Raw genomic sequence first — 144,179 nt, 5'->3', positions numbered from 1 at the left:
ACTGACGATTTCCTATTCTATTTTTGCCTATTTCCCTAGACAACTAAAATTCCCTAAACTATTTTATTCAGTTCTTTACTGGGCTGTGTTTGCTGCTCCATTTTATTTTTAAAGAAGGCCAACCTGGGGGCTGGAGCTATAGCACAGCAGGTAAGGCGTTTGCCTTGCACGCCGCTGACCTGGGTTCTATTCCTGGCATCTCATATGGTCCCCTGAGCACTGCCAGGAGTAATTCCTGAGTGCAGAGCCAGGAATAACCCCTGTGCATCACCAGGTGTGAACCAAAAAGAAAAAAAAAGTGAACTGTTATACCAAATGGACTGTCCGGATCTTGGGGTTTTGTTAGAGGAGCAATTTCCCACCATTGTCTTTTTTTTTTAAATTTTTATTAGTGAAACACCATGAGGTACAGTTGTAGACTTACAAATTTTTGTGCTTGGGTTTCAGTTACACAATGATCGACTACCCATCCCTCCACCAGTGCCCATTCTCCACCACCACTAATCCCAGTATCCCTCCCACCCCCCATCCCCCCAACTCACCCTGCCTCTTCGGCAGGGCACTCCCTTTTGTTCTCTCTCTCCTTTTGGGTGCTGTGGTTTGCAAGGGAGCACCGAATAAAGGGTGTTGGGAAGATCCGCCCAGGCTGGGAGATGCATGCTGAAAGTAAACTATAGACGGAACTTGATTGCCACTCAATGCCTCTTTTGCAAAGCACCATTGTCTTTTGATTTGAATCTCTCTGCTAATCCGTGATGGTGAGATTCTTTCAAATACCTGTTCAACTTTTGTTGTACTTTTTGTGAGTTTCATGATGTATTAGCCCTTTGTCGGATGTGTGATAAGTGGAATATTTACTCCCAAATAATATGCTATACTTTTGTTTGAATGAGTGATACTTTCTTTTGCAGTACAGAGGTTTTGCTTCTTTATGTAATTCCGTTGCTTGCCATTTCCTTACCAATGAAGTCAAATTACAAAAGACATGTCACTGCAATCAATGTCAGGTAGTGTTTTGCTGATGTTTCTCAATGGATTTATGGATTTGGGTCTGGCACTTAAGTTTTTAATCTCTGTGGAGCTCCAACGGATGCATGATATGAGACAGTGGTCCAATATCATTCTCTTCTGTGTCTAATCCTCACACCATTTGTTGATGGTTCTTTTATCATAAATTAACTGTCAATTCATCTGAAGGTTTATTTTGATCTCTTCATTCTATTCCGTTGATCTAATACATAATTTTTTGTTAAAATATTTCTTATGAATTTATAATCTTTTATGATATTCTGAATGGAATCTGTTTATGCTTATATGTACAAAGACCAACTCCTGCTGTACAGATCTTACTCATTTTCTATCTGTGTACATGTAGAACTTACTACTTACTCATGCTAATCAGATTGTAGGGAATTTTCTCAATTTCCCTAGTACAGCCTAAGTCTTGTATCTGCCTGAAACTGGGTGCTTGTCAGACTGTTTCTCTCAGTGATGTGTTCCTCATGTAGCTACAGAAAACCTCTAATAATCTAAGCTGCGATGATTTTCTTCTCCCTCCCTAGGGATAGAGAATATTTTCCACCCCTTATGCCATTTGGGTATATTAAGTACCCTGGGTAAAACAAAATTTGATGCCTTTCTCTGAGAAGCTTGTGAAATTTGCTACATAATGCAAAAAATAGATGCATATCTTCATGACTTACAGCTGTGGCAGCTCACTGCCTCCACCATCACTCAAACTTTTCTCTTGCCTTTCATGGAGATTACCTCGAAAGAGCTCATGAGTTCCAGTAATCTTGATCCACTTGTTTGCTATTATTTAAAATATTCATTAATGGTAGGGCGAATGCCTCATTTATGTGAGGCCTTGGTTTCATAACCTCACACCACACCAAAAACTGACTCTACAATTTTGTTGAATTGTTATCATCCTTTTGACAACAATGCACTTGAAATTCTCTTTTAAATGAATGTATTTTATTATTTTTAAAATTTTAATTATTTTTCTTAAAGGATCGTGATTTAGAAAAATATTTGTAGTTGAATTTTAGGTATACAGCACTCTGCTACTGATTCCATTACCGGTGTCAACTTCCTTCCACCAATATTCCCACGTTCCCTCCCTTAAACCCCTCTCCGCATCCTGCCCCCTTGACAGGTGCCTTCCTAAATTTGAGTGTTAAAGTTTAGGTCTCTTGATTTCAGTGTTGTGACACAGGTTTGGACATTTAGCTCTATCATTCCTTAACACCACCTTTATACCTTAATTCACTGACCCCCTTGCTTCTTATCTGTGTCTTCTTCCCTTCCCCTCCACTCTTTCTTTGCTTCTCCATATACTCTGGGACCAAGCTTGATCTGAGCACCCTCCCTTTAAAATATTGCTTTCCCTGATCCAGTTACTCTAAGTATCAAATATGATTGATATCATCCTATGCGTCACTGTATCACTGTATCACTGTCCTCCCATTGTTCATCGATTTGCTCCAGCGGGCCCAGTAATGTCTCCACTGGAGACTTTGTTGTTACTGTGTTTGGCATATCGAATACATCACGGGAAGCTTGCCAGGCTCTGCCGTGCGGGCGAGATACTCTTGGTAGCTTGCCGGGCTCTCCAAGAGGAGCGGAGGAATCGAACTCGGGTCGGCCATGTTGGCTGCATGCAAGGCAAACACACTACCGCTGTGCTATCGCTCCAGCCCATCCTATGCTTATCTTTCTTATTCTAACTTCATTTAACATTATGCCTTCCAGTTCCATGTTGCTGCAGATTGCGTGTGATTTTATCTTTCCTTACAGTTGTGTTGTATTCAATTGTGTATATATACCACAACTTCATGACCCACTTACCTGTCATTGAACATCTAGGTTGATTTCAAATCGTAGCTATTGCACTGAGGGCTGCAATGAGTAATAGTGTGCATACATTCTTTTGAACAAATGTTTTTCTTTCCTGGGAATAGCTACCCAGAAGTGGAATCGCTAGATCATATGGCATCTCAATTATGAGTTTACTGAGTACCCTCCAAACTGTTTTCCATAGGGGTTGAATCTGACAACATACCCACCAGCAGTGAATGAGGGTTCATTTTCAACTAAAACCTCAACAACAGAGGTTGTTCCTGATATTTTTTGATATGCTCCATTCTCAATGGTGCAAGATGATATTTCACTGTTGTCTTGATTTGGACATTTCTAAGAAAGAATAAGTGATGCTGAGCACTTTTCATGTGCCTGTTGGCCAACCATTAGTCTTCTTCAGAGAAGGATCTGTTCATTTCCTCTCCCCATTTTTTGGAGGGTACTCAGTAAACTCATCAATGAACAACAGGATGACGGTGATACAGTGATACTTTATATATCTTGAATATCAACCCTTTATCTGATGTGTCCAATATGAATATTTTCTCCCACTCGGCTGTCATTTAGGTTTAGCCATGTTTCTTTTGCCATACAGAAACGTTCAAGTTTGACATAATTCTAGTTGGTCAGTTTTAATTCTGTAGCCTTTGTCAATGGCATCATGTCATTGAAGACTCCTTCGTGGTCTAGGTTTCGGAGCATTCTGCTCATATTTTCCTCAATGTTCTTTATGGATTCAGGTCTGATCTCAAGGTCTCTGATGCACTTCCACTTTGAGCTGACTTTGGTGTAATGTGTGATATATAGGTCCAGCTTTAATCTCTTGCATGTGGCTAACCAGTCTTCCCAACACCATCTGTTAAAAAGCTGTCTTTATTCAATTTTATGTTCTCAGCTTCTTTGTCAAAAATTTACTGTCCATATATATGGGGTCTGTCCTTGGATATTCTATTCTAATCCATTGGTTAAAGAGCCTTTTTTAAATTCCAGTAGAACTGGAAATACTGACAAAAAATCCCATGAAAACATCTTAAAATGATTTATTCATTTTAACTTAAAGACCTGGGATAAGCAAAGTTATTGGTAGATCAGTCTCAGACATACAATATTTCAACACCAGTCCCACCACACAAATGTCAAATTTCCTTGACCAATGTTCTCATGCTCCCTTCCACCCTTCCCTCTGGCTCCTGCATGCCACTTTGAAAGGCACTTTTCAAAGTTCAGTGACTGTAGTTTAGGTCTCCTGATTTCAGTGTTGTTTAGTTTGAAAAACAAGCAATTCTATACATATTTGACAGTAAGAAATGTAACTGTCTTCTCTGAAAACATGGTTTTCTATGTAGAACACACAAAGAATATAAACAACTAACAATTAATGAGAAAATTTAATTAGGTTTCAGGACACAAGATCAATATTAAAAGTCAATTGTGTTCTAATTTATTGCAATGAACATGTAGAAATCAACATCTGAAGCAGAGTAATCACCCAATGTGAAATCCTTAAGTATAAATCTAACAAGCCCAGTACAGGGAATTTATGGTGAAAGCTATAAAATTCTAATGAATGTGTTAAAGTTATAAATAAATGAAATTAAATATTATACCATGAACTAGAAATCACTGTGGAAAAGATACTAGTTCTCCCCAGTGTTTTCACAGGTACAGACAAAATTAATCTGTATACAAAACCAACAGAAACTAGACCCCCAGTTCAAACCTCAAAACCTTCAAGTGTAACATATTTGAAGATGAAGTAATTAAATTCAAATGAAGTTTCTACAAATCATTTTCTAATCTAATCTGACTAATAAGAGAAGATGTTTACAAAGATTTATCAGGCACAGAAGGAAGACCATATGCAGAGAATAAGATGACGATCATTTACAAGCCAAGGGGAGGAGACTCAGGGGAAACTGACTTTACTCGCACCTTGATCTTAGACTTCTATTACGCCTCCAAAACTGAGAAAACCAAAATTTTCCCATTTTTCAGTTCAACTAAAGAGAACAAAATATCTGAAGGCTTAAATACATGTAGGAAAAGAAATAAGAAACAGCCTGCACAAATTCAAAATATATCACATTGACATACTTAAAATAATGAAGTATTGAAGGAAAGTAGACAATGATTAGCAAAATATAATAGAGAACCCGTAAGAGTACACAAATAAGTAGACTAATTAGGGATTTTTGTCAGAGTTTAAAAAGCAATTCAGGAACTAAAGAGATAGTATAACATCAAGGCACTTGTGTTGCATGCAACTGATCAATTCCCTTAATATATAGCCCCCTAATAACTACCTGATGTAATCCCTGAGCAAAGAGTAAAGAGGAAGTCCTTAGCACAGCTGGATGTGGTGCCCAAAAATGCAATGGAATGTAATAGAAATTGCCTAAGCCTGTGAATTACTAAAGACATTACACCTACTTCTTGTAGCAAAGCATGGCTTCGTGTAGGATAACATTGGTTTATCCTTTCTCCCTTGCCACACTGAGCTTAGGTTTATCGGTTTACACCTATACAGTGCTCCCAAGTCACTCCCATTCCTCTGTATTTATCTGCAAACTCTTCTCTGTGCTCTCTTCCCCAACAGGTCTATCACCTTTTTCCACTAATCAGACTCTGTTAATTTGTAATGTCAGATCTTTCTAAGGACTCTTGACTTGTATTCATGAGTGAAATATTGCCTTTCCTTATGTATTTTGCATAGTTCACTTTAAAGAAATGTCCTTTTTGTGTAGACACAGGAAGACAGTTAATATTACGCTTTTGAAACTTGTGAGTTAATTGAATAGTATTCACTCCTGGGTATCTGATTTCTCAACACAAGCCTCAATTGTGCTTACTTCCTAGCACCCCAAAAGCAGGGTCCTGGAAAGGGGCTGGATGGACTCAGGGCAAACTGTGAGGTACCCTAGCATTGAAGTGGGCCGGGCCAAAATGCCACAATACTCAACTATAAGTTAGGAGCATGATCATGGACAAATTCTGTCACGACCCAAAAAGTAATGACTAAACTAGGACTAAGCTAGGGTTAAGAAAGACTAATCTGTTTATAATCTACTTTCAGCATGCATCTCCCATCCTGGGAGGATCCTCCCAACACCCTTTACTTGGTGCTCCATTATCTATCTGAGCTGCCTTTCCCCCCAGTATTGCGGCTGACCTCCAAGCCATGAAGTGAACCTCCTTGTAAACTCATGGAGTGAACCTCCTGGTACTTATCTCGGCTATTCTTGGGTGTTAGTCTCCTATTTTGTTACTTGATGTTGCCCAGATGAATGCAATATTGCCTTTCCTTATGTATTTTGCTGTCCCTCTCTTTCTGATTCATTTCACTTAGCATGATACTTTCCATGTAGTACAACTTGTATGTAAATTTCCTGACTTCATCTTTTCTAACAGCTGCATAGTACTCCATTGTGTGGATGTACCAAAGTTTCTTTAACCAGTCATCTGTTTTCGGGCACTCAGATTTTTTCCAGAATTTGGCATGATTGCCACTCAATGCCTCTTTTGCAAACCATAGCACCCCAAAGGAGAGAGAAAACAAAAGGGAATTCCCTGCCACAGGGGTGGGGTGAGATGGAGAGGATGGGGGGGATACTGGGAGCATTGGAGGTGGAGAATGGACACTGGTGGAGGGATGGGTACTCAATCATTATATAACTGAAACCCGAGCACAAAAATTTGTACATCTACAACTGTACCTCATGATGCTCCACTAATAAAAATTTAAATAAAAAACAAAAAGAAAAAGAAAGACTAATTTGGCCTGAGCACTGTAGTCTAAGATCTATAGCAAGATGCCCCCAGGAGAGCCATCGTATAAGCTTAGTATACCTCTTACTGTGTCCATATAAAATAACTAATATTATGAATATTTATATGATTGTTGGACTAAGGGAAGGAGAAACACAACCATAGATTTAATTTTCCTCTTGGACGGGCATTTTACTAAATGAGAATTTGTCCAAGAAGAATCCTCCCCAGAGGGAAGGACTTTACCTCTGTCAAGTGTATGCCCACACCAATGTGTAATTATTACCCCAAACCCTCATGCTTTGGGCTGGGGAGGCAGAAGCCGAAGGAGAATCAGAGGAGAATGGAGATGAAATTGGAATGAACTGCAGGTGACACCAACCAGCCTGGCCCTTGTTCCCTCCTTCTACTGCCCACTGCCATTGGCTGCCCCAAGGTGGGGGAAGTGGTGTGAGACCACCGAACACAGGTGGTGAGAGCAGCACCGTGGCCTTTTGTATTTTATTTTTTGAATGTACATATGTGACATCCCTTCCCATTTCTTGTGGCAAAGCATAGCGTAGTTTGAAAAATGTAAGTATAAAAGATATAAAAATTACCATAAATCGTAGTTAAATGCTTTGTAGAATTTATTTATACCAAAATAATAGTAATCGTTTACTTATATTTTGAAAATATAACTCTAGAAACATTATTTTTGTAAAATGTGGGAACCCTACAACTGATTAATAGAAATTGAAATATATATATATACATTTAATAATTTACTTTAGCAGCTCTACAAATTATTACTAGAAATCTGATAATATCAAATTTCCCTTTCAGTTAGGTGGGAAAAACTGTTTCCCATTTGCTCATTTTTGCTGAGACTATATCAGATAACATTCAGAAGTATTGACTACCAGGTACTATGAACAGACAAAATAGATATATCATCAGTATTTAATCAACTTAGTTGAAGACAGAAGAGTGCCGATTTAGGAATACAGTAAGAAGCAGATAAACTTTAATTCCTCAAGATGTAATACCTCAAAATTAGCAAAATCTTTTAGGGACTACCTAGAGAAAAAAAGAATAGACCATAGCTAGTATGAACCCAAATCATTTTTCACAGAGATTTATGTGCAAAAAATCAATTTAGTTGGGGGAGTTAGAGAATAAATAGGCAATCAATATTTTCCCCTTGTGTCTTTCTCAGAGATAAGAGGCTTAAAAATGTGTTTTCATCATTTAAAGACTTGAAATGAAATACCTTAATAGAGGATGTCTAGCGTTCACATGTTAGTTTATATTTATCTTCCTTCTCCTCTTGGAATACTTGGAGAATAAGGCAACAGAAGTACACATCTTCTGTATGAAGTAAGGAACAGCTCAAGCCTCAAATAATAAAATTGTGTGAGGATGACAAATGCAGTGTAGACCTAGAGTAAGTAGAGAGGATTTGAGGATATGCTACAAGTGCAAATTCCCAGTATGCACAGTTCTTAAATTGAAACAGGAGCCTGAGTTGAAATGAGGAAATGAGTGTAGACTTTTGTTATTAGAAATACATACTAAGCATATAGATAAGTATTAGCTGAAAGAAATATTTTCAATTCAGCAAGGAGAAATAAGAAAGTACTATAAAGATTGATGTGCAGCGATATGGACAGTAGAGGACTCAAACACTTATAGAAATAAAAATGCGGACTTCTCAGAAGTATGTAAAATTGAAGTAGATAAATGTCTCAGACTTAATTAAACAAGAGTAAAAGACTAGAAGTGACACAGAGCATACTGAAAATGGAGAAAAATGTTTCTGTATAGCAAAAAATAAAAACACAGTCTAAAATTAAAAGAGAGCTGAGCTGGAGAAAATATTTGCACTTAGCACCAGATAAAGGGTTGATATCTAGGATATAGAAAGTACTAATAAAAATCAACCACCACCACCACCAACAACAGCAACAAAAATCTAAAAACCCCATCAAAATTGGAGAGAGAAAATGAACAGACACTTCTCTGAGGGAGACTAACAGATGGCCAATAGGCACCTGAAAAAAATGGTTGTTATCACTTATTATTAGAAAAATCCAAATCAAGAAGATGACATACTATCTTACACCATGAGAATGGCACATATTAATAACGAGAACAACCTGTGATGGCGGCCCTGTGGTGAAAAGGAATTCTCATCCACTGCTAGTCAGAAGGTTGTCTGATTCAACCCTCTGGGAGACATTTTGGAGCATTCCCAATAAATTTATAACTGAGCTACCATATGATCCAGCAATTCCACTTTTTGGCATTTACCCCCAGGACAGTGCTACAGTGCTACCCCCAGGGCAGATAAAATTCATTCTAAAGGATGGATGCACACCATTATCTGCTGCCTACATTAGAGACTGAGGAAGATTGAGTATATAAAGTCACTAACTTGTGCTCCAAGGTATGCCAGCACATAAAAGCCCACACTCCCAAAATGCTCTTTGTGTATGTTAAACAGCCTTTCAAACCTCAGTCCAGACTACAATGCCTCTAGCTTTATATTTGTGTATATTTCGCCTCATATTAAGATTTGGGAAGTTTTTCACTAATGTTACCCTATGGGGTACCCATATATTAGAATAGTGTCTAATATCCCATTCCTCATTGGTCGGAGAGTCTTTCTTTGTTCCAGTATCAGGCTATTATGATTACTATGACTTTGTAATATAACTGCAAGTTAGTTAATGAGAGGCTTCTCAGTTTCTTATCCTATATCATGGTGTTGGTTATCCTGGGTCTTTTATGATTCCACACAAGCTTTATAACTGACTGGTCTAAGTCTTTGAATAATGTTGTTTGAATTTGGGCTGGGATAACAATGAATCTATATAGTAGTTTATGTAGGATGGTCATTTGATATCATTGATTCTTCCATTCCATGAGAATGGAATGTTTCTCGACTTCCTAAGTTCTCCTTCAATTTCTTTCTTATGAAAGAAATAGCAAACTGAATCCAACCACGCATTAAAATAAATCATTCACTATGATAAAGTGTGATTCATTCCAGGGATTCAAGGGTGGTTTGATATATGCAAATCAATTAGTACAATGAACCACATCAGTAAAAGGAAAGATAAAAATAATGTAATCATATCAATTTATACAGAGAAAAATTTTGACAAGATTCAACACCCATTTATGATAAAATTCCTCAGTAAAATAGGGGCAAAAGGAAACTTCCTCAAGATAATAACAGCTACCTATAATAATCCCACAGCCAATATTATTCCTTTATTGTTTTTTATCTCTTTTCTTTCTTTTTTGTTTATTATTTTTTACTTTTTTGTTTTTTTAAATTTTTCTTGTTTCTTTTCTTTTTCTCCTTTCTTCCTTTTAAAAATATATTTCTTAATAATGAAATCTTAAAGCATCCCTCTGAGATCATGCACAAGGCAAGGATGTCCACTGCCTCTACTCTTATTCATTAGACATTATTGCATTAGACATCCTAACAATAGCAATCAGGCAAGAAAAGGAAATTGAAGGGATACAAATGGGAAAAGATGATTTAAAATTATCTCTATCTAGGGATGACATGATGAAGACCCTAATGACATTGAAGATGACATTGAATACCGTAAAAAGTCCACAAAATAGCTCCTAGAAGAATAAACCGGTACAGTAAAGTGGCTGGCTACAAAGTCAATATACAAAAAAGTAGTTGCATTTAAATGCTCAAATAATGAATCAGAACAGAAAGAGATTGAATAATCTATACCATTTAAAATACTGTCACAAAATATCAACTACGTAGGAATCAACTTAATTAAGATAACTTTTTAAAATCAGGTAGATAGAAACAAAATATAATAGGTATCAATAATGCTGGAGCGATAGCACAGCGGGTAGGGCGTTCGCCTTAAAAGCGGCCAACATGGCCGACCCGAGTTCGATTCCTCCGCCCCTCTCGGAGAGCCCGGCAAGCTACCGAGAGTATTGGATATGCCAGACACAGTAACAACAAAGTCTCCAATGGAGACGTTACTGGGCCCGCTCGAGCAAATCGACGATCAACGGGAGGGCCTTTACCTTTACCTTACCCAATAATATGAGGCAGTAAAATCCAATTATGTATTTGTAAAGTCTACTACATATACATAAAATGTATAGAAATAGGGGCTGAAGAGATAGCACAGTGAGTAGGGTGTTTGCCTTGCACGTGGCCGACCCAGGTTCAATTCCCAGCATTCCATATGGTCCCCTGAGCACCACCAGGAGTAACTCCTGACTGCAGAGCCAGGAGTAACCCCTGTGCATCGCTGGGTGTGCCCCAAAAACTAAAAAAAAGTATAGAAATAAAATTATACATAAAAGGAAAATGATGAACTGTCTCTGAGAAGCCACAGACATTTACTAAGTCTTCCCAAAGACTGAAATGAACAGCTGTAGTCTCATATTACTGAAAGGAAACTTTGGTATTTGTAATGAGATTTTTTCCTAAATTATTGTACATTTCTTGTATATCGTCTACTTAACAATTGCACTAAGATATCTCACAGTTCTATTAATGTCCACTGACAATTGGGATTAAACTCATCCAGAAGTATGTAAGTGTATATAAGCATTACTATAAGACCTTAAATGGTGAAACTATTTAAAGATTTACCCTGCAAAGCAGTCTTTGGCATTTGAAAGCTAGAGAAAGGCCCAGTGCGGCTCAGGCCCATACAACTACAGTCAGGTCACTAGAACCTCGTCAATGAAATGAATTGGGGAAAGATTGTGGCACCATGATATAATGCCTAAAGAATCACTGACATGACCTTCAACCAAAGGCTTAAATGTTTTATTTTCAAAACAGTCAGACCATTAGAACTCTTATTAAAGGTGAGGAAGGAAATGAAAAATGAGACAAAATATTAGAGAAGGTGATCAATAAAACAGTTCACCTTCAAATTAAACTCAGAGGATCTAAAGTTTTTCTTTATTCTACTCTGAATTTTTTTTTTTTTGCATAGAAGATGCCTCAAATTTTTGGGCTGTTATCAGTTTGACCAGAAAAGCCGAACTATAGATTGAAGGGGGGAAAAAAAGAGAGAATAAGGTCACTTTAAACAACCAACTGTTAGAAGATTTCTTTGACATTCCTAGACGTCAAGAAATGTCAAGAAATGGAGGATTGGGCGAGAAAATTAAGGAAAACTATTATCTATGAAAAACATGTGCAGAAACTAGAAAGATCAAAAGAAACATGGTGGCTGAGATAAGGAAAGTTAAATGACAGAAGTTTTAAATAAAGAGCAAGGAAAACTATTTTTTTTTTTAATTTTCATTAGTGAAACACCATGAGATACAGTTGTAGACTTACAAATTTTTGTGCTTGGGTTTCGATTATACAATGATCAAATACCCATCCCTCCATCAGTGCCTATTTTTCATCACCATGGATCCCAGTATCCCTCCCACCCCCATCCCCCACATCCCACCCTGCCTCTGTGGCAGGGCATTCCCTTTTGTTCTCTCTCTCCTTTTGGGTGTTTGGTCTGCAAAAGAGACATTGAGTGGCAATCATGTTCGGTCTACAGTCTACTGTCAACATGCATCTCCCATCCTGGGAGGATCCTCCCAACACCCTTTATTTGGTGCTCCCTTCGCTATCTGAGCTGCCTTTCCCCCTAGCATGCCCGGCTGCCCTCTAAGCCATAGAGTAATCCTCCTGGTACTGATCTCGGCTATTCTTGGGTATTTTAATCTCCTATTTGCTACTTTACGTCCCCCGGATGAATGCAATCTTTTTATGTCTGTCCCTCTCTTTCTGACTCATTTCACTTAGCATGATACTTTTTTCCCCTTTATTTTATTTTATTGTTTTTTACAGTTGTAGATTTACAATTTTTTGTGCTTTGGTTTCAATTATACAATGATCAGATACCCATCCCTCCACCAGTGCCCATTTTCCACCACCATGGATAATATCCCTCCCACCCCCATCCCCCCATCCCCCCTGTCTCTGTGGCAGGGCAATCCCCTGTGTTCTCTCTCTCCTTTTGGGTGTTGTGGTCTGCAAAAGAGGCATTGAGTGGCAAACATGTTCAGTACATAGTCTACTTTCGACATGAATCTCCCCTCCTGGGAGGATCCTCCAAACATCCTTTATTTTGTGCTCCCTTCTCTATCTGAACTGCCCTTTCCTCTAGGATACCCGCTGGCCTCTAAGTTATGGAGTAATCGTCCTGGTGCTGATCTCAGCTATTCTTGGGTATTAATCTCATACTTTGTTAGCATGATACTTTTCATGTAGTACCACTTGTATGTAAATTTCATGACTTTGTCTTTTCTAACCGCTACATAGAACTCTATTGTGTAAATGTACCAGAGGGAAAACTATTTTTCTTTTTTTTTTATTAGTGAAACACCATGAGGTACAGTTGTAGATTTACAATTTTTTGTGCTTGGGTTTCGATTATACAATGATCAAATACCCATCCCTCCACCAGTGCCCATTTTTCAACCACCATGGATAATATCCCTCCCACCCCCATCCCCCCCATCCCTCCCTGCCTCTGTGGCAGGGCATTCCCTTTTGTTCTCTCTCTCCTTTTGGGTGTTTGGTCTGCAAAAGAGGCATTGAGTGGCAATCATGTTCGGTCTATAGTCTACTTTCAACATGCATCTCCCATCCTGGGAGGATCCTCCAAACACCTTTTATTTGGTGCTCCCTTCTCTATCTGAGCTGCCTTTCCCCCTAGTAGGTCCGGCTAGCCTCTAAGCCATGGAGTAATCCTCCTGGTACTTATCTCAGCTATTCTTAGGTATTAATCTCACATTTTGTTACTTTATGTCCCCTGGATGAATGCAATCTTTTTATGTCAGTCCCTATCTTTCTTACTCATTTCACTTAGCATGATACTTTTCATGTAGTTCCACTTGTATGTAAATTTCATGACTTCATCTTTTTTTTTTTCCCCTTTATTTTATTTTATTTTTTTTAAAGTTGTAGATTTACAATTTTTTGTGCTTTGGTTTCAATTATACAATGATCAGATACCCATCCCTCCACCAGTGCCCATTTTCCACCACCATGGATAATATCCCTCCCACCCCCATCCCCCCATCCCCCCGTCTCTGTGGCAGGGCAATCCCCTGTGTCCTCTCTCTCCTTTTGGGTGTTGTGGTCTGCAAAAGAGGCATTGAGATGACTTCATCTTTTCTAACTGCTACATAGTGCTCCATTGTGTAAATGTACCAGAGGGAAAACTAATTTTTAAGAGACAGAATGGAGCAGAAGGAACTTAGTAAGTCAAGAAGGTATGTGTACATGAAAAGTGATTGTAAAGACAAATGTAAAGAACCTTTGCATGATCAAGGTAAATCAGATCTAATGTATTTTTAAGAATTTTGTTGTATCTATAAACTGGAATGACTTTAAAATTTCTCAGTGCACCTATGAATTTCCTAATTAATGTTTATAATTTTTTTCTTAGTAGATGGAGACTGACTGAGAATTTGGGTCAAGAGAGACGGAATAAGAGGGAAAGTAGTTGTCTTGAATTTAGCTGTGCCAGCTGTGACCTTGGTTTGAATCCCTAGCACCACAAATGGTCACCTGAATATTGCCATTTCACAGGGGATGACTTCTGAGAACAAAGCTAGGAATACTCCTTAATTGGTGAAGGGTATGACCATGACCTCTCTGCCCCCCAATCCAAGAAATGCCCAGAACTAAAGACAGTCCTTTACTAAAGAGAATGAAAATTGGAAATGTTAAATTTGATATAGCACTGTAGCACTATCCTCCCGTTGTTCATGGATTTGCTCAAGTGGGCCCAGTAACGTCTCCATCATGAGACTTATTGTTACTGTGTTTGGCATACTGAAGACATCACGGGTAGCTTGCCAGGCTTTGCTGTGCGGGCGAGATACTCTCAGTAGCTTGCCGGGCTCTCGGAGAGGGGTGGAAGAATCGAACCTGGCTCGGCCAGGCCAGCTGCACACAAGGCAAATGCCCTACCACTGTCTTATCACTCCAGCCAAATTTGATATAAACTAAAATATATAAATAGTCATGATTATCTCACGGAGACAAATTCTTGCTTCTTCTCTCAATATTAGATGAGATTATGGCTCAAGTGCACCCCACCTGTCTAAAACAAAACCTGTGTTTTCTGAGTCCCCACAAGTGATGCCACCAGAGAAATTCTCCTTTACTCCTGTTAGCCAGTGGGCAATTTCAAACTTCCCTTCAAAAGCTTCAGGTAAGTAACTTTTTGTGGTTTATCCAAAGTATATGGCAGGCTAATTTGCCTGTTCTAATTTGTGTTTGTATTATCTATTTTGAGCTGGAGCGATAGTACAGTGGGTAGGGTATTTGCCTTGCACGTGGATGACCAGGCCGACCCAAGTTCAATCCCTCTACCCCTCTCAGAGAGCCCGGCAAGCTACGAGAGTATCTCGCCTGCAGGGCAAAGCCTGTCAAGCTCCTCGTGACATATTTGATATGCCAAACACAGTAACAACAAAGTCTCCAATGGAGATGTTACTGGGCCCGCTCAAGTAAATCGATGAACAACGGGAGGACAGTGCAGTGCTACACTTGGGTACGTGGACACAAGTACCACAAGTCAAGAAAGCCTGAGAATTAGTTGTTCCCCTCTTTTTTTTCTGTTTTCCATTTTTTCCTTCTTTTTACTATTTTTTTAATTTGAAGCATTGTGATTAACAGTAATGTTAATGATAGGGTTTCATGCCTCCAGTATCCTAATACCACACCTTCCTCCAGAGTGCTTGCTTTTCTTTAACATTGTCTCAGGTTCCCATGATGACTCCCATCCTCCTTTTTGTCTTCTGGTAAGTCAAGTTTTATAAAGCTGTTTTCAGGATCTATTGTCTTTAACTATGTATTATTTTATTACTAAGTTTTATTTAATATCTCACATAGGAGACTGGTAATTCTGTACTAGTCTCTTTCTGGCTGACTTCACTCAGAATAAAACCCTCTAGTTCCATCCACAGAGTGGCAAATTGCAGGATTTTCTTTCCTTATAGCTGAGTAGTATTTCATTGTGTATATGTACCATAGTTTCTTTGTCCAGTCATCTGTTCTTGGGCACCAAATCTCTTATTCTTGTACTACTCTCAGAAACAGGCAATCTTACAAAAGCAGAGGGAATCCTACTACAGACTAAGGTGGGGGGAGGGTTCTGTGCACTCCTTATAGAGCCTGTTTTTTATGTAAGTACCTTATGCAAATAGAACATTCTGTGCTATCATAAAAGGCAACTGTACCTCATGGTGTCTCACTAATAAAAATGTTTTAAAAAGACACTGCAATAGAAGGGAATTTTTTTATAAAGAAATTAAGGGATAGAGACTTCTGGAAGGAAAATTTCTGATAAACTGTCACAGGGTTCTAAAACATACACAGACAGACCAGATGAAAGGGAACCTCACAGTCCTCAAGAGAGGAAGATGTTCCAAGCTCAGTTTAGGTTAAAAGGCCAGGATGTTAGGAAAGTAACTCTGGAAAGTAACTCTTTTTAGCTTCTCCTTGTTTCAATTGAAAAGTTGGAATATACTATAATCACCATCAATAGTATTTTGTTTTTATGTCATACTCGGGGGCGGGGGGAGCTTACTCCTGACTCTGCACTCCAGGATGCTCCTAGCAGATCTCAGAGGCTCATTTGAGGAGCCAAGGATTAAACCAGTGTTGGATGCATGCAAAGCAAGTGCCCTACCTGCTGTACTATCTCTCTGGCCCTGAATATAAATTCTTTTTAAAAAAGATTTATTCTGGGGTCTGGAGCAATAGTACAGTGGGAAAGGCATTTGCCTTGCACTCGGCAGACCAGGTTTGATTTCCAGCATCCCATATGGTTCCTTGAGCACCAACAGGACTAATTCCTGAGTGCAAAGCAAGGAATAACCCTTGAGCATCGCCAGGTGTGACCCTAGAAGCAAAAAAATGAATAAAAAATAAAAAATAATAAAAATATTTACTTTAATTTTGTATTGTTTTTTAAATAATATGGTGCTTAAGTTTATAGTATTGACGTGCAAAGTTACTGTGCCCAATTGTGACCAAAATTCCCATGATTGTCCAACACTGTCCTTATGCCACCTCTGATCCTTCCCCCCACCTCTATGTCTCCCCTATTCTTTGTTAACAAGTTTTGTACTCAAAGACTAAGTGTTTGACAGTGCTCTCTACTGTCTATTGCCTTGTTTTTGTCTCTTTCTCTATTCCATAGATAAGTGATATCATCCGGTATTGTTTTTTTATCCCTCTGATTTACTTTGCCAATGAGATATCCTCCAGAGTACCAGATCCTTTTATGCCTCTCCTTGTTTTTTCTCCTCCAGATGGACAACCAGATCTCTGTTCTTCCCTCCAACATCCCACTTCATTGCATCCTTAAGAACTTGGCTGCTTATGATTCTTCTGCTCTAGAAAATGTGACTCATCCTTTGCTGTAATACAGCTTGGCCCCAATATATTCTAGGAAACGAACCAAATGAATGATTTTTTAATGCTATCATCCATGTTTTGACAAATGAGAAATTGAACTTAAGTTCTCAGGAACTCCTCCCTGGGATGGATCCAGAAGCACTGGGAAACATTGATGCCCAATTCCATAAAAAGAAACATTGCATCTTTGTCTCCACAGTTAGTTGCTTGACCAAAGTACAAAATATGGTAATGGTTGAAGACTAAGATCTCATTTATTCCTTTTGTAATTATTGGAGCAATTTGACTGTCTTTCAGGACTCTTGAACCCAATTAGCTTAACGTTTTTGTTAAATTTGTCTCCTCTAGAATACAATATTTCCATGCAAAAATTGTCCCCAAAAGAGTTTAACCTCTTCCTAACATTAGTGTTCAAACTGCTCTGCCTCTGTGTTTCCTAGATCAAAGATCCAGAGAATTTCACTTTCATGTTAGGTGGGAACAATGAACCAAATTCAGCTTGAAGCACCTGTGTATTACAACTTTCTTCTTTCAACATCCCTAATTAACTTGGGGAGTGGGGATTCTCTGAGGGAGGGAATTTTAAAGGCGAGGCTGTGTGGGTAAAGAACTATAGAAACTAAAAGGACTATGTAGCATGTCTAAGGAAATTTAAAGGGGCATTGAGCTCTGCCACAGAGGCGGGGTGGGAGGAGGGATGGGGGTGTGTGAGGGATAATGGGATCATTGGTGGTGGAGAATGGGCACTGGTGGAGGGATGGGTACTCGATCATTGTATAACTGAAACCGAAGCACAAAAATTTATAAGTCTACAACTGTACCTCATGGTATTTCACTACTAATTTTTTTTAATTAAATAAAGGGGCATTAAAACTCCACCAAAGCGTTCTTGTGGCTACCAGATTTGTGGCAGAAGACCGAGCTACCAGAGCATGCTCAATAGATCTTACTTCATTTTTTCTGATAACTAACCTCCATATATATGTTAATCTACACACTCCTTGGATGAATATATGGGCTAGTGGTATAGGCAATGTAAGAGAAAGCATGCATTCTTTTGTTAGTGTTGTTGTTGTTTTTTTGCCTTATTGGGTCACCTGTGGAGTTGCTCAGGGGTTATTCTTGGCTCTTCACTCAAGAATTACTTCCGGCAGTCCTCCGGGTGCTGGGGAATCAAACCTAGGTCATCTGCATGCAAGGCAAATGTCCTTATTGTTCAGGCCCACAAAGCATGCATTCTTCTATCCATGTGCAACTTTAGTTACTGTCCCAGTTATGCTACTGATTCCCAACTCTTTCTTTGATGTATATTGTTCCCCCCAATAAGCTCACTCTTTAAAAAATTTCTTACCCCTAAACTCAAGATAACACTACCTTGAAAGCACCTGCAACAGTACATTGTGTGTGTGCGTGTATGTGTACTATCTCTTTAATAAATCTCTCTATTATTATCAGGGTGCTCTACACGATCAGAGAAACTTCTGTAGTAACATACTATAGATATGATCCCTGAAAGTATGGAGTGATATCACAGTAGTAGGGTGTTTGCCTTGCATGTAGCCAGCTCGGCTGAGCCGGGTTTGATTCCTTCTCCCCTCTCGGAGAGCCAAGCAAGCTACCAAGAGTATCTCACCTGCACGGCAAATCCTGGCAAGCTACCCGTGACGTATTCAATATGCCAAACACAGTAACAACAAGTCTCAAAATGGAGACGTTGCTTGGCCTGCTCGAGCAAATCGATGAATAAAGGGAGGACAGTGTTTTATCTGGGAGAGCAAGAAATGAATATGGCAGGGCTTCACCAGTGTCTCCATTTTCCCTGGTATCATTTTGATCATGATTCATAGAAAGTGGGTCAAGGTTTGGAAATTATTGCTTGTAAGTTCAGATTGCAAGTTTCAAGAGTGTTTTATGCTAGAGCTGCAACAACCCCTGCTGAATTGTAGATGTGTGGACAGTAATCTGTGTTTCCAGGAAGATGTCTCAGTATTAGGTGATCTATTAAACTTGGATTTCCTGACTCAGTCCTCAAGGAGGTGCCCTCCTTTGAAATAATTGCAATGATTACGTCTAGTTCAGTGAATTACAGCAAGAATCAAATGAGGAAATTGGAAGTCAGCTCAGAGTTAAGAATGGTTACTGCTTTAATGCCCATCTCATAAGACACATTCATGGTGTAGTTAGACTTCTGTTTTGGATACTCCAGAGCTATGGAGATGAGGACAATGACGAAACATGACAGAGATCAAAAATTTACCATGGCGGGACAGAAAATTTCCTGGTTAAAAGAGGGACTAGTCTTCTAGGATCAGATAGACCCTAACCTCATCTGTCTACGACAGAAATGCCAATCCACGGAACTGCTAGCCAAAGGGTTCCAATCTCTCCATGAAGCTGAGAACCTTAATTACCTTATCAACAATAAAGCTGATCAAGGTCAATAAAGCTGATAGCTCTAGAACTCCTCATCGTCATGCCATGGATTCTCCTCTAAACTATACCACTCTAAAAATCACCACGACAGCACAGAGTTGGGTATAAAGTTATAAAATTGTAAAAAAAAAAAGTGGAGTTGAAGACCAATCCCTAGAAAGGTGGTTTGAAAAGTGAGGCATCCAGAGAAAGACTATCTACAACCAGCCTATTGAACAAAGTAGTCTGCCCTTTCATTGCAGAAAGAAGTAAACAGAAGGTCCGGTATCTACTCAGGGGATTCTGCTCAAAGAATTCTACTCAGGGAAGTAAGTAAACTGTTCTTTTACCTTAAAAAAAATTAACAAGGTCTTCAGAGTCATCTGAAGTGCTTATAAATTCCTTTGCAATTCACGCCAGGAGGCTGTCCCTACTCCAGCAAACCTGTTACCTATCTAAATTTAACCCTGTGCTTCCATTGCCAAGCAGTATTCCGAGATGTTTCTGGGAGTGTGACTTCCTCTGAGCTGCCAGAGCAAACATAGGCCAGTTGGCAAAAATGTCTTATCTACCTATTTACCTAGACTTGGGAAGAGTAAGCAGGGCCAAAAGAGCCCCAAATGGAAGATTTCAAGTGCTCCTTCAGGAAAAATACTGCACAAAACCTCAACTAATGGGCTGGAGTTATAGTACAGAGGTTATAGGGCAGAGTATTTGCCTTGTATGTGGCTATATTTGACCCCCTGAGAATCCCAAATGATCCCTTAAAACCCCTCCAGGAGTGATCCTTGAGCACAGAGGCAAGAATTAGCCCTGAGAATGAATTGTGGGGCTCTCTCACGTGTGCGTTCGATGGTCGAGGGCATCTTCCCTCACTGTGGATGGCCTATGGCAATGGGTGGATTTAGATGGAAACAAGGATCAGGCTAGGTGGTGATCAGTTTCAGTTTATTTCAATTTAGTCTCCCTCTGCCTCCTTCCAGTCTCACCCATTTTCATGTTCCTACTCCTCGTGCCCAAACTTACAGCTTAGTTTTAGAGCAAATTAGGAAGAGTTGGGGGTAGTAATTATACATAGTTGTAGTTGTGGGATCAACAGATGTAAAGTCCTTCCCTCTGGGGAAACCTCTTGTAGAACAAATTCCCATCCAGCAAGGTGACCCACCTCAGGGCGAAATACCATCTGGGGGTACATTTCTCCTTTCCTTAGTCCAGTATCCATTTAAACATTATCTTAATTATACTTCTTAATAATGTTAGTCATTTTGTATAGACACAGTAAGAGATATGTTAAGCTAATAGGGTGGCTCCCCTGGGGACATCTTGCTACAGATCCCAGACTATAGTCCTCAGGCTAGATTAGTCTTTCCTAACCCTAGAAAGGATCTTATCCAGTTGTTTCTTTTTGAATCATGACAGAATTTGTCCATGACCATGCTCTTAACTTATAGTTAAGTTTTTTGGCTCTTGGGCAGTCCCATTTCAATGCCAGGGTAGCTTACAGTTTGCCCTCAGTCCATCCAGTCCCTTTATCAGGACCCTGATTTTCGGGTGCTAGGAACTAAGGGAAACTGAGGCTTAATTAGAGTAAATATGACAGATGCAACAAGCACGGCAACAAGCATGGTCCTCCCGTTGTTCATCAGTTTGCTCGAGCGGGCCCAGTAATGTCACCATCATGAGACTTGTTGTTACTGTGTTTGGCATATCAAATACGTCGCGGGTAGCTTGCCAGGCTCTGCCCTGAAGGCGAGATACTCTCGGTAGCTTGTCAGGCTCTCTGAGAGGGGTGAAGGGATCAAACACGGGTCAGTCATGTTGGCCGCTTGTAAGGCAAACGCCCTACCACTGTGCTATCGCTCCCGCCCATGACAGATGCTCAGGAGTAAATAGAATTTGAAGTCAATTAACTCCCAATTTAGAAAAGCATAGCGTTAGCTGCCTTCCTGTGTCTGTACAAAAAGGACATCTTTCTAAAGTAAACTATGCAAAGGACATAAGGGAAAGAGAAAAGCAGTATTTCACTTACAAATGCAATATGCAGAGTTCATAGAAGGATCTGACCTTACAGTTACAGTGTCTGATTTGGGGATATAAGTGATTAACAAATAGGGAAAGTGAGTACAAAAGAGATATTATAGATAAACACAGAGGAATAGGAGAGCCTCAGGAGCACTATGATGGGTGTAACTCAATAAACCTAAACTCTTTGTGGCTGGGATGGAGGAGAAAGAATGAACCAATGCTAACCTAAAATGTTTAGAACTATAATACAACAGAAAAATGCCAGATGCAGCCCCCAAACAAAGAAAACTGAACTGAGTTAAATACAGCATTCTATGAGTTGTATCCCTGAGAAAATTCACTGGAGAACACAGCAATTATGTGTTGGAGATTCAGTGCTGCTTCAGGATGTGGAAATGTGGAGAAGTTCAATGCTAAGGACCTCTTCCCCAGGGTAGGGGGAGAGGCATAGTAAAGACTTAAAAGTTATAACCAATTGGCTCTAGACTTACAAAGTCAAGCAAAACTGTGTAGTTGCAAAGACAAAGGAGTTTGACAGTGATAGAACTTTCTGTCTGTACCCATGAAGTCAAAAGGAGGCTGGATACTGGCCATATCTAGCAGTGACCAGGGCCATAGTTGGGGGATAGCTGTGCAAAGAGGTAACCTTTACACAATAGATTAGTAACCTAGATTTCACCCAAGAGGTGTCCAGGTGTTGTGCTGCTAAATAGATTTGGAAAAACATGCAACTTATACTGAAGGAAATTATCTCTATTTGACCCTAATATTGGTATAATGAGCTCAAAGTTTTTACAAAAGTTCAGCTTTGGACTTGCACCTGCTGAGGTGGAAATAGGATGGACGCACAAAGAAAGGGGCACTTAGACTATGCTGTTGCCTCAGATCGCAACTGTGAGAAGCAATTTGGAGGGTGGTACTAGAAGCATCACGATCACGATCACGATCACGACCACCCTGTTGTTCGTCGATTGCCTCGAGCAGGTGCCAGTAACGTCTTCTTCGTCCTAGCCCTGAGATTTTTTTTTTAAAGTGCCATATTCAAGGCTTTTTCAGGGTTAGGAGAATGAGACCCATCATTGTTACTGGTATTTGGCATATTGGGTATACCACGGGGAGTTTGCCAGACTCTGCCGTGTGGGCATGTTACATTTGGTAGCCTGCCAGTTTGACCAAATTAGGAATGAGATGATAAGATGTCGCGCGGCCGCAAATGCGGCCGCGCGCTTCCGGGAGCTGAGTGTGATGATCTCTGGATCCTGGCCGTTGTTGGAGTTACACGTGTAACTGTAATGATGATCCAGAGATCATCACACTCAGCTCCTGGGAGAGAACAAGACAGAGTCTCCTACCCTATGCCTGACTGTCTCCACCAGGGCCCAACAGCTGAAGACCATCGAGGCCCAGCCAAGGCCATGCTGGGAGCACTCTCCACACACTTGGATGAGCCTCACGCATAAAAGAACTGACAGAGGAACCCAGGTGTGTGGGACCCGGGGCTGAGATCTCCAAGCCTGCACAGTTTGGGACTGGACCTGCCAGAGTTACTGGCAGTTACACCCACCAACTGCCGTGTAACTAGAAGCATATATGCCATAAATGCAAAAATTATCTTGGTATCTTTTTAAAAATCTGCTTTTGAACAGTTTTTTTATGGTGAATACATGACTGTAATCTCAAGGCACTGATCTAGTGGGCAAAATTTTGAGCCCATAAAACTAGCATACCAAGAACTCTGGGCACTTGCTCAGAAACCAGGTCAGCTAGACCTTGATGCTAGAGCAGTCACAGACCACTGGTTATCATAATTTCCCAACTGTCATCACGCATATACAACTCAGAGCCACAGACCCCAGTTTGATCCTGAAAATATAAGATACCAATTACTCCTAGGGTCAGCTCATACTTAGATCTCTACTAGACTACATGTAACACAAGTTGCAATGAAAGCACAGAGGAGTTATGGTGCCTCAATGTATGCGGTAAAAATCACATAAAAGTCTTCAAACACACCAGAACTTTCTAAAGTGCCCAAGGAAGACTTCAAAGCAATAAATCTATTGATGTTCAATGAACTGAGAGAAATCAGTGGAAGATAGCATCAATAATATTGAAGGACAAGTTATAGAAAAATTAGAAACTCATTCAAACAGGAATGAAGGCACTAAAGAGTTTAGTAAGTGAACTAATATGTATAGAATAGCAGAATATGACAGCAGATTGGACAAAACCAAAAGTTGAATCAGTGACTTCAAAGTCAAGGTGTATGGCATCCTCAATACATAAAAAGGGAAAGAAATAAAAATGTAAAGAAACAAAGAGTACTTGAGATTTATGGGAAAACAGTCAGAGGAATGACCTCCATATAACCTCCATTTAAAAGGTATACCAAAAGCATCGAAGAGGATAGAGAAAGACAAAGATTTTCTGGTGGGAGAAATAATTTTCAAGAACATCTCCCAATTTGAGAAGGGAGATATATGTGCTGATCCAGGAGTTCAAAGAGTTACAAACAAAATAAACACAAATAGAACACCAGTAACATTGGTAATCAGAATTGCAAGACCTACACAGAGAGACATATATTGCAAAATCCACAGCAGAGAAACTAAGATTAATGTTTAAGGAAACCCCCATATGAGTTCAATTAGGTTTATCAAATGAAACTCTACAAACTATCAAATGATGCATTCAAAGTTGTGAATGTAAAGAAACTCCAAACAAGATTTCTCCACCCTGTCATATTGTCAGTCATATTTGAGAGAGTGATAGAAATATGAGTAGGCAAATAAGAGCTGAGGGTATGTTTCCTTTAAAAGAGCTGTACAAAAATCACAAAATGATTACCCATGAAAAGCGAGGTGATTCTATTTGGAAGCAGCAAGATATAGAAATGTCAAATATTGGGGGAACAATGGAATATATAAGAGAACTCAAACACTGAGTTTTAACTCGGGGACTTTAAAATTCAAAGGATAGGTAAGTTTAGGACTGCAGATATATATGGCATAATAACCTCAGCAAAAACTTTGGAAGAATTAGCAAGAAAAGATTTATGAAGCTTATAACTATGCAGATGGCCAGTATGTAATAGTTACAAAGCAATCACAAATCCCAAAAACAGAAGAACCATGATCCCATACAAATTGGGAAGAGAAGATGAATGAACAGTTTTCTGAAGAAGACATATGGATGGCCAGTTGGCATATAAAAAAAGTGTTCACGTGGGGGCCTGAAAGATAGTAGTGTGGTTAAGGTTCTTTCCTTGTTGAGCCTACCAGGAGTGATCCCTGGGTACTGAGCACAGTTGTGCCCCCCGCAAACAAAATAATACAAAAATATCATTGCTAAGCGTTTTAGGAAATGCAATTCAAAATGACAATAAGATACTGTCTTTTTAAATCACTGAGTATGATCTACGTAGAAAATACTAGAAAAGACAACGTCAACTGAGTTGTGAGTTGTGGTGACAAAAGAACTCTCATCACTGTTGGTGGGAATATCAACTGGTTCTAACTCTATGGAACTATCCCAAGAATACAATATCACTAAGGACGTTTGCCTTGTGCACAGCTGGCCTGGCCGAGCTGAGTTCAATTCCTCCGCCCCTCTCAGAGAGCCCTGCAAGCTACCAAGGGTATCTCACCCATGCGGCAAAGCCCGGCAAGCTACCCGTGAAGTATTCAATATGCCAAAACACAGTAACAACAAGTCTCATGATGGAGATGTTACTGGGCCCGCTCGAGCAAATCGATGAATAAGTGAGGACCATGATTTGACCGTGACCATGAAAATGCTGGAATATATATACCACCTAAGTTCATCACAGATATAGGCATAATGGCCATAATACGTAAACTACCAAATTTCCAACAATAGAATAATAAGTGCATGATAGAATATTGCACAGCTATATTGAGGCAAAATTTTGCCTTCTGATTAAAAGTGAATGGAGGTAGAGGGTATCATGTCAAGTAAAATTAGAGGCAGAAAGACAACTATTGGGCGATCTCACATGTGGCATGTGCATAAACAAATCAAGGGAAAAACAATAACAAATAAGGACAAACTGGGGAGATTACTATAGAACAGACTGTGAACTGGGGGGTAAAGAAAGGGTGGAAGGATGAAAATTTGTAGTAGAAGTGTCATAGGTTTTGTGGTTGGGGGGATCTTTGGCACTTCCTGGCTGGTGGAGGTGCAGTAACTTTGTGCAACAAAGGCATAAACATTAACATTGCTGTTGTCATGTTGCTTTAACTATAATTATATATATAAAAAAAGCTATTCATCTGAACATCTAGGTGCCAGAGCAAAGCTCAATAATCCTCATCCTTTTCCTTGGGGAAAAGGTTTAACAAGGAGAGACTAGGGTGCATGGTGCTGCCCGGCAGGTCAATCTGTTCTTATAGGGTGAGTGCATCAGCAGCTTGATGGTACCTTCAGACTTCCTGATACTCCAAAATTGCCACTGTGCCTCTGGCCAGACACCAACAACTTGGGATGTTTCCCGAGAAATTAAACAGCCAACAGTTAGGTATATGGGAGTCATGCCCACAAACCACCTCTGGCTCAAGCTTTGCAAGCTCATTTATGGGCCTTGCTTTAGAGACCCATAAATAAATCTTGAAAGAGGTCAAAATCAAGCCATTCAGGCGCTTTAAAGACCATGATTCAGAGACTCACAAATGAATCTCAGAATAGAACTGCATGCCACATAGATGCCTCCCCACCCCGCACCAGGCTGACTTCACTGGTCTACCTCGGATGGGGACAGGTGTGTCCCTATACCTACCCCAAATGAACCCCGGCAGCTGCAAACCTCTAGAACTCAATCAGTGCCAGACTCATAACCGACCTTCACAGGCTTATCCCGAGACCAACATGCATGAAAAAGAATCTGTTGAAAAGCACAGTTATGTGGGACTAGTAACTGAAAACTCCAGGCTTCAAGGAGTCAGAAATGGGAGACCTTCCCCCATCTCTCCATTCTTCCTTTTTACTGGCAGTCATTCTCATGAACTGTCTCTGGCAGATATTTAAGTCCATTAAGGCCATGATTCGGAGACTCGCAAATGAATCTCTGAAGAGAGCAGCATGCTGCAGAGATGTCTCTGGACCCCAAATATTTGAAAATTTTACAATTCCAGAAGTTCAAGGTCACTTTTGTGGCTGCACAACATCTCATACTATTTATAACTAGCAATACAAAATAAATTATTTAGCAATTGCCTATGGAGCAGCCTTGGGTGGTGGTGGGAAAATTCAAAATGGTGGTGGGAAGGTTTAATGGTGGTGGAATTGGTGTTAAAATATTGGATGTAAGCAGTTATTGTGAACAACTTTATGAAAATAAAATTAAAAAATAAGGAGAGACTATTTTTCTCTCTGATAATTGTCAACACTAATACATTATGAGATGCTTTTAATGTTGTAGTACATCAAAATACACATGACATTATCTTTTTGAGTGCTTTTTAAAATTTGAAAAAGCATGTAACATGTCTGTCACAGAATAAATGTCATAAGGTTATTTATAAAAAGCAATATAAAAGCTATAGAGAAAATCGTTAGTATATATCTAGACTAGCACAAACCCTTCTAGAAAACAGAATGGGATGGGAAAAAGGCAGATATTTGTGGCAATGACACAATGCCTAGAATAAAATCTACAACATTTGTTCAGAAATGATACACAAATGAAACTGCAACTTACTGGAGAATATGAAAATTTATATGTTTCTATGACTTGATTAAACATATCTTTATTTTGGGATTTTTCTGTAAAAAGAACACAAACCGAAAACAAAAGTTGATTTATCTTACATTAATTAAAAAGGTAAAGGCCCTCCCGTTGATCGTCGATTTGCTCGAGTGGGCCCAGTAACGTCTCCATTGGAGACTTTGTTGTTACTGTGTCTGGCATATCGAATAAGGAAATGTGTTCCCAGAACATAAAAAGACCCTTTCTGGGGAATTGGACAAGTACATGGTAAATCCACTTGACAAGTAGCCGGGTGGGGAGTGATGTGAATAAAAAAGTGTTGACAGATATGGGAAAATATTCCCTACTCTTGTAGATTCTTTTCAGGCTGTTTTTTTTCAAATAGCACCAAAAATAAATAGGGATACAATTAACTAATTCTGTATGAAGAACGTACATAGAAAATGTTGATTCTGATTCCACAGAGGAAAAAGTTGTATTTATTGCAAGTTAAGAAATTCTAAAGAATATAGGGGACTCATTGATAAAATAGAGGAATTTATATGACAAGAAGAGAGTGTCTCAAAATACAAAGATTAGGTATTCTTCAATTATTTATTTCTATGGGGTTTAACTGACCTATCTTCAAAATAATTGACATGTCAAAGTGACATGTCTTGGGAAGGTCAGTTTTGGACATTCTGGGGACATCTGAACTAGGCATCATCAAAAGGAACATCCTTTAAATTTTCCAAATGGAATTATATTCAATAAATAAATAATAACTCATGTGGTGTTAACCTACAATTTAATAATGAAGCAAGTGTAGTTAAGGGAAAAAATTTGGATTGTTGGGGAAAGAAAATATTAAGGACTTCCTTCAAATAGGTATTCAAAACAAAATGCATTCAAAATTAAGTACGGAATTTCATAATAAGATATGTAACCAGATTCATCTATTGCCCCACAAACACTTTTTATGACCTATTATCAAATTGCACCAATCATAAGCAACATAATTGGCTCTTACACCATGGACTAACAGAAGTGAGAATCTGAGTTGAATTTTTCCTGATTGCAATACATGCACCGTTGACATTCAGCGCTTTGTCCTAATTGTTAATTCCTTTGTTCTTTCCCTGTCCTTTCACCAATAGACTGCCATGGTAACCGAACTGAATTATCTTTCCTTCCGTAGGCCGCAAGTCCCCTGGTATCTCTGCAATATCTGACATTCTTTCATTCACAAGAGCTTTCCTTAGATACCATAGCAGAACATTTTCTAAGACCCAATCATTTCTTCTGAAAATGTAATATCTCAAGAGCTGTGTCCTCATCTCTTCCCATCTCAGCTCATCAGTTCAGTCTTATGCCCACTGTACTCATTTTACACTGTTCTACACTGCACTCTCACAGGCTTGGCTGAGTCCAAATTTTAGTGTTATGTGTGAACTATTTCAAAATATAGCCAATATTAAAAGCATCAGATTTTATTCTAAAACTGCCTATATCTGGTATTCCCAATAACATGGGATGGCATGACGACTTTCTCTTAATTACCCCAGCTCAACATTCATTGTGGTTACCTCCTCATGAATTCTATCATCACAAATATACCTACATAATAACTCTTTTGGAAGTCTACCCTATTGAAATAATTTCCTAACTGTCCTTCCGGCTTTCAATATATCCTTTAGTCACACTAATGTAAGTCCAGTCTTCCTAAATCGCAGTAATGCATCTCTGTGTTCACTTTATGAATCAATATTTGAATTTCTTCTGTGTCCTTCATTGCTCTATTTCGACATGAATGAATATGGTGATGACAAAAGTAATCTTTGTTTCCATAGAGCTTGCAGAATGCAGCTGGGAAACAGAAAATAACGGCAGCCGGCATTGACCTTCTTAGCAAAACGGCTGTTTCTAATTGCCTGATGTTATTTGTTAAGAAGTAGCAATCAAAATGGTGTGTGACTGGTGTGTGCTGGAAGAGAGGAATTTGCAGTTCCATCGTGACATATCTGAGCAATTTATGTTTTATAATTTCCTGATAATTCAGTAGAAGTTAATGATGCTATTTAACAAGCTGTCAAAGCTCAAGAAAATACATTTTAACCAAGTTAAATAACTTGATGTGACAACAAAGAATGCCAATATTATTTTTAAACCCACATCATTTCTTTGACTGTGTTTTAAAAAGTAAAGGCTGTTGTTATTCCCAGGTACTCCTTTGTCTCAAAATGTTGAGGAGCATAACCCATTTCAGTCGACTGGTTTGCAAATTCATTGGCCAAACTATATTAAACTGCGTAAATTAATCCCATATATTTAAAAATGGGTTGTCTTTCAGTCTCTAGCCTCATTTATCCATTATAGGAAACTATATGTATATATATGTATATTATATGAACATCTATCTGGTAAAGCTATGAGAAAATAGAACTTAAAAAACTCAACACTAGACAAGAAAACTTTTCAGACAGACCATAGATCAAAGATAGGATGTAACACTCCAGTTTTCTAGACTCCCAGGTGGGTCTTAAGAGACCTTTTTTATTTAAATCACAGTATGCTACACGCTACACACACACACACACACACACACATATATATACATATATGTTGTTTGACATTCACATGTATTTTAAAATTTTTATTTTGACACTATGTTTTTTTTTGAAAGAGGTGACACTGATACCAAACTTGCAGTGTCGACCCATGTAAATTACTTACTTTGGTGCTTGGCCATTAGTCATAGCTCAGATAGTAAAAGTAAAAGCATCAGATACTCTATTTTTGTTATATAGGAGCTTATTAAAGCGTATGAATGAACAACACCATTCGACTTGCAGAGAAGTTTCAAGAAAAGCTACTCAACAATTTTATGATGTCTGAGAACCAAGTATGGCCTATTGCCTGCTTTTGTAACTGCCAGAGAACTAAGCCTGTGTTTTGTTTAGGGAATGATATGCTCAGAAATTAAAATTGGCTTTGCCAATAGTTTAATTTTCGCAGGTCAATAATTTATAATATTTCACAAACCAGTAACATAAAGGGTATTGTCTCTTAACAGGCCAGTACAAAAACAGCAGTTTCCGAATCAATGATTTGTTACATTGCTGTTCTAAGGAAAAGGCAGAGGCAAAAGAAATGAAGTACAAGTTTAGTTGAGGTGCACCTTTACATAAGTGGGTTCTTTAGAGTCAATCCTTCCAAGAAAAATCTGTATATGAGCTGCCTATTGAACTGCATAGACAGCAAGCAATGACAAGGATGTTGGTAGGCCAAGTGAACTGCTTTTAAGTTTATTACTCCAAAGTCTGGGAAAGAGTACAGGAGTTAGGACACGTGCCTTGCATCACATGCCCTCATGTCGTCCTAAGGTATGGCCCTGGAGGACTCCTGGACAATCAGGGTGGTTCTTGTGGTTCCTAGCAATGCAGGGCCAGAGAGGAACTGCATCCTTGGACTCAAGTACTGTAGCAAGTGGCCGCTAGGCCTCCTGAGACCTGCTTAGGAATATCCCTTTTAAAAAAAAAAGATCATTAGCCCAGAGATTGCTGCATAGTTCACACCTCTGCCTAGGAGGGCTATCCTTGCTGAGAAAGGAAACCGATGCTCTTAATTTACCTGGAACTGCTACACTCTTGGGAAGGGCTCAAATTGCCACAGCAAAAGCAAATAACTCAAGGCCATAAAAGAATAGTTTCCTCCAGCCTGAATGCTCACAGTAGTCATAAACTTTTAGTATTTAAAGTTTAAAATGTCCCTTTTGAACATTGAAACATGATGTATACACTATCTTTACTATGATGATGTCATAGTGTTCATAGTGCATGAGGTAGGACAACAATACTGATGATATTGCCTTGCATATAATCAGAATAGTTTAGTCAAAACTAATTATTCATAACAAAGACTTATGTACACAATGGAATACGACTAAGCTATAAAAATATGAAATTCTGTTCCTTTTTTATATAAAGATGGAATCTTACCATTTGAACAGCATAAATGGTACTAGAGGACATCAAGTTAAGTGACACAAGTGATGTGGAGAAACATAAAGCATCATATGGTTTCAGTCATATTTCAAAGACAAATTAACAAAACTAATGAGCAACCATAATAAAACAAGAAATTTTATACACTATAAGAACAAAATTTTGTTTAATAGGAGGGAAGGGTAAAATGGGATAGAAAATCAAATAAAAGAGATTAATTGCATGACAATAGATACAATTCAGACATTTGGTGTCTAACACAATATAGTATATACAAATATTTGTTCATAAAGCTGTACATCTGAGACCCATACAAAATAATGAAACATGATTATTTTAATAAAATGTTTAATTTTGAAAAATTGTATTAAGGCTCGGTGATTTACAAAGTAATTCATTGTTCACTTTTAGAGAATGGTGCAGCATAAAGCCTATCATCAGAACCAGCTATCAGCTTCCATTCACCAGTGTTGCCTCCCACCCATCCCCCACCAGACTGTCATCTTGACATCCACAATTTTGTTTGGTTGTAAGTTGGATCTCAGGATTTAAATATTGCTGAATCTGTGGAATGGGTATATAGCTATATCAAGCCTCTATACCACCAATGTTCTATACCAACTTTGCCCCTGTCCCCTTGCTAATTTCTGGCTGCATCTTCTTCCTTTCTCCCTCAATTTCTTTCCTTCTCTGTCCTCTCCTCCCTGTGATCTAAGCCTAAGGGTGATCTAGGCATCCTCCTTTAACGTACTGCATTTGCTTAAGTTATTCTTCACTTGTACCATTTGTATCACTTGTCATGCTGTTGCTCATCGATTTGCTTGAGTGGGCACCAGTAATGTCTCCATTCGTCTCTGCCACATGCTAGTGTACTCTAATGGCATCTGCTCACTCCAGGAACATGAAGAGTATCAAACCATTCATTCAGGGTCTTGACAAAGTCTGACCATCTCGTAGGTGGGCGGCCAGATGTTCTTTTGATGTCCCGTGGAATCCAGTCAGTAATGGCTCTAGTCCAGCGGTCATCTCCAAATCCCATTATGTGTCCAGCCCATCTGATTTTTGATGCCTTGGCAAACGAGAAAGTGTCCCTGATTCTCAATCGTCAACAGAGGTCGGAACTCCGGATTCCTTCTCTGACTTGAGTGAAGCGTGATACTCCAAGCATAGCTCTTTTGATTCCTCTTTGGGAGACCCGAATAACATTCTCATCCTGTTTTTGTAGGGCCCAGGTCTCTGAGGTGTATATTAGTGCAGGAAGAACTGTGGAGTTGAAAAGATGTGCCCAGAGCTTCATCCTCTTAACAAATTCTCTGATGCTCTTGAAGGTATTCCATGCTGCTCTCTTCCTCCTGCGCAGTTCTTGTGCCAAGCCATTCGTCATGTTGAGTTCTCGACCCAGGTACACATAAATGTTGCATTCGAAGATGTTCATTCTGTTGAGAGCAAATGGAACATCAGGAACTAATTCGTTTCTCATGAACATTGTCTTCCTGAGATTCAGCTGCAGTCAGACCTTTCCACACTCACGGTCAAAGTTAGCTAGCATTCGTGCCACTTGGCTAATGTTTGGTGTTATTAGAACGATGTCATCAGCGAAGTGACAGTGGTGTACTTGCCGACCATCGATCTTCACTCCCATTCCTTCCTATTCCAGTTGTCTCATGACGTTCTAGAGGATGGCACTGAAGAGTTTCGGTGAAATAGTATTACCCTGCAGAATCCCTTTCTTTATGTTGATAATCACTTCATTGTAGAATGGTGAGATCCTGGTGGTGAATCCATAATACAGCTCGTGGAGGATCCTGATGTACTTGTTCACTCAAGTCATCCTGAATAAGATTGGCAGAACACTAGCAGGACAATCATGCAAGCAAGCTGGGTTCCAAAAAGGATTCAGCACAACTGACCATATCCACAGGGTGACCAAGCTCATTGAGGTTTTGCAAAAAGTTCAAGATGCTGCTCTGTCTAATATTCATTGATTTAAAAGAGGCCTTTGATTCTGTTGAGACTGAAGCGGTCATTGAAGCCCTAGCCAAACAGGGTGTTCTAACATAGTATATCAGGAAGTTATTCTATATAACATAAATAAAATCATAGTCCTTTCTTGTATTTTTTCAGACTTACTTAATTTAACGTGGTATCTTTAGTTTTATCCATGTTTCAGTGAATTGCATGGTGTTATTATTCTTTGCAGCTGCATAGTATCCCATTGTTTATGTATACTTATCTATCAATCATTAGACACTTAGGGTGATTCCATATCTTAGCTACTATACTAAGTATTGCCAAGGCTAATAGTGTATATATGTCTTTTGAATGAATACTTTTGCTTCCTGAAGATAAATATACAGAAGTGCAATTGTTGGGTCATATTGCAGCTCAATTCTTACTTCCCCTGAGAAATATCCATGCTGTTCTTCATGAGGATAGAGCCAGACCACATTCCCTTCCCACAAATATTGGGTGTTTCTTTTTCACTGCATCTCTGCCAACGGAGATTATTCCTAGTATATTTGATATGTGCCATTCTCACTGGTAAAGATGATATCTTGTTATCTTAATTTGTATTTCCCAATTTAAGTTATGATGAGCATTTTTTCATGAGTCTATTGGTCATCTGCTTATCTTCTCCAAGGAATGAGAACTGCAGCAACTTCTTCTGAGCACTCCAACTGGAATGAGCATAAATATCACTTAAAGGAGTGAAAGACCAGGTGAACATGCGCACATTATTAAAACCAAGTTTCTGTGCACTCTTCATTCATTACAACAGCAACATCAATCAAGGGAAGAAAAAAGGAAGAGAGATTTAAAAAGATTCCATTTTGATTAATTGGGCTATATTACAAAAAGTGTAATACTCTATCATCATTATTATTATAGTTTTTTAAATGTTGTATGTTCATAAAATAAATAAATAAAAGACATATAGAGACAGTTCACCAAAAATGTATACAGATAGAAAATAGGCAATATTAGACATCAGGCAAATGCACCTTTGTTTGGAGACCAAAGTAAAGATAAAATGTCATATCTGACACATGCAAACATCATGAGTAGAGAGCTACAATAATGTAGCCATATTGGTAAATACGAAAGCCAAAGCAACTGAAGTGATTATTTACAATGTCTTATTCTCACACCCAATTTTAAATATTCTAAGTATAAAAGTTCCTGCTCATTAAAAATAATTGTATGAGTTGCCTGAGGCTGGTTATGGTAGAGGAACTGCTTCTGGATACTTGAATTCTTAGTCTATGTGCAAGGAAAATCTTGCATGAATTTCATCTTTCTAATGAACTCCATGGGGAGCCTAAGAAAATTTTGGGAATGCAACTCAGGTTAAGTTCCAGTGTATCCATGGTAGCTTTGTCACGTTGATGAAGTTAATTTTTCTAAGTGGCAGTTCCCTAAGGTATAACATTCAATTACTAGTACTCTTTCACATGTACTTTCGTAAAGGTTATATGGTTGTCTGGGATTAGCACTATATATGGATAATAGATAAAAACTAAATGCCAATTGTTAATAGCATTGGATCACCAACCAAGCAAAAGTTTCACATTATTTTTGAATAATAAAGGTGTTACTTTAAGTGATCAAATGTTCATCAGGAAAAGTTTCCTTTAAAATTAGTTCTAAAATCGAGGTGATTTTTAAAATTATTAATTCTTTAAGTTTTGAATCTATTAAATAAATATTTATTGAATATCTGTATTTGGTGTCATACTAATTACCAGTGATTTTAATATTAATTAAAGAAACATAATTATTTTCTGTCATAGATTCTATATTCCAGTGAAATAATGTAGATAATGAAACAATTTGTGTGCACGGAAAAAGGAGAAGTCAAAAGGAGGGAAAGAGAAATATGATTGCAAAAGTCCTAAATTTATCAAGAAGTCTTCGTTAACTGAAGTAGAATGAGAACAGTGGAAAAATGGAGGGTGATGAATCATACAAGTGGCACAGAGCCAAGTAAGTGTAGGGCATTTTGGAGAAAGTAAAGACTTTGGCTTTGAGTCAAATGAGGGAACTTTTTAGGGTTTCCAACAAAGAAGTTACATAATTTTACTTAAGTGGTAAAAGTACTCCATCTAGGAAATGTTATACAATTGAGTTCATAAAAGCTATCATTTATATTAACTACAGAGAAGGTTGATGAATCTAGTGGCCAGTATTGTGGAATTGGGAATGAAATGTGAGAGCTCCCATTTCCAATCAAAAGAGGGGAAAGAAAAAAATTATTGGACACTGAAGCTTGTGTGGGACCCCACTGAAGGGAAACAGAAGAGACCAGAGACCAGTCATTAAAAGTTCATTAAGGGCTACTAACCTTACAACTAATATCTGCATTGCCAGGGAAGGATAGGAGACATGCAGAGATTGAAGTTTGCCTGGGATAAAGCATCAATCAAATCATCAGGTGCTACAACCTGGATGTGTACAGGTCGGTGTGTGTGCGTGTGTGTTTGTGTGTGTGTGTGTGTGTGCGTGCGCATCTGTGTTTATTATCAGCTGCCCATCCCTAGATGGCAGGTATACTGTCCTACAAAAACTTATGGTGGAAAAGAGTCAGACACATCAGGCAGCTCAGCAATGTTCAATTTAGTGGAACGTCTCATAAACTAAGAGAAAGAAGCTAAAGAATGAATCAGTGTACTGGAAGATAAGGTACATGAGCTCATCAATAACAGAAGGAAAAAAGAGTAAAAGTAAAGATTACATTAAATTATACTATATTATCTAGAGGAATAAGATCATTTGAATCAGAGACACCCAATGGAAAGGAAAGAGAATAGAGAAAAACTATTGGATGAGGAAGTTCTAGATGAGAACTTTTGTTGCCTGAGGATGAAGTTGATTATGGACCAGTCTACCATTTCATCAAACGTGCAGAGGAGTAGAGGATGAGATTAAAGAAATGTAACATCCCAACAAAGGGCAGGGAAGCCTTCTGGTTCATCTCCCATAATTTTTCATATGCATCTATCTTATTTGGTTATTCCTGGATTATATAACTAAAAAAGTGTCTAATGCAAGAACATAGTCTTTGTCAAACAGACATTCAAAATCTGTAACAGGTAATATTAATACATTTCCATTGAAAATTGATGGACTTTTAACCTCCAATTAAGTGTAGAATTTAAAAGCACAATTGCAGTAAGAAGAGAAAAATTTATTTTGGACAAATTGTTTAATATTTTTGCCTGAGCAATTTCTTTTGTAAATAGATGTTATGGTATACCACAGGATTTTTGTGAGGAATGAATAAGTTATCATATTCAATGTAATTAGATAACATCAGATACAGATTATTGCTTTTACTAAGTCTATGTGTAAATTTATATTCAACAGAGAATATATCATTTATATTTTAAGACAAAAATAACACATAAAACTGTTAGATTTAGGCATGCAATGACGGATATTATTTTTTACGCAACTGGAATATTCACAAAAATTGTTTTGTTCTTTTTTAAATGTTTTTATTTTACAAGGTAGTTCACAGTATTTTATTACATTTAATATTAAAACACCAATCCCACCACCATTACACCTTCCCACCACCATATTTGTGACGTTTCCATCCCAAATCCCAATCCCAAAGCAGAACTGAAATAATATATTTTATATTGTTTGTTATGAAAAATACTGAAAATGCTACAAAAAAGTATTCATAGAGGAAAGAATGTTAAGATTGTTCTATTTTGACAGGGGCCATTAAGACCTTGTATAAGATATCACTAACATGTTAAAGGTTGAACCTTGTGAACTTTCATATATATGCACATATATACCTGTAAATATATATGTATATATGTATATATTTCCCTCTATGATTGGTTGCCTGTGATTTGAACCCCATCAAATGTGGTGGGTGCGGTACTCTTGGAGAATGGGTAGGGTGTGTCTTATGATGTGTAGTGTGGTCCAGGAATAGGTTCACTCCTGTTTGAGGCTCTGCCTGAGCGAGTGGAGAGCAGCCTTGATCATGGCAGTGGTTGGGGTCTGGAGGTTTTTGGGTGCCAGAATGGTCCCCTTAGGGTGGGAAGGGCTCTCACCCGACCCCCTCTGGGGCACCCCTTCACAAAAATTGTTTATAACAAAAACTAATCTAACAAAATTCTAAACAATCACATCAGGATATATCATTGTCCGTAATGAAATAAAATCATACACCAATCAAAATACAGGAGTAAAATGATCTCATTGGGGGAAAATATAACAATAAAGACTTATTGAATTTAAAATTACCAATGAGGGGCAAGAGAGATAGTACAACAGGTAGAATAGAACGTTTGCCTTGCACATATCCAATGTGGGTTCAATTCCAGGCATCCCATATGCTCCTCCAAGACGCACCAGCGGTGATCTGTGAGTGCAAACAATGAGTAAGCCTAATCACTGCTTAGTGTGGCCCAAAACAACAATAAAAAGTACAAACAAGAGAAATCATGGCATGGACTACTTAAATGGGAATGACAAAATTTGCAGAAAAACTGCTAAATCAGGACTTAGAAGGGATATAACTATATGAATTCTATATACAATATGGATACACATAATTATATATACATAATATGCATAATATGCACATAATCTATACACACGCATAATTACTTCAGCATATATGGTTAAGAATACTATGTATTTTATATTGTACGTCAAGTTAACTTTATGTATCAAGAATTAGAATTTTACTTAAAAAATTGGGTTTATTGTTACTACACTGCATTACTGAGCAACAGAGCTTGAATTCCCATCGCGTGATTCCCACATCTGCTATCATAGACACAAGATGTATACTTTATCTGTGTGGCATGTTCTAATTCTGTACATGGAGGACTGCTGCCAGCAATCAAAGCTCAAATTGGCAATGTGGGACTTTGTTTATGTGGCATCTGTATCTTTTGTTACAAGGTTAAGGGATAATATAAATTTAAATCCTCTATTAAAAGTTGAACTTTACTGATGCTGTTGTCATACTCATACTAGATGCCATCTGTTACACAGTATTCAAACAAGGGCCCCTGTTTCTCTATTCTGTTGGTGGATGCAACTTTAGTTTGCGTGTACTCTGTGTCAAAGCAGCTGAGAGAAAATAAAGGAATGACCGTGTGTCAGCCAGTATGGCTTTTAGTGGAAATATATTATGAACTAGTGTCAAAGATAAAACAAAGCTGGACACGGTTGAAGTGGGAAGGGCAGATTTTAATCAGTAATATGCTTTGGCAGTAGGGATGAGCACCCAATACAAACAGAACTCCAATTCAATTTGTATGGAAATGACTGAGTGTGTTAAAGAGAGGAATGCATAGAGTGTGGGCAACAGGGGGCTTGAGCAGTTAGGAAAGAGATATACTGAATGGTTGAAAGCAGGAGTTGGGTCATAGGAGACTCTGGTGTTCATCAAAGTTAATCTCCCTCCCTTGGTCACGATCACGATCTTCCTGTTGTACATCGATTTGCTCGAGTGGGCCCAGTAATGTCTCCATCATGAGACTTGTTGTTACTGTGTTTGGCATACCGAGTATGTCACGGGTAGCTTGCCAGGCTCTGCCGTGCGGGTGAAATACTCTCAGTAGCTTGCCGGGCTCTCCGAGAGGGGCGGAGGAATCGAACTCGAGTCAGCCATGTTGGCTGCGTGCAAGGCAAACGCCCTACCGCTGTGCTATTGCTCCAGCCCAATCTTCCTCCCTCAACCACAGAAAATGAAAGAGAGGGAATCTTTCTTCTGCTGATGGTTGGGAAAAGTAATGTGTTTTCTTTAGGATACATTGACTTCTTTGAGCAAATACTTTTAGAAAGGTTAGCATTATCCTGGGGGTGTGGCCTTAGGGTGAACCATTTTGTGTTGAGAGAGAGGCAGACAGACAGAGAAACAGAGACAGAGACATAGAGAGAGCTGATGTATGTTTGTGAGAGAGAATACTTTGTGCTAAAAATCTGTAGATTGTTATCAAAATTATCATAGTTAAAATAGTTCAGTAATTATTCTAGGGGAAAATCTGTCACTGTCACTGTCCTCCCATTGTTCATTGATTTGCTCGAGAGGGCCCAGTAACGTCTCCGTTGTGAGACTTGTTGTTACTGTGTTTGGCATATCAAATATGTCATGGGTTGCTTGCCAGGCTTTGCCGTGGGGGTGAGAAACTCTCAGTAGCTTGCTGGGCTCTCCGAGAGGGGCGGAGGAATCAAGCGCGGATCGACCCTGTTCACTGCATGCAAGGTTAACTCCCTACCTACTGTGCTATTGCTCCAGGGGACTATATAGACATCGTTTCTCCAAGATTTTCTCCTCAAATTCCTCTTTAATATTAGTAAAAACATTAGTATTCATAAGGTGAACTTCTAGAAGACACAGGACTACTGAGGTGGCCCCAGTACTGCTCAAGACAATAGGACCTGATAACACAAAATCCTTAGCGCCTTGCATTGTACCATGTGGACAGTTGGGCAAGAACTTCAGATAGAGCCAATGGGGCATTAGAGCACTGCGTGTAAACTCCCCCGAAATAAAGAATCAGCATTCAAAACTAATTACACTGGGTAAACATAAGAGGGCTGAAGCGATAGCACAGCGGGTAGGGCGTTTGCCTTGCACGCAGCCAACATGGCCGACTCGAGTTCGATTCCTCCGCCCCTCTCGGAGAGCCCGGCAAGCTGCCGAGAGTATTCGATATGCCAGACACAGTAACAACAAAGTCTCCAATGGAGACGTTACTGGGCCCGCTCGAGCAAATCGATGATCAACGGGAGGGCCTTTACCTTTTTAAACATAAGAGGGAATGCAAGGGATCATAGTGATTACATTTGAAGGGGAACAGAACTTTAAACCTTTAAAATACCCATCATTGGCATAAGGATTATTTTGGTAATAAAAATGTGGTAGATATACACTATGGAATGTTACACTGCTGCAATGAAAGATGAAATCATGCAAATTATGGTAACATGGATGGAACTCGAGGATATCATGTTAAAAGGCAATTATATCAAGTCAGAACACAAGAGATAAATACCAGATAATCTCACTTACCTGCATTACATAGTCTAACAGAACAAGAGAATCCAAGGTGTAAAACTGGAAATAGTAAGGTTAGTTTGGTGCTGATTACTCTTTGCTCTGTTTAATTTGGTTGCTTATTTTGTTTTTAGGCACCAACCTGCAGTGCTCAGGGCATACTACTGGCTTTGTACCCAGAGATCACTCCTGGCATGCTCAAAGGGAAGCATGGGGTGCCGAGGATAGAACCCAAGTCAGCTGCTCCACCACTTGGCAAATTACTTTTACAAAATAGCAAATTAAAAGGCCTGGGAATGTGGCTCATTGTTAGAGCACTTTCTTAGATTCCTGGTGGGAAAGAAAGAAAGGAAAGAGAAAGAAAGAAAGAAAGAAAGAAAGAAAGAAAGAAAGAAAGAAAGAAAGAAAGAAAGGAGAGAGAGAGGAAGGGAGGGAGGGATGAAGGGAGGGAGGAAAGAAGAGAAAGAATAAAAGGAAGGAAAGAAGGAACAAAAGGGAATGAAGGAGGTGGGAGAGTGCGAAGGAGTGAACGATAAAAGGTGGGAGCAAGAAAGAAAGGAGGAAAGAAGGAATGGAAGGGAAAGAGGTGGGGGAAGGAGAAAGAAAGGGAGGGAGAAGAGTGAAGTAGAGAAGAAAGCAAGAGGGGTGGTAAGGGAGGGACTGAGTGAGGAAGAAGGAAGGGAGAATGAAGGAAGGAAGGAAGGAAGGAAGGAAGGAAGGAAGGAAGGAAGGAAGGAAGAAAGGAAGGAAAGACAGAAAGGGAGGGAGAAAGGGGACGGAGGGAGAATGAAAAAATAGCAGAGACACAGAAGTTCTGAAAATTAAGTGTTACCCTTCTTAAGGATATTTACATTATTTTAGGTCAATTTCTTTTTATGAATGAGCCTCTCTTTCCGTAACAGGAAAGGGGGACACCAAATCCTAGACATTCCAATCAAGGGGGAAGGCAGGGACAGAGATGCATAACAGGCTGATCATCCTTTGGTGTGTTTTGCCTCAAATTATCCCCTAAATGTATCACTATCCCATAATATCTTTTCTGTCTTCAGCTGAAGATAGTATCCAGTGTGGTAGCTTGAAAGATTTCAGATTTTACTCAGTCTCTCCCATATGCACATGAGATATACTGGTTGTTAAACTTCTGCTTGTTTTTGTCCTGTCATTCAGTTCTATTCAGAAAGGATCTAAAAATTATTAAAAAATTATTCTCTCTCCCCTGTAGCACTGTCCACCCGTTGTTCATCGATTTGCTCGAGTGGGCCCAGTAACGTCTCCATTTTGAGACTTGTTATTACTGTGGTTGGCATATAAAATACGTCACGGGTAGCTTGCCAGGCTTTGCCGTGCAGGCGAGAGACTCTCGGTAGCTTGCCGGGCTTTCCTAGAGGCGTGGTGGAATCGAACTCGGGTCGGCTCGGTCGGCCGCATGCAAGGCAAACGCCCTACACTCTGTGCTATTGCTCTCATCCCTACTCATTTATTTTAGGGTGTAAAAAGTAATACCAGAAATTCTATTGTGACAAGGTCAGGATGAGGTAGAAAAAGCCCTTTGGAAAAATCACTGAGGTTGGAAGCACCCAGATTTGACATTCTGCGTTTTTTTTTTTTTTTTGCAGTTCCCATCTTCTGAAGATAAAAGAAACCAGAGACAGTATTTCCATGTGGCTACTGCTATATGAGAAAAGAAGAGGGCTCTGACTCTAATTTCACCCTCTTCCTTCATCAAGGCTATATATATATATATATATATATATATATATATATATATATATATATAATGCCCTTAACTCTGTAATGAGATGTTAATGATACATGTGACTTATGAGCAGCACTGTAAACTCATAGAAATTTCAGTGGCAGTGGTATGCAATAACTTTGTGCATTAATAATACCACACTTCAACACTGCTGAGATTACATTATCTAAACTGTAATAAAATTTTTAAAGAGTAAAATCATAAAACCCATGTCTAGGAATTGGCCACAGGTACAAAATAATCACCAATTCAAAAAGACAAGCACAGCTATTTTTTAGAGCCCCAAATCTGGCAACCACTCAAGTAAACAACAACAGATGAGTGAAGAAATCGGGCTGCAAACACACAGTAAAATACCAGTCATCTAGGAGAAATGCTGAAATCTCACATTTCACTTCAATTTCTTTTTCTGGTTTTGGGGCTACACTCTGCATTACTCAGGGCTTACTCCTGGTTCTGTGCTCAGAAATCACTCCTGGTAGATCCAGGTGAAATGATGGGATATAGGGACCCGTGTGGGCCACATGCAAGGCAAGAACTTTACCCATTAAACTATCATGCCAGCCTCCAATTTCTATACAACTGAAAGGTGTTATGCTAAATGGTGTGAAAATGCTAAAGGCAGATGATATTCCTCACTTTCATAACAAGGCAAACAATAAAGGGACTAGACAATGGCTAATTGCTTTTGGAAACTGTCTCTGAGATAACTCTAAGAGAACCGCTGACTTAAACAGCCATGGGAAGGGGATCTTGGAGACAACAGCAGTGAAAGCCTAAAGCAGTGGTATCAATCTTATTATAAGCCATTTTTGCTCAATTAAATAAATCCTGTGGCTTCCAAGAGACTGGATATTCCATCCTGAGGAGAAAGATGATGTATGAATAATCAGAAAAATACATGCTCCAGTCTGCGTTACCTGCAATGGAAACTGATATGGTTGCCCTGCCCCATGGAAATATTTTCTCTCACTCAGTAGTAGCTCCAAGAACCAGTGAAGGATTCTGGCTTCTGTTCTTCAAAAGTTCTCACAATTAAACTGCCCTTCCCAATGCTCCATTTGGTAGTTGCTTTCAAATAATCCCATCTTCTTGGTGAAATAGCATTGCTTTTTGCTTCTAAGGTGACCGCGGGGGAGGGGGTCCCTGTCTCAAAAGTATTTCCTTATAAATATCCTTGCATAATTTTGCTTCTCATTCCTTAAATCTAATTTTTGAAAGATTTATTGGATTTGATTTTAGGTATCTTTTGGATGTCCTTCACTGTATTTCCAGAAAATGCACAATAGACATCAGGGAACAATAATGATGGTTGACAGATTGGATATGTTTTATGAAAAATAAATAAATAAAACAGTCTTGAGCTGTATTATGTCATTTATCCTCAAACCAGCCTGAAAAGAGGCACTATGGGTCTTCATGTAACAAACAAGAAAAATAAAACTCAGGTGCAAATTAATATGCCCACCATCACAGAATAAATTTGGGATTTGAACTTTAGGTGAGTTCTGATTCCAAGTACAGTTTTAAGATAGAATGAGGACTAGACTTGGCTCTTCACCCTATCAAGTGGTCCAACCTTTAAGTTCATTGGAAAACTTGCCATCTGGTGAAGAATTTCAGGGCATGGTAATCAGGCCATTGGCTACAAACCTCCTCCCAAGTAGAGCATCAGAGAATGTCTAGCACTGCCTCTTGTACCATAAGATACCGTAAGAAATGACCCGGCAGGAATCTATAAAAATTTCCTGGAGTGACAGCAATGTGCATGTCCCCCATCTTGTGCCCTACTGGCCACGAGCAACTCCACCATTGTGTCATTTAAGAATGAACAACTTCAGCACATTTAACTCTGGTAATGGGATAGTGTCATCCTAGATCATGGGATTTCCATCTCCACTAGGTGTGTGCCTTCTCTAATGCCTTGTGCTGCCAGCCACAGTTAAGCATGCAAATACCAGTGCACAATTCCTAGATCCCAGACCAGAAGCTCCCAGCAAATAACAGAATTTCTGGATTTCACAGGCAGTTGCATATGAACGCTTCAAATCTGCTGTTCTCCCTTCTGTGGCCAGCCCTGGCACGTTAACCTTTGTTTCTTCCCTGGTATCAGGCATAAGCCTGTTCCCAAAATTCCATAAGGAAGAACTCAATAAAATTTTGAGATTAAGAGTCATAGCTTCTCTTAAATTTCTCTAAGTTGAGAGTCAGAGAAACGTGTCAGTAACAGTTCTACCCAGTCAACTAAAAAGCATGACACAAGAAAAGGAGTTTATGGTTTAGGGTGGATGCCTTGCATGCATGTGACCACAGTTCAAATTTCTGCAACATTAGGCTCCCCAAGCACAGCTGGTGTAGCTCTGGAGGCTCCCAAGAACCTCTTAGGTGGCTTTGGTGGTCCCTGACACTGCAGGCCCCCAGCACCTTTGTAACCTCAAGTGCAGGAATCTACCTAGTCCAGTTGGCCCAGAAGTGCCTGGAATAACCCCTGGGCAACTGAGCACCTCTTGGGTAACCCACTTCCCACCACAATAAACGGGGCAAAAACTACTGATGAAACCAGGAGGTAGTGCGAACATGCAAACTCTGCATGATGCTTTTCATATCACCAAATTTCTGTGTATTTTTTTTTTTTTTTGCTTTTTGGGTCACAACTGGTGATGCACAGGGATTATTCCTAGCTCATGCACTCAGGAATTATTCCTGGCGGTAATCGGGGGACCATATGGGATGCTGGGAATTGAACCAGGGTTGGCTGTGTGCAAGGCAAACGCCCTACCCGCTGTGCTATCACTCCAGCCCAATTTCTGTGTTTTTTTAACTGTTATCTTTGTATCCAAAATCTAGACCCAGTTCCAGTATCTGCAGTTATGTCTTATGAGATTCTCTCTTTATTTCCACCTTTTTTGGCTTTTAGTCATACCCTGCTTACTGGCTCTGTGCTCAGGGATCTCTCCTGGTCGTACTCAGGAGATGGAATGGCAGGGATTGATCCAGGGTCACCTGCATTCAAGGCAAATAAATGTTCAACTAGCTGTACTATTACTCTGACCCCACACAATTCTCTTTTTAAGTTTAGTTTCACTTGAAATTGCCTGTTACATAATCCTAGCAGTCAATATACGTTATTTTCTTAGCTGATGATCAGCAGTTAGTCTTTGCCTCTGCCTCCATTGTACTCCTTCCTTGTTCTCTATCTGTTGCTAATGCCCGAGGTAATTTAAAGTTACTAAAGGAAAACAATATTCTAATAATTAAATTTACTGCATTTTAACAATCTTTTTTTTATTTTAATGAATCACCATGAGATACAGTTACAGATTTACAAATTTGCATGATTATGTTTCGGTCATACAATGTTCGAGTACCCATCCATCCATCCATCCGTGCATGCAACACTATTTATAATAGCCAGAATCTGGAAAAATACTTGAATACCCAAGAACAGATGACAGGTTAAAGAAACTTCAGTATATCTACACAATGGAATATTATGCAGCTGTTAGAAAAGATGATATCATGCAATTTGCATACAAGTGCATTTCAATGATCTTGTACTCTCTTCTGTTTAGAATTTGTTTACAACAAGTGACTCAAAATAAACAGATAAAAGGTTAGTAGATGAGAAGTGGGTGAGTAGGTGGATTTGAAGATGGATAAAGAATACACAGAGAACTGGGGCAATAGTATTGCTGCTAGAGTCCTTGCTTAGCTTGCAAGGCGCCAAACCAAGTTCAATCCTCAGCAACCCCTGTGGTCCCTAGAGGCTCACCAAGAGTGATCCCTGAGTTCATAGTCACGAGTAAGCAATGAACACTGCTGGGTGTTGCCTAAAATATCGCAGAAAAATGAATACATAGATCTTAGAAAAATAGACACGTGTGTACACTGTCCTGAAATTTTTTTGCTATGAGTATATCTAAAGAGCAGCCCAACCATAAATTACAGTTTTATGAATCGCTGAATTATTTTTGGGATAGGATGAAATTCTTTATCTAATTGGATTTTTTCCAGATTTTATTTACATTTGTTTCTAGCACAATGTACAAACTGCAAAGGTACTACTACTCAGTATCAAATAAAACCAGTTAACTTCAAGCTACAAACATCATTCAAGAGAAGCAAATAATCACAGGCCCCGATGAATATCCATGGTGACTGCCTTCCTAGCTTCTTTAAAAGGGAGTTATGAAAAAACCACAGACAAATACAGAACAGAGCAGTGTTTTCCTTACACACAACAGATGCATTATTCTGACCTTCAGTGCTTGATGAAGACTCATGCTCTTCATGTGTTTTGGTGTTTAAAAATATTGAAGAAAAGAATATTTATTCTATCTGCTATTCTCTTCATTTTCTTCATAGCTTACAGGCAGACGGCCATGTGGAGGAGGCATATTTTAAAAAGCAGCATGTCTTGGTCTAAGGGTTTCTTAAAAATAGTAACAAATCTTGGAAAGGTAAGAAATACTGGCATTGGGCATATGTCTTGTGCTAACATCCAAGTTGCTAAGAAAATATCAGCTTCAATCTGGCAAGGTAAGGTACTGACAGCATATTTCTAGAGACTCAATAACTTGGCTAACTCCATAAAAAATTAAAGAGTGGGGAAATTACATTTCTTCAGTGTCTTATTACCTAACTTACCAGGAAATAACTTCTAAAAATAAGAGCTTTCCTTTGCAAACAGTTTCTCAGAAGCACAATAACTGCTATCATAAGTAGTTAAAACACATGAACTCTAGGAAACCAGTAGTAACAACTATTTGTCTCTGGTAGTTTAACTTCACGCCAGTTAAAAAGTTACAGAGCTGTAGTGTGTCATAGTCACATTGCCAACATTATGGAGACTCAACCACGGGAAGGACCTTTGCAAGATGTTTTATAGGTCCTTATGGTGGGTGTTCAGTAAATAGTTTGGGGATTATACAAGTAAGATATGTAAGCATTTTCACAGTATGAAGGGATGCAATTTTGATCTTTGTGATAGCATGTTAATAAAAGTACTATTTTCATTTTTATTAATAGCAGCCCACTGGCATTTAGAGCAATGAAGGCACTTACCTCAGGTCAAATAGCTAACTATCAGCTTTAAACTTTACAACTCCTTCAAGTTGGGATTTCTATCTTTGCTTGATATATGAGAGAACTCAGATACAGAGAGATGAAACTTGATCAGTGACCCAGATGATGAATAGGAGAGCATAAACACAAAACAGATGTGAATAAAGCTAAAGATCATGCTGTTAATATCTAGACAGCAGAAAAATTCAGTAAACTAAGTTATTGTCTACATGTCCACAATTTGTCCCTAAATTCACTTTCAGTAGTCAAAAAATGCCCGAGTGTTCGGAGAGGTGATATCTTGTAAGCCAGTTGAATGGGCTAAAAGTTGTACACATATAGCTGATGCAACATAATTTCTGTGAGTTTTGGTGAAATGTTCCTAGAGGAGATTAACATTTGATTTAGGAGACTAAGGAGATTGTTTTCCCAATGTTGCTGGGCACCTTTCAATTCATTCGAGGGCCAGAATAGTACCAAAAGATAGAGGAAAGGTAGTTTGTTGTCTCTGCTTTATCTGGGAAATTCATATTCTTCCTTCCATCAGACATTGAAGTTCTTGGTTCTCGGGCTTTTTCATTTGCAGATTTATACCAACTCTTCAGCTTTTCAGGTTCTTGACCTCTGGTCCTACTCTAGGAGTTCCATCATTGCCTAATCTGATAATAAGGCCTTTGGACCCAGACTGAATGTCACTTGTTTCCTGGTTCTCCAACTAGCCGGTGATGATTTTTTTATTGCTCATCACAATAACTGTGTAACGGGTTTATATAATAAACCCTCTAATGAAATTTATAGTAAATCATCATTCTATAATGAGTTCATGTATATTTAATGTACTTTTACATAAAGGTGTATACACACACATATATGTATATATAAATATATATAGTTATTTTTATAGTTCCATGACTGGTGTTACCAGAGAAAACACCTCAGCCAAGCACTATGAGAAGATTGGACATTTTTCCTATTGACCTAAAGTCATGACACATACAATAGGTAAATTTAGGAGTGCAATATTGATCAAAGATAATATTTAGAAGACAATTTAAAAGAGAACTATAAAAATAACTAAAGAGTATCTTAATGGGTGCTGTTTGAAGCAAAAGTATTCACAAGCCAAACATGATGAAAAGGATGTGAACATCATAATTTATAATACAGGCATTTTTAATTCTGAGTTATCAGACTTCCTGACATGCTAAATTGAGGTATGCATAATGACTTCAAAATCAAGGGTTTTGCCTTAAAAAGTAATTTACACGTGTTATCTTTGATGCTATATAAATAAAATCAGGTATGACCTTATTATAAAGTTATTTACACCATTCATGTTAAAGATTGTCTCCACTGGGAGAAAAAATGATTGAATCCATAATATTTTAATCTATTGCTATTGGTGTGTATAAATCACACATTTCCATATTGAGTGTTTGCATATTGATTGTAGCTTGACCTTAATAATTTATCATTTAGTCTCGTGCCATCACCTCCTGTGATAAATGTTGCAGCTAAGGGTCTAGCAGCAATTTCATTATAGACCCTAGGTTTCAGGGTTTCATAAATAAGCAGTCAAAATCTACTGCAGGCTATGAGATTTTATAGTTTTCATATCCATATTATCATTTTATTTCTATAATGTGACTTCCATCAATCACCTATAAAATCATTTTTTATTTTTGTAGGTAGTCCCCATGGGAAGCCATTTTAATGACCACTGGGTGAGGAGAAATCTTGAAAAAAGAAGGGAAAGATGTGAAATATCATTTCTTCTCACCAAGGAAGATGAAAAAATATAAATTCATAGTCTATGACATATAGATAAAATTTGCAAATTTTCATATGTTAATCAAAGTGCATATAAACTATTAGTGGTCAAATTGTTAATGATATGCTTAATGAGTAAATGACAGGTATATTAAATTTGTGGAAAACATATACTTTAAGATTAGTCCATGGACTCTACGAGGTCAAAATCTAAGGGTGAAAATAAGTAAATAATATTAGGGGGAAATTCCAGAGTGGGATTTAATATCAGACCCTTTTATTTATTTGCTGTCTACAAAATTTGAGGACAAAGGAAATGCATTTGTCACTGTTCTTTTATCATCTATCACAGGAGGTGATGGAAAAAAATATCTTGAGATATCTAACTTATTGGATCTTGTTGAACTCTCTTGGGGACCAGGCCTGTACTTGACTTCAAATGCATAGACTAAACAGTATCTCCAGTCATCTCCAGTCTTCCCCCTTAGTAGAGTAGGTGCTGAAATATATTTACTTAGCACATAGTGATCGTTAAGTCCTCAATGTCATCAATAGATTCTGATAAACTGCAACTTTAAGCAAAACGATGTGTATATAACAAGACCAATTTTGTCATAAGCTAGAAACTGAATTGATATAAATATGAGTTAAGGTCCTCTGGTATATGTGTGGTTATAAAACAGCACCAAGTCTATAAAGACCCCATACTTTGCTAATAAACAAAACGATATGTTTTCCTCATGAATTAATGCATTCATTTTCCAACCCTCTTATTCTAGTTCACTCATGAGTGGACAGAACCTCTCCTGTATTTCTGAGCTGGAATCAACCCTGGATAGGATTACTTCCGCTAGATAGGATTACTTCCGCTGCAGAGCACATCATAGACATGTGAGTGCACTCATAATTGGAGGAGTGAGACATGGTCATGAACCTCACTTGCACATTTGGATATGTAGGAAGAGATCAGAGTATCCAGAGAGAAAATGCAAACAGTCATGAGAGGTGCAAACTCTGCATAGTAAGGGATTCAGGCTCATTAGTTTTATGAGGAAATGTGATCAAACAGAAGGATCTTACCCAAAGACCGGATTTTGAGTATGTTTGTTCAGGTCTAGTGTTCAGCCTAACGGAGAGTGGCCATACGGTCAAGGATGTGTGTTCAGAGGCAGAAACATTGAGAACATGCCACCTCTGAAGTGTGTCACTGACTTAAATTTAACCTGGTTTTCATCATATGTCCAACAAGGATAATTTAGAAAACATATGAAATTCCAAAGCACACTATCTGAACTTGCGCACAAATCTTACAAATCTTCAGTCCTTGTCCTGTGAGTTTCCCTAGAGCACTTCACAGTAGGACACTCCCAAATAAGCCACTTAAGTTATATTGATTATTGTGAGCAAAAATTACTTGAGAAACAGCTGGTACAAGAGGGACCTTCTGCTTCTCTTTGTATCACCCTCAAGGAAGCTCAGTAAATCACCCATGTAAAATGTACAGTCCCTCTGTTATTACAAATATTGTATTATTATTACCAGCAATAGGAACTTTAGAACCCCAAAGGCTGTATAAAAAAACTTTTTACATATTAACTAATTTACAACTAAAATCCTAAACCCCTTTGTTTTGTCACTGTTACTGTCTGTTACTGTCTTCCTGTTGTTCATCAATTTGCTCCAGCGGGCCCAGTAACGTCTCCATTTTAAGACTTGTTGTTACTGTGTTTGGCATATCGAATACATCATGGGGAGCTTGTTTTGTCAATTCTTCACAAATCTGCAGTTTCTTTATTTTAAATTGTATTAATTATTCCCATGTCTTTGAGTCTCTTCTTATTATGGGGTTTCTGAATGAAGTCAGCTTTACTTTTCTCCTACAAATCTGTCATGTCAATTTAGTTGTTAGTCAAACTAAAGAATCTAGAAAAGAAAACAAAAATTTGTCCTACCCTTCTCACCCATTTCGCTTCTCATTTCCTTCCTCTCATGCCCCTAGTTTTTCACAATGGGAATCACTGCCACTGTCCTCCTGTTGTTCATCGATTTGCTTGAGAGGGCCCAGTAACGTCTCCATTTTTAGACTTGTTGTTACTGTGCTTGGTATGTTGAATACATCACGGGTAACTTGCCAGGCTTTGCTGTGTGGGAGAGATACTCTCGGTAGCTTGCTGGGCTCTCTCGAGAGGGGCAGAGGAATCAAACCTGGCTTGGCCGGACTGGCTGTGCACAAGGCAAACGCCCTACCACTGTGCTATCGCTCCAGCCCAACAATGGGAATACCTAAAACATATTTTAAAAGATGAAATATTAATGGACCCAGTGAAAGTTATAGAAAACTTTTTTCCAAATAGCAAAAAAGTAATATTCAAAAAAAAGCAATGTTGGAAAGGCCATCATTTGTAAGCTCTCATTTTCAATTTCAAATATATTCCACTGGGAAATAAATCACAACTGCTCCCAACCCCAAACCACCATATTTCAGGAAATATTACCTCAGAATGTTGCTAACAATATTAATTTGGAGTACCTGACATGTTTACTAGGTATCTGAAAAGTACTATGCATGGCTTGAGGCAAAAACGAATTACTCAGAGACTGAGAAAATGAGCTGTGACTGTCTACTGACTAGATAACAAAAAGTAATTAAGTACATTATAAGACAATATAAATACTTTGCACTGGTAAAAATCCTATGATTAAAATCTGTAGAAAGGACTCAGTTGGACTATTTGGTTAACATTTTATTGTAGAGGGATAAAACTTTTATTGACCTTACATTATTCTCTATCACAAACCCAAATTAATATGCATGAAAGATAGATCATTCATATAGAGGACTCTATAGAAAGTCCCAAGAAAACTAAAAATAAAGCAGAGATACTCTGCTTTCTTTGTTTCTATATCCACCTCTGTATGTAATATTCAATTTTTGGAAACTGAAGACATCCCCTAGTTTCATTTTCTAAAAATTTTATAGCAATGATAATATACCCTCCATCATTTTTTTGGTGAAAAGGGACCCAAGGACAAAAAGCAGAGCCTATTTTAATTTTTCTGTTTGTTTTCCCTCATGTACAGCCAAATTTATCATCTATCATCATTGAGGGTTAACTTTGAAGAAGCCTTATCAGTTTCTTTAAAGATATGCATTAGGGAAAGTGATAACCCATCTGCTGAATAACACAGAGAAGCAGAGAAAACAGCTTTTTTAAAGGAAAATGTAAGGGGTATCCCCAGAGGCTAGAGGCAAAGAGATACTAGATATTCGTAACCAAGAAGTTCGGGTCTTAATGAATGGTCTGTGAGCTGAAATTTCAGCCTCTGGTAAAGTAGAGCAATAGCAAAATCCCAGAGACAAAAGCACAGGGAGATAAAGAAATTTATCTATCTCTGCTGAGCTTCATTGGAAGAGGGTACTTCCTTGAATGTGTATAACCAGAGCCTTAACTGGCTTGTACAATGAAATTCGTACTATCAAAAAATCTGTAAAGGATAGAAACTCAGAATAAGAGGTAAAACTAAACATCTGTTCTAGTGAGGATGAGCAGAAGCAAATGCATAAACATATTTTCAACTGACATATCACAAGATTACCAAGCACAGAGGTGAGGATGAGTTGGTAATCCAAAATTTTAAAACCCTGAAAGAACAATCCAATATGAATCAACTGACATAATATACAGCATAGCTCCAAGAACATCAGGCAATAAGATATTAACGTAAGGGGGAAGGCAGGGTGGGACAGGGGGGATGGGGGGTGGAGGGGATTCTGGGACCCGTGGTAGTGGAGGATGGGCACTGGTGGAGGGATGGGTACTTGATCATTGTATAACTGAAACCCAAGCACAAAAATTTATAAGTCTATAACTGTACCTCATGGTGTTTCACTAATAAAAAAAACAAACAAAAAAACTGAAGTGAGAGTCTGTATCATAAGAAGATTGCAGGATAACACTTTCCTGAACATAGATATAAATCCATGGGTTTTAAAATGATAGGTTCACCATGGGAAACTAGGAATGGTTTTATACTTGAAAATTTATTCGCTGACCATATCTACTGGTAAAGAGGAAAATAATTTGATCATTTCCATCACTGTAGAATTGATCAAATTCAGCATCTATCATTTATTTAAAGAGAAAAAGTGTCTGTGAAACAGGAATAAAAGGACTTTTGAAGCCTAAAGTAGTTGATAGAATATAAACCATATGAAAGGTACTTGTAAAAATTTTAAAGAAGCATCATTCTTAGTGGTGAAGTCTGGAAATCTTATAATTAACACTATGCTTAATATATCTAAATTAAATGGCAAGAGGGAAAAATGAAAGGATTAGAAGTATGTTGCCTATCATTTGCATATGATAATCACTCTCATATAGAATCGAAAATTCAGACAAGATGAATTATTAGAATTAATAAGATTATTTGACAAAGTGTTGGGATGCATGATCCATTTAGAGAAAATTTATTTTTCCACTTATGTGTTGAAGAACTGTTATCCTGCAAATGCCCAAACACGTTGTACACTGGTCCAGCAAGAACCTGTTCATGGGTCGTAGAGAAACACCTCCAGGAGCTGATTCAATGATCACAGCTCAACTTTATTACCAACTACACACATTCTTATAGAGAGTCTTGGCTTACGTGAGGTCAAATCACATTGGAGCTTAACACAATTGGCCTATCATCTTTTCTCTCTGCTTTGTCCCAGGTCCAATCCCCTTCAAGGCTATATGTTGTGTTTAAGATGACTTACTTAAGACATACTTGACGGTTTCTGCATTTTTGGTTTTACCTGACTAGGGGGTTGAGTCAGACACAAGACCAGACACAAGATGCAAGCACCCTGTTATACTATCTCTGCTCTATTACTCTCCCTTGTGAGGTTTCACTCCAGGGCCTATTTTCAAGGTCGGTTTTTCATGCTCCAGTGCTCATCACCCTGCTCCACAGGTGTGCATAGGAAGAAAATATAATAACGGTACCAGATATAAAAGCATCAACAATTGCAAATTACCCAGGAATACATAGCACCTAAAATACATAATATCTTTGAGAATAAAGTTGTATTATCTCATCACAAGTCATTAAAGAAATTTAAATGAATAGAGAAGCACATCCTGGATTAAAGAAGACTGTCTTATGTACAGTTGGATCTTGTCTCATTTCCCCCTGCATTTTACTTTATTATAAAAATACTTTTTCCACATTTCACTTTCTTGTGCTTAAATTCTTAATTTCTTGAACTTAAAAAATAATTATTGAGATTTTACAAGTAGAAAGTTTGTGAAAATCCTGAGGCAAACAATTCCACTGGCAAGAGTTTTTTTCTAACTGCTTATTTTCATTTTATGGCTCTTTGTCATGTTGAAAGTATGGCCTCGGTTTTGAAATTTTCAAACATAATAAAGGTAAAAAGGTAAAGGCCCTCCCATTGATCGTCGATTTGCTCGAGCGGGCCCAGTAACGTCTCCATTGGAGACTTTGTTGTTACTGTGTCTGGCATATCGAATACTCTCGGTAGCATGCTGGGCTCTCCGAGAGGGGCGAAAGAATCGAACTCGGGTCGGCCATGTTGGCCACTTGTAAGGCAAACGCCCTACCCGCTGTGCTATCGCTCCAGCCCTTTCTAGCTCAGTCGGTAGAGCATGAGACTCTTAATCTCAGGGTCGTGGGTTCAAACATAATATCAGAGAAAATTCATAGACTAAAGCAGAGTGTAAGCATAACTTATATGCTTTGCAAAATCAAGGAAAACCAGGTAAGTAGGATTATTGTGACATCAGCTCTTTTGTACTGGTCTGGAAGTGAACCTTCATTATCTTCAAGGAGAGTCTTCATAAGTCACTCCCAAATTGATTTATGGAGACAAAGAAATTTCTGTCCAAACCCATACTCTTGTGGAACTTGGGAGGAGAATTTTAAGTGTTTATTTAGATAACCAAAGCCCTTAAATAGATAACAAGGTCTGGGTATGTATTCCTTTACCGGGTTCTAGAATTTTGAAACACTTGGGATATTGGCACAGGAAGAGACCAACAGATGGTCAACACACAAAAGAAAGAATAGAGATAGACTCACAGATTTGGAAAGTTGAGTTATTACAAGTATGGTATGCAAATCACCTAGAAAAGCAGAACTCTTCAGTATATGATAATGGGGCATATGCTTTTAAATTTATATGGATTTATATAAAAAATAAGTTGCAGTCTAACTCAAATCAGAGACAGAAAAATCAATTCCGGGTAAATTAAAGGTCTAAATGTGAATGGGAGAATTTATAGGCTTTACAAGTTAATAACACTAGGTCTTTGAAGTAACAGACTGTCTCTTAGATATAGAACTTAAAAAACAGAAAAAAAGAAATGTATTAAATTCAGCCATATTAAAATTTAAAACACTGATATTAAAAATAACAATAAATAAAGCTAAAAGACAAGACATAAACTTTGAGAGAATAGTTGTGACATGTTCACAAATAGGAATATCTCATTGAAACTTTTATGTGACTAGTAATAATTATACATGTAATGATAAAGGTGTGAAAGAATCCTATGGAATTCCATAAGATAAACCAATTATGAGTTACTTAAAAATTAAGAAAAATATCACAGATAATCTAATCAAATATGATGACTATAACTCAAAGGTATTTCACAGAAGCACAATGACAAATATCTGAGATAATGTACAACCTCACTAAAAATCAGAAAATGATACTGCAATCATTGATTAATTATCACTATTCTATGTTCATAATCTAAACTTTTCAGTGTTTGAAAAATAATTTAAAGATCTGAGTGGCAGTACAGGGTTAAGGGACTTTATTTTCCAGCCACCCAACCTCAGTCTAATACCCAGTACCACATCTAGTCCCCTGAGCACTGTGAAGAGTGATTCTTCGCACAGAATCATGAGTAACCCGAGCACTAATAGGTGTGGCCCCCAAAATTGAGCATAAATTCTTATATTTAAGTTTACTAATAGTATAAAAATCTAGCAATAACAAATGTTAGGATGTGGCATAAACCACGTTTGTTATAGCTATACTCACCTGGAACAAAAACTTTGGAAAGCAACTTACCATTCACTCAGAAAAATGTACACTGTTGTAAACATGTAACCTAAACTATAATAATGAAAGAGAACTACAAATTAAAGATTTTCACCACTTTGACGGATCCTGCACTCGTATAAAGCACCCCAACACTGTTCTTCTGGAGACCGAGGAGAGAGAGGTATAATCTGATTTTCAGAATTACATTATTTCAATTTCCATAATTTTAATGTTTTTAACAGTCCATGTATTTTTTTAGAGCAAACTGAATGAATGTATTCCAATATAGACATAAACAAATGAGGAAATATAATGAGAAATGAATAACTTGCAATTATAAGCCACAGAGTTGAATTTCAAGAAGAAAACTGAGTCCGTGAAAGAGGAGAAAGGAACATGTTCAGTTCTTTGTTCATTTATAAAACAGTTGAAAACAGTAACAGGCAAAGACAAAAATATAAAGTTTAGAGATACGGATACATCTGATGAAACTAGTCAAAGGAAATTAAGGGGCTGCTAAGTGCAAAATGTCTATGTTCACCTGACTGGAGAGATGGAAAGACAAGGAGCTTGGGCAACTTAGATGAAGAGCATACGTTGATTATTATTGGATTGCTATTTCTCGGAGTGTGCACTTCTGATAAATATCCACTTGCAAGGAACTACTTTGCTAAGACGAATAACCAAAGCAAGAGAAAACTCAACCGAAATCAGAGTTCTCACAGGTGTACATCGGTAGCACCATTGTGGGAAAGAACCAAGTGAGATCCCTTCACTGTCGGACTCCTCTAAAAGAGAAATCAAGGGCCTGGAGCGATAGCACAGTTGGGTAGGGTGTTTGCCTTACACGTGGCCAACCCGGGTTCTATTCCCAGTATCCCATATGGTCCCCTGAGCACCCACCAGGAGTAATTCCTGAGTGCAGAGCCAGGAGTAACATCTGTGCATTGCCAGGTGTGACCCAAATAGCAATAAATAAATAAATAAATAAATAAATAAATAAATGAGAAATCGGTAGCCTGCATATATGAGAAAATTTTGCATTGGACGTACAGACAAGTGAGTGGCAGGGAGGAGGAGATATTGCGGGAGATCAACTCTGTAAGCTAGTACTAAGAATGCCCTAAGACCCAAGAAAATAATATTTTAGTTATAAATTCATCCTTTGGCAACCAGTCTCTCCCTTAAATTAAAGCTAATGAACTGCATTAACATGTGAACAAAGGGGATGTTCGGGTGGAACTGGGGGAAGTGACCATAAAAGTGAGGGTGGAATATTAAATGACTGTTTCAGTGTTTTACCTCAAAGTGCTTTATAATTGAAAAAGCCCTGTAAATCGCATTATGTGTCTATGACCCGCTTTCTCAGCACATTTTTATTTTTAGCTGAGCAAAAGAACTTTGAGTAAATGGATTGTTCATGACTGCTTGACTCTATGCTAATCTCTCTGCCCCAAATCCAATAAGAACAAACTGGGTAATAGTCTGTGCGCCATTTTATTGCTGGACTTAGTGAAATCTTGATCTAGAATATTCCTAAATTCCTTTATCATTGCGACCCTCAAGAGTGTTTGCAAGTGGGCATTTTTCTTCTCATCCTGGTTTAGGAGGATGCTGCTTCGAAGATCAGTTGTGGAAGAAGCACAGTTGCTTTCTGTCGGCCACCAGGATGACTTGGGCTTTGATATGAGCAAAAGACATGATGTCAAAGTTGGAATATTTTCTTCCAGCATCCTGGACCTCCCCGGATACTCCGCTAATGCGGCAACCATCCGTGTGAGCTCCTAGGACCGGCGAGGGAACTCTTAGAATTGTTCCTCCTTCTAGGTGACTTTTTGCACCTTCTCTAATTGCCCACACACTAGCCTCAGATATTAACATACCATGTGCCTCTGGCCATGTCATTTTCAGGACCTCAGTATGAAATATTTGGTATGAAATATTTGGACCAGGCGATCCCTAATGCCCACTCAGGGGCCAGGCACGCTAAGGTTCTGTGATTTTAGTTGCCTTTAATAATACACTCATACCTTCTAATACGTGTTGATGAGGAACTCAACCTCAAGACTAGTAAGTGACTTGGTAAATGAAAACAATGTCAAAAATCATCAGGAAAACATGGGGAATACCAACGTTGCAATGCTCAAAAATCCAACGGTGAAAAATAAAAGCCATAATATACATATCTGATCCTACTTCTTTACTGTGTGATTTATTGCTTGCATTTGAGGTGGGGAAGGGGGCCATGTTGATGGATTTCAAAGATTGGCTCAAAGACCCCTGACCATATCGGGTGATATACAGCCAATCAGGAAGCTAGTTCAGCACAAGGACTTAAGCCATGAGGTGTTTGGGGCCATCAGGACCACCCTAACTCGGTGTTGCAATGCTCAGGAATTTCAGAAGGCCCCTGGCGATGTTTGGGGGCACCTTGTAGTGCAAGGTACGGACCTGGGTAGGGTACATGTACTCCCTAACCCTTATTCTATCGCCGAGTTTTTAGTTTTTTCTTTTCACCAGTAAGTATGAATGAACATCCTAAAATAAAAATTGAAAGAGGAGCTGGAGCGCTATTACAGAAAGTCGGGTACTTCCTTTACACGTTTCAGAGCCCGATCTGGTCCCCAGCAGCCCTTGGGGTCCCCCACAAACACCATCAGGAGTAATGCCTGAACGCAGATTCAAGAACAAGCCCTAGGCACCGAAGGGAGTGGTCCCAAGCTCCCCTTTCCCTACACAAAAATTAATAAATAAACCTGAACTTCTTGGAAGGACACATTGCGGGGTTAATGTAACAGTGTAGGTTGAAATAGTTAATATTTAATTCTGCTACTGGTCATAGTAGAACAAGAGTTCAGCAATAGGAATTATAAAATATTGTATTCTTCTGCCCTCTTGTGGCCTATATAGTGTACTACAGCAATCTTATAGTGTACTAAGCATCCCTTACAGAACAGCCTGAGGGAACTTAAAGTTCGCTTCGTACTCTTGCAGGCTACTTTAAATGTTACTTCTCCATTTAGAGAAACATATTTTTCTGTACACATTCATTTGTGAGTGCCTGAGCAATGAAATATCAAGTAGGAAATACTGACTACTATAAAATTTAAAGTGATTGTGCTACTCAAACCAGTCAAGGTTGATGGAGTGTAATTTTAAAGTAGTTGCAAAATAGTCACTAAATTATTTCAGGAAATAAAATGACTTTTTTAAAAAGTTTATGTTTATTAGAGGAAAATATTTATGTTAAAGGAAAGTATTAAAGAAGAAGCACTATAAGCATCCACTACTGTTCCTTTCTATTATTTCATTCCAGATTATTCTCTAGGATTTTTTATTTTGTTTTGCTTTTTGTGTCACACCCAGCGATACTCAGAGGTTATTCCTGGCTATGCACTCAGTAATTACTCCTGGTGATGCCTGGGGGACTATACGGGATGCTGGGGATTGAACCCAGGTCAGCCTCGTGCAAGGCAAATGCCCTACCGGCTGTCCTATCCTTCCAGCCCTCCAGATTTTTTCTAAATATGTTTACCAGAGTAGTAAATTACTAAATAATCTCTTACTATATAGAGGAAATATCTGTAACTTCCTTTTAAAAATTCCATTTATAAGCATAATTTTTACTTAAAATTTTCAATTTAACGTGTAGTTAATTGTATTTCTTTATGCTTTCATGATACACAATATTCATAAGATCTTGTCAAAATTTTGGTAGCATGTGTAGTAACTATATCTGTATTAGTAGGGTACAAATTTATTTCATTAAACTCTTGCCAAATTAAATTTATTTTCAATATTCTTACTAAATTTAAGAATGAAACATATCTCACTGGAATTTACATCCTTTTATATTTATCTATAAATGCGGTTGTACATATGGTTGTAGACATGGCCTGTATATATGCATACATTCATTAAATTTTATGTTTGTGCAAAGAAAGAGAAAGGCAATGTGGTCTACAATTTAGTTTTGCTTTTATTCCGCTCAGAGTTTATTAATTTTTTGAACATGCCCAGCAGTACTCAGGGCTTACTCCTGGTTCTATGATCAGGGTTCACTCCTAGTGGACTCAGGATGCCATAAGTGAGTCTTACCCACTGTACTATCTTTTCAAGCCCTCAAGGTTTATTTCTTATATAAACAAGATCTATGCTCTTTTAATGTATTTATTGGTTGGAGCCACACAAGCAATGCTCAGTGTTTGCTCTATTTGGGGGTGGGGGTCAGGGCCATACCATGGATGCTTAGGGGTGACTCCTAGCTCTGCACTCAGTAATTACTCCTGGAGGTACTAAGGGGGCCATATGGGATGTTGGCCATTTGCAAGGCAAATGCCCTAACACGCTGTACAAGCCTCTGGCCGCTCAGAGTTTCCTCTGAGCTGGACATTGAGAGGTGACTCCTAGGAGTACTTGTTGGAGATAGGAGGGAATATGTAGTGCTTGGGACTTGATAGACCTAGGAGAGATTATGTAGTACTCGGTGTTGAACCCTGGTGAGCCACATGCAAAGCAAATGCCTTATCTGCTATGCTATATTCTAGCCTCATAAATATCTCTATTTTCACTTATAATTGTGAGAGAACAGGATAGTCCCCAGGGCAAAAACCTTGGATCTCAAAATATATAGAACAATTGCAGATGTCTGGTTAAAGAAACTTTGGTACATCTATACAATGGAGTACTATGTAGCTGTTAGAAAAGATGAAGTCATGAAGTTTACATACAAGTGGTACTACATGGAAAGTATCATGTTAAGCGAAATGAGTCAGAAAGAGCGGGATAGACACAGAAAGATTGCATTCATCTGGGGAACATAAAGCAACAAAATGGGAGACTAACACCCAGGAGTGGCTGAGATTAGTACCAGGAATTTTGCTCCATGACCTGGAGGCCAGCCACACGTGCTAGGGGAAAAGGAAGCTCAGATAGAGAAGAGAGCACCAAATAAAGGGTGGTGTGAAGATCTTCCCAGGGTGAGAGAAGCATGCTGAAAGTAGACTATAGACCAAACACGACTTCCACTCAATGCCTCTCTTGCAAAACACATGACCCAAAAGAAGAGAGAGAGAGAGAGCAAGGTGGAATGCCCTGCCATAGAGGCAGGGTGGGATGGGGGGATGGGGGATGGGGGGTGGGAGAGATGCTGGGACCCGTGGTGGTGGAGGATGGGTGCTGGTGGAGGGATGGGTACTTGATAATTGTATAACTGAAACCCAAGCACAAAAATTTGTAAGTCTATAACTGTACCTCATGGTGTTTCACTAATAAAAAAAAGAAAAAATATATAGAACATAAAGGATAGCAAAGGCTACGTTCAGGAAAGAAAAGAATAAACCAGTTTGAGATCTTTAACCTGTGGAGGGCAACGTAGGTAGAAGTAGAATAGGAAATTATCACAGCTTTATACTTTCAGCATCCAGGAATGATGATGGTACTGAATAAATGGCCAAGTTGTGTACTCACTTGGGGCTGCCCAGGTGACCCTAAAGCTTGGGCAGTACTTCCTTGTGTACTTGTTTTTCTCCTTATGTGTTGGTTTGTCTGTCTCATTCTCTGAGATTGACCCTAGCTGGATAGAGGTCAAAAGTGCCAGTCCAAAATGTCTCTGTCTCAGTCTCTGTCTCTCTCTCCTGTATATTGGGGAATTATAATACTACTTACAATATTTTCTCATGGATATTACTCCAACACCACACCATGCATCACCAGTGTACCTAAGGATATTCTCTTCTCTCTCTCTCTCTCTCTCTCGCTCTCTCTCTCTCTCTCCTGCTAAGTCAATCACATGAGTCAGTTCCACTGTTATGTTGCCTTTAGATCTTTGGTGATACCTCACTGTGTATCTTAAAGTCCCACATATGACAGAGATCATTCTGTATCAATCCCTTTCATTTTGATTTCACTCAGAGTGATCTCCTCTAGTTCCACCCATGTTGCTGCATATGGCATGGTTTTCTTCTTTCTTAGAGTCCTGTAAAACATTGGGAAATAGCTGGTGTTGACGAATTGTGGTGAGAAAGGAACCCTTATCCACTGTTGGTGGGAATGTCGTCTGATTCAGCCTCTATAAAAACTGCACATTTCTCTGAAAATAAGAGAACAACCCCCATGTCACTCAGAAACATAACTTATTTCCATCTATTACCAAAACCCCAAGACATTAAAAAATTTGAAAGGTTATATGAGCACCTATGTCATTACTGCAAGATATATAAACAACCCAAATGGCCAAATTCAACAGATGAATGGATCAAGAAGGTGTAGACTATATCCACATTTTTTTCTTGCTTTCCTACTTTGAAAGTATCACCATCAGCAATTTAATAATACTTTCTATTTGGAAGACTTGCTTTTATAAAATTTTTATTTATTTATTTTGCTTTTTTAGTCACACCCGGCGATAATCAGGGGTTACTCCTGGCTTTGCACTCAGGAATCACCCCTGGTGGTGCTCGGGGGACCATATGGGATGCTGGGAATCTAACTTGGGTTGGCTGCGTGCAAGGCAAACGCCCGACCCTCTGTGCTATTGCTCCAGCCCCCTTGGTTTTTTTTTTTAAAAAGAAAATCATTCATACTAGATGAAATACAAAAAGTTTCAGAATAAACGTTACTTAACTATTTAGCAAATTCTTATTTAAATGAATGAGTTGGAAGGAAAAACTAATGTCTTGATGGGATTGTTTGCACAGCATATTTTAATATTAAGTTTCTTTATATATTTTCTTGGACATCAAGGTGATGAAGCTAATTATTCAGAAGTTATAAAGCTTAAATTGGTATTTCTTAAATATATCTTGTGTTATTTGCACTCTTCATAAAACCTGCAAGAGATAAAGCACACACACACACAAAATAAGTTGAAACTGGCATCTGTTCCATTACATTCATCTCTTCAACCAGTTTTGAGTTGAGGTTTTGAGTCTTGAAAAATATTTAAGACTGTCTTCAATTCCTTTAGTGTTTCTGAACAAGTGAAAAATTGAACGCGAATAAAGTATTTCACCTAAAGTACATCATTTAATACATTTCAAAACAGCTAGCTAACTTGACTATTCAATAAAACACAAGGAAACTTATTTTTTCTTGCGTTCCCATGAAACTCAAGGTTTTGAACATGAGATGGGACATCCAGTATCTGGAAACAACCCCAGTGCCCGAGAACAGACAGCTGTATAAAAAAAAATTATGGTGCATCTACATAATGGAATACTGTGCAGTCACCAGGAAAAATGAAGTCATGAAATTAATTTATAAATGGGTGGAGAGTATCATGCTGAGTGAAATGTGTCAGAGGGAGGGACAGACATAGAATGATTGCACTTATTTGTCAAGTATGAAAAGCACACTATGAGACTAATACCCAATAGAACCAGGGGGACTGGTCCATGGATGGAAGTTTGTCACAAATGTTGGGGATAGAGGGCAGTTAGGATAGAGAAGGGAGCACCACTACAACAAGGATAGTTGGAAATGATCACTCTGGAAAAGAACTGAGTGCTGAAAGTAGGTAAGGGGATGAATATGAAAATCTTTCAGTGCACGTAGTATAAACCATGATTCCAAAAGGAGAGAGAGAGAGAGAGAGAGAGAGAGAGAGAGAGAGAAGGAAAGCTGGGGCTGGAGTGGGGTGGAAGGGAAACTGGAAACTGGGGACATTGGGACATTGGTGGTGGGAAAAGTACCAGTAAAAGTATGGCTGTTGGAACGTTGTATGACTGCAACCCAATCACAAACAACTTTGTGAAGTCTATCTCATGATGATTCAACAACAACAAAAAGAGAGATGTGAAAGCCAATATTCCATTGATTTATTCACATTTAGTCCTGATTTCATTAAAGAAAAAGTAACATTTTAAGAACATGGGGGATAAAAGAGTAGAAAATTTTCTCAATAAGAATACAATAATATTGAGTGCTTAGAGTACACCAAGTTCTATGGAAAATGTATGTGCCAGTTTTTTTTTTATTAGTAAAACACCATGAGGTACAGTTTTAATTTACATTTTTGACAATTAGCTCGTTTTAATAGCTCGAATACAAAAATATAGAGGTAATAAGGTTAGGAATCACAAAGACAATATTTAGAACAAAAATTACACCTTGTTGCTTTTGAGCTAACATGTAAAACCCATCTTGACATAAATCTTGGGTCTTAATTATAGTAATGTGGAGAATCACATAATTCATCACTGATAGAATATATATTTTATTTCCATAATTATATGCAAAAAGACTACAATGAGAATGTGAGTTTAGTAACTTGGGAGAAACTAATATTATTCAATATAAAGCAACGATGAAAAAGCATCAACTCGTATCATAAAACAAATATTCAATGCATAATTTAAGGAAAATATAAAAGCACACCAAGGTAGAATAAAAATTGCCACCTTGTATAAGTAATTCTCTACTCAAAGACTAAACTAATATAATAAATCAGTGATCCAATAAGGCATAGGACCCAAAGATCAATATTGTATTTACTTTTTAAAACTATTTTAACAGGGCTACTCTATTTAAAATCCTAAGTGTATTCTTCATATTTCTTCTCGCATCATATATATGTGTGTACACATTTTACAAGCACCCATCACATTTACGCATACATACCTACTTGTGTATATATAGAAAGTATTTATTTCTTTTAGATTATGTAAGGCAATTAATTAATCATAGATGACTACTGTCATTCTGATGGTGGAGTAGAGTTTGTCCATGTTCAGCCTTCATCACCAAGAAACTAAATGGCAGTCACCATTTGAGAAAATGCTTCTTTTTTAATTTAATTTTATTTTTATAAAGTTATTCACAAAAATTTGTTACTTTTATTATTCCAACACCAATCCCACCACCATTACACCTACCCACCACCATATTTTGAATGTTTTTAAAGTTTGAGCATTGTGTGTGTGTGTGTGTGTGTGTGTGTGTGTATCTTTTTTTCTTCTCAAGATGAGTTGCCTTCTACTTTACACCCATTAAATGTGGTATGCTACTCGCAGCACTACACTCCAGAAATTCTAAAATTTAAAATACTGTTATAGAGCTGAGGTAATTAATTTATATTTTAACTGGATGGTGACTTTGGGGTCTGGAGTCATCTCTATGGCATAGAGTTTTGTGTGCTCTCTTCTGAGAGGTTTATTTGGGAGTCTCTGGATCATGACCATTAATGAGCTTATATGGCGCCAGAGGTAGTTCCTGGGCATGGCTGTCAAACTACCTGAAATACAGGGAGACGGGGGGAAGTCACCCATTCCTGACTCCATGAGAGCCTGGAAGCTTCAGTCACTAGTCCCGCATACCTAGGTTTTTCAGCAGTTTTACTCATGGATGAGGCTCAGCCCAGCCTGTAGAGATTGCAGGTAGCATGGCAACAATTGAGTTTTGGAGGGTTTTGGCTGCCAGATCTCTGTATGGGAAGGGAGGGGAACTCACTGACCTTGTCCAAGTTGTCCTGAATGAGACAGCCTGGGGTGGGGTCTGGAGGTATCTCCATGGTGTATTGTCTTTTTTTTTTTAAGCACATATTATAATTCAGGGGCTGAAGCTGAAGTAATTAGTGGAACATAGAATTCTGGGAATAAGAGTCATTTTATTCTCCTTTGGGACCACTCCTCATAGTGTTTGGTGCCTACTCCTGGTATAGTTCTCTGTCATCTGTCCTAGTGGTGCTTGGAGGCTCATGTGGTGCAGGAGTTTGTATCCTGGTATATCACCTTTAAATCCTTGTGTTGCAAATGTATCCTATGGTTACTTTTATTTTATTTTGCTTTGGGGGTCACACCCGGTGATGCACAGGACCTACTCCTGGCTCATGCACTCAGGAATTACTTCTAGCGGTGCTCGGAGGACCATATGGGATGCTGAGAATTGAACCCAGGTCTGCAGCATTCAAGACACCCTACCTGCTGTGGTATTGCTCCAGCCCCTGAATGGTTACTTTTAGCATCTATTTCAAAGATGAGGGAAATGTCACTTCCGTAGTTACCTTCTTCAAGCTCACAAAATTGATAAAAACTAGAATCTGTGTGAAAATGGAGGTCTATGTGATGACCAGTGTTAAGCACAGAAGAAAATGAAAATGACCTATACTCTCACACCTCAGAAAGAGAGATACAGGGATTTTAACAGTATCAAGTTGTATACAAAAGTTTAAATGTACTTTAGCATACAGATAATTCATATTTTATTTTCTTACTGATATAATTATGTACTCGTTTTTGCTATTAAATTAATTGGCATGTTATATATTAGTACTGGAAGCAACCATCAAACCTAGTGTCTATTTCCATTTTTCCTAGCTATGGAATTTTACCTGTAAAAGAATATAATGAGTTCCTCAAAGACTCAGTGACTGAAAGTTTACTCTCATTGTTTATGAGATTTCAGCTACATGGTAAATTCTCTAATTTCTAATCCTGTGCTTAATTTATTTTTTACTTAATTTTTCTATTTTTTGTTTGCTCACCCTATTTTTTCTTAGTATATAAATTCCGTCCACTTTATTTCTTACTTCTGTTCTCTTGTTTACACCTTACCATTTTTTATATTTATTACTATTTATTTTGTATTCTAATTTCATTCTTTTTGTTGTTCAGATAACTTTCCTTTCTTCAATCTCTTTTTCTTCAGGTTTTTCTTTCAATGGTAATTTATCTATAATTCAAGAAAATATCATCATAAGTTAAAATAAAAATCTTTGAGACAAACTTATAGCAACATGGAGAGTTTGTTTATGAAAGTCCAAGGTAACATCTATTTTTAGATATTTTATCTTTTTATAAAGCCCAAATCAATACATAAAATCTAGTTAGATTACATATCTCTAAAAATTACATATATATACTGAAAAACTGTATCACCTTGAATATTTCTAAAATGTAAAAGTAGAGTACTTACAAGTTTTTCAAAGTATTCTTAAATAGATATTTATAATATTTTAAAATTTTATTTTATTTATTTGTTGGGCTGGAGAGATAGCACAGCGGTAGGGCATTTGCCTTGCACGCAGCCAACATGGCCGAACCGAGTTCGATTCCTCCGCCCTCTCGGAGAGCCTGGCAAGCTACCGAGATTATCTCGCCCGCAAGGCAGAGCCTGGCAAGCTACCTGTGATGTATTCGATACGCCAAACACAGTAACAACAAAGTCTCCAATGGAGACGTTACTGGGCCCACTCAAGCAAATCGATGAACAACAGGAGGACAGTGACAGTGATTTATTTGTTGAATCACTGACAGATAGTCTCTTACAAAGCTGATCATAATTAGGGTTCAGTCATACAATGCTCCAACACCCAACTCTCTTCCATTGTACATTTCCCAGTAACAATGTCTCCAGTTTCCCTCCTGTCAACCCTCCCCAGCCTGTCTCTACGGTAGGTACTTCTCTCTCTTCTTTCTTTCTCTCTGTCTCTGTTTCTGTCTCTCCCCATCCCCCCGACTTCTCCTTTTGGTCATGTGTGTTCCTTCACCTACTTTTAAAACTCAGTTCTTATCCAGGGTGATCATTTACAACTATTATTGTCATACTGGTCTCTACCCTACTCTATCTTACCTACCCTCAGCCCCACACACACTTGTGGTAGATTCCAATTATTGACCAGTCCTCCTAGGTCCTATTTTCCCTGGCTTTGAATATTAGTCTTATACTATATACCATTATATATACCACAAACAGATGCAGTAATTCTATATCCGTCCCTTTCCTTCTGACTCATTTTCCTCAGCATAATATTCTCCATGTCTATCCATTTATAGGCAAATTTCATTTTTCCTAACAGTTGCATAGTATCCCAATTTGTAGATGTACCATAATTTTTTTTTATCCATTTGTCTGGTCTTCAGCACTCAGGTTATATCCAGATTCTCACTATTATGGATAGCGCTGCAATGAACATGGGAGTACAGATAACTTTTCTGCTGTGTGTTTTTGGGCCCCCAGGTATATTCCCAGAAGTGATATTGCTGGAGCAAATTGGAGGTCAATTTCTAGATTCTTCGAATAACTTTCATATTGTTTTAGTCAACATTCCCACCAGCAGTTATGAGAGACCCTTTCTCCTTGCATCTGAAAAGTACCAGCTGTTTTTGCTCTTTTGTATAGGGACCAGCCACCACCATGCTGAGACCACTCTCCGCACACATGAAGGTACTGGCAGAGGGACAAAGTCACGCGGGTTCCGGGGCCGAGATCTCCAAGCCTACTCGGATTTGGGCCGAGCATCCTCCACCCAGATCCTCCAAATTCCAGTAGGCGGGGGTCACACCCACCAACTTGCCCCCTGGCGCCGTGTAATCCCATCAACGGCCAAGACTCAGAGACTATAAAAACCAGCTCCCGGAAGAAGAACAGTGCAGTCTCCTGCCCCTGCGCCTGACTGTCCTCGCCGCTGGGGCCCCTTGGAAGGGAGCAGGTTGAGCATTCGCGGCCCCGCATCCTATTATGACATCTTATTATCTCATTCCTACTTTGGACAAACTGGCAGGCTACCGAATGTAGCCTGCCCACACGGCAGAGTCTGGCAAACTCCCTGTGTCGTACCCAATATGCCAAATACCAGTAACAATGATGGGTCTCATTCTCCTAAAGAGCCTTGAATATAATCTCAGGGGTAGAATGAAGGAGACGTTACTGGGGCCTGCTCGAGGCAATCGACGATTATCAGGATGATTTGTGATTTGTGATAGGTACCAGTCTCTGTGGGGTTAGATAATATCTCATTGCTATTTTGATTTGCATCTCCTTGATCATTAGGGATGGAGCGATAGCACAGCGGTAGGGTGTTTGCCTTACAAGCGGCCAACGTGGCCGACCCGAGTTCGATTTCTCTGCCCCTCTCGAGAGCCCGGCAAGCTCCCAAGAGTATTTCGCCCCCAAGGCAGAGCCTGGCAAGCTACCTGTGATGTATTCGATATGCCAAACACAGTAACAACAAGTCTTATGATGGAGACGTTACTGGGCCTGCTCGAGCAAATTGATGAACATCGGGAGGACTGTGACTGTGATCATTAGTGATCTAGACCCATTTTTTCTTGTGCCTTTTGGAAATTTGAATTTTTTTGAAGAAATTTTTGTTTATTACTTCTCCCCATTTTTTCGATAGGGTTGAGTGCTTTTTTCTTGTAAAGTTCTATTAGTGCCTTATATATCTGATATTAACCCCTTATTAGATGCATATTGGGTAATTATTTTTCCCATTCCCTAGGCTGTCTTTGATTCCGTTACCTGGTCACTATTTCTTTTGAGGTGCAGAAGCTTCTTAGTTTAATGTAGTCCCATTTGTTTATCTTTGCTTCCATTTGGTGTTTCATCTTTGAAGATGCTGTTAGCTTCAATGTCACGGAGTATTCTGCCCATATTTTCTTCCATTTACCTTGTGAATTCAGATCTGATGTTGAAGTCCTTAATCCTTTCTTATCTGAGTTTTGTGCCTGACGTTAGAAAGAGATCTGAGTTCATTATTTTATATTTAGCTGCCAAGTTTTGCCAGCACCTCTTGTTAAAGAGTATTTCATTGCTCTAATTCATATTCCATGCTCTCTTAACAAATATTAAGTGATCGTATATTTGAAGGTGTGTTTCCAGATATTCAACTCCATTCCATTGGTCTACAGGTGTGCTGTTATTTCAATACCATGCTGTTTTAAATACTAACCACTTTGTAGTACAGTTTGAAGTTTAGGAAGGTCATGCCATTGACCTCCCTGGAGTGGGGAAATAGCCTGAGACTACTGAACTCGGGCAGCGGGAGAGATAGGCCGCTGCCATCCCTTTGCCCGTCCTTTTTTGTGTGTTTACACACCGTTTCATCCATGTTACAGCAAATAGTATGATCTCATTATTCCTTACCAGATGAGGAGATACAACAGTTTAAAGGGAGGATGCCTAGATTTCCATTGGCCCAAGAGCTTAAGGAATAGAAGGGAAGAAATAGAGTGAAATGGAAACGGAGAAGAGATGGATGAGAAGCAACGGGGGTAGGAGTCAAGGGCACTCAGATATATGGGTGGTGTCAAGGAATGGTAGAATGAAATATTCAAACCACAGCATCAATTACACTGAAATCATGAAATACAAAATTTAATAACTAGACTTAAAAGATGCCTGTCCAGATGGCAGGCTGGGTCCTGGTGGGGGGTAGGTGGGATGGCAAATAGGAGAGAGAATCTGGAAACACTGATAGAGGGAAGTTGACACTGGTAGCAGGGTTGATGATGGAAAAATATATATTAAGGACCCAACTGTGAATAGCTTTTTAATTCATGTAGCTTTATGAAAGTGAAATTTTAGATTTTTTATATAATAAAAGAGAAAGTTTCCCAAAGCTCTGATGCTTTCAGGCACCAGCAGTATCACAATACAAATCCTTTGAAAGATATGTTTAAGCAAGATGGCATGTCCTGATTCTCCTTTCCTATGTTCTACTTCTGATGTAGATGACTCTGGAGCAGTGGCAGTGGGTCTCTGTGTGAGGGACAGGCCCAAAATGGACCACTACCAGAATTAATTTAGCTTAGCTTAATAGGAACCTGCATTGGAAAATAACTGGTTTTTCAAGGAACAGGTCTAAATAAGCTTTTTCAGATCCGTTTTACAGGAGCCTGCACTACAAAATAACTGGTTTTTCTGCCCCTGAGCAAGGAATTCAGATACAGGTACTCGAAGGGTGGGGGTCAGACCAGATAACTGGATGTCTCTCACAAGGCCTATGTTGCAAGACCCAGGACTGCTCTAAAAACCAGAACGTTCCTAAGCACTGACGCAAATGCTGATCTTTAAACTATAGGCTAAGAAGTGATATACCCTTAATTGGATTTGTTAGGAAAGTATCTGTTATTACAAATCTATTGGCTATGAAATTCACGGGCTCTGCTGTAATGGTCAGTGAAGGCCTATATAAGATCTCCCTTGAAGAAGTTCGGGGTCTTCTACCCAACCTGCCAGACCTGCATGTCTGTGTAGGCGGTGGGACCCTGGCTAGCCAGTCTTACAATAAACCCTGCTTGCTATTTGCAGTCTCTGGAGTCTCTTTGTCGTCAAAGGGAGATTTCAATCCGCACCCTAACACTCTGTTAGTTCACAATTCCCAGGTTCTTCAATATTTTCAAGAATGAAAATATTGAGTGATAAAGATGCTCAGACTCAGAGTTGGAATGTAGGAAATTTTATTTGAAACTAGAAGAGAAAGGAAAAGGAACTCCCCATGGAGGGGACGAACTTAGTATATCATCAAGTTAAAAGAAAAAGTGTAGTGCATGCCTTTATAAAGGCCCTTTGCACTTCTTATCAATCAAAAATGTTACAAAGAATTTGGGGAATCTACACGGTGGTCTGGATGGTTGGAGTCTTTGTGGCCATCGGCTCAGTTATTGTCCATTACTTTGTTTCCTTTGTGAGTCCAAGCTTTGGGGCAGAATTCTATGATGGTTAATTTCTAATAAACTCCCTATTTATCAGAAAAGCCCAGAAATTTGAAGGGAGTCAAAAATATAGAAATGGACAGCAAAAAAGAAAAACATAAACCAAAACAAAAAAGGACTTCTCACAGCAGCTGACAAAGGTAAGCTGAGTTCCACTTTCACTTCAAAAAAAAAAGATGCTAAGAAATAGTAGATTTGACACACTCATTTCAAATATTCCACTTCAGCTTTGGCATTATTATCTTTATCCAATAATGTATGAAAACTAAGTGAATGAGAACCATAATCTTTTGAGTATCATCATTTTATCTATCAGTTTTGAGATCCTAAAACGTCTTCTTTTGAACTCTAGGATTGTGATAGCATACGTTCGCCTCCATTACCTCAACTCTCTGATAGTAGACTGTTCCTGTGAAGTAGTACATTTACCAGCCCTTTCACTATCACGATCATCCCGTTGTTCGTCGATTGCCCCGAGCAGGCACCAGTAACGTCTCCTTCGTCCTAGCCCTGAGATTTGAAAAAGTGCCATATTCAAGGCTCTTTCAGGGTTAGGAGAATGAGGCCCATCATTGTTACTGGTATTTGGCATATTGGGTATGACACGGGGAGTTTGCCAGACTCTGCCGTGTGGGCAGGTTACATTCGGTAGCCTGCCAGGTTGTTCAAAGTAAGAATGAGATAATAAGGTGTCACGCAGCCTTTATATGGAAAAATTGAGGTGTGCCCCTGAACCAAATACTAACCTATCAAATCAAACCAAGAAATAACTAAAACCTAAAATCATCGTCATGTCCAGTAAAGGCAGGAACACAGTGATAAGGAAAAATATCTGCACAGTAGTTCTGGGGTCAGGGGTTATTGGGGACAGGGCATCTCTGTGGTGGCATGACACGGGCTGCTGTGATGTCCAGAGCCAGTTAAATTTGGCACCTTCGACCTCTGTCCAGGAGCCCAAGGGCGTACTGCAGAGAGTGAGACAAACACCTAAGGAGACAAACAAACACAGTGGATTGTCCAAGCTGTAGGGCCTCCAGGGCAGCGCTGAATAAGCTCACAGTCTGGCCATTAATTCAGAGCAGTATCACTCTCGCCCGGTTGTCTGTGTTGACAGAGACAGTTTCGGCAGTTAGGAAGCACATCCGTATTCAGTGCGAACATTCAGAGCAGAGACTGGGCTATTTCCCACAACAGATCAGCAGGCCTCTAAAGGACAGAGAAGAGTCCTGAAAATTTCCTATTCCGTGTTTGCCTACGTTGCCCTCTACAGTGAAAAGAAAGGAAGCTCTTTTATTTTGACCTTTCATGCATGGGCAGAGCACACAGGTTTTCTTTCTTTCTTTCTTTCTTTCTTTCTTTCTTTCTTTCTTTCTTTCTTTCTTTCTTTCTTTCTTTTCTTTTCTTTCTCCACCAGTGCCCATTCTCCGCCACCACTAATCCCAGTATCCCTCCCACCCCCATCCCCCCATCCCACCCTGCCTCTGTGGCAGGGCATTCTCTTTTGTTCTCTCCTTTGGGTGCTGTGGTTTGCAAAAGAGGCATTGAGTGGCAATCATGTTCGGCCTATACTCTACTTTCAGATGAAAACCTGAGTGCCCGAGAACACATGACTGGTTAAAGATACTTTGGTCCATCCACACACGTTTTCTTGCCCTGTGACCTATTCTACTTTTTTTCTGGACACACACTTCATTGCCTACTTCTATTTTAAAATATTTAAATTCTTTTGCCCAGGGGACTCTCCCAACCTTGAGGATTTTACTGTCACCTCCAGTAAAAGCAGGAATGTGGTGATGCGGAAAAAGTTAAGGGAAGTAGTTCCCACACTGTTCTTGCCCACATGGGAGACTCCCCACGAAGCAAAACCAATTTTGACCCTATGTGCTCATTTCACCTTCTGTTGCAAAAGCCAAACTCCTCTTCCTATTTCTTCCAGTTGAAGACACAAAGCTGCACTGTTTTTTGTAACAACAAAGTGCTGGATCATAAACTTTTTAAAATGTGAACCTGGTATAAACAAAGAATATGTCCGATCACTTAGTTACACCACTGGTCTTGACCTCTCTTCTTTCCTTCCTTCCTTCCTTCCTTCCTTCCTTCCTTCCTTCCTTCCTTCCTTCCTTCCTTCCTCTCTTTCTTTCTTTCTCTCTCTTTCTTTCTTTCTTTCTTTCTTTCTTTCTTTCTTTCTTTCTTTCTTTCCATAAAGTTGATCACGATAATAAATTATATTCAATATTTCGACACCAGTCCCACCACCATTAAACCTTCCCACCAACATTATTTTAAATTTTCCGGGCACCACTCAAACCCGCTGAAAAGACAGATGCTATATTATTTGTTTTGTATTGCTTATTATGAATATCATAAGACGTCACATGGGCACAAGAGCAGCTGCCTGCTCCTGGACATCTAAAATTTTAGATAATTAGGGTTCGGAGAAATCTCTGCAGAGAGCTGCTCTGCTCTGAGATTCTTTTGTGTGTCTCTGGATCATGGCCACTAAGGAGCTCAAATAACAGCTAGAGACAGTTCATGGGCGTGACCTCCAGGATTCCGTAGGGACAGGGAGATGAAAAGGACCAGTCCATCCCCTATTCCTTGAGGCCTGATGTTTGCTGTCACAGATACCGCATACCCAGGTTTCTCATTGGGTTGTGGAAGTTGATAGCCGCCAGGATTCCTAAGGAGGTAGGTGGAGAGACGACATCTGCTTCCGTCTGAGGCACGACAGTGAAATCGGCCTGGTGCAAAGTCCAGAGGCATCTCTGCCTCCATTTCTTATCCTCCTGGTTTGCCTCATGTGAATTGCTCCACACCAATATGTGCCACATTTTCCATCCTGAAACTGCAGACAATTCCTTCCTGCAGAGAGCTTTCATCCAAAGGAACTGGAAAGCTAGCAATCCGAGAAAGAAGAAACCATTCCTTCCTTCCCTGTATCCCCCGCATCTCTTAGAGTCCGATGAGACCCATACTGACTTGGTGTGCTTCAAGGAAAGACATGCTCAGGTGGCTTCTGCTGCAGATACTACCCTGGTCATTGCCCCTGGTGCTTCTGAGACAGTAGCTACCCTGAAATCCTGCTGTGATTCCCTGGGGAGTATCCTCATACCCAGGCAGGACAGTGGGTATCCTTGAGATTCTGGATCTGTTCATCAACCAGAAATAAAATTAGAATATTTGATTTTGTCACCTCTCCATAACCCAATGTGATTGCCCCTCACCCCCACGTAGTTCTCTGTTGTCTCCTTGATGAGTGCAGCTGGATTGGTCGCCATTTGGTGAAGGTGACTGGGGTGTCACATTCCTTATCCCACTCCTCAAACTGGCCCTTCTAGTCCTCTTGTGAAGTTGCCTTTGTCTGTGCCTTTGTCACTTGGGAGTTACTTTTCTTTCTTATCCCTTGTCCCAGTCCTCCAATTTATTTACTTGCCGCTCCTGGAAGAGAGTGACGCAGAATCTCCTGCACCCGTGCCAGGCTGTCTTCACCGGGACCCCTCAGAAGGGGGCAGGTTGAATTTCTGTCCCTGCCCCAAGCATAACCCCAACAGCTGAAAACCTCTGTAACCCAGCCACAGCCATGCTCAAAGCCACTCTCTACATGCTCCGACGAGCCTCACGCATGAAGGAACCCGCAGAGGAACCCAGGTGTGTAGAACCCAGCGCTGAGATCTCCAAACCTGCTCGGCCCCCTCCACCCAGATCCCCCATTTTCCAGTAGCTTGACAGCCACACCCACAAACTGCCCTCAGTGCCATGTAATCTCATTAATGGCCAAGACCCAGAGACTATAGAACAAATCACTGGGAAGCATGCAGCTGCAATTGTGGCAGTGTGACCTCTTATAGTCTAGCCCACTGATGTACCTAAACAGTCACTCTCAGAGAGCCTGGCAAGCTACTGAGAGTATCTCGCCTGCACGGCAGAGTCTGGCAATCTCCCCATGGCACATTTGATATGCCAAAAACGGTAACAATAATGGGTCTCATTCCCCTGACCCTGAAACAGCCTCCAATTTGACACCTTTAGGAAGGACGAGTAAGGAGAGGCAGCTAAAATCTCAGGGCTGGGGCGAATGGAGACATTACTGTCACCTGCTTGAGCAAACCGATGAATAACAGTATGACAGTGATACAGATTTTTAATTTTTTTGGTGAAAAACATTACATTTGCCTCCTCTTGCATCACCCCCTTTCTCCACCACCACCCCACCAACTTTACAATATTTCCAGTGTGGGTGGCTGTTTTCTTTTTCTATGTGATTAGTGAAGTAAATATCTCAATTTAGGATATATCAGATTGGACAGAGATAGAGAGAGACACACATAGATGGAAAGAGAGACTGTGTGTGAGAGACTGTGTGAGAGAGACTGTGTGTGTGAGAAAGAGAGAGAGAGAGAGACCCACAGAATAAAGCAGGATAATTTATATATATATAAAGTGAGGACTTAGGAGAGTCCAGACTGGAGCATATTCATATCCTTGTCTTTTCTCCAAACCACAGCAACTCTTCTCTCATTTCCTGTGCAGCCAGTAGCAAAGGGATTTAGTTTAATTCTGTGTTCTATCCTTCCTTGGACAGTTGATAGTCCCTTTTCCCCCCAACTCATATTCATATTTCTACCTTTCTTTTATCCCTTAATGAAGGAAGTTAAAAATTGTTCCTATGTTCTCTGCTTTTGCTTTCCACATATATATATATATATATATATGTATACACACACATACACACATACACACATTCTAAGTTCTTAATTGAACTTGGTGAGATGATTCAGAGATCAAACCTGGGCTTATATATGTCAACTATGTGCTCTACCGCTGAGCTAAATTGTGGGCTTGGAGTTTTAAAACATAAAATCATAATTTTCAGGGCTTACAGGCAATGTTTACTTTATCTTCATACTTACAATACTCTAGATATCTCAAAAGGAATCTTTAATCCTACATCCATACTTATTTAGGTTGTGCATAGCCATGGCTTTTAACTTTCACAGGAGAGATAATATCATGGTATCTTGTTAACCACTGTTTACCTAGGAATTAGCATATTCCACAGGCACAGGGTTTTCTATAATTCTGCTTGAATTTATATGTCAAATCATAATATACCAGTATCACCTGTAAGACTAGTAAATTAATTTAGATTATATAAGCAAACAATATATTGTATCTATTCTATGTTTAAAACATTTGTCCTTAGGGGGCTGGAGCGATAGCACAGCGGGTAGGGCGTTTGCCTTGCACGCAGCCAACATGGCCGACACAGGTTCGATTCCCAGCATCCCATATGGTCCCCTGAGCACCGCCAGGAGCAATTCCTGAGTGCATGAGCCAGGAGTAACCCCTGAGCATCGCCAGGTGTGACCCAAAAAAGCAAAAAAAAAAAAAAAAAAAAAAAAACATTTGTCCTTTGTCAGACTGATACTTGATAGGACATTTAGTACCATTTATCCTTGAAGTAAAATTCAAATATGTTCTGGAATATATTGTATTTTAATGCACTTTTTGTTATATATAGCAATCTCTGGCTTATGGCGATCCAGCTTCTTCAAACTGTCTACAAAAAATTCATTGTGCCTTGTAGCTAATGAAAGTAGCTCAGCTGTTGGAATTCTAAGGACGTGTGTTTAGTATTATTGTGCATAAACAAAAGCGGTGATAAAAAAAAAGGCCACTCTGCATACTCCCGTGTACATGTTAAAATAAGGTCAAATAAAAAGTATGTTTTCCAATAGGAGAAATAAGGGACGCTCCCAGGAAGCTCAGTGCTTGACAATCTCACATTTTGGTTAAATGCCAATGAAGCCAGAATATAAAGGAGATCCCTTCTTTGTTTCTTTCTTGGATATGAAATCGCAGGCACAACTTTAAAGAAAGTCGGAAAAAACGCCTACAATTCAGCAAATAAGGCAGCTGGCACACATGCTAGAAAAGCTTTTCCAGCTCCAAACAGGACAGCAGCTCTGAGGCATTTAGTCAGCTCATTAATTCAATAGATTATATGTCTATCACAGAAGAGCATGCAGGAAACTCACTAAACAAAGATAACAAAAATTCACAGAGCTGTTGCTTGATTTGCCCTATGTTGTCAACTCTGCAATTTCATATATTGTAAGACAGTTGTGATTTAATAACAGATTCTTTGGAAGAAAAAGTTACTACCTCTGATATGTACATGTGTTGCAAGCCCTGCATCCTAGTTTAAGAAATGTTAAAACATGAAAAAAGTAAAATTAATTTAAAATACTCCTTTAAATTATGAGATAATCAAATCAATAGGAAGAAGAAACCAAAGAGAAGTCAAGTAGAAAAGTCATAGGATGTCAGTGAACTATGTTCGATTATTGCTAGCTTCTTTTTTAGTCTAGTTTTAAATTTGTACATATTGAATTGAATGAAGAATAATTTCACCAAACTGATTTTTGCTGATTAAAAAATGGTAATTATATATCCTCTGCAACAGCACTAAAAACTACTGAAAATTATAAAGAGAATACAATTATCCCACATAAACTTACCACCCAGAATTAATTGGTGAAATGTTTCTAACTTTTATTTATTCACTTGTGTGTTCATAAATATGTTTTAAAGAATTACATTATAATTCTACCACAATTTCATGCTCTTTGGGAAAAAGATAGCTTGGGATACTTTTCCACTTTGTGAATGCATCAAAACCTCTTAATGGGTACATAACTGTCAATTGTGTATATGGATCATTATTTACATATTGCCTTATTATACTTACTTGTTGAGTCAAGCAGATAAGCTTTAATCATATTTATACACCACTGGAAGCTTACTCTCAGAATAGCACTGTAGCATGGTCCTTCCATTGTTCATTGATTTGCTCTAGTGGGTACCAATAAAGTTTCCATTGTGAGACTTGCTATTACTGTTTTTGGCATATCGAATACATCAAGGGGAGCTTGCCAGGCTCTGCTGTATGGGCGGGATACTCTCGGTAGCTAGCTACGCTCTTTGAGAGGATGGAGGACTCGAACCCGGGTCTGCCGCATGCAAGGCAAACGTTCTACCCACTGTGCTATTGCTCCATCCCAGAATAGGTAATTGATATTTTTTATTTATTACTTTTAAATAAATTGAAAAAGACACATGGAAGTGGAAAAAATATCTCAGTTTCACGGACTGGAAGACTTAACATTGTCCAAATGACCATACACCCTAAGCATTACCCAGATAAAATGGAACCCCTCTCAAAAGTAGAATTCTTAAAGGTCATAGAACAAATACTATTTAAATTTGTGCAAACCATAAAACTCTCTAAATTGTCAGAGCTATTCTTAGAATAAAGGAGATGGGAGGGCATCACATTTCCTGATTTTAAACTATGCTTCAGTGCTATAATAATCAAAGCCATATGTTACAGAATAAAAAGCAAACCCTCAGATCAGTAGACTAGAATTGCAAGAAATAAAACCTCAGATATACGGACAGTTAATTATCACAAAGGAGCCCTATGCATAAAGTAGCAAGAGAAAAGTCTTTGCAACAAATGGAGTTCAGATAACTGATTAGCCATGTGCAAAACCTGAAATTGGACCCCTATCTCACAGAACATACTAAAGTTAATTCAGAATGGACCAAACACCTTTCTGCCATGCTCTCTGGCAATTGCAATGGCAACAGGAGGGCAGATGGGAGTTGAGAAAGATAAGAGACTTCGGAGCCAGACAGATAAATAGAACTATGTGTGAGAAAAACTAATCTTCCTGTTGGTGAAGTGAAATCTTCATTATAGTGTTCATGCTATTGAGAGAGAAAGCGATAATCTCAAGTCGAAACCCTTGAAATTTTTTGATATATTTGTTTTGGGGTCATACCCCATGATGCTCATCATGGTCTACTTCTGGTTCTCTGCAGCAGAATCACTCAAAAAGTTAATGCAATCCCAGGAGTAGAATATACTCTGACTGCTAAGTCACCCCTCTGAGCTCTAAACCTTTAAGATTAAGGAAATCATCATTTAATATTTTTTAAGATTTATTTAATTGAATCACTGTGAGAAAGACCTTTACAAAGCTGATTCTTGGAATACCCTCTGCTAATTTGGTGATTATTATTAACTGGTTTCCTCCGTACCCATTAAGAACTTCATGTTTATCCTTGTTGAGCTGTACAAAATAATAAAATGTGTACCTTCACTGTAATATTTTAAACTATAAGCGACTTAGTGGCATGGTACTATTTTAAGAGACATAAATAAGGAGAGAGAGAGAGAGAGAGAGAGAGAGAGAGAGAGAGAGAGTTAGATAGATAGAGAGAAAGTAGAGTGGGCAGGAAGTTTGCCTTATACAGTGCTTACCAGAGTTTGATCCTGGGCACCCTACCAAGAGTGGTCCCTGAGTGCAAAGCCAGGAGCAAGCTCTGATCAACACTGAGTGTGGCCCCAAAAGATTATAATTCCCCGCAAGGGAGATTATAATATAGAGTTTCCTTTTGGATCAAAAAAGTACATGTTCTAACATTTCACCTTCCCTTTGTTCCTGTGTCATGGACATAATTGAAACTAGCTTACCATCATAGTAGAAACTAGCTTACCATCACGAGACTGTATGCCTAAGCAAATTTTATGAAATATCGCCTGCTAATGATATTTTCTTATAACTCAGTAAGAAAAATGGCTACATTAAAATTTTGGTGCCATCCTCTTAGACCTCTGAGATAAGTACAAAAACTGAATGCTCACTGATAGTCTCTCAGAGAAAGAAAATAAGTGTGAAAAATGAATTTACCATGTTATATAGACCTCCAACAGAGTATGTTAGCATCATAAATCTTTCCAAGCAACTTTCTTCCACCTGGGGTCTTGAAGTAATTGAACAGGAAATGTGCATGAGTGCTAAGACATTTCCAGATAAATCCATACTCTCAACGTCTTCCCAGCAAAAGTGATGTTCATATCTTCTCAAAGTTCTAGTATCAGACGATTAAATAGGAGTTCAATTACTACAGCCTATGAATTGAATCTGCTCCAGATTATTCTGTAAATAAGAACCTACAGCATTAAGTTATATTTGTCTATGTTTACCTATGAATAGTAACAGACTGCTTGACCAGCAAAGCAAAATCTATTTGTTATCTGGCTTTTCAGTTTGTTTTTGTTCTTTTGTGTGTATGTGTGTGTGGGGGGGTTGCTCAGCACACTGAGCAGTGTGCAGGGTGTATTCCCAGCTCTGTTCTCAAGGATGATTTCTACAGGTGCTCAGGAGATCATTTGTCCTTCTAGGGATCTAAATGGGTTTGATCATATGCAAAAAAAAAATACTAGGCACCTTTTGCTAACCTCTCCAACAACCTTAGTTTTATTTTCGTAGAGAAGGTTGGTGGTCCTTGGTTTAGATAAATGAATGAGTCTAAGAATCCTCCATCAATGAGAGAGAATATGAAAGTAAGGGCAAAAGGAAAAGTTAATAACTTATGGCTCTCGATATGTTGTCAGCTTAAACTTAGTAGCCAGAAAATAATTGTCCTTCAAACATGTGCTAAAATATTTTCTATGATTGTGAGGTAATTTCATTGCATAAGAAAAAGATCATTCAACTTAGATTCAGGAAAAGTAGGAGTGAGTCATTGGATCTTCCACACTGTTTAAATACATATATGTATATGTATATATATATAGATGCATGTGTGTCATATGTATGGGTACTGATACATACATGAGAATCTCAGATGTAGGAAAATGATAAAATTTTGCATTACCTTTATTTTAATTTATCAAAAATTTCCAGTGATAACCACATATTTTATCTATTAGTTTCCCATTGATAAAACAGGTTCCCCCACATTTTCACTTCTGCTCATCCCCATACAAATCTGAGAAACCTTGTTTTACACATTGAAAACCAATATTCACATGTTTAATGAACCCATTGATATAACATGTCTGAAGAACTCCAGCACACGTCCTCCATAAACCTCTGGTTATTTTACTGATCAGGCGTTCACTAAACTCTTGGATCAGCACCTAAGGAATTATAAAAGCACAGTACACTTATTTATGTAGAGTGCCACAATCAGGGAATCTAAGACTAGTATTGGAATAGAAAAATATTAACTTTGATTAAAACTCACTAATACCAATTGAAGATGGAATTTCAAGCCCCTGTTATGGTTGTCTTATTTCCTTTCTTCTTTTTACTTTGTTTTTGTATATTTTTGTTTGAGACCCATGTGCTTTGGGCTCTTCCACCTCCCTTCTTTGGGATCTCTCCTCATGGTGCTCAGGGACCCAGTGTGTGTGTGTGGAGCCCTGCATGTATTCTCACCTCTGGAACAATCTCCAAAGCCTCTTATTTTTCTAGTTTTAATCTTCAATGGGGCTGGAGGGATAGCACAGCGGGTAGGGTGCTTGCCTTGCAAGCAGCCGACCTGGGCCAACCCCAGTTCAATTGCCCCGCCCCTCTCGGAGAGCCTGGCACGCTACCGAGAGTATATCTCGCCTTCATGGCAAAGCCTGGCATGCTAACCCCCATATTTGATATGCCAAACACAGTAACAACAAGTCTCACAATTTGTTGTGAGATGTTAATGGTGCCCACTGGAGCAAATCGATGAAGGACACTGTCCCGGTGGAGGACAGTGCAGTGCAGTGCTAGGGTTCAAATGAAACAAACCAAAAATGCTAATAAAATAGATTTTGAAGGGAAGAAGTGATAGGCGGGACTTGTGGAGGCCACACTTGCTGCTCTTCAAAGGACTCTGCTTACTAATACAGCTGTCTATGATCCAAGTCTTTGTCTCATAAACACCACTGATAGAATTTAGTCTGCAGTTGTCAACCTTCTTCTGGTCTACATATTTACATCCCTGCTAACATACACAGGAAACAAGGGAACCTTTCTCGATTAAGAGGGCAATGCCATTTTTATCTCTGCCAGATGACTTTTCACTTACTTATCTGGATTTTGTGCCAAATACTAATGGCATTTGGGCACATGACCATTGCCACATTAAACTTAGAAATATAAGTTAATGCTTTTTTGCATGTTTATTGCTTCTCTTTGCCTACAATTTCCTGTCCACTGCAGTACATAAATAATAAACAAGACTTCAGGAGGGTTCTCTCTCTATCACTTAATCCTTTCTTCTTTAATGGCCCATAAATTTGACTACCATTTACCTTGTTCTTCGCTTTTTATAAAAGTGGTCTCATTTTCAAAATGGTTTGAATAATTTAAAAGTTGTCTTAAACATATGCCCTGTGTTCAAGTACAATCCAAGAAACTTTGGGTTGGTTTTTAAACTTTAGCTAGTGATAGTTTGAGTGTCTTTATCAATCTCCCTTAGTAGATGTACTTTGAGCATTTACTATGGGCGAGGCATTGCATTAAGCATCATATCAAACAATATTTGCCATTTAACTGGAACATAGAAAATTGAGGAAATTATCAAAGGCAAGTTTTTGCAACCAAGAAAATAAATTCAACATGAATGGTTGTCCACAGTTATATGCATGTAACACTCCTTTTTCTGCATTACTCTGCAAATTTAGATGTAGATTTACGCTCTTGATTCCAAACATGTTGTGTTCTATTATGCTGGAGTATTCTTTTTATAAAATCATTGTCTAAGCTAGTTTTCTGCATAGTGAAGAGAGAATTACGAGTTTCCTTGGTAGCAGCATGACACATTCAGAAACCAGTATTCCCTTAACCCAGCATTGTGCCAATATGAACGACTATGTAGTTGAGATGACAGAGGGAATAGTTTCATAGTTTCCATTGTTTTTACTTTGTCGATGTAAAATTACAATTTACTTATTATAAGTATGAAATACATTGGGTTCACTTTTGAATCACAGCCTGGTGTTTAAGATAATATCATTAATGATAAATGAGATAATATTGCCGTGTGTTTTAGATAAGTTTAAGTAGTTTTTAAAACTTAGCTTAACTCTTGATGTTTTATATTCTTAGAAAAAATTGGGAGGGAGATACAGAGATTTCCTGTGTACTGCTTCCCCCCACATATATAACATCCCCACTGTTAATCTCCTTCCACCAGTGCCATAACTTTCTTACGACCGAACAATTCATCAGAGTATCATAAACTCTACAACCTAAAGTTGACATTCAGGTTTGCTCTTGATGTTGTACAATCCATGCGTCTGGGCAAATATAAGACACTATTATTTATAAAGTTATTCATACTTGAGTTTCAGACATATAATGTTACGGGTAAGGCATTTGCCTTTCACACGGCTGACCCAGGTTTGATTTCTCCGACCCTCTCGGAGAGCCCAGCAAGCTACCGAGAGTATCTTGCCCCCACCGCAAAGCCTGGAGAGCTACCCGTGACGTATTCGATATGCCAAACACAGTAACAACAAGTCTCACAATTTGTTGTGAGACGTTACTGGTGCCCGCTCAAACAAATCGATGAACAACGGGAGGACAGTGCTAATGTTCCCACTTACAGCAGAGCCTGGCAAGCTACACATGGAGTATTAGATATGCCAAAAACAGTAACAATGACAGTGACAGTGACCCTGAAAGAGCCCCCAATACAGAAGCGTTGGGAAGGACGAGTAAGGAGAGTCTGCTAAAATCTCAGGGCTGGGACCAATGGAGACGTTACTGGCGCCCACCAGAGTAAATCGAAGGACAACAAGATGACAATGATACAGTGATACAGTGAATGTTCCCACCACCAGTGTCAGTTTCCCTTCCCCAGTGGCCCCAGATTTTCTCCCACCCAACCTCCAGCCTGCCTTATTGACAGACACTTTTTAAAAGTTTGGTTGTTGTAGTTTGATCTCCGGCTTTCAGTGTTGTTGGTTCTGTGGTTCAGATATATGCCTAAACCATACCTCTACTATCCAAAGCCCCTGACCTAACCCCTGTTATCCCCATGAGCCTCTTCTTTCCTACTGTTCTCTTTCCTATACTCTACGGGCAAGGCTAATTTAGCTACTCCCAGACAATGTAATTTTATTGTCCTAAAATGTTTATGGTCTTCATCTGTTCATCCCTGTTCTCCCCAATCCCTGGCACCCATTCATATTTTATTTTTTCCATGGTTTTCCCTTTTGCAGTCTTTTATTATTTAGAATCATGGAGCATTATGTTTCAGTTTTTGTTTCTGTGACAATTAGGATGCCATAAAATTAACTTCTACCCAGATCAAGATTTTCCCATGCCTCATGATTATTTCCATACACTCAATTTATTCATATACTGGCTGATATCATTAGTTTATTTTTAAAATTGATTATTTTAGTACAAAAATGAGAATGGTATATTATTACCTTGAGGAGAAATATGGGGATTTGTTTTTTAGTTTCTTTTTTGTTTCTCTGATTTCTGAATAACATGAGTCTATTTATCCCCAAACTATTAGCAATTGTATTAATTATTTTTGGATTATCTGTGCTATGTCATTTGTTCAATTTTATTGAAACCCTTTTAAGGCCTCTCTCATATTTATGTAGAACTTTGGAAATAAATTGCAATACTAACTACACATGGGGCTGGAGCGATAGCACAGCGGTAAGGTGTTTGCCTTGCACGCAGACAACATGGCCGACCCGAGTTCGATTCCTCCGCCCCTCTTGGAGAGCCCAGCAAGCTACCGAGAGTATTCGATATGCCAGACACAGTAACAACAAAGTCTCCAATGGAGACGTTACTGGGCTCGCTCGAGCAAATCGACGATCAACGGGAGGGCCTTTACTTTTTTAACTACACATATCAAATTATATTTTGCCATTCAAGTTTCTTAGTTATAGCTTGAAATTCAGAAATTTATGTCTATCTTCATTTATATCAACATGACCTTTTGAAATTCTAATATTTTTGTCCCACTTGTTTTTATTTTTTGCCTGTTCCACACCGTTATCACATGATGTATACTGCTTTAGCTTTATCTTCTTATTTTGGGAAACCATACCTGATAGTGCTCATGTCTTACTCCTATGTGCTCGGATATTAATCCTGGAGGTTCTTGAGTTAACATATGTGCTGCTGGAAATCAAACATGATTGGATTCATGCAAGGTAAGCTTATGATCTGGTTTACTATGTCTACTGCCATCTTTTAGTTTCTTAACATTTTTAAATTTTCCTCATATGCATCCATTTCTATTTAAACCTATATCATTTTATAAGGTTTCAAAGGTGGACTTTGTAGGTTCCCAAATAAATTCAATTCCCATTTGAGGAAATTTTTTTTTCATTCAGCCAAAATTTTTGTTTACCATATGAGATATTCTTCTCTCAGTCATGATATAGTTTTTGGCATCTTTATGTCTCCTGGTAGAAATTTGAATATAATGGGTCAGAAATATTGTTCAGGGATGAAAGACTTATCTTACTTCGAGATGACCCCAGTTCAGTCCCTGGCACCACACATAGTCCCTGAGTCCCAGGACTTTACACTGAGTACTGAGTTAGGTGTAAGTGTCGAGCTCTCCTGGTGTCACCCCAAAACAGAAGAAGGAGAAGGAAAAGGAGGAGGAGGAGAAGGAGAAGAAGAAGGAGAAGAAAGAGAAGGAAGGAGAAGGAGAAGGAGGAGGAGGAGGAGGAGAAGAAGAAGAAGAAGGAGAAGAAGAAGAAGAAGAAGAAGAAGAAGAAGAAGAAGAAGAAGAAGAAGAAGAAGAAGAAGAAGAAGAAGAAGAAGAAGAAGAAGAAGAAGGAGGAGGAGGAGGAGGAGGAGGAGGAGGAGGAGGAGGAGGAAGAAGAAGAGGAAGAAGAAGAAGAAGAAGAAGAAGAAGAAGAAGAAGGAGAAGGAGGAGGAGGAGGAGGAGGAGGAGGAGGAAGAAGAAGAAGAAGAGGAGGAGGAAGAAGAAGAAGAAGAAGAAGAAGAAGGAAGAAGAAGAGGAGGAGGAGGAAGAAGAAGAAGAAAAAGAAGAAGAAGAAGAAGAAGAAGAAGAAGAAGAAGAAGAAGAAGAAGAAGAAGGAAGAAGAGGAGGAGGAAGTGGAGGAGGAGGAGGAGGAGGAGGAAGAGGAAGAGGAAGAAGAAGAAGGAGAAGGAAGAGGAAGATGAAGAAGAAGGAGGAGAAGGAGAAGGAGAACGAGAAGAGAAGGAGGGAGAAGGAGAAGGAGAAGGAGGAGAAAGAGAAGAGGTAAGAAAGCAATCCTTCAAATAGTTGATTATATGCAATTCTGGGTATGATTACATGTATATGGTATGTATTTGCTGTCATGGATGGTATTTTTTTCTCCAAACTATTTGAAATTGTTATTGCAGATAGAAAATAACCATACTCTTTTATTATCGCAAATGATTACATTTTTTGAGTGAGTGGGGTCACTATTAATAACAACTGTCAGCACACATATGTGACTCCTCTAGGTTAAGAAAGTTGCCTAATCTGCTCTTTCTAGATGACCAGAAGAATTTGACTTTGGATAATTTAAGGGTTGTCAATTCTTAAAACAATCTGTTTCGTGAATGGAAGAAAAATGAATAAGAAAGAGAGATATAATGAAACAGAGTATCTAATAATATTGTTTATTTTTCATAAACCTGTTGAGGTGTTCAAAGGAAGATTCCTATAAATAAAGACATTCAAATGATTATAGAAGGGTGATTGATAATGAAAGGAAGTGTTAGTATCATAAGTGTTAGTATCATAGAGATTAAGATGCTGATTTCAATATGAATAAACATTATTATGTCTAGAAAAAAATTTAACACTGCCTTTTTCAGTTTAACACACGCGTTTGCATTTGTATTAGTAATTGAATGAAGATTTCTTGGTTTCATTTCTGTTTCAATGTCAGTGATTCTTTGCTCATTAAAGTAATCCTGTAAATCACTTGATCACTTGACTTCCCGTTAATCATCAATTTGCTCGAGCGGGCACCAGTAACATCTCCATTTGTCCCTGTTGCGTGCTAGTGTAGCCCAATGGCATCTGCTAGTTCTAGGAACACGAAGAGCCTCAAACCGATCATTCAGGGTTTTGACGAAGAAGTCTTACCATTTTGTAGGTGGGCGGCCATGCGATCTTTTGACATCCCGTGGAATCCAGTCAGTAGCGGTCGACTCCAAATTGCATTACGTGTATAGCCCATCTGATTTTCGATGCCTTGGCAAACGAGACACATCCCTGATTCTTGATCATCGATGGAACTCCGGATTCTTTCTTTCATTTGAGTGAAATGTGATACTCCAAGCATAGCTCTTTCGATTTCTCTTTGGGAGACCCAAATAGCGTTCTCATCCTGTTTTCCTGTTTTCGTAGGGCCCAGGTCTCTGAGGCGTATGTTAATGCAGGAAGAACAGTGGAATCAAGGAGATGTGCCAGGAGCCAGAGGTTCTTCGTCCTCTTAGCTATTTCTTCGACACTCTTGAAGGCGTTTCAAGCCGCTCTCTTCCTCCTGCCCAACTCATGTGTCAGGTCATTCATCATGTTGACTTCTTGACCTAGGTACACACAACTGTTGAATTTGGAGATGGTTGTTCCATTGAGAGTGAATGGAATATCAGGAATGAGACTGTTTCTCATAAACATTGCCTAATCCGTTGTGTATTTGATATGCCAAAACCAGTAATCCTGTAAATGTATATGACTATTTTGTAAATCTCTCTCTGAGAACATTTGGAGGACATGTCATGCAGGAAGGACCTCCAGGAATTCAATTTCTGTGAGCTACTGTGATAATTTCATGGAAGAAACTCATACTAAAGTATAACATAGTTCAGGAATACAAGTTACTATATTTCAGGACCTGGGTTGATGAAAATTCTGAGTGGTGAAAAATGTGCTGCATACAGTTTTGTCTTTCATTTGGCATCTAAAACAGAGTTCTAATAACCAGGCCTTCTTTTCCCGTGTCTCCTTGCCCTTTCCCTTTCTTGTGCTACAGTCCTTGGGACATTGTTTAGACTGGAGTAACAGTGAGTGAGAAAACATTTTGTATTAGTCACCACTGTGGTCCCTTAAGAACATTGCCAGAAAAAAGGATTCCCACAATACCTAATTTCTCAAGTTTCACCTCACTCCTGAGTAGTTTCGACCATCATCACAGGTTACAGACAGCATACTGTCTGTACTATTATTTACTCAGCATTTCCTTTGAATCAACTCATGACTAAAATATCCACTTGCTTTTACTATATTCAAGGTAGGATTGTCCATGAAATTTCATTATTTCTATGCTGGTTATCATCTTAGAATATGTATATACATCATATATAATGTGGGCTGGAGCTATAGCACAGCGGTAGGGCGTTCACCTTACAAGCGGCCAACATGGCCGACCCGAGTTCGATTCCTCCGCCCCTCTCGGAGAGCCCGGCAAGCTACTGAGAGTATTCGATATGCCAAACACAGTAACAACAAAGTCTCCAATGGAGACGTTACTGGGCCCACTCGAGCAAATCGACGATCAACGGGAGGGCCTTTCTTTACCTTACCTTATCATATATAATACAAGCAAAATAGATGTTTACAAGAAGATAATATAACATTTGTAGGGAGATACCAGGGTAGACGTATTTTCAATTTCTATTAAACTGGATCGAATGGAAGATGCTGCTCTCATTTATAATGGAACAAGGATGTTTCTTTCCTTACTCATTTTACCATCTACGTGCATTGATAAATAATTTGACTTGGTATAGCATGTTTCTGTTTTGAAGTAAGAAATGTTAAAGTCTGTTTTAGCACTAAGAAACAGGTATCTTTGCAAAGAGGGGAAAAAAAGACTTAGCACTATCTTATTTTTACCTAGGAGTAAAAATGATATGCTGTAAGGAAGTTTCCCAGCATGGTTTTTCAAAGGTTTATTTGTCAAGGTTAATTTATTGATGTTGAACCATTTAGAAGAAAACGATCAGATAGCATATTGATTTTGTTAAGATTTTAAACAGAAACAAAATTGATGTTTGGAACTGAGGAGAGAAAGTTTTATTACAGAGCAGAATTCTTAGACAACCGATAGTAGTAACAAGGCTACAGACATCCAAATCTGAAAGATAATTATTTGGCCATAAAAATCTTTAGCCAGAAAGGGGAAATAAAACAGGAGCTGGAATACAGTCCTTGCATGTTGAGGCTCTGGGTTCAATTCCCTGCCATACATGATTCCATGTGTGGCTTTGCCTCCCTTAACACTGTTTGGGAGTCCTGCACATCGAAAAGAAGTTCAACAAAATTACCAACTTCAAATTATAGTACAGACTTCACTAGTGCCACCAAAATTGTGAAGGCTATTTTAAACCAGTTTATCCAACATATAGAATCCTATTAATAGAGCGGCGCTGTTCAGATGGTGTAACTATTAGGGATTACAGCACAGCCTCAGAAGTCTCAGGATAGAGTTGAAGATTCACTGAATTATTCTCCTTGCTAGGGAACTTGGATGAAGTCTGTAACAAGTCTGGAATCTCTAGCTGGTGACCACATCATCTTAGGTCATTTCAGCATTGCGTACCTGAGTTTTTTGCTTATCAAATGGAAACAGCAATGAGTCTGTTCTAGGTATTCGACAACAAAAAAGTATGTTAGTTTGTATGTGCAAAAGTTCTGAAAAAAATGCTAGGCATCACATCCTTTAAGTTTAATTCTTGGGCTGGAAGGATAGCACGGTGGGTAGGGTGTTTGCTTTGCATGCTGCTGACCCAGGGTCTATTTCCAGCATCCCATATGGTCCCCCAAGCATTACCACAAATAATTCCTGAGTACATGAGCCAGAAGTAACCCCTGTTCATCATGAGGTGTGACCCAAAAAGCAAAAAAATTAAATTAAAATAAAACACATGAAAAAAAAGATTGATTTTTGGCCACACCCAGCTGTACTCAGGGATCACTTCTGTTCATGCTCAGAGTCAGGAGATTGGAATCGAGGTGGACAGACAGCTAACCAATTGCCTTACCCACACTATACGATCTCTTTTGGCCCTCACATCTATAACTTTTCTATATTCTGATATTATTTAGCTTTTCTCCAAGTGATCTTATAAACTTTCAAATTTGGAAAAAATGATTCACCTCTACCTAAACTTCTGAAGAAGGCATTTGGAGGTCTTCATATTTTCAGGACGGAGAATGCTACATTGTCATTTACCATTTATCAACTTGGTATTGGTGTGTGTGTGTGTGTGTGTGTGTGTGTGTGTGTGCTGCATTTTGTTTGCCTAACTGCTGACACTGGTTTCATTCTCTGAGTTCCTGAGATTAGTTTATGTACTTTCTGGGGGTAGAGGACAGCCACATCTGCCTGTGCTTGGATTTACTCCTGGCTGTGCACTCAAGGATTCACCTGGTGGTTTTGGGTGACAACATGTGGTGCCTATGTGTAAGGCAAACTCCCTGAGCACTGTACTCAGGGCCCTGATTTGTGCACTTGAAAAGGATATTTATGCTCCATAAATGCGTTGGTGAAAAAGACATTACAAACTATTAATTTACAAGGTAAAGGTAAAGGTAAAGGTAAAGGCCCTCCCGTTGATCGTCGATTTGCTCGAGCGGGCCCAGTAACGTCTCCATTGGAGACTTTGTTGTTACTGTGTCTGGCATATCGATACTCTCGGTAGCTTGCCGGGCTCTCCGAGAGGGGCGGAGGAATCGAACTCAGGTCGGCCATGTTGGCCGCTTGTAAGGCGAACGCCCTACCCGCTGTGCTATCGCTCCAGCCCATTAATTTATAAGAGAAATTAAAAACTATTTAATTTAGTAGAACCATGAGGCATCTACCCTGCAGGTGCGACCCCAGTTTGATACTTGCCACCACGTATGGTCCCAGGAGGAAGCCCTGAGCACTTCCTGGTGTACCACAAAGATAAACAGACAAACAAAACATGCTCTTCTACCATAATTTTATCTGTCATGTTGTTAATTCTAGACATGAGTAACTTTCCCGAGGCCTAATTTAGTTAAGTTGCCACAATCATACACCCAGACCTGGTGACCTGTCTCTACCAACCTTCATCACTTCTTAACTTTTAGAGTCTGCAAATCCGTTAAGGGATACATTTAAGGAATGTATCTTCCCTAAATCTTGTGCCTTGGGCACTTCTCTTTATTTTTCTGAGTCTTAGTAAATCCTGTTGAAAGCACGAGCTTGAAGAACTAGTGAAGACGTTGGCCCCGAGGAAAAAGAAGGAGCTATTTCATCCAGCCTTCCAGAATGCCATTGAATATCAGGGAGCGCCTCAAGAGGAAACTTCTGCGTGCAAGTAATGAATGAGATTGCTGAAAGTAGATAAAGGACCAAACATGATGGCCTCTCAGGGTCTGTATTACAAACCATAATGCACAAAAGTAGAGAGGATATGGGGAATATTGTCTGCCGTGAAGGCAGGGGGAGAGTGGGAAAGGGGGGGTATACCGGGGACATTGGTGGTGGGGAATGTGCACTGGTGGAGGGATGGGTGTTTGGTCATCTGATTGTAACCCAAACATGAAAGCTTGTAACTATCTCACGGTGTTTCCATAATTTTTTTTTAAAGTAATGAATTAGGTTAGAGTACGCTTTGGGGCTGTAGCCTGGGTTTCAGAGAAACCAAGCAAACCTTCCATTTTCGATTACACGCAGCTCATTTGATTATTGTAAGAAGTTACAATTTAATGTATGTTTACTGCACATCACTATGTTGGGAATAAAAGTTATTATTTTAATAGGGGCAGATTGCAGTACAGACATGGTAAAAGATAATGAAGATATGAAACCTAGCGTCATTAACTGATTGGCAGTTGGAATGAGAAGCCTGCAGATGTCTACATCTGTGATTTGAGTATGGACTACATGGCTAGCACTCTGGAGCATGGTAATGGGCAAGAGTGGGCACGCCAGAGTTGTTCCTAAGGGTCTTTTTTTGTCACTGTATTGGCTTGTCACAGCTCAGGTTTTCAATAGAGGCTAGGATAAGATGGTGCTCACTTAACCCTGTACAAAAGATACATGTCAGTAACAGGTTTAGGAGTTGAAAGGTGGATCAATTGCCACTTAAAATCAGCTGCTTATTTTTCTCTGAGTATGGCTACACAGAATCATTTTCCAAACAAGGATTTCTTGCTGTACTAAGGTACAGAAGTGAAAAGTTCTGCTAGCTTTTGGGTATTTCCTTTTCCAAGGGTTGGAAGTGCAAACGGTTCCATCAGTCTTGGTCAGCGGGGCCCTTCAATCCCAAGACTTTTTGCTGAGTAATTTCTATGTGCTTAGTAGCACTGCTAGATGTTAGAGATATCAGGAAATGTATCTTTTAAACTTCTGTATCCCTTCCTGAAAATCCTTGATTCATGCAGAAATCTTCTGATTAAACTCATAACAGAGAAAAGGAAGCAATGATTTCAGTAATTTTAGATAGCTTAGGAACAAATCAAACATTTTTCATCAATATAAAGTTAGAGCTCTAAGACCTACACCTCTAAACTCTTCATTTTTATCTAACATCCCCAATTTTGTCAGATATATGTTGAGTTTTTTAAATTTATGACACACAGTAATGGTAAAGAATGTGTGGAAATTGATATCTAAGACTTCTGGTATTTACTTTGTTCTCTGTATTTTCATAAATAATTGAAATTAATTGTGTCCAAGAATTTAACTTAAAGAATAATGCTATGAGATAGCTATTGTTTTTTTATTAAAAATTAAAAAAGGTAAAGGGCCTCCCGTTGTTCATCGATTTGCTCGAGCGGGCCCAGTTATGTCTCCATTGGAGACTTTGTTGTTACTGTGTTTGGCATATCGAATACGTCACGGGGAGCTTGCCAGGCTCTGCTGTGCGGGCGAGATACTCTCGGTAGCTTGCCGGGCTCTCCGAGAGGGGCGGAGGAATCGAACTCGGGTCGGCCATGTTGGCTGCGTGCAAGGCAAACGCCCTACAGCTGTGCTATTGCTCCAGCCCTAAAAATTATCGCTTTTTATTATTCTGCAGATGAAAAAGTCTCAAAGGGGGCTTATGTAATATATTCAGGATTTTATCGCTGGTACTCATCCTTTGTCTTAACCACATACACATTGTTTTCCATATGTCATCTTCAAAATTATTTTATAATTTTGCATGTTTTCTCTATACTTTGATATTAAAGGCTAAATAATGACAAGGATAGAGATGCAATTTGGGGTTAGATTACATACTTTCTATGCATGGTACCATAGGTTCAATTTCTGACAACCTTTCTCTACATACACACACAGACACACACATGCACAGAGTACCACCAACTAGAATAAATAAAACATGTTACAATCAAATTCTCTCATCACATACCCCTATTTCTCTTCCCTTCTGTCTTCCTAGAGGAAACTGGTTCCTGAAATTGAGTGCTTAGAAATTTCATGCATATTTCAATGTATGGACCTGTACATAAAAATACATAGCATTGGGACTGGAGCGATAGCACAGCGGGTAGGGCGTTTGCCTTGCATGCGGCCTACCCAGGTTCAATTCCCAGCATCCCATGTGGTCCCCCAAGCACCATCAGGAGTAATTCCTGAGTGCAGGGCCAGGAGTAATCTTTGTGCATAGCTGAGTATGCAAAACTATAAAAAATGTGTGCAAAAAGAAAAAAATATAAAAAAATAAAAAGATATAAAAGATATAAAAAGATATATAAAAGATATATAAAAATATAAAAAAATATAAAAAGAAAAAATATAAAAATATATAAAAATATAAAAAATATTAAAAAAATGTGTGCAAAAAGAAAAAAATATAAAAAATGCATAGCATCATTTTTGCAAAGGTAACATACTTTCATTCTACTCCTAACAGTGTTTTTAAGAGTTAGCATAGTTGACATATGAAATTAGATTTTTTTCTTTTCCCTATTGCTTTAGAAATTGCTACAGTGTACATACTTTGTACATATTTTCTTTATGAACTGTGGAATATTGTATTGTTGTTCCCAGTACCTCACCCTTTCCTGAATCCACATCTTTTCAATGTGACTTAATTTGTTTCCATTACATGCAGAGCACATTTTTTACACTCAGTTTTATGTTGGGTTTGGTATTATAACATCCTTTGATTAAAAAAAGTGACAGAGAATATGACAAATGAAGGGACTGAAAATGATTTTCTATGTGACTCCTGTTGTTCTATGTTGCACGTCTACCATCAGTGTGTCAAGAAAATAAAAACTTTGAATCAGACACTTATTGGAGAAGAATAAGAGGTACATGGATCACATAATAATCAAAGTTGTGTCCGAGAGCCAAGGCCAGATGAGGTAGTCTGAGAGCCATAGAGTTTCCTTATGCAACCTATAGAATGCGAGAAAGAAGAAATAATAATGGTTACAAAATATTGAATTTTCATGTATTTTCTAATGCAGACCTATTTGAAATATTTTCCAACAAACTTTGTATGTATTTCCAATATTTTTCAGCTGGGAAGAATTCTTACAAGTAATATGTGCACTTCTTTGAACACATATGTAGGTTTTCCTTAATGCACAGTTAGAAGTTGAATGAATAAATTATAGATTATGCCCATTTTCAACTTTCTATGACACAGGGCAGACTTAGTTACAAAGATGTGGTTACTAATGAGCCATTTTTATTGTCTTTCTCTGCCTCTTCACTTATAGTCAGTATTTCAGTTTTGTTTGTCATGATGACAGTTTTACAAGTGTATTTCATTTTACATTTCTATGTCTATTAATTGGTTTTAAATGTTTGCCATTTATTGCTCATTTGGGTTTCATTGTGTTTTGGAGACAGATTTCTCTAGTCCTATCCTTTGCCCATTTTTCTATTTTATTTTATAAGTCATTAAGTATTTCATTTTTTAAATGTCCATCTGCTCTTGGCAGGAGGGATGGTTTGGCCCTCACCTGGCAGTGCTCAGGGCTGACTCCTGGCTCTGAGATCAAGGATCACTCCTGGCGGTGCTTGGAGGACCATATGCAGCGTCAGGGATCCAAACCAATGTTGATTGCAGGCACGTCTTATCTCTTGTACTATCTCTCCAGCCCCATAAAAATTTTAATGGATAAAATTGCTTTATCTCTTGGAGTCCTCTAAAAATATTTAAAGTCTTAAATTCAGGAAAGAGCAGTTTCTAAAAGTCCAGGGAGAATTTGCGGGTCAAAGTGTGTTACAATTATTGAAATTTGTTAGAGAAATGCAAAAGCATGTAGAAGACCATGCATGTACAAACGGGTGTGCCCATATTTCAGTTCAAGCCTTATGAACAGAATCAAGCATTGAGCATGAGGGCGACTGAACTTATTGGACGAGACAACTAATTTTATCCACTGGCAATTTGAATTTAGATGACTTTATTGATTGTTCTTAGCAACATATATTTCTACAAATTGTACATCTGAGTTTCCCCATCAAAGCAGTTTTTGTTGTTGTCGTTGTTGTTGCTGCTTGTTTCACGTATCTCTCTAACAGTTACGCACCCCCAGTGAAAGAGGTCTCCACTCCAAACGTACTTCACTGCTGTGAAATCTCCTTCTGTCAAAAGAAGTGCAAATCCTTTTCTCTAGTCTGAGCAATTTTTTTCTGTTGTTATGCACATTGTCATTGAAGATACTGCACTGTTATATTTCTGCTGGAAGCAAGGAGGAGTAAAACACATTTTGTTTTCCAGCAAGTTTTCAGTTCCTTAGGAACACGATCTGTGTATTATTTTTGTGTGAACTGTCTAGCAGAACATCCAATGGACTTCTTGGCATAGTTTTATTATGAGTTTAGCAGAATGAAGATTTAAAGAAAAGAGTAGAATGGAATCAAAATATTTTATTTTAGCAGGTTTCTCAGCTTCTAACATTAGACATGGCAAAATATGAAGTAAAGAACATGCAAAGCTATTTATAGATCCTATTTTCCTTAGTTCTTGCTATAATGAGCACTGTAGCACTGTCCTCCCGTTGTTCATCGATTTGCTAGAGCGGGCCCAGTAACATCTCCATTGTGAGACTTGTTACTGTGTTTGGCATATCGAATACATCATGGGTAGCTTGCCAGGCTTTGCAGTGGCGGTGAAATACTCTCGGTAGCTTGCCGAGCTCTCCGAGAGGGGCGGGGGAATCGAACACGGCTCTGCCAGGCTGGCGGATTGCAAGGCTAACCCCCTACCACTGTGCTATCGCTCCAGCCCTTGCTATAATGAGTGTGCTGACAAACCCATTTAAAGAGAATTAATAGAGACAAAACCCATCCTTCAGTAGAACAGCAATGGTTATGATTAATAATTGTGCATACATTTTATCTAAACATCATTTGAATTCATTTGTTCAAGAACCCTTGTACACAGGTAGAACATTAAAGTGAATGAAAAGTGAGAATCTCAGAAGAATTTCAAAGGGAGCGATTAACACTGAGGACATAATTAAGAGGTTGTTAAAGGAGTCATTTCAAAGAACTCTTTTCAAAGGAATGCCTTTCTATATAGTAGCTAATTTTAGTTTCTGATTTTAAAAGATTACGGGCTTCTCACTGTATGTGCTTTATTATCACTCTGCTTGTTAACTGTCACTACTCATAATTTGCATTCTTCCTTTGGGGGATGGCTTTTAGGTGATGCCTTGCTGTGTCAAGGCCCTACTTCTAGGTGTATGCCCAGGAATTACTCTTCGAGGTACTCTGACTTCATATGTGGTGCCAGAGATTGGCTGAGGGTCAACCACATGCACAACAAGTGCCTTAACCTCTGGGCTATAACTCTGAATATGCTGTAGAACTTTGTTGTTCCCAGGTGCTCTCACCGCAGAATTTTGTTTCAATATTTTTAACATTAATATTTTTAACATTTTGGGGGCTGGAGTGATAACGCAGCAAGGAGGGGTTTTGCCTTGCATGTAGCCTACCCTAGTTCAATTCCCAGCATCCCATATGGTCCCCTGGGCACTTCTAGGAGTAATTCCTAAGTTCAGAGTCAGGAGTGACCTCTGGGCATTGCCAGGTGTCAACCCCCCCAATTTTTTTTAACATATTTGAAAACATTTTTTAACATTTAAAAAATGTTTAAATGTTTACATTCTTTGGTACATCCACACAATGGAATACTATGCAGCTGTCAGGAGAGATGAAGTCCTGAACTTTGGTTATAAATGGATAGACATGGAGAGTATCATGCTAAGTGAAATGAGTCAGAAAGAGATGGACAGACATAGAAGGACTGCACTCATTTGTGGAGTATAAAACAACGTAACATGAGGCTAACACCTAAGAACAGTAGATACACGGTACAGGAAGATTGCTGCATAGCTGGAAGCCTGCCTCATGAGCAAAGGGGAAAAGGGAGCTGGAATAGAGAAGGGATCACTAAGAAAATGATGGTTGGAGGAATCGGTCGGGATGGGAGATGTGTGCAGAAAGTAGATAAAGGACCAAACATGATGACCTCTCAGGGTCTGTATTGTAAACCATAATGCCCAAAAGTAGAGAGTATGGGGAATATTTTCTGCCATGGAGGCAGGGGGAGGGTGGGAAAGGGTGGGTATACCGGGGATATTGGTGGTGGGGAATGTGCACTTGGTGGAGGGATGGGTGTTTGATCATTGTGTGATTGTAACCCAAACATGAAAGCTTGTAACTATCTCACGGTGATTCAATAAAATTTAAAAAAAATGTGTTACTTGGGCGCAGAGCAATAGTTCAGCGGGAAGGGTGCTTGTCAGCATACTGCCAACCTAGCTACAATCCCAGGCACCCCATATGGTCCGTTGAGCACCACCAGGAGTGATCCCCGAGTTCAGAGTTAGGAGTAATTCCTGAACACTGCTGGGTGTGTTCCCCCAGCCCCCCAACAACAAACGTTTGTTTTCTTTCTTTTCATAGGGGCCCTGGGTTTGGTGGTTGGTCAGGTTTTGCCCTGCCATATTCATACTCAGAGGTTCCAACAAATCTTTGGGGAGAAAGCGGGTGCTCTGGGTCTGAGCAGTGGACTATTCCAGTGTGGAAGAGACCCCACTTTCCCCACTTTTCATTCCCAGTGACTTCTAATTTCAGTTAAATAATGCACTGTTATGTTTACATAATGCATTGCAAGCTGTAGAATTTGTGCAAAATTTAACAAGTGTCGGATCCCGCCGAGCATTTAGGGTTTCTCTTTATTTCGTCATTTCAGTTCAGGATGCTCCATATTTATCACTGCCAACACGCAAAACTCCTGCGTGTGATAAATCTGTATCTCTGACCAAAGGGTAAAATGTACAGTATCAGGGTGCATGCACACTCTTAAATAATCCGCCTTGTTATTTCCAGAAGAATTTAAAAAAAAAAAAAAGTTAATGAAAGGTTATAATCCACTTGGACGCTAGGGGGCAGTACAAAATAAGAAATAACAAGGCCTATTGCCAGCTTCTTATTTACTGTAATTACCCAAACCAGAGAAAAAAGATGGATTTTATGAAGCCAACCAAGATCTCACTTCTGATACGGCATTTTAAAGGTAAGAGCAAGAGTATCCATTTTAACCCTCATGTGGAAGCTAATAACCACTCTCCCACTGAGTTTCAGTGTTCTCCTCTGCAATTCTTTTGATTTTAATGCAGAGAATGTTTCCTCAAAGGGACTGTCTATACATTCTCTTTATTTCAAATGCACATTTCTGGATGTGTACACATGAAGATAACAACTCACCCAGGTACATATGACATAGAAAGTCGGAGATAAGTTGTTGTCTTAAGCTGGTCATACATAAAAATGGTGATAACAAAAGCTACTAATTAAAAATATCTTAGTGACAACACTACGATAGGACCTCCAATAAAAGCATTTCATTAAACCCCATAACAAAATCCCACTTTTGCAGAAAAAAATTAAATCTCAGTTGGTTGCACAGACTGCCAGCCAGGAAATGGCTAATGAGGATGCAAAAACATATGTTCTTTTTATTGTGACAACCTATACACTTTTAACATACATGGCTTATATTTGTGCAAGGGGAAATAAGTGCCAGTTGGAAAGAGATTTTTATCATTCATTTTTATCAGTCTGTGTGTCTGTTTTAGTGGCACAGCAGTCATTTTAAAAGATTCTCTGTTTTTGTTTGAGAAGAACAATTTTACCACTTCAATATTTTATCAGCACCTGCTAAAACCACATCTCCAGACTAATGGATTTTAAGAGGCCCTTGTACTCAATACCTAAAACATTTCCAGTTCCATAACGTAGGCTCTTGAGTTCAGTACGTAAATGCTGCTTGCACAGAATTAGTTAAGTCGCCACTGCATCTGAAAGGCATGTAAAAAGCATTTTTTAGCTGAAGAACCAAGGACTTAATATGTGGCTGTTTCTATCCTTTGATCAGTTCATTACAAAACCTGCCTTATCTACGTACCAGAAAAGTACTGCTGCAAGTATAAACACTTGGAGTTCTTTTATTAAAAAAAAAAAATCAGAGAGATGCACCCTCATTTTCTCCTTCACAATTCCTACCAAAGAGCGGAAGTAGCTCACCACTCGCCAGACTGCAAGGACAATATGAGCAATATAGATAGAGCTGGAAATGAAAAATCAATAAATGTTGCCAATATTGAAAGGGTCTTTGGGATATTTGCGGAGGCAAACACCCCAGTGATGGGTGTGATGTTGATGCATCAAGGTATCACTGGCATTATTGTAAATCATGGTGCTTCAATAAAGGTGGGAGGGAGAAAAGAAACATGTGAAATAAAAGCTGACTGCAAGTTACTTAGAGTACATACAGGCTTAGATACTTTTAGAAAAGCAGGATTGATGAGTTCAGTAAAATATTCATCAGGGATGACGGGCACCGGTGGAAGGATGGGCACTTGATCATTGTATAACTGAAACCCAAGCACAAAATTTGTAAGCCTATAACTGTACCTCATGGTGTTTCACTAATAAAAAAAGAAAAAAAATATTCATCGGTATTTAGGACCATAGTTTATTTGGCCTGATAGAGTCCATGGAGGTCACTTATTTTAACTTCCTCCTTCTACATGTGGAAATTGACCGTTGGGCAGAAGAAACTGCGGCCTTGTGTGCAGTGTATAGCACCCTGGAGCTCTGCTTATGTAACCTTGAACAAAGCATCCCTGAAAACCTGGCTGATAATTGCCAGTTAACATATTACTAGCCCAGAGCTATATGTAACAAGAATTTTTAACAGGGCTCTTTAGCTTGTGATTTATGAAGATAATAAAATGATTGAGAATAAAGCGATGTCCGGATATTACTTTAAATTTCCCTTTCAACGAGGAGTGTGGAAACCCCAGGAAGCTACAGATATGGATGGGTCCCCTCTTCTCTCCTGAAGTGTCCCTCAGGTTCTTCACGCAGATTCTGCTTTGGATTTTTGGGGAGCCCGCATTTCAGGGCTTCACTGGCTTTTCTTGAATGATCTCTTCCAGGAGCACCTTAATCACGAAGCGCAGAGGAGTCATGTGCTTTTGCATCTGGACTTGTTCAAAGTTCAGATTTTTAAATAACAACTTGCTCTCAACTGACTCTAAGGAAGGCTGTGTTTTCCTCTAAATTGGATCTGCAAGATGACTTCTCACTACCCAGGAAATGACTTATCTCCCTATTTGTGTGGGTCTGCGGATTTCTACTTTTTGGAACCTCTCCTTCTAATTCTACTGAATCCCCCTGCTGAGACAGTTGGTGGGAAGAGCGTGGTAGCATGGATCTGGCTCAATTTGGTGGGTACCCTAACACCCAGTTGGAGATCTGATCTAAGAAAGCATCGTTCAGTGGAAAAATACAGATACTGTACGTGACATCAGTAGAGTTCTATGTTTTGTGACCATAGCAAGCCTGAAATTGACTCTTACAGACATTGATTGCACTTCTAGTCTGACGATGATACATTACCCTTGGAAGCATTCTTCACTATTAGGTTTAGGCTCAGGATCAGAGGAATAAATAGAAGCTTTCTGTTTTTTTTCCTCACTTGTCCTTTGTCTCCATTCCTACTACTGGCACTCCAGTTCAAATCAGCATGTATTGATTTCCCCTAAACTTAACCAATCTTCATCTTTCCCATCAGAGCCAAAGTCTTCTCAGTAGAAGAGTAAGCAGTTGTATTATTTCCTTGGGCATGACGGCCTTCTTTCTGTTCCTCCAACATACTAGTTGTCCTCCTTCCTCAAAGTTTTTCAGTTCTCCTTGATCACCTGGGAATGATGTTCTTAATATTGCAGGAGGCTTGCAGCCAAGAGTCAATACAGCCACTAGTCTTGGGTGACAGCACCACCTGGCCTTCTGGGAATCACTAGGTTTAGCTTTGGAACCCCCAGGAGCAAAGTAAGCTTTCTCCTTCCTGCAGTTATCATTGTTTTTAATTCAATCGGTTTTATTGAAAGCAATTCTGTGGGTTTTAATATTAATAATCATGGTTTCTCATGCACATAATTCCAACACCATGACCAGTATGGCCACCTCCCTCTCCCAAGGACTCCAACAACCCTCCCATTCAAACCTCCATCACCCCAATTCAGTTGTGTGTATCAGTTCTCTCATTCTGTTGCCTTTGGCCTTTCGGTGCTCCCACGGATGTGAGAGATCATTCTACATCTATCCCTTTCCTCCTGACTTTATCTTAAACTCAGCACTTTGTGAAGCTTCAACCCCTAACCTAATACTCTCATCATATACTCTTACTTTCAAAAAAAAAGTCCTGCAACTTATCTCTGAAATTATCTTTGCTATTTACAAATCTTGTTGACTTCTCTATCAGAATTTATCAAACTTGCAAAGTATTTGATATGGTACTTTGAGAAGGTCTTCTTTATTGCTATATCCCTTGAAATAGGTGAGCAGGGATTGTTGAGAGCTAAGTGATTTAATTTGTATGCCTTTCAAGTTATTTGAGTGTTTTCCTTAGTGTGAGGAGGAAAAACTGAATCCCAGATAGCTGGCTCTTTTATTTAATTTTTCTTTCTTGTGTTGAAATATTTTCCAAATTTTACCTGCTTGTGTGTCCATTTTATAGAGTGCTTAAAGATAATATTTTTAATGCTCCACTGATGGTTAATATTTCTTATCTAATATCAATGTTATACAGAAATTGTCCTTTTTATTTATCTACATTTTTTGAGGACACAATTTACTCTATGACTAAAGATACATGTACATTAATATAATGCTATTAAGAACTGGCTATGTTTATAAATTAAGACACATTTTTCAATACTCTACATTTCATTAAAAATATTTGGAAATCTATATAGCATTTAAAAATTGAATTAATACCTCTAAACTCATCACCTAGATTCTAAATATATCATATATCTGTCCATGTATTATATTTTAAAGAAATATTTTAGTTTATTTTAGATAATAAATATTCCATAATTCTTTCATTTCTATCAGAAAATCAAGCTACAGTTTATTTTGTTTTCCAAAGCATTAGAATGGGATCTTACAGTATTATAAACCACTATATATTTGACTCTTCGAAGTCATACAAGTCAACAATTCAAGTGCACCTTGACCCTGCTATGCATATGTAGTGACAAAAATGCATTTGGGGATGATGAGAGAGTTTAAAGTGTATTTGAAAGTTTAATTGAAGATGCTTAGTGTAAACTAGAAGCAACAAAAAACTAAAGCTGGTGATTAATAAAACTGCTGCCAAAGTAGCCCCAGTTGACTTTATTTTCTCTTGATGGACATGGACAGTCAGTGTCTCTTTGATTGCATTGATTTATTAAATCATTCTGTTTCACTTGTAATGAGAAGGAAGTGAAAATGAAAGTACCCAAATTGATTTCAGTCATGAAATATATCATTGCTAATTCATAGAATCGCAAAATATTGATAGAATCGTGCATAAGAAAATCAGGACCAAGAACCCTTTACAGATGATCCAATTTAGCATTCTCAGTTTGTTTACAGAGAAACTCTGGGCATCAGAACGGAAAGCAGATTTTTCCAATTCCCATTTTCCATGAGTGAAATACTAAGCTACTGATCATCGAACTACCTTCTCTCTGCACTTGTAGAAAGCTATAAGGATGTCACATTCTTGGCCTAGATGAGCTTTGCGTTCTCTGGGTTTTGACATTTGTTCATTATCTGATGGGATTTCAATTGCGACCTGCTGTGTTCTCTAATTTTAAATAGCATTTAGAATATTTTAAGTGACATGAGTACTTAGAGTTCAATTAGCAATGGAAATGTCTAGTTTCATGGACAATGAGTTTCTGTGCATTTTGCTTATTAGTTTGGTCTGTTCCTACTACAGATTTCTCCAGTTATCCTGAATTACCAAGACTTAATCAAAGAAAAAGAGATTTATTGGAACTAGCTTCTGATTTTGTGTACCTAAATTTTATATAGTTAGGACATCAAGATACAAAATCAAAGGTGAGAAAGATTTTTGTTAATGGTCCATGTGAGGAGCGCTGAAATATTAACTTCATTAGTTTCACCTGTGCTGGAGTGCTAGCAGAGTGGGTAGGGCGTTCGCCTTGCACACGGTCAGGTCAGCTGACCTGAGTTTGATTCCTCTGCCACTCTCGGAGAGCCCGGGAAGCTACTGAGAGTATCTCACCCACACGGCAAAGCCTGGCAAGCTACCCGTGATGTATTGATATGCCAAACACAGTAACAAGTCTCACAATGTTACTGGGCCCTCTTGAGCAAATCGATGAACAACGGGAGGACAGTGACAGTGACAGTTTCACCTCCTCCGAAATGCCAGAGCAAATAGCTGGGTAAATAAATACTTTTAGCTACACACGTAAGAGACGAAAAGAAGCTAATATATGGTATCTCTGTGTGACTGGCATTACTATGTTAAGCACTTTAAATACAGTACTTAATTTCATTCTCCAAGACGTAAGATACCGTATAATGGTTATGTTTCATAAGTTAAGTGCATTTAATGAAAACAAAGTTTGAACCTGGGTCTTTCTGATTCCAGAACCTCTGCATAATCCACCTTCATTATGAATAACTTTTATGAGAGCACTCAGTTAATAACAAACAAAGATTGAAATATAATCTAGTATAGACATTAAGAGCAGGAGACTTCAGTTCCTAAAGGATAACAAAAGTGTTCAGATCGTGATCCTTCAAGACAAAGTGATTTGATTCTCACAAGGACGGTTTCAAGCCGGAGTCCTAACCATCTTTGCCAATGGTGGGGTGGGGTGGGGGGAATGCGGGGGGAGTGTAAGAAATAAAACCACGAAATGACTTTGTTGTTGTTCCAAGCGCTGCTTTTAACCACGCGCTTTCAATCTCCGATTCTGTTTCTTAGCAACATCTTTAGCAGATTTCATTAACTTGTGGCCATTTTCTTTCACTCATATTGTGTTCACTTCAATGTAAAAATACAAAATCCCTCCCCTCCACCCCCGTGCAGATGGGAGCCACTGCTCCTTTCGGCCCAGTTCACTGCAAAGTCTGTGCTGCTCTGCCTTCTCTGTGAGGGAAGACTTCAACCTGTCAGCTCCTTTCCTGAGTTACTGCAGAGCCATTACTGCAGAAAGCAGCAGTTGCATCTTTCTTCAGCTTCACTAGGGCGCCCGGGGGAGAGGCATATTACTTACTCAATATTCTTTCCAGATCACTCTGACGATAAATGGTAATCCTGATGAAAACTAACAGGAAGTGTATCAAGAGGTAAAACACTAGAAGACTTTGGAAGACTTCTTGGGGGTCTTTTCTATAACAACCCTAGCAAGGTGGTTAAAAATGCTGTGCTCTGGAGAAGTAATACTTGAAAATATGCTTGCATTAGGGAATGAGCTAAATCTATTGGTTGCCATTTTAATTAACTTAAGGCTGAATTGATGAGAAACAAAAACCTTTACATTTTCCAGCAGTATTTCTCTACCACCGGGCTCAGTAAACTTTTTCTGTAAAGGGCCCACAAACAAATATTTTTGGCTTTGTGGTTCTGAAGGTTACATAATTTTTTGTGATATTACTTAATATAAGGGGAAATCATTATCGATGATGCAAAAAAATAGGACCTGTGAACCACACTTTGCCAAACAGATAAGGATAAAGTGCAACCCTTAGGAACAGTAACACAGAAAGAATAAATTGCCCACAGTGGGAGGAACAATCATATTGGAATTGGATTTCTCATTTGCAACACTGGAAGTTGAAAACTATTCAGTAGCATGTATAGAGTCCTGATCAAAAAGCAACACAAGGATGCTTGCCAAAAACCTTAGATCTTTACAGTGAAGATTGTGGCCTTCCTCTTTCTGTGAACCCTCTTCACAGGGCAATGAGTATAAAGAGTTAACATGCCATGCTCACCTCTGGGACTGCCTATGTTCCGGAAAGCAGCAACCAGCAAATCCTGTATCACACTCTCTGGTATAGAATTTGAGTCAATGAATGTACCTTAGAATCTCATTTCAGGTCCTTATAAAGATATGCCTTTCAGGTGGCATTCTAGAACGTGTTTACGATTCTATTGTTTTTGTTTACTGATTTTTTACCTGTTTAGCTAAAGGGCTAGGTGAGCCTATATTTGTATCTTTACTTTGGCCTTTACAAATGTTAGATCACAACTCAGTCCCTATATGCTGACCCCAACAGCCGTGATATATCAGGAAAAACCCAAATGTGTCTGGAAATCTATGAATTTCATATGATAAGAAAATATTGAAAGAAAAATCAAGACACCGAAAGGAACCTAAAAAGCAACTTAAAGATAGAAGGAAGGACAAAAAGGGAAAATCATAATAAGAAAGATTCTGTAGGGAATAATGGATTAGTTTAGAAGTTAGTTTGGTATAAGTGCCTTTAGGGGAAAATAAGAGATCTAGACATAAAGATATAATGTGTGGGAAATCAGAATAATTAGACACCAAGAATAGAGAAAGGAGGTAATAAATGTCTTCTAAAGTCTTTTGGTTCTGATGATATTGCACTGGACTAGGTAGGAAAAGTGTGCATAGAAATATTCTAAAGGCCTTGGGCTATTTAAGGGGATAACTAGGGAGAGTGAGGAGCATCTTGGCAGAGAATACAGTGCTTCTGGATGGGGATGATATGAAAAGTATTGGAGTAACTTAAAAAATCCATACTTATGTTTACATGGTGGAAACTCAGGCCATTAGTTAAAAGATAGAGCTTTACCAGTTGCTGTAGAAGAAATTTCCAGGCATACTGTTGTGTGGGTAAAGGCTGGTGAAGTAAGATTCATAAAAGTGATTTCACTGTTGCAAAGCAAGTAATTGCAGGGTTAAACCATTCATATATGTGGGCTGGAGTGATAGCACAGCGGTAGGGCATTTGCCTTGCACGTGGCCAGCCAGCCCAGCCGAGCTGGGTTCGATTCCTCTGCTCCTCTTGGAGAGCCCGGCATGCTACGGAGAGCATCTCACCCGCACAGCAAAGCCTGGCAAGCTACCTGTGATGTATTTGATATGCCAAACACAGTAACAACAAGTCCCACAATGGAGACGTTACTGGGCCCGCTTGAGCAAATCGATGAACAGCAGGAGGACAGTGCTACACTACAGTGCTATTATGTACATTGGATACATAAAATTATATCGTTCCCAAATATAGAGTGAGATATACGCTTTACTAACACAGGTTATAGGAGGGCAGCTGGGATTAGAAAAAAGGAAGACAAGTGAAAAATAAAATAGTTTTGAAAGGTCTATAAAAACAGTGTTGCTCTCCTCACATCAAAATAGAATTCCATCCTCATGACATGCTGGGAACTGCAGGGGGTACACTGTTTAATAGATTTCTTTCGTGTTCACCTTCACACAATGCATGATACATTAAACATACACCAAAAGCCTTTAATACATTTTATAGAATAAAGTTTTTGTGACCTTAAAAGAGTAGTCTGCAAGAGTTTGAAGAAGTTCTATTTTTCTTTCTTTCTTTCTTTGTTTTTGTTTTTGTGTCACACCCAATGATGCTCAGTGCTTACTCCCAGCTTTGTGCCCAGGGACACTTCTGGCGATGTTCAGGAGACCATATTTGGTGCTAGGTATTGAATCATTGTTGTCTGTACTCAAGGCAAGCACCCAACCCCTGTATGGGCAAGTGCCCAACCCCTGTATGTCTCGGGCTATGGTATACATATGATTGACTCATTGGTTCTGTGTCTTTACTGAATACATAACTGAAGCTCTTTGTCACATTCCTCACAGTTCCTTAACATCTCTGAATTGTTTGGAATTGATTATGTTGGCATTTCACATTCTTCTCATGCATATTCTATGAATTTGGTGAAAGGTGAATATAATCATCTTGACAAATATTCCTTGTCCATTCATGATTATAGCAGACTTTGCTTTACGGTGCTATGTTTGCTTATTTTAGGGTCACACACAGTGATGCGTGGGAACCACTTTCCAGCTTAGTTCCCTCCCAGACAGTGCTCAGGGGATCCAAGTCAAACTGGGGATTGAACCTAGAACTCTCACATGTAAAACATGAGTTCCAGCCTGTTGAACTATCTCTGGCCTCTGTACTAAAAGGCCCTCCAGTTGATCGTCAATTTGCTCGAGCGGGCCCAGTAACGTCTCCATTGGAGACTTTGTTGTTACTGTGTTTGGCATATCGAATACTCTCGGTAGCTTGCCGGGCTCTCCGAGAGGGGAGGAGGAATCGAACTTGGGTTGGCCATGTTGGCCACTTGTAAGGCGAACGCCCTACCGCTGTGCTATCGCTCCAGCCCTAGATTTCTTTATTTTGTATGTTTGCTATGGGGCCATACCAGTCTGGGCCTGGGCCTTACTACTCAGGGACCATATCTTCATATCTTACTGCTCAGAGATCATACCTTCAGGGACCATATATGGTGCACGACGCAGGTCAACAATATACAAGTCAAATGTCCTACAAGATGTACAATTTCTCTGGTCCGCTAGCAGATTTTTGACATGTAAGTTAATGTTTTCCTTCCTCTTTTCCACTACACTTAACACTTTTCTTCTCTCACTTTGAGATTACTAAATTGATGAACTAATCCAGATAGTGTGTAAACTTCTGAATTCAATGCTTGGACACTGATGAAAGAAAGAAATACATGCTTTCTATCATCTCAGTCAAAAGATAGAATTTAAAAAAATGTTTAAGTGTACTTTAAGACTTTTACTCGGTACTGTCAGATAAACAAAGGTGTACAAGTATTTTGATAACTAACTTAGATATTTTCAAGAACTTGGAAGATAGAACAGAGATATTGCTCATTCAAAGGCATTGACTGATGTGATTTTACAGCTTGCTAATAGTGACAACTTTTATGAGCTGTTATTTCAATTTGACAATATTTTAGACTGAATACAAAGCTCCAAATATTATAGCCCCTTAGAATCTCAAGAAAACAGTGTGTTCGTAAGGATGTGCGAGGGTAAGCTGCAGGAACAAATGCCCCTGGACCTGTCAGTTTTGTCACCTAAAGCAGGAGAGTTCTTCACTCACACTCTAAACTCTCTATGAGTTGATCAGGATTCTGTCCCTACACTCTGCCCCCTCTAAGATCCAGGCTGTTCAAAGAAACTTTGCAAGTTACCAAAAACTATGTCCAAGGGAAAAAATAGCGCAAACACCACTGCAAAGCTATTCTTCCTCAAAGTGAAGTGCTTTACTTTGGCTCCTAACTCATAGGCCAAAATAAGTCACAGAGCTATGCCTAAATTCTAACAAGGGGAGAGGGGCGGGAATATAGTTCCTTGTATTGGCAAAGACAGCCATATTATTGTTTTGAGAATGAAAAAATGTATATGCATTTTTTCCTCCCTTTTTTGTTTTGTTCTGTTTTTTGTTTGTTGAGCCACACCTCACTATACTCAAGGCTCATTTCCAACTCTGTGCTCAGAGATCGCTCCTGGGGGAGCTCAGGGAACTGTATGGGGTGCAAGGAATTGAACAAGAAATTGCATGTTGGTTACATGCAAGGCAAGCATACTACTCACTGTTCTGCCTCTCAGATCGTATCCCATGTTTGTGTTTATCTCTTTTCTCCCTTCTCTTTGTCTTTCTTTCTTACCTCCCTCCCTTCCTCCCTTTCTCCCTTCCTCCCTTGCTCCCTTGCGTCCTTCCTTCCTTCCTTCCTTCCTTCCTTCCTTCCTTCCTTCCTTCCTTCCTTCCTCCTTTCTTTGTGATATAAATATTACTTAAACTAAGATTACAAGCCCTAAAAATGGTAGTAACATGCTCAATGGGCTTTGTAGAATGTTTTTTTAAAATTATATATATATATATGTCACTGTCACTGTCACTGTCCTCCCATTGTTCATTGATTTGCTCGAGCGGGCCCAGTAACGTCTCCATTGGAGACTTTGTTGTTACTGTGTCTGGCATATCGAATACATCACGGGTGGCTTGCCAGGCTCTGCCGTGCGGGCGAGATACTCTCGGTAGCTTGCCAGGCTCTCCGAGAGGGGCGGAGGAATCAAACTTGGGTCGTCCATGTTGGCTGCGTGCAAGGCAAACGCCCTACCGCTGTGCTATCGCTCCAGCCCATATATATGCATATATTTATAATGATTGTTGTTGTTATTGTTGTCACATTACTGTTCAACTTCCTAATACTTACGTACAGTTAATGTCCACCTGTCCGACCAAAATACCCATGACTCAATTCCTATCCTTATGTTCACTCCAGTCCAATATTCTATTGTCCCACCCTGCTCCCATTGTCAATTGCCTGTTTGGTGCATACTGTGACTTCCCTTAGCACTACCCAGGTACTCCAAATCCTCCAACTGTATTCCTGTGTTACTTCCCGGGACTCTATTCATTCCCCTTACGTCTTAAACTTAATCTGGTATTTTCATGTCTGTATTCTAGTCTCTGACTCATTATCTATTCATATTTTCCGGACCCTTGCTTGTTTCTCTATGAGTCACAGATGAGTGAGGTTATTCTCTATCTGTCTTCCTCCCTGTGGCTTATTTCGCTCAGCGTGTTACCCTCTAGTCCCATCCAAGCTGCTGGAAACTGCTTGACTTTCTTTTTTTTTTCTAGTGGCTGTACAGTACCCCATGTGTCTAGCTCCCATGTTCCACACCTTCTTCGTCTATGCAGCTGTTGAACATAAAGGTTGTTTCCATATCCTGCCTACTGTGATAAGATACGCAATAAATGTAGGTTGGTGTACATATTTCTAATTAATATATTTAGTATTTTTGGTGGATAGATACCTAGAAGTGGATTGGAGAGGTCAAACAGGAACTCCATTCCTACATTTTCCAGAAATCTCTGTATTGTTTGTCGTAAAGGCTGGACCAGGTGACATTCTCACCAGCAGTGAATGAGGTTTTCTTTTTCATCATATCCCATTCAACATTTGCTATTTTATTTTTATTTTTATGCCATTCTCAATGTTTTGGAGTGAAACCAATTAAATCTTCAGTTATTTTTTTCCTGATACTAAGTGATAATAAGCACTTTTTCATGTGCTTGCTGATCATCCATACATCTTGGAAATTTCTATCTCTTCTGTCAAATTTTTGATGCTCCTTTTGTTTTGTTTTGGTTTAGGTTTCTTTTTTTTTTTTTGCTGAGCATTAAGAGTTTGGATTTTAAGCCTTTATCTGAGTTACTATATATATCTTCTGCAGTTAGTTGGGTTTATTTTATTTTAGCCCTAGTTTTTTTTTTTCCAAGCAAAACATTTTCAGTTTTATCTAATTCCACCTGCTTACTTTTGTTTTTGTTACCTTGCCATGGAATCTGATCATTAAAGACCTCTTTTTTTGTCCAGATCCTGGAGAATTATGCCTGTTTTTCCGAATGCATTTTATGGTTTCTTATCTAATTACTTGAAATAATTTTGGTGTATGTGAGAGATGTGGATTGAGTTTCATTTTTCCCCATAATCATATTTTTAAAAAATTATTTGTTGAAGAGTATTTACTTGCTGCACTTCATGAACCTGGTTCCTTTGTCATAGATTAATTGTTCACAAAACTAAAGGTTTGTCACTGGGTCCTCAATTCTGATTCACTGATCTTCCATCCTATACCTATTTCTTATATTTGTCATACTATGTTTCATTACTATAGCTCTATAGTGTAATTTAAAGCCAGGAATTAAGTTACTTCTCAACTTCTTTTTGTTCTATAGGGCTTCGGATTTGGGGAATTAATGCTTTTATACAAATTTTTGTTATGTCCAATCTAATTCTTTAAAGAATAAACATCTGTATTTTGACAGAAATTGCATAAAATCTGTATAGTGCTTAGGATAGAATTGATACTTTGACAATGCTAATTCTTAAAATCCCTAAGCATGGATTATTTTTTCATTTTGCTGGTGAAGGACAACCATAATCTTGCAAAGACATCTGAGGTTTTCTACTTGAACTTCCTAAAGACCATCCAAACTAAAACTAAATAAAATTCTATTTTTGCTATGACTGATGGGTACATTCACACATACTTTGAAATTGTATCTTATGAATTTTGCATCTATGTGCATCATTAAATTCAGTTTATAATTAATTGCCTACTAGAAAGATCCTTGGCAGACTTCCACTCTCGACACTACTTCCACTACCCAGCCGTCGCCACACTCCAGGATGCTTTCCGGACCCTCGTGGCAGCTCCAGCCGAGACCCACGCACGACAGAAGACCCACAGAACAAGATAAGCGGAACTCTCTGAGACCTTGGACTCCAGGCTCGACGGAACCCAGGGACAGAGCTTCTCTGCTTGCTCCCACCACCACAGGTGACAAAGGGATTCTAATCAGGAGCCCCACCCTACCCTGCCTTGTCTGCTTCCATCAACCACCCAGGGATCGAATTGTGCACAGGAGACCCACCCTACCCAGATAAATACCCCACTGGCAGACTTCCACTCTCAACACTACTTCCACTACCCAGCCGTCGCCACACTCCAGGATGCTTTCCGGACCCTCGTGGCAGCTCCAGCCGAGACCCACGCACGACAGAAGACCCACAGAACAAGATAAGCGGAACTCTCTGAGACCTTGGACTCCAGGCTCGACGGAACCCAGGGACAGAGCTTCTCTGCTTGCTCCCACCACCACAGGTGACAAAGGGATTCTAATCAGGAGCCCCACCCTACCCTGCCTTGTCTGCTTCCATCAACCACCCAGGGATCGAATTGTGCACAGGAGACCCACCCTACCCAGATAAATACCCCACTGGCAGACTTCCACTCTCAACACTACTTCCACTACCCAGCCGTCGCCACACTCCAGGATGCTTTCCGGACCCGCGCGGCCGCTTGCGGCCGCGCGACACATCATAAAACACTAAATACCCATCTTCTGGAATTGTCGTACCATATTTGATAGGGTTCAAATATGGTAACACCTACAAGGGTGATTAGAGGTCGCCCCAAAAGCCTCTATCCCTCTCAGAAAGACTGGCAAGCTACCGAGAGTATTCCGCCCGCACGGAAGAGCCTGGCAAGCTATCCGCTGTGTATTCGATATGCCAAAACCAGTAACTACAACTGGTCACATTCACCTGACCCTGATGGCTTCACCGACATGGCAGCACTGAGAAGGATGAGAAAGGAGAGGCCGACAAAATCTCAAGGCCAACCTAGGCTGCCACAACGAAGGAAGACAAAAATGATCGTCTGTACTTTAAATGCACGTACGCTAGCATCAGATGCATCCATCGAGGACCTGATGGTACAAGCTCGAATGATCAAGTACGACATCATTGGTCTGACCGAGACAAGAAGGCACGAATCTCACCATGCCGTTTTCGACACTGGAGAAGAATTGTTCCTCGGAACATGCGATAAAAGAGGTGTTGGAGGCGTCGGTGTCCTTGTCAACACAAACTTGGCCAAGAGCATTGATTCATTCGAATGCCTAACAACCCAAATCGGACGTTTACATTTGAATAGATGTGACTCACTGCCTGCAGTTTCTATCTTCATTGTCTACGCACCAACATCTCATTATGATGAAAGAGAAATCGAGAAGTTCTACATGGAGCTAGAGAAGTTCTATAAAGAAGACCACATCTTCTACAAGATCATTGTGGGTGATTGTAATGCCAAGATAGGACGAAGAAGATCAGCTGAAGAACTTCACATCGGGACCCATGGCCTAGAATGGAACGAACAGGGTGAGAGACTGTCTGAGTTCATCATGTCGACCAAGACCATTCATGGTAACTCACAGTTCCAGAAGGCAGAATCTAAACGATGGACATGGGAGTCTCCCGGTGGACGATTCCACAATGAAATAGACCACATCATATTCAATCGACGGTTTTGCCTGACTGATGTCACTGTTGTCCCAAAATTTCAAACGGGATCGGACCACCGTCTCCTTCGTGCAAAATTCTACTTCACAGAGTGGGGAGAAAGGGCTGCAAAGTTCAAAAAGAGAACTCCCAGAATGACCACCAACTGGGAACTGTTTGGTACTATTGTGGCAACATGGGAAGATGCCATTGTTGACAACATTGACGAGGAATACGATCGACTGGTTCAGCACCTCCATGAATGTGCGAGGAACGCCAAGAGAGAGATAGCCACAAAAAATCGCCTATCTTCGAAAACTCTTGAGCTAATTCGCCAGCGTGCTTTGGCGCATGCCTCAGGCAACCGCAAGCTAATGTCCGAGCTCGCAAAGCAGTGCAGAGATGCGATCAAGGAAGACCTCAAAGAGAGAAGAGCAGAAGTACTGGTAGATGCGGCAGAAGCCGGGAAAAGTATTCGTAACACCCACCTGTCCTTCGCCAACTATAAGACCAAGACGACTGCCCTCCGACGTCCTGATGGAACCATCACATCCTCCAGAACGGCAATGGAGAAGATTATCCATGACTTCTACTCAAATCTCTTCGATAGCCATGTCCACTTGCCGACATACCAAATTCCACAGGATGGATATGTTATTCCCAACGTTCTCCGTTCCGAAATCCAACACGCCATTTCGTCGGTAAAGAAACAAACAGCACCCGGCCCAGACAAGGTCAGACCTGAACACCTGAAGAACCTGCCGTTAGTACTCATCAATACACTGGCTCGGCTCTTCACTCGCTACCTGTCTGAATGCAAGGTTCCATCTCAATGGAAAACCAGCAGGACCGTACTACTGTTCAAGAAGGGAGACATCCATGACATTGGCAACTATCGCCCGATCTGCCTATTGTCTGTCATCTACAAGTTGTTCACTCGATTCATCCTAAATAGGATTGGCAGAACACGAGATGAAGGACAACCATGCAAGCAAGCCGGGTTCCGCAAAGGATTCAGCACCATCGACCATATCCACATGATAACCAAGCTCATTGAGGTTTCTCGGGAGTTCAAGATGCCGCTCTGTTTAACGTTCATTGATTTAAAGAAGGCCTTTGATTCTGTTGAGACGGAAGCGGTCATTGAAGCCCTAGCCAATCAGGGCATTCAAGCCCAATACATCAGGATCCTCTGTGAGCTGTATTGCGGATTCACTACCAGGATCTCACCATTCTACAAAGAAGTGATCGTTGATGTCAAGAGAGGGGTGCGGCAGGGTGATACCATTTCACCGAAACTCTTCAGTGCCACCCTCGAGAACATCATGCGACGACTGGAATGGGAAGGAATGGGAGTGAAGATAGATGGTCGGCAACTACACCACCTCCGCTTTTCTGATGACATTGTTTTAATAACACCGAACATCAGCCAAGCAGCACAAATGCTGGCCGACTTTGACCGTGAGTGTGGAAAGGTAGGACTACAGCTGAATCTTACGAAGACAATGTTTATGAGAAACAGCCTTGTTCCTGATGCCCCATTCACTCTCAATGGAACGACCATCTCCGAATGCAACAGCTATGTGTACCTAGGTTGAGAGGTCAACATGACAAATGACCTGGCACCCGAGCTGCGCAGGAGGAAGAGAGCAGCTTGGAACGCCTTCAAGAGCGTTGAAGAAATAGCTAAGAGGACGAAGAACCTCCGGCTCCCGGCACATCTCTTTGATTCCACTGTTCTTCCTGCATTAACATATGCCTCAGAGACCTGGGCCCTACGCAAACAAGATGAGAACGCTATTCAGGTCTCCCAAAGAAGAATAGAAAGAGTTATGCTTGGAATATCACGTTTCACTCAAATTAGAGAACGAATCCGGAGTTCTGACATCCGTCGATGATCAAGGATCAGGGATGCTGTCTCATTTGCCAAGGTGTCGAAAATCAGATGGGCTGGTCACGTAATGAGATTTAAAGACGACCGTTGGACTAGAGCTGTTACTGACTGGATTCCACGGGATGTCAAAAGACCGCATGGCCACCCACCTACCAGATGGTCAGATTTCTTCGTCAAGATCATGAACGATCGGTTTGAGGCCCTTCATGTTCCCGGAGCGAAGAGATGCCATTGGGCTACACTAGCACGCAACAGGGACAAATGGAGACGTTACTGGCACCCGCTCGAGCAAATCGACAGCTAACGGGAAGTTAAGTGATTAAGTGAAGTGATAAGAAAGATCCTAAATTTGAGTTACCATCTCTCCATAATTATGTTACATGTTTATGTTAAATATTCTGTAGTTTCTTACAAGGATGTTTATGATTTACTATATTAAAGATATTTTATAGAGATTTTTAGATAAATGGTGTTTTTAGCAGAAAGGGAGTGAGGAAAATATTAGAAAAATTGTAACTAAACACTAAAATAAACAAAAGAGGAATCCCAATATAGAAAAAAGGAGGTTAATGCAAACAATAATCAGAAAGGTTTCTAAGAGCAAAGGTTTGATAGGAGTATATAGGATAGTTTAGAAAGCTCAACGTATTGGAATGTGTGTCTTGTAGTCAAAATAAGGATGGAATACATATGTAAGGGGAATTTCTAATATCCTACTAATATTTTTATATTCTAGTTCAAGAATTGTGTTTATAAGATTCGTTAAAAAGTGGAAAGAAAGATGGTGGCCGCACGGGAGCCTTGTGGACAGCAGGCATGAGCCGGGGGTCAGGGGCAACAAAAACCTCATGGTAAGGGGGGGCGTTCTGGCCCATCCTTCACGCCCTACGGAGGTCACCAGTTGCCCCCCACGAGCGGCTCTCCGGCACGGCCACGGCCCCAGAAGCACAAGGACTTAACACAGAAAACCAGCTGCTTGGAGCAGAAAAGAGAACGGACTATGCATTAAACTGCGCCATCATGCCTGCCCAGAGGGGAAAGCGTGTTGCCCCATTCTCCCTCTCCTCTCTGGAAAGAGAGATAGCGGCCGCATGGGAGCCTTGTGGACAGCAGGTATGAGCTGGAGGTCGGGGGCGACAAAAACCTCATGGGAAGGGGAGCGTTCCGACCCGTCCTTCACTCCCTACCGAGGTCACCAGTTGCCCCCCACGAGCGGCTCTCCGGCATGGTCACGACTCCAGAGCAGAAACCAATCTGTTAATTATCTGACTTTCAGTAGAAATACTTCCAGGGTCAATAAGTAAAATAGCGGAAATCTAAAACCAACATTTAATTCTTGAACCCAGCTGTAGAAAGCAAATCATTTCACAACGCTTTTTCAGCATGTCTGATTTGGGGGGGGGGTCGTAAACTCTAAATAATAATGGTGCATCTTTTATCGAAACAATGAATCTAGTCAAAGTAGATAGAGTGTTAACTAGAACTCATCTGCCTCACAGGAATTGTGAGGGGCGGGAGGTGGGGTTCTATTGGGGTTCGTGGTAAAAAATAAGTATTGGTAAAGGGAAATGTGTTTGATATTTACATGACTGAGACCTAAACCTGAAAGCCCTGTAACTTTTCCCACAGTGATTCAATAAATAAACAAATTATAAAAAAAAGATTCTTTAAAAAATTTTACTGCAGCATATAATATGAAATTACATATTTTAACCACATTAATAATAATATAAAATTAAATAGTTTATTAGTGTCATGATGAAATACAGATATGAGTAAATACCTTTCGCAAGTCAGTGTTAACGTTTTAGACAGAGAAATTTAGACTCAAAGATATGTGAAAGGCATAGCCCTTTAATTTCTCATTACTTAAGCTTAATTCTTGGCCTCCTCACATTTTATCAGGGTGCATAAAACCAAAGATCCGCTATCCAGTCTTTGCAAGTGTTTATCTGACAACCTTTTTAAAAGGACTATTAATAGTTGAAGTTTTTTTTATTCTGTCACTTTAAGTTGGAAAGTAAGAACTTTAAACAAAAATATGCACTGCAGTATGAAAATTAAATTGGAAACCAAAGAATACATGAGGATGTTTTGCTAGAAAATTACACTGTAGCACTGTCACTGTCCTCCCCTTGTTCATCGATTTGCTCCAGTGGGCCCAGTAGTGGCTCCATTGTGAGACTTGTTGTTACTGTGTTTGGCATATCAAATATGTCATGGGTAGCTTGCCAGGCCGTGCGAGGAAGATACTCTCTGTAGCTTGCCAGGCTCTCTGAGAGGGGCAGAGGAATTGAACTCTGGTCGGCCCGACCAGCTGAGTGCAAGGCAAATGCCTTAGTGCTGTGCTATCGCTCCAGCCGAGTGGTTAAGGGCCTTTTCATTCCCATATTCCACACCACTCCCCTACTTGGTAACTTCAATTCTGTTCTCAAAAATATCTATTTATTTTCTTTGGGTCAGACCCGGTGATCCTCAGGGGTTACTCTTGGCTCAACACTCAGAAATTACTCCTGGCTGTGCTCAGGGGATCATAAGAGATGCCTGGGATTGAACCTGGGTCAGCTGCGTGCAAGGCAAATGCCCTACATGCTGTACTATCACTCTGCCCCCCAAACATCTTTTTTTCTTAAAAAAAAGAAGTTGCCAAATTTGTTAGAAAGAACATTAATGCTTAAAAATTAAGGTGGAATTCTGGTGTTTTAAGTTCATTTTCTAATTGCTTCCATTTTATCGCCACTGCTTTGAGAGAATAGGGTTATATTAGGTCCATAATAACTATTGACAGGGATAAGAAATGGAATATTTGCTATACTTACATACCTTAAAGATTGTTGTTTGATTTGACCCTAAGCTGATCTTGGTCCAAGTAAACTTGATAATGTTCTATTTTATCTTTTATCTGGTTTTAGATAACTACAGTTATATGTATTCCTAATTTTCAGAAAGATCTCTAATATTTAATTATCTGAGAGTAAACTTATTTCACCTAATATACAAACAAATGGAGTGTAATGAATCATCAGTCTCCATTTCAAAGGTGAGAAAAGAGATTTAATGACTTTTCCAAGGAGAGTTAATATTTTACCCGAAATCTCCCTTCTTTCAAAAGCAGTGATGTGTTTTCCTGCAGCACCCTCATGCCTGCCTAAAAACAGAAAAACATTCTAATAGAAACATTGTCCCCAGAAGCTTTATTTTATGAGAAATTTTTTATTAATCCTAGAAAAATCCTAATATACCAGGAATTCTAACCATCTAATAGGCAGTAACAATAAGGTCCTCAGATGATGTATGTTACCACCATGTTAGCAAGGGAGGTTGTTACATTACATGTTTTACATGTGTAATTTAGAAACCAATGATCCATCTTTAAAAGTGCTGTCTTTTAGGCTGAAGCAATAGTACAGTGAGTAGGACACTTTCTTTTCTTTTTTTAAAAAAATATTTATTGAATCACCGTGAGAAAAGTTACAAAACTTTCAGGTTTAGTTCTCGGTCATACAATAATCAAACACCCATCCCTTCACCAGTGCACGTTTTTCACCACCAAGAACCCCAATATACCTCCTTCTTACCCCTCTCGATGCCTGTGAGGCAGATGATTTCTACTTAACTCTCTCTCTACTTTGATTACATTCATTATTTCGACAAAAGATGCACCATTATTATTTGAAATCCCCCCCCCCAACAACAATCAGAACTGCTGAAAAGTCATTGTGAAATAATTTATTTTTTATTGCTGGTTATGAAGACCATATGATGTTGCAGCCGCGCGAGTTTGGATTTCTGATATTTTACTAATTAAGTCTGGAGGGATTTCTGCCAAAAGCCAGATAATTATGAGATTGGTTTCTGTGCCTATGGGGCCATGACCGTACCGGACACCTGCTCATGGGGGGCAACTCGTGTCCTTGGTAGGGCGTGAAGGATGTGCCGTTTCCACCCCGCATCTAATGAGGTTGCAGTTGCCCCATCACCACCGGCTCATATCTGGCTGTCCAATAAACTCTGAGGTGGTGGCCAACTTGCTGCCGGTGGGGTGGGGGAGGGGGAAGGAGGAAGAGACAGACAACCTTTCCCTCCTGGGGGGCACGGGACCGTAGTTTAATGCATAGTCCATTCACATTTCTGCTGCAAGCTTCTGGATTCTGAATTAGTTCCGTGTACCTCTGGGACCATGGCCGTGCTAGATAGCCGCTCATGGGGGGCAACTTGTGGCCTCGGTAGGGCGTGAAGGATGAGGACACTTTCTTTTCATACAAGCAAGCTCAATTTAATTCTCAGCACCCCGTGCATACCCCAAACCCTTCTAGGAGTGTACCCTAACCAAAGAGCCAGGAGTAAGTTCTGAGGACCACTGATTGTGGCCCAAAATCAAAAAGCAAAAGATATGGCATTTCATAAGTTCATTGGCATCAGCTGATTAGAAGCATAATTCAGAGCAAGTATTTACTAAAGTGCATTACTTTTTGTAACCTAAACATCTATACCGACAATGCCTTCAAAATATTTCTATTTCTTTGGTATTGTTCAGCTTCCTTCCTTTCTCTTAATCCAGAATTGCACTGAAGAATATAGTTAATAATTAAAAAATAAATAATCCAAAATTTATTTTATCTAGAAAAATTTTATTTAGTTTATTTTAGTTGAACAGTAAAAAATCATATGGCATGCATGTTATTCTACTTTTAAATATCTTTTTGAAATACAGAAGCTTAGAAAATTGAGAATAAAGCACTTGGTTAAAGCAAGATTAGTAGTTGAGTTTCTCTGTTTCCTCTTACACTACTGAAAAAATACTACTGACTTGTTAATAGAGCATATTTATAGTTAATCTTGTACACACTAATCAGCTGTCCCACCTAAATAACAAAGAGGTTAGGGCATCTGTTCATACTCCCACTTTGTCTTACCTTATATTGTTCCACCTCAGTCAAGAGTCACATTCTGACTATTTGGTCATTCTGACTATTTGGTCATACACGGTCTCTGAGTTATTTACCTAATTCAAAAAAACTGTTGGAATCCTGATGTTAAAACTACCCATTTGTTGATGACTTTAGCAGTAAATGTTGTTTCAGAGGTATAACTGTCATAGGGTCAAGGAAAATAGCTTACACATAAGAGAGCTGAGGGAACAGTATCAGTTGATTATTTTGCATCACTTATTTGAGCTTCTTTCCTCTTCCAGAATGTTAATCTAGAGGCATCTTTGATAATTGAATGCCATTGGCCAAACAAACAAAAACAAAGATATGAGGTTTTGTAGCACTGAAGTGTTTCTCCATATACATGTTCTTTGTTACTATCTAGAAACATTAATTTTATTACTGAAAAGTCTGAGAACTGGGTAGTGTCATCAATACATAACTATGACAGTGATGTAAGCCAATAGATTATGTGGGTTAATGTAAAGAATTCACAAGGCTATAATTCATAGCTATTTAAAGTAGTTTAAACTAAAGCATGCTTTTTTCCCTTACAAAATAATCTCAGGGGTAGGAAAATACTGGCATTGATTTAGTATCATGTGTCAGAGTTCTGGGAAATGACCTCTTAAAGTTTATTAACATTTCTCTCATGATCACAAGATGTCTGCCACAGCCTCGGGCATTCTATTGTATTAAATACAAGAATGGTAGAGTGTTGGTATCTGTCTTTTTATTGAATATACCCATGCACTCATAGATACCACCAAAGAATTTCTTCTTTACCTCATTTTCAGCAGTGTGTTATCTAGACAACCATACTTTTAAAGGAAGCTGAGAAATTAGATTTTAGTTTTATCACCATGCTTAATGATGCAAAATTTTAGGAGAGAATGTTGTATCGCCTAACTCTGTGGACCTTAGTGATATTTTCAGTCAATACTTTCACTCTCACATCGAATATTTTCACATCCTGAAGGTGGAACCCAGAAATGGATGTTCAGCTTTCTCTTACTTATGTCTTGGTCATGTGACTCAGGCACACTGTATCAGACATCAACTGTGAAGCAAGGACCCAGAAGAAGGTGAATGAATTTTTATTTTCTTATGTTTTAACTTATTTTCTACAACTATTTATAAAATGTAGAACTATTCACATATTCTGCACTTATGAACATTAATTATCGCATAGTAAAGTATAATTATCATGTTTATACTAATAATATACTCAATACATCAGGAGGGTCCATGAGCTGTATTATTCATTCACTACCAAGATCTCACCATTCTACAAGGAAGTGATCATCCATGTCAAGAGAGGGGTTCAGCAGGGTGATACCATTTCACCAAAATTCTTCAGTGCCACCCTCGAGAATGTCATGCGACGACTGGAATGGAAAGGAATGGGAATGAAGATAGAAGGTCAGCAACTACACCACCTCCACTTTGGACTACAGCTGAAACTCACGAAGACAATGTTTATGAGAAAGAGTATCATTCCTGACGTTCCATTCGCTCTCAACAGAACAAACATCTCTGAATGCAACATCAATGTGTACCTAGGTCAAGAAGTCAACATGACGAATGACCTGGCACCTGAGTTGTGTAGGAGAAAGAGAGCAGATTGGAACACCTTCAAGAGTGTCGAAGAAATAGCTAAGAGAATGAAGAACCTCCAGCTCTAGGCATATCTCTTCCATTCCACTGTTCTTCCTTCATTAACATATGCCTCAGAGACCTGGGTCTACGCAAACAGGATGAGAAAGCTATTTGTGTTTCCCAAAGAGGAATCGAAAGAGCTATGTTGGAGTATCACGCTTCAGTCAAGTGAGAGAAAGAATCTGGAGTTCCGACCTCCATCAATGATCAAGAATCAGAGACACTGTCTCATTTGCCAAGGCGTCAAAAATCAGTTGGGTTGGACATGTTATGTGATTTGGAGATGGCTGCTGGATAAGCTGGCGCCATGCCAGACTGGATTCCTCGGGACGTCAAAAGATCACATTCATCTGGGGAACATAAAGTAACAAAATAGGAGACTAACATCCAAGAATAGCCGAGATAAGTACCAGGAGGTTTATTCCATGGCTTGGAGGCCAGCCGCAAATGCTAAGGGGAAAGGCAGCTCAGATAGAGAAGGGAGCACCAAATAAAGGGTGTTGGGAGGATCCTCCCAGGATGGGAGATGCATGCTGAAAGTAGACTATAGACCGAACATGATTGCCACTCAATGCCTCTTTTGCAAACCACAGCACCCAATTCAGAGAGAGAACAGAAGGGAATTCCGTGACACAGAGGCAGGGTGGGATGGAGGGTGGGGGGTGGGAGGGATGCTGAGATCAGTGGTGGTGGAGAATGGACACTGGCGGAGGAATGGGTACTCTATCATTGTATAACTGAAACCAAAGCACAAAAATTTGTAAGTCTACAACTATACCTCATGGTGTTTCACTAATAAAAATTAAAAAAAAAAAAAGATCGCATGGTGGCCCACCTACATGATGGTTGGACTTCTTTGTCAAGACCCTGAACAAACGGTTTGAGGCTCTTCGTGTTCCTGGAGCAAGCAGACGCCTTTGGGATACACTAGTAATCAACATGGACCAAGAGAGATGTTACTGGTGCCCGTTTGAGCAAATCAATGAGTAATAGGATGTCAAGTGATCAAGTGATCAAGTAATACTAATAATACATGTTATTTTATTATTATATGTAGACACCATGATTTAAAAAGTTATTTATGGTTGAAGTATGTTTTAGCACCAATCCCACCATCAGTATCAATTTCCCTCCATCCCTGTTTCCACGTTTCTTCTCATTTCCTTCACCCCCCAGCTTGCTTCTTTATGGGAACATTTTAAAGTTTCACTGTTGGAGATTCATAAAAAACTAATGGCACAAATGTCCCTTAAATAAAATGATTACACGAGTATTTGAAATGATTTGATTAGATGTCATTTGCATAACTAATAGACACTAGAGTAGCCAAGCAAGTGATTGATTAAGGAGTACTTGTGTTTATTTGAAGGACCAAAATTATTGTAGAGACAGTTGAAGAGGTGAGAAATGGAAAAAGTTGTTCACAATTCGTAGTGGTGGGAGTCGAATGTGACTATTTTACTTTTATATTATCCAGATCAATATAATTAACATTATATACACATAAAACATTATTAGAAATTAGCATATGTAGTTTTAGAGATCAAGAAGCTTCAAGATCAATTTTATAAAGGGTTATGCCTATGCTTTCCTCAGTATAATTGATGGATTCAGGTCGGATATCAAGATCTGATATTGATTTTGAATTGAATTTTATGCAAGGTATGAGAAAACTCTGAGTTCTTTTTTTTTTCCATTTTATTTTAACAAGCGACTGATCTGTTTCCCCAACCCCATTTGCTGAAATAGATTTTCTTGCTCCACTTAATAATTTTAGTGACTTTTTTGAAGATTAGCTGTCCTTGTATCTGAGAATATGTCTCTGGGAGTCTCTGGGATTTAAATTTTATTCAAGTTTTCTGAGATTCTATCTTAATTTCAGGACTTCATCTATTGCTAGAGCTTTACAGAATAATTTAAAGTTGTGAGTAGAAATGCCTCTCAACTTCATTTTCCCTAAAATGCTTTGGTATTTGGAATCTTCATTACTCCATATAAATTTCAACACATTTGATCTATGTCTTGGGAAAAATTTGAATAGTTGTTTGAGTCGTATTGTCATTTTGACAATACTTATCCTCCCAATCCATCAACAGAGGATGTGTTTGACTTTTTATGTGTGTTCTTTTTTTTCAGTAGTGATTATATTTCTTTAACCTCTTCTGTTCAATTGATCCCCAGGTAATTGATTCTTTTAAGGCACACTTCTAAATGGGATGTTTTTAAATTTTTTTCTTTTATTTTATTGTTTGCATTTAGGAGTGCGATGAATTTTTACATGCTGTTTTTGCAGCCTGTTGTGTTACTTATAGTCTTTATGCTATTGTAAATATGGTATTGTTTTCCCTGAAAATAGCCATAGTTTGGCTTTTTTCTTTGCCAATCTGGATGCAATTGATATCTCTTTCTTAACTGTGGTGGCAAGGATTTTCAATAATATTTTGACACCATGACATCATATTAGATTGACAACTTAAGACATTGAGTCTAGAGACTTTTTCAGTACTTCAGTTACATTGTTCTAATAAAGAAAACTAAAACTAAAACTAAAGATGTCTACATAAGATTAGGAAGTTTCTGATTGCACAATAAATGATTATCAGAATAAAAAAAAACAGCACATAGGGTAGGAGAAAATATTTACCCACAACTCCTGTGGCAACAGGTTAATATTCAAGATATATAAAACACTTGTAAAAGTTAACCAGAAAAAAATCAGCCTCCATTAAAAAATAGAGATAAAGGATGAACAGAAATTTCCTGGAAGAAGACATACAGATCAACAATCTGTATTTGAAAAAAATTCTCTGCATCATCAATCAATAGGGAAATGAAAATCAAAGCAACAATGCAGCATAGATTCACACCAGTAAAACTTGCAAAGGAGGAGAAAAAGAAATCCTTAGAGATTGCTGAATGTTAAGAGATTTAACCTCCCTTGAAAAACAATGGCCACTTCTCAAAAAAACGAAGAATTGGACTTCCATATCAACCTAAAACTATACTTCTTGATCATCTGCATCACCTGTTATCCCATTGTTCATCGATTTGTTTGACCGGTCGCCAGTAACGTCTCCATCGTCCCTGTTGCGTGATAGTGTAGCCCAATGGTGTATTGAGGGCTCTTTCAGGGTCAGGGGAATGAGACCATTATTGTTACTGGTTTTGGCATATCGAATACGCCACGGGTAGCTTGCTAGGCTCTGCCATGCGTCTTGGTAGGGTGCAGGAAATATGGTGTACAGAAGACCCACTCCCAGGTGCCTCTTGTGAGGGGCCCAAGTCTTTCTGATCCTTCTTTATATCTGTCCCTAAAGGCCCAAATCCATATTCAAAACAGCATCCGAACTTCTATGTTAATTGCAGCCCTATGCACAATGGCCAAAATCTGGAAAACATCCAAGAGTCCATAAAAAGATGACCAGATCCAGAATTTAGATTTGGTGTCTCAGTTTGAACAAATGCTACAGCATATTGCGGGGGGCCCTGCCAGACCACTCTCCGGCCTGCGGAGGTGGCCCTAGGATCCGTAGGTGCTGGGAAGGACCGACCGAATGAACACGAGACACAAGAGACAGAATGCAGCTCAGAAACAGAGAGAAAAAGGGACAGGCTTTATTGGGGGCAATCAGGGTATATATCCATTAGTGAGGCAGCTACACTAAAGGTCGTGCCCATATATGGTTAGGAAGGTTTGTTTTCACCTATCATGCATTACAAGGTTTATGTGTATCTGGTACCAGACACGAGGTGATTACACAAAGGGCCATGTCCATATGATTTACCAGATATGAGGTAGATACACAAAGAGCCATGTCCATATGATTTATAAAATTTACATGCATCACATACCAGACACGAGATAGTTACTTCTTGTTATTACTGACAGCCATGACAGATGTTCTCTCAGGATAACCATACATCAAGATAACCATACATAGCACTGGTTTTGCCTGTTGCGGGGTCACGTAGGTCAAGATGACCATACATAGCACAGGCTGTGCCTGCCGTGGGGTCGTAGGTCAGGATGACCATACAGGCACTTAGGCCTTGGTCAGTTAAAGGGCCAGCTTCCCACAGCATATTGTATGTAAGATGTTAACAATAGGCCCACATGTGTAAGGAGCATGTGGGAAATCTGCCCTATCTTTACAATTTTTGTATGAATATAACAGTATTCCAACCAAACATTTCCTTTCTATAAAATAAACCCATAATATATTGAGCAATGATGTGAATGGCCTTAATATCATTGACCTGAACATTTAAAATGCCTAATCTGATAAAGATTTATGTTAAGCATATCTGTAGGGCTTATGGAAAACCATTCGGTTTCTCAAACACTTGAAAGTTAGACCTTCGGACTGAAGGAGGTACGAGTGTGCCAGATAGCATATTTGCAGAAGCCAGGATGAGAATGAGTCTTCGCTTAGGCAAAACAGCAGGGCCCAAGTAAACAACTGGACCTTGGGTGTGAGACCTTGGGTACTTGCTTATAAACCAGACTGACCTTCGGGTTTATAGAAAGGTTATGGCTTATCAGCTTTATTCTCCTTCCTGTACGTTTGTGGGCTGGAGCAATAGCACAGCATGTAGGGCGTTTGCCTTGCACGTGGCTGACCCAGGCGACCCCGGTTCGATTCCTCCACCCATCTTGGAGAATCGGGCAAGCTAGTGAGAGCATCTCGCCCACACAAAAGCCTGGTAAGCTACCTGTAACTCGATATGCCAAACACAGTAACAACAAGTCTCACAATGGAGACGTTACTGGGCCCGCTAGAGCAAATCGATGAACAACGGGAGTACAGTGCCGTGCAGTGCTGTAAGATTGTGAACGTTTGGGGCTGGAGTGATAGCACAGCGGATAGGGTGTTTGCATTGCACGCAGTCTGCCCTGGTTTGATTCACAACATCCCACATGACCCCCTGAGCACTGCCAGGAGTAATTCCTGAGTGCAGAGCCAGGAGTAACCCCTGTGCATCTCCGGGTGTGACCCTCAAAACGAACAAGCAAACAAACCCTCCCCCAAAGAACACAAAACAAGATTGTGGAAGCTAAAGCCAATGGAAAGAGCAAGTCATCAGGGTGCAGTTAGCTAAGGGGGTACTGTGACACTGCTGCAGAGAAGATTCCAGTGAGATGAGGGAGTTCAAAGGAGCTTCTGCTACTCCTAGAGATACTTCCTGTTAGGAAAGTCCTGAAGCAGCCAATGGATAAGTTTTAAGTCAGTGTTTGACTGTAGGGAGAGAAAGTAAATGTAAGAAGTTGGGATTTTCCAATATTCTTTGTGCTTCTTCAGTGCTCCAGGCCTTTTCTTTTGCACTGTCCCTGATGAGTTGACCTAAGTTTTGTGACTTTAGATAATAGAATATTCTGGCCTCTACTCCATGCCTGCGGGCTGGAGTGATAGTACAGAGGGAAGTGTGTTTGCCTTGCATGAGGCCGACCTGAGTTTGATTCCTTTGTCCCTCTCAGAGAGCCTGGCAAGCTACTGAGAGTATCCCGCCCGAATGGCAGAGCCTGGCAAGCTCCCAGTGGCATATTTGATATGCCAAAAACAGTAATAACAAGTCTCACAATGGACATGTTACTGGTGCCCACTATGCAAATTGATGAACCATGGGAGGACAGTGCTACAGTGCTACTCTATGCCTGCGTCTATTAGAGTTTAAAAGACACTGGACTGTGCATTTTGAAAAAGGTGATTAAGATGAGTTCAATGATCCGCCAACTGCGAGAGCCATTACTTCGAGGCTTTGATATCTACCTCCTGGAGGAGACAATTTCTCTTATTTTGAAAATAAAAGCAGAAATAGTAGGATCTTCTTTAACATGGATCCTGAGAACTGGAAACACTCTGATAGCCCGAAGACACAGTCTTGAACTGCAGTGATAGTCATAGAACTAAAGCAAATATCATAGTAGAACTAAAGCTCCAATTGGAAAGAGGTAATTTCCCCTGAACATTCTTAGATGTATTGCTGACTGAACAGAACTCCATGTATCAGTTGGAATATTTTGGCCACATCTTATTTTCTATCTCCATAGATGTTATTAACTAGAGACATCTGGTCACTAGGGAATTTCCTGATGGAGTGAAAAGGCAATTAGATCCTGGTAGGGGAAATTAAGATAGTATGCTTGAAAGTTCAGAAAATAAGCCAGCAAACCCTTAAAATAACAGGCAATTGTGCTTCCAAACTCACTGAGAAAATAGAAGCAATTAGAAGCAACTTAACCCCTCCAGAACTCCGTTACCCTACCTACCTGCATCCGAGCTCATAAATATGATCTTTTCTGTCTCCGTGGATGAACTTTCTCTCTACTCAGACTAATTGGTCTGTTTCTTGTACATAGCTCCAAACCCTCTCACTCACATGACAATATTACTACAATCCGACACACTATCATCATTCCTTTCTTTACCATATATTGTATTTCCAAAGTCAAACGCTGACATTATTTTCTCCATCCAAAATAAATAAATAAATGTCATAGATTTTTTTTAAACAAATTCTCAAATTGACTCTTTATATTTCTGGTCACTTTTCCCTTAGACTATATGACAAAAAATCTCAGGGCTAGGATGAAGGAGACGTTACTGGGACCTGCTCGAGGCAATCGACGAATAACAGGATGGTCGTGATTCGTGATTCCCTTAGACATCTACCACTACAGTTCTCTGCTCTGCTTTACAGCAAACTCCTGAAGCTTGTTGTGCATCTGGCTTGTATTGAACTTCTTTCCTAACATCCTCTCTTGTGTTCAGACCCTGCTACTCCACCAACAGCGTTCTTGATCAAGGTCACTAATGATAACTTCTCATTTTGCAACTCAGTAGACATAATTAAGCAGCATTTGACACTGCTAATCCCTCCCTGCTTCTCAGAAACCCTTTCTTCACTTTTACTGCTTTCACTGGCTAATCTTTGAGTCTTTCCTTCTCACCCTTCTAGCTTGTAAATTTTAGAAAGTTCCAGTTTCAATCCTGGAGTTGTGTTGTTATTTTAGAGCTATTCAGCTGTAACTCTCAGATTCTTGATTTTAAATTCTATCTATTTGCTGGTGCTTCCCATATTTATATTAGTCGCCTGAAGGTCTTCCCTGAACCCCATATCAATAGCTCCACCTGAGTCTTTGATAGTTTTTGCTTAGCTATCTCATATGTCCAACTGAGTTGCCAATTTCCCTAAAGCAAACTCTGCCACCAGTTTCTTCCTCCATTAATGGCAAGTTTATCCTTCTAGCTTCTCAAGAAAACACCTAAATACTATGGTGATTTGGGAATATTTTCAGAATCTCGTGGCTCATATACTATAATTTATTGCTTCCTGACTACTCTGCCCTCTCCAATTTAACATCCAAACTGTGGCCAAGGAAAGTTAATAAAGTGTGAATTTTTTCACAGTATTTAGCTGTTTAAAGCATTGTCTAAATTTTTAGTGTGCCTTGTTTAATGACCATTATGAACTCTCATCGTGTTCTGTTTCTAGCCTCCATATTCTATACCACAGCCCGACCGACATGATACAGTTATCTTAAACCCACAGAGGGTTCAATAAAGGATTTTTCTCACAGTTATACTGCTCCAGAAAATAGTGTTTCCAGTCTTAGGAAGACTATTTTTCTGTGGTTTTGAATGTGTGATTGGAATAGTATCTACCTTCACATTAATTCCTAAGTGTGTGAGATAAGAACATAAGAACGCAGTGTTTGTTTTATAGTAAAGGAAGAATACCTCTGAAACAACTTCCTGAGAACCTTCTCATACAATCTCATACATGAAGCTACTAGCTGAGCCACAAAGACACAGTCCGAAATTGGTGAAATAAACAGGAATAGCTGGAGTAAGAACTCGGAGTTGAACTCTGCTGGGATAGTACATCATCAAGAGCACAGAATATGACACATTCTTCATAACGGGGGTCATCCACATCTCAATTGTATATGTGTACCTTTGTCATTTTCCCCTCTACTCTAGCCCATGTTCTCTCTTGGATAAATCTCTTTCCTCCTCATATTTCTTTGAATAAAACTATTAATTCAAAAATAAAAAATACAGAGTTTGCTCAAATTAATTAAGAGTTCCTTAGTCCACTTGGGTTTTTATAACAAAATATCACAGACTAAGCAGTTAATAATAATAGAAATTAATCTCAACTTTTTAGAGGCCAGAACTTGAAGATCAAGATGCCAGCATAGTTTAATTCTGATCAAAACTCTCCTCTCAGTTAATAAATTCATTCTAGTTCTGTACCACATGATGGAAGAGGCTAGGAATCTCCTTGGGCTCTCAGTCACAAGGACACTAATCTCATTCATGAGGGTCTTAACTTTCCAAACTGAGCATCTCCTGAATGTTCTGCATTCTAATTCCGTCACTTTAGGTATCATCATTTCAAAAGATGAATGGGAGTATAGGGCACAAATGTGGTATATTGTGTTTTGATCCCAATAGTTAGAATACAAAACTTTTGGAAACAAGCTGTGTAAGTATCGATGACCTTCCACTCATCACTTTCTACAACCAATTTCACTATATTATCTTTCCAGTCCACATAATTCTGGCTCCTGCAGGTTTTCTAGACCTGATTCCCAGAGGAGTGACTTTTCTACTAGCAAGACACTCATCAAATATTAATCCTCAGTGGGCACAGAAATGAATCACTATACTAACATAATTCATTTTAGGAGGAAAGAGATGCCACTTTTCCATGGGGTTGGATGATATGGTCAGCACCCAAGTGACCCACATACATTTTTCTTATTACTTTCTCACCCAGTAATAATAGTAAATAATATGAGCATCACCTGAGGGAGCCTGCTAAAATGGGTTTCAGACTGGTAAAGTCATCTCACCAGATTATCCACCAAGACTAAAAGCAGTGACAGTAGAGGTACAACTTATATAGAACAGATCGCAAAAGAGGGACATGATGAGTATTGGATGTGTTCTCAAGATCAACTTCAGCGTTAGGGCAATAGTTCACCCTGTAAAAACTTTCCTCTTCAGTGTTTCTCTCTGGTAAATTTTACCAAGTTCTCGTATGATTTGCTTCTTAGAAGTTCTAAGGCACATAGAGTAGAACAATGTGTGGAGGGGAATAAATGCTGCTGTGTACTGCTAAATTGCTCTTGCCCAGCGTATCTATACAACTGAAGTACTATTTATGCTCCTGAGAGTACATGGGATTGGCCTCTCTCAGCTGCACTTGTCTTCAGGGGTTTTCCTTGATTAAACAGAGCTTCTTTTCCTAAGTTTTATAGTCTCTGAATAGTCAATTTAGGAGAGGAAGGGGATAGAGGGAGCCTGTATACAAAGACTGGGAGATGGAGATATTCAGAAGCCTAGACTCTTTGTCTGAATTTAAGAAACTCTGTAAGAGTTATTCTATCCTCAATGGTCCTCATAGATGGAATGGAAGCTTTTGTCATGGTTGTATCACAGACCAATGCCTTCCTCTTCCTCTTCCTCTTCCTCTTCCCGTACTGTTTACTTTCCCATCAATGTTGCTGTGGAGGAGACACTCACCAAAATGTAACGCGCGCCAATCTGTATTTTGATTCTTCATCTTGGGAGTTCCAGCATGCATCTTGTCAAATGCCCTTTTCACCCCATTTTTCCTTTAGGATCTCAATATACAATGTAATTCCACTTTTATGTAGGCCTGCCTCCATTTATTTGGAATCTATGCCCCTTATGAACCCAGAAGTGGGGCGCATCAGTCATCAGTACCTAACAAATGAAAATTACCCTAACTAGGACAACAACAAATGGTTTCACTCTGGAATATTTATTTAAGCAGTCAGAAGAATAAGTGAACTGGGCTGAAGCAATAGCACAGTGAGTAGGGCATTTACCTTGCCTGCGGCTTAATCGGGTTTGATCTTGGGCATAGCATATAGTCCCCTTACCATGGCGAGGTAATTCCTGAGCATAGAGCCAGGAGTAAATTTGAGCATTGCCAGGTATGGCTCCAATGTTCCCCCTCCCCCAAAAGTGAATAAATGAGCTAGGGATTTAGAGTGAGTTGGAAATATCATTTGCATGTAACATTTTTAGTATTTGTTCCAAATGAAGGCTTTTAATAAAAATTATTCTAGCTGATTCTACATTAGTATGAGTAAAGTAGAAGGAAGAACAGCATAGAGTTATAATTAAGATTTTCTGAAACTCTGAAATTTTCTCAGCAAATTTTCCAATTTTTCCAAAAGACTTTTACTTTGGGCAGTCACATAGATAAATCTGGGAATTTGTGGCAGTAATAAAAATTATTTTTACTATTGATTTCTTAATATTATTGAGAATTATTTAATAATTAATAAAAATTAGATAGATCATTTAATAAAACACAGATAACCATGGATTTAATTCTTAATATTTATTAAATTTTGATGCATATCTAAAAGGGAGTGATTATAAGCTCATCAGAAAAAAACAATTTTTTTAAGGTAACTTTATTCTAATAACAAGCCTTCCCAAATGAGATTTACTAGATATTATAGATAAGTTTCATTTTTAAGCATGGTCTTGCATTCTGATGCATCTTAGACATTATTAGTCTTCACTTGAACACTTGACTTCCCGTTAATCATCGATTTGCTGGAGCAGGTGCCAGTAACGTCTCCATTTGTCCCTGTCGCATACAAGTGCAGCCCAATGGCATCTGTTCGTTCTAGGAACACGAAGAGCCTCAAACCGATCGTTCATGATCTTGATGAAGAAGTCTGACCATCTGGTAGGTGGGTGGCCACGCGGTCTTTTGACATCCCGTGAAATCGAGTCAGTAACAGCTCTAGTCCAACGGTCGTCTTTAAATCTCATTACGTGACCAGCCCATCTGATTTTCGACACCTTGGCAAATGAGACAGCATCCCTGATCCTTGATCATCGACGGATGTCAGAACTCCGGATTCGTTCTCTCATTTGAGTGAAACGTGATATTCCAAGCATAGCTCTTTCTATTCTTCTTTGGGAGACCTGAATAGCGTTCTCATCTTGTTTGCATAGGGCCCAGGTCTCTGAGGCATATGTTAATGCAGGAAGAACAGTGGAATCAAAGAGATGTGCCGGGAGCCAGAGGTTCTTCGTCCTCTTAGCTATTTCTTCAACGCTCTTGAAGGCGTTCCAAGCTGCTCTCTTCCTCCTGCGCAGCTCGGGTGCCAGGTCATTTGTCATTTGACTTCTCGACCTAGGTACACATAGCTGTTGCATTCGGAGATGGTTGTTCTGTTGAGAGTGAATGGAGCATCAGGAACAAGGCTGTTACTTATAAACATTGTCTTCGTAAGATTCAGCTGTAGTCCGACCTTTCCACACTCATGGTCGAAGTCGGCCAGCATTTGTGCCGCTTGGCTAATGTTTGGGGTTATTAAAACAATGTCAACAGCAAAGCGGAGGTGGTGTAGTTGCCGACCATCTATCTTTACTCCCATTCCTTCCCATTCCAGTCGTCGCATGATGTTCTCGAGGGTGGCACTGAAGAGTTTCGGTGAAATGTTATCACCCTGCCGAACCCCTCTCTTGACATCAATAAATACTTTTTTGTAGAATGGTGAGATGCTGGTAGTGAATCCGTAATACAGCTCACGGAGGATTCTGATGTATTGAGTTTGAATGCCCTGATTGACTAGGGCTTCAATGACCGCTTCCGTCTCAGCAGAATCAAAGGCGTTCTTTAAATCAATGAACGTTAGACAGAGCGGCATCTTGAACTCCCGAGAAACCTCAATGAGCTTGGTTATCGTGTGGATATGGTCGATGGTGCTGAATCCTTTGCGGAACCCGGCTTGCTTGCATGGTTGTCCTTCATCTAGTGTTCTGCCAATCCTATTTAGGATGACTCGAGTGAACAGCTTGTAAATGACAGACAATAGGCAGATTGGGCGATAGTTGCCAATGTCGTGGATGTCTTCTTTCTTGTACAGTAGTACAGTCCTGCTGGTTTTCCATTGGGACGGAACCTTGCATTCAGACAGTAGCATGTGAAAAGCCGAGCCAGCATATTGATGAGTATTGATGACAGGTTCTTCAGGTGTTCAGGTGTGACCTTCTCTGGGCTGGCTACTGTTCATTTCTTAAGAAGGGAGAACATTGGGAACGACATATTCATCCTGTGGAATTTGGTATGTGGGCAGGTGGACATGGCTATCGAAGAGATCTGAGTAGAAGTCATGGATAATCTCCATTGCCCTTCTTGAAGATGTCATAGATCCATTAGGATGTCGGAGGGCAGTCATCTTGGTCTTGTAGTTGGCGAAGGACAGATGTGTGTTACGAATGCTTTTCCCGGCTTCTGCTGCATCTACCAGCACTTCTGCTCATCTCTCTCTTTTTTTTTTTGCATTTTTTTTGGGTCACACCCAGCGATGCTCAGGTGTTACTCCTGGCTTTTCACTCAGAAATCACTCCTGGCCATGCTCGGGGGACCATATGGGATGCTGGGAATCGAACCTGGGTTGGCCGCACGCAAGGCGAACGCCCTACCTGCTGTGCTATTGCTCCAGCCTCTGCTATTCTCTCTTTGAGATATTCCTTGATCTCATCTCTGTACTGCTTTGCAAGCTCAGACGTTCACTTGCGGTTGCCTGAGGCATGAGCCAAACCATGTTGGCGAATAAGCTCAAGAATTTTCGAAGACAGGAGTTTTTTTTTTTTTGTGGCTATCTCTCTCTTGGCGTTCCTCGCACAATAATGGAGGTGCTGAACCAGTCAATCGTATTCCTCATCAATGTTGTCAACAATGGCATCTTCCCAGGTTGCAGCAATAGTGCCAAAGAGCTACCAGTTGGTGGCCATTCTCAGAGCTCTCTTCTTAAACTTTTCAGCCCTTTCTCTCTGATCTGTGAAGCAGAATTTTGCAAGAAGGAGATGGTGGTCCGATCCTGTTTGGAATTTTGGGACAACAGCAACATCAGTCAGGCAAAACCGGTGATTCAATATGATGTGGTCTATTTCATTGTGGAACTGTCCACCAGGAGACTCCCATGTCCAACGTTTAGATTCGGCCTTCTGGTACTGTGAGTTACCATGAATGGTCTTGGTCGACATGATGAACTCAGACAGTCTCTCACCCTGTTCGTTCCATTCTAGGCCATGGGTCCCAATGTGGAGTTCTTCGGCTGATCTTCTTGGTCCTATTTTGGCATTAAAATCACCCACAATGATCTTGTAGAAGGTGTGGTCTTCTTCATAGAACTTCTCTAGCTCCATGTAGAACTTCTCAATTTCTCCTTCATCATAATTGGATGTTGGTGCATAGACAACGAAGATAGAAACTGCTGGCAGTGAGCCACATCTATTCAAATGTAAACGTCCGATTCGGGTTCTTAGGCATTCGACCTATTAGTCTAGGGTCTGTTATTAAGATAAACTGAGTAACATCTTTTGTCTGCTGCTGTTTGTTTGGAGTTATTCACACTTAATAATGTAAATGTGTGTGGTATACTTCATATCACCTCATTCTATAACTCACAAAGCTCTCTGAGTACAAGCATTATTAGTCCCATATTATAGATCAGAAAATTGAGCTGCAAGTCACCAATAGTCAAATTTTAAACTCAGGTCTGATTCTAAAGTTTCATACCTGCTTTGCCTGTTATATAACTCTGTGTGTTTTTTTGGTGTGTGTGTGTGTGTGTGTGTGTGTGTGTGTGTGTGTGTGTGTAAGAAAGAGCCTCAGAGAATGAGAATAAAAAGAGGTGATAATTACAGGAAAAGTTGTGCAAATTGCAAAGTGCATGCAAGTGCCATCCTTATGAACTGACTCAGAGAGCTGTTGATGAGTTGGTTGCTTCAATTATCCCATCAGACACTTTGTTAAGTTATTTATGCCCTTCTGAAGGAAGCTTCTCCTCTTGAAAGGGAAACCGATATGAGAGGAACAATAAAGAGTTACCAAAGAGGTGTGGCAAATCAAGATATTTATTTAAAGGTCTTAAGCATTGTTACAATGACTAGAGACAAGGAAATGATTTTTTCAGAGTTGCAGCAGAGAAATACGAGGTAAAAGCATATAAGATCCATCTCTTTGTGATTTAGAAAAAAAAATGTGCTCTGCATTTAATTTGGACCGAAATACTTGGACTCAAATCTCAGAGGTTGTAAGGTAGATCTCTTTTGAAGTTAGCTTTAACGTACCATTTCATAAATGAGAAACACCAAGTTTAGTAACAATATTTATCTTGCCCCAGATCACTGAAGGCTGCCACACTGGAAGCAAACCGGGTCTCAAACCTCCCTTTGAATCCCTAGCTTCAACTGCAGGATCATCTGCTGTGCGGAGCAAGAGGAAGAAGCTTCTTCCCAAGAGGAAGAAACTCACTGTGTCATTGTTGGTTGAAGTACTGAGCTGCACCAGAGATTTGGTTTTGCTCCCTTGATGTTTTTCTTTCTCTCTCTCTCTTTCTTTCTTTCTTTCTTTCTTTCTTTCTTTCTTTCTTTCTTTCTTCCTTCCTTCCTTCCTTCCTTCCTTCCTTTCTTCTTTATTTCTTTTTTCTTTATGGGTCACACCCATCTGTGCTCAGGAATTACTCCTGACGGTGCTCAGGAACCATAGGACATGCTGGTGGTTGAAGTTGAGTCAACTGCGTGCAAGGCAAACAACCTAGCCCTACCCAATGTACTATTGCTCCGGCCCCTCCCTTGATGTTTTCATGTCTTTTATATATGCATTTTGTTTGTCTTAGGAAGCAACATTGCATCCGTTTCTTTCTGTGAAGCAAAATGAAATTTAAAGACTGACACCCTTCAGGCTGGGCAAACTGAAGCCTAGGGTTTCAGTAAGTACGCATTTACCACCTACGGTCTATCTGTCACTGCAAATGTGTTTTGAGATGACAGTAATAAGAAAATATTAAAATGTAATAACAATACAATACTAATATAAGTATTAAGTTCTATGAGGGCATAGTAAACAGTGTGAATACTTTCAATGTATTTTATTTAAATTGAGAACAGCAAAAAATATATATAGTATATCTTTAAATACCAGTGCTTTCATATAATCCTGGTGCATTCTATCTAAGATTTTTTTTATTCAACATCCTTACTTGCCGGTATGTATAGAGTTAAAACAAATAAGCAGCTGTTTCAAAATTCTAATGATTTCTCTAAATATTTCTATCATAAAGCTGTGTGCACATTAACAAATATGTCAAATATCTTTGCTTGATTACTGATTTGTATTAAACATATATCAAAGAAAGAATACCTGATTGGCTCTTGATGATATCATGGGAATGTTTGGGCAAGTAGCTAGTGCCCCAGTCATAAGGGGCGTGATCTGCTGTATGTAACTAACCTTGGATTTGAGCACTTATTAATGTCCACATTTAAATGATTGGACCAGTGAGCAGTAGATACATGTCCACAGGCTTGCTTGACTTTATAGCTCATCACAAATATGCCATTGATTTATGTAAACACATAATGTTAGTATAAAACCCTCATAATTATGGATTGTTGGCAAAAAATTTGAATCAAAGATGAACCTGGAAAATAGAAATAATACAGATGGCATAAATTAATTATGACTTACCACACATAGTTTAGTAGGAGAAAAATCACTTCAGTGTAAGACCAGGGAGAAAGTAAACATTATGTGAACGATGGTTTGAAGGCTGGAAATCAAGGAATTGGTTCATTTGCAGTTTTTAATGTTCTTTTCGTCATTCTTGCCTAATTTGCTTAACTTACTCTGTTGTTCATTTAAGAGTATTTGAAGCTTTCTAGATAACGGTGGAAATGACTTAATTTCTTTCCTCCTTTGTCATTATTGTAGAGTATGTTTCTACATGCTGACAGCATACCTTGAAGAATAATTTACATGGCCTTCTCCATAGAAACCAAAGTGAAATTTCACTATCTAGTTTAAACTCTATTTTCTGTGGTTTTCAAAAATATTGTGTTCAAAGAGATTCTGATTGCTTCCTGTATATCTGATTCATATATATATATATATATACACACATATATGTATATTTCAAAGATCTCAGTCTTGCTAGAATTGTCTCATAGATCCTGTGTCAAAGATTCTTAAGAAAATTTAGTAGTGGTTGACAGGAATGCAGAAGACAAAAACTAAAACATTTCATAACTTGTAAAATTAAACCTGTTTAATTGAAAACATTAAAAAGTGGAATTCTTTTAGTCTGAGAAGAGTTTGGACATCATAAGATACAGAGATACATGGGGTGTTGTTCTAGCATCAGAGTAGGCATATCTTGAACCATTTTTACTGTTTCTCACACTGCAAATACATAAACATAGAAGATCTGATGTAAAGTATCTAGACTGAAATATTGAATTGGTGCCTTTTCCCCCACATATATTATATAGGATGACCAAACCATGCCTTTCTCGCTCATGAGTGAAAGGGGGTGGGGGGAATAAGGATATTTTGGTTCCCAAAGTGCACATAGAGGAACAGGGGATTTCTCATGATTCAAATACAGGATTCGAAATAAATTATAGCAGCTAGGGTTCTTGCCTTATATGTAGCTGACCCAGGTTAAGCCTCAAGCACCACATATGGTCTATTAAGCACTGCCAGGAGTGATCCCCGGGAACAGTGTCAGTAATAAGCCCTGAGCAGCTGGGTGTGGCCCCCAAAGCAAAACCAAAACCAAATAAACAAAATAGTTATTGTAGAGATCAATTTCCATGCATGGTAAGCGTTCAGATAGTGTTCCCTTAGTCACACTATATAAAGTGTAATTTACTGTAGGGATATTTAAGAATTCATTCACTACAAATACTACCAACCCTGGAAAATCCTGAAATTGTCTCTTTACTTTAGGAAAATGCTAATCAAGAATATTTTCAAAGTGCTCTGGGGACAGGTTTTCCCTCAGAGGAGATGCCATACTTTAGATAATGGACCTGAAAAAAATGAAAAAGGAAGAACTTTAAATAATGGAGCAGAAAAAAAAGTTGCATTCTGACTGTGGAAACTTCATATTCCTTTTGAATCAAATATATTGGTTATTTATGAATTCATTTATGAGGAACTACAGAGAAAAAGGATATCATCTACATATTGACCGAGGATTAGATGATTAGGGGAAGCCAATTCATTTAAATTTGCTCTTAATATCTAGGTAAAAGTAGGCAAGGGCTGAATAATCTCTCTTATATTTGGCATCAAAAATGATGAAATTCATTGGAACATAGTGGAATAGTGGTTGCCAGGGGCTGGATGCTGGGGGAAGTGGGCAGGTGTGAGGGAAAAGAACAGATTTCTAATTAGTTATTCAAGTTCTGGGAATGCATTGTATAGCATAGTGATTAGAGTTAACAATATCATATTACAGATTTGAAAAGAAATTAGGATAGATCTTAAAAGTTCAAATTATTAAAAAATAAATGGTGACTATGAGATGATGTAGGTGGGTATGAACCATTTATGTTAGTACATATATACAGATATATGTATATATATTGCATAACTGAAGCTTATAGAATGCCCTCTGTCAATGATATCTCAACAAGTTTGGAAAGACATTGAAAATAGTAAGCAGAAATAGTTTCAGTGGAACATTTTGAAAATAATGGTGATAGTTATACAACATTATGAATAAAACTAATGTCATTGGATACATAAGAATGGTTATATTCCTTGTACGTGGCAAGCCCTGAGTTTAATTCCCAGCCACACACATGTACAGATGTCCACATGTACAAACACACACTTATACTAATAAAATTGTCTTTGACTCTTTTAAAAATACAACAAATACAATCCAATGGCTATGGGTGCTAAATTTTGTTATGTAATATTTTTCAAAGTTTAAAAAATACAGAAAAATCAAATTAAAAAATTCCTGTCTGATGGATTCTCTGCTACTTAGAACAACAACAAAATATAAGACCTACTTACATCAGTTGTAATGCGGGCAACATCCTGAGGTGTTCAGAGGATAGTCCTGGATTAATGCTCTGGAGAACATATATGGTGTTGTGGATTAGAACAGCAATGGGTTGCATGCCAGGCAAGGGCCTTACCTTTTATACCTCTTGCATCTACGTGATTTCTCTAGCACTCTTGCCACAGCAGACAGTATTACTTGCATAAGGTGCTGTCCTACATTTTCTCAAGTGACAAACCAGAAATTGTATGCACTTCCCTGCTCAGTTTCCTTTGTCCCAGAGCTGGACAGGCTAGTTTGGGGCAGGAGAGAGAAACAGAAATAGAGACACCCAGAAAACTTGGCCAAAATTAAAGAAATAAACTTGATTTCCTTATTTAATTCATGGTAACAAAAAGCAAAGCAAAAACTTACCTAAAAGGAACTTGAGGTTTAGTACACAGCAGATGGGCTATTGAATAGAGAAATAGTCTCAACGAGTACTTAGGCTTCCTTAAGCTTGGCAGTAAGATGGTTATTTCTTTTTTCCTTTCACAGACAGTGGCGGATAAGAGTTCTGGGGAGATAATACATAGGTACTGGTAGTTGGGTAAGCTTATTATCTTCCATATGCCTTCGTAAAAAGAACCTAGCTGCAGGCATATCCATCAGGGAATTTTACTGCAGGGTGGTGGAGGCAAGAATGCACACGAATGATTTTTCTATACAAACGAAGCTTTTAGAATTGAGGGCTGTAACTACAGAGCTGAGCTGTGCATTGTAAAAGATCACACAGTGAGAGACCTCCCAGCCAGACTTGGGAGAGCACATTTTATGTCCTATATTTTTTTTCTGAAAATTTTAAAAATGCAATAAAGGAAGCAAAAATAGACAAGCAAGCAATCAAAAACCTAGTGAATTGTGTGGTCAAGTAGCAAGTGCTTGATTTAATATCTCAAGTATCTCAAATCAAAGAGCATTTTTTTCTTGCATTGTTTGCTTCCACCTCCTCCTGACACCTAGTCCCCTGTGTACCAGTGTCCCAAACCCCCAAGAGTGCATATTCTCCCACCTTCCCACTGACCCCTTATTTGATGGATTGATACCATGGGATGAAGGAACCTCAGCCTGAGTCTATTTATTTGTTTATTTTTTAAAAGCTGAGAAAGTAAGTTATGATTGACAGAGCTTTTCAGTTTGTCACTGGACTTGGGAAGAGTTGAGGTGATATCACTTATATCATAGGTATTGTCATGGTGGAGACCTTAGTGGGGTTACCCACTGGACAGCCGATGTTGTAGTATCTGGCACAAGTTTTCTGGAGAGGAAAGACTGTGGGGAGCTGAAGGGAACAGAATGTTTAGGGTGGTGGCAGTCCCAAACACAGGGAAGACCAATTCTGGGACAGCTTGGGTTTCCCTAAGAATGTTTGTACCCAGAGAACTGTAGCTAAATAGAAGACATGGTGATCAGCCCAGTTGGACACTTATATCTCCCTCATACAGTTCTCACCGTCAATCTTTGAGGCAGGAGACACACCATGAAACTGTATTAAACAATGAAACTCAGGTGGGTCCATTATGCATTCCAAAAGCTACCAGACAACATGAAGGTCAGCATGGAGGCAGCACTCTACCACTGACACTTGTGTATTGCTATTTTGGACCTGGATGCTCTGAGAAAATATGAAAATATGAAGGTTTGCTCTACAGTAACTGGCTCCAGATGGCTCCACTTTCCTGCCCCAACTTTAGGAAATTTTTGCCTGCTATGATGGAAGCTAACACAGTGTCTAGGATCTCTTCCGATCCATGGATAAATTAATCATTCAAAGATCTGTAACGTTTTCTTACTGTGACATGGGGTGTTTGTCAGCACCAGAAACCTATTTATAAGAACCAGTTGTTACCAGACAGAGTTAAGTTTTGTGGGCTTCTCACAATCATTTGTTCTATTGCCAGAGGACCTTGAGAAGTAACTAGAAATTTCCTTCCCTTAGTTGTTTTAGAAACCCTTTGGTGAATTGCTGATTTGATTCACTTACAAGATGAACTGATCCATCAAAGTCTAGAGAGAACCCTCCCAAGAAACCCAAAGTTTTTAGACACAATCTACCACGACTAAAGAGAGGGCCCCCTCAAAATTAAAATTTTTTTTTCAAAAAATCCACTTAGTCACCCTAATACCCTCAAGTGAAGACTTGGCAAACAATTCTTTAGAACTTAATCAAGAATGTTCCCGGAACTCTGGATCCCTCAGGTATTTTTCTTTTTCAGACAAACCTGTGAGCTGTGGAATGCCCTGTTCAGTTCATCCAACCACATGTACAACCGAGTCAACAATGAGTCTTTATTGATTTACAGAGACTGAACATGCAAGAGAAAAAAGAATGCTGTCAGCTTCTCTATGTCAATGCCCCCCGCCTCCCCCCCCCCCGAACGTGGTTAAAGAGGATTAGATGACCTTTGGTGCAAGTGGGTCTGATGATGTCATTATTGAGAAGCCTTCAACAAAGGGCCCCTTCCTTTCTACAGATATTTGCAGGTTTCTAGAAGTAAGGAGAGAATGTAGCAATGGAGTACTAATTCAGAGTGGGAAAGGTGTTTCCCTCAAGAGTCTGTCCATAAGGATATCTGTGTAAACACACAAAAAAGGACCGGCTAAGGGGAGTAAGGGGAGGGCAGCCGCCTATCTCTCCTGCCGCCCATGTTGAGTAGTCTCAGGCTGTTTCCCCACTCCACAGAGGTCGATGGCGATGGTCAGGCGAAGGAAAAAAAAAGAGGGCTAAACTGGTTGGTCTTAGCATCAGTTTATTACATGCAAGAAATATATGTCATGGAGGCCTCAGGAGTCCTCAAGCACATGCACCCCGAGAGAGCCCTAAAAATCCCCTTATATACATCATGGTACCTCTAAAGGGCCAATATAGTGATGTCATCAAAAGGAGCTACAGAAAGAACATTGAGGCAGCAAAACATACATAGTTTCTCTACATCCACATTGTTTCTTTACATCCACATTGTTTCTTTACATCCGCAGGTCAGTAATCTTGGCCTTACCTTTTACAAACTACTTGGATTAATACATCAAAGACCAGTCTGCTAGAGCTTGGAGCCTACATCTCAAAGATCAGCCTGCCTGGAGCCAGGTATCTACATCCCCAAGATCAGGCCTGGCTTAGCACCTGAGATCTGCTTACCTAAGACCAGCTAGGTTCCTGTGAGATAAGGGAAACTGCCTCAATATACTGAAATCATTTACTGAAGGCAGTTTGAAGGGGAGAAAGGTTCAGTCTCATCCAAGCTAGTCAGGACACATAGTAAAACTGCTTCTAGGGCAGATCAACCCACCCTAGAACAGATTTCCCTGGATGTGTTTCTCCTCGCCTTGTCCGACCAACATATAAGCATACATAAAATAAATCATTTTGTATGGACACAGTAACAAATACTTTGAGCTTATAGAATTGCTCTCCTAGGGCCATCTCAATCTCAGACTGCAGTGCTCAGGCCAGATAGTTTTACTATTCTTAGAAGCAGGGTCCTAGTCTCGTCGTTGCTTTTGGATCATGACAGCATTTGCTTATGATCAAACTCTTAACCTATAGTTAAGGATCGTGGCACCTTGGCCTGGCCCATTGCGATGCCAGGGTAGCACATAACTTACCGGCTTGCCCTGGTTCCATCCAGTCCCACGTCGGGACCCTTCTTTTGGGGTGCTAGGAAGTGAGGGCAACTGAGGTTTAAGTTGAGAAGGCAGATGCCCGGGAGTGAATAATATTCAAAGCCAATTAAATCCTAAGTTATAAAGCATAATATTGTCTTCCTGTATCTATAAAAAAAGGCCATTGTATTAAGGTAAACTATTCAAAAGACATAAGGAGAGGAGAAAGACATTATTAACTCACAGTACAGCTTCAGTATCTAAGAAGGATGAGACCTAACAAACTGATTGGGGAAGAGAGCACAAAGAAGTAGTAACAGACAAAGTAATAGAAATGACTCGGGAACACTGTGATGGGTGCAACCTGATAAACCTAAGCTCCTTGTACTCCAACAGATATCTTCTTGTAGGCAGCTAGGAAGTACCTCAGTTGAGGGCCTTAAGAAAGAGGTCCGTAAATAGATACTACTGAATTACAAACGCAATTATGTGAATAAGTATGCTTGTAGAAGGAGAGTGCAAGTCCTTGACTAACTATACTCTCTATAAATTTATACTAAGTATGGTAGGTCTGGAATGGAGCAATAGCACAGCTGGTAGGGCGTTTGCCTTGCACACAGCCAACCCGGGTTCAATTCCTCCATCCCTCTCAGAGAGCCTGGCAAGCTACAAAGAGTATCCCGCCTGGCAACCTCCCTGTGGTGTATATGATATGCCCAAAACAGTAACAACAGGTCTCACAATGGAGACGTTACTGGTACCCACTCAAGCAAATCAATGAACAAGGGGAGGACAGTGCTACAGTGCTATGGTATATTTGGTATAGGGGACATAGCTTT

Source organism: Sorex fumeus, unplaced genomic scaffold, assembly GCF_029834395.1.
Source record: "Sorex fumeus unplaced genomic scaffold, SorFum_2.1 ptg000075l, whole genome shotgun sequence".
Lineage (NCBI taxonomy): Eukaryota > Metazoa > Chordata > Mammalia > Eulipotyphla > Soricidae > Sorex > Sorex fumeus.
Note: the sequence above shows the minus strand (reverse complement) of the source record.